General features: G+C 34.3%; 1 protein-coding gene across 1 annotated transcript; it reads left to right on the top strand.

Annotated features, from left to right (window-relative positions):
• Nucleotides 1-17634: 17634 nt before the first annotated feature.
• On the top strand, nt 17635-65747 carry ham (hamlet). Its single transcript, XM_089092836.1, has 6 exons — nt 17635-17671; nt 47078-47198; nt 52184-52484; nt 55046-55996; nt 56720-56884; nt 64104-65747. Exons 2-6 carry the CDS (start codon nt 47153-47155, stop codon nt 64363-64365), a joined length of 1725 nt encoding a protein of 574 aa, XP_088948962.1. The 5' UTR covers nt 17635-17671; nt 47078-47152; the 3' UTR covers nt 64366-65747.
• The last annotated feature ends 45336 nt before the right edge of the window (nt 65748-111083 follow it).

Genomic DNA, 111083 nt, shown 5'->3' with positions numbered 1-111083 from the left:
TGCTCCCACTTATCGTTTCTTATGATTAACAATACAAAGAAGAAGAAATCTAAAAGGACACAGTATTTTTTATATATACAAATTTTATTAATAAATAAATTTAAATACATTTTTAAAGCATTTACCTGCTAGGGCACCGAAATTTATTTTTTAAAGATAGTAATGACTATCTTTAACTAGGAAGCCATGCAATCGAGGATTATCGCCATTGAGGAATTTACTGTAAGTATGCCAGCAATATCGTAACACAAAATATAATAGTGCATGAAAACCGCAGCTTTTCGTAGATAGATCTTGTACCTGCTTCTGATTTTGAACAATATATTTTACACTCAGCTCAAAATAATTTTTAATGTGAGGTGTATAGAATGATTACGGTAGGCCAAGAGGATCAAAAAATTCTATATTCTGTCTTGTTTGAAAGATGCATAACCAACATCCCGTCTTTACAGTTGTTGGACTTCGATTGACGATGATAAGGGTATTGTCTGCATGTTGAATATGCTCCAGGAAATACGAAGGTATGCAATATTATTTGCATTTGGGCATGTAGTGATCCATGTTAAATATATTGATTATTTGATTCTTGTTCATGAAAATATACACCAGCGAAAGGTTAGGAAATCTAGCTCAGAAAAGTCTAAAATAGCAAACTAGACATCCCAAATCATAAGTTTCGTACAACACACACCTACAAAAGGTTAAGAAACCTTGCTAAGAAAAGTCTAAAATAGTAAACCAAACATTGAAGTCATAAAATCTTCTTGACATCGCTAACTTTTTCAATAGACTGATACCTGTGATGTTATTCTAACATTTATGGCAAGTTGCCTAAGACTTATCATCCTCTCAGACTTATAAAATCAGATGTCAACATGGATGTTCTTATTTCTGAAAACTAAGACCCAACTTTATTAGAAAGCCAAATATTATTAATAAAATCAGATGTATTTTAAACGGGGATGTTCGTATTTCTGAAAATTAAAACCCAACTTTATTAAGAAAAATCAAATATTATTAATAAAATCAGATGTATTTTAAACATGTATGTTCTTATTTCTGAAAAATAAAAACCGACTTTATTAGACAATCAAATATCATTAATAAAACCAGATGTATTTTAAAATGGACGATCGTGTTTCCGAAAACTAAAACCCAACTCTATTAAAAAATCAAATATTATTAGTAAAACCAGATTTATTTTAAACGTGGGTGTTCTTTTTTCTGAAAACTGTAACGCAACTTTATTAAACAAATCAAATATTATTAATAAAACCAGATGTATTTTAAACTTGGACGTTCTTATCTGAAAACTAAAACTCAACTTTTATTAAAAAATCAAACATTATTGATAAAACCAGATGTATTTTAAACGTGGACGTTCTTATCTGAAAAGTAAAACCCAACTTTATTAAAAAATCAAAGTAAAATCAGATGTATTATAAACATGTATGTTCGTATTTCTTGAAACTAAAACCCAAATTTATTAAAAACATTAAATGTTATGAATAAAATCAGATGTATTTTAAACTGGGATGTTCATATTCTGAAAACTAAAACCCAACTTTATTAAAAAAATTCGCAAAAATGTAACCAATTATTAAAAAAAATCAAATATTATTAATAAAATAAGAAGTATTTTAAACATGGATGTTCTTGTTTCTGAAAATTAATACCTTACTTTGTTAGAAAATCAAATATTATTAATAAAACCAGATGTTAATAAAATCACATGTATTTTAAACGTGGGTGTTCTTATTTCTGAAAACTAAAACCCAACTTTATTAAAAAATCAAATATCATTCATAAAATCACATGTATTTTAAACGTGTGTGTTCTTATTTCTGAAAACTAAAACTCAACTTTATTAAAATATCAAATATTATTAATAAAATCATATGTATTTTAAACGTGGATGTTCGTATTTCTTGAAACTAAAACCCAACTTTAAAAAAATCAAATGTTATTAATATAATCAGTTGTATTTTAAACTGAGATTTTCATATTTCTGAAAACTAAAACCCAACTTTATTAAAAAAAATATGCAGAAAATGTACCCAATGAGGCCTTGGATCATCCCCACCTCCCAAAAAATATTATTGTTAATCATGGGTTTCATACAACATACACCTATGAAAGGCTATGAAACCTAGCTCAAAATAGTGCAAAATAGTAAACCTAGCATCTCAAATCATAGGTTTCAGAAAACATACACGTACGAAAAGTTAGGAAATCTAGCTCAGAAAAGTCTAAAATTGCAAACTAGACAACCTAAATCATAAGTTTCATGCAACACACACCTGCAAAAGGTTAAGAATCCTAGCTAAGAATAGTCTAAAATAGTAAACCAAACATCGAAGTCACAAAATCTTCTTGACATCGCTAACTGTTTTCATAGACTGATACCAGTGATGTTATTCTAACATTTATGGCAAGTTACCTAAGACTTATCATCATCTTAGACTTATAAAATCAGATGTATTTTGAACATGGATGTTCTTATTTCCGAAAACTAAAACCCAACTTTATTAGAAAATCTAATATTATTAACAAAATCAGATGTATTTTAAACGTGGATGTATGTATTTCTGAAAACTAAAACCCAACATTATTAAAAAAAATCAAATATTATTAATAAAATTAGACGTATTTTAAACATGGATGTTCGTATTTCTGAAAATTAAATCCCAACTTCATTAACAATCAAATATCATTAATAAAACCAGATGTATTTTAAAAGTGAATGATCTTATTTCCGAAAACTAAAACCCAACTTTATTGAAAAATCAAATATCATTAATAAAATCAGATGTATTTTAAACGTGGGTTTTCTTATTTCTGAAAACTGAAACCAAGCTTTATTAAAAAATCCTATGTAATTCATAAAATCATTTTTATTCTAAACGTGGGTGCTCTAGTATATGAATACTAAAACCCAAGTTTTTCAAAAAATCAAATATCTTGAGAATAATTATGCGTGTTTTAAACAGGAGAGTTTGTATTTTTTAAAGTTAAACTCAAATTGATTAAAAAAAAATTAGATATTATTAATAAAATACGATGTATTTTAAACTGGGATGTTCATATTTCTGAAAACTAAAACCCGACTTTATTGTATAATCAAATATTATTAATAAAACCAGATGCATTTTAAACGTGGACATTTCTTTTCTTAAAACTAAAACCCAACTTTATTTAAAAAAAATCAAATAATATTAATAAAATCACATGTATTTTAAAAGTGGCTCTTCTTATTTCTGAAAACTAAAACCCAAATTTATTAAAAAATCAAATACTATTAATAGAATCACGTGTATTTTAAACGTTGGTGTTCTTATTTCCGAAAAAAAACGACATTATTAAAATATTAAATATTCTTAATAAAATCATATATATTTTAAACGTGGATGTTCGTATTTCTTGAAACTAAAACCCAACTTTATTAAAAAAATTAAATGTTATTAATAAAATCAGACGTATTTTAAACTGGGATGTTCATATTTCTTGAAACTAAAACCCAACTCTATTAAAAAAAAATATACAAAAAATTTACCCAGTTATTAAAAAAATTAAATATTATTAATAAAATCAGATGTATTTTAAACATGGATATTCTTATTTCTGAAAATTAAAACCCAACTTTATTAGAAAATCTTATTAATTATCTAATAAAGAAAAAATATTATCTTATAAATATTATTAATAAAACCAGATGTATTTTAAACGTGGACGTTCTTATTTCTGAAAACTAAAACCAAAATTTGTTTTAAAAAAATCAATTAACATTAATAAAATCAAATGTATTTTGAACGTGGGTGTTCTTATTTCTGAAAACTAAAACCCAACTATATTAAAAAAATCGAATATTATTAATAGAATCACATTTATTTTAAACATGGGTATTCTTATTTCTGAAAACTGAAACCCTACTTTATCAAATATTATTAATAAAATCATATGTATTTTAAACTTGGATGTTCGTATTTCTTGAAACTAAAACCAATCTTTATTAAAAAGTATTAACAAAATCAGATGTATTTTAAACTGGGATGTTCATATTTCTTGAAACTAAATCCCAACTTTATTAAAAAAACATGCAAAAATGTACATAGTCATTAAAAATAAATAAAATATTATTAAAAGAATCAGATTTATTTTAAACATAGATAATCTTATTCCTAAAAACTAAATCCAAATATTATTTGAAAATCAATTATCATCAATAAAGTCAGATGGGCTTTAAACCTGAGCGCTAATATCTCCAAAAAATAAAACCAAACTTGATTAAAAAATCAAATATAATTGTTAGGACAAGATGTATTTAAACGTGGATGTTTTTATTTCTGAATACTAAAAGCCAACTTTATTAAAAATTTAAATATTATTAATAGAATCACATGTATTTTAAACGTGGGTGTTCTTATCTCTGAAAAATAAAACCCAACTTTATTAAAATATCAAATGTTATTAATAGAATCACATGTATTTTAAACGTGGGTGTTCTTTTTTCTTGGAACTAAAACCCAAATTTATTAAAAAATCAAATATTATTAATATAATCACATGTATTTTAAACGCGGGTGTTCTTATTTCCGAAAACTAAAGCCCAACTTTATTAAAAAAATATGCAAAAATGTACCCAATGAGGCCTTGGATCATCCCCCTTATCCCGAAAAAATAATAAAGTTAATCATGGGTTACATACAAAAGACACCTATGAAAGCTATGAAACCTAGCTCAGAAAAGTGCGAAATAGTAATCAAGCATCCCAAATCATAGGTTTCAGACAACATACACCTACGAAAGTTTAGGAAATCTAGTTTAGAAAAGTCCAAAATAGCAAACTAGACATCCCAAATCATAAGTTCATGCAACACACACCTACAAAAGGTTAAGAAACCTAGCTAAGAAAAATCTAAAATAGCGGACCAAACATCCCAAATCATAGATTTCAGACAAGACACCTAGGACAGGCTAAGAAACCTAGGTCAGAAAAGTGCGAAATAGTAAAACAAGCACCCCAAATCATAGGTTCCAGACAACACACCATCTGCAAACGTTAAGAAACCTAGGTTAAATTTGAATTTTTTATGCTTTAAGTATGTTTTATGTCATTCTAAGCCATGTAAATAAAATACAGACATGTTAAGACATGTTGAAATAAAATTATCATGTTAAAAAAAAGTTAAAAAAATATGAAATGGGGGGATGGCCCAAAAATTGGAGGGAGGGGGCCCGTTGGAGGTTGGGGAGAGGGAAGCTTGGAGGTTGAGGTCCTTGGTGGCTAGGGTCATTGGTGGTTGCGGTCCTTGATGGTTCAAATCCATAGCCATCTCACTAATCCCATGTTGTGTACTTGTCTATTATAGCAACCACAGCCAAGAAGTAAAGCTAGGTCAATTCAAATGTCTCAAACTATTTCACCCCAAATAATCCCCTTATAATGTTAATAAATCTCCGACGTTTTCTTTGTTCTGACAACTGTGCACAGATACATTTGAAATTCCCATGAAGCCTATTGATTTTTCTGTCATGAATTCTTACACAATCGAAGCTCTATATAAGTTCAACGTATTTCATATCGGTATCAATTACACATCATCCTGCCTGGAAATTAATGATAATATGTTATCAAGAAATTTCTCGAGGTGAAATTGTGTCATTGCAGATACGTAAAATTCAATGCTGAAATTCCAGGGAGTCTGGTGATGTAACACACGGCAGTATTTCTGGCTCCCTGATTGGTCTAGAAATTGGGTGTTGTCTTGTACTAGTAGTATTCTAGCTCTATGATTGGCTGTGATCTTGTACTGGCAGAAATTAGAAAAGCCTCCCTACTGATGGAGAATCATTTCTTATTATATCTTTAAGTATTCTTTGAGAAAATACTTTCTTTTGAAGAGATAACTCTAGAAAATCATCATTTACAATTAAATATTTTTACAAAATCACAAGATTTCGTATGATTTTTTGTTTGTCAAATCCATCCATACTTAAATCCTAACAATCTCACAGCTGACTTAGACTAACTAAGATTTTTCTACTTCAAGAATATTCGGTAATCTACTAAAAAAATAAATATATAACAAGAAAAACATATTCAATTTAGAAACATTTTTGTTAAATATAATTACAATATCAATTTGTCACTCAATCACTGATGCAGCTTATTGTCCTCAATATATTTCGCTATTGCATTTAAATCAAGTTGAAGTTAATGTATATGTATTCTGTCCAGTTTCACTGAAACAAAACTGCTCCTCCAATTTGAATTTGCTCAATGATATTACATATCTTGCACACATATCATCCTGTTCAAGCCTTTTTCGAGATCCTCTTGAAATTTCTCCTCCTTTGGTATTCTCCGTTTCCTCCTTTGGTATTTCTCCGTATTTCTCCTTCTTTGGTTTGGTGGGGTATTTCTCCGTTTGGTATTCTCGTCTTTGTATCTTTGCTACTGTTAGCAGCTCCACTATCAACTTCTAATAGTGTAAACAAATCACTCATTATTGCTAATATATATCTTGTCAAAGACAAAAATTGATGATAACTGTAGTATACATGGGCGTAGGGAAGGGGGGCAGGGGGGGGGGGGGGCAGCTGCCCCCCTAGAACTTTAAATTTACGATAGATATTAGCGAGAACTTTTCGTATGTTGGAATTTTTTGTTGGATGTTACCTGGTAGATGGTTAAAAAAGCTGGAAATAAACAGAAATATCCAAATATCGTTTGCAATATCAACATTTACGTTTCAATCTTCAATATTGATTTTCGGTCCGATATATAGATAGGAGACTGGCCCACGATCTGCTGATTTTGACTTGTTTAATTCTCCATGAATTGATTTAAGCGATAAGAAGTTGCTGAGCATGTCAAAGCAAAAGTAACTCATTAAGTACCATCCTTGAAAAAGACAATTAGAAATACTCCGCCATTTTCCACCTGGATGCCTCCCTATCCAAGTGGTCAAGAGTGCCAAACCTGGGCCACCCCGGCACTGGTTCAGTCGTCTCTGCCTTACGTTTGCCCACCGGACAAAAGAAAAAGAAAAGTGACCAGGGGAACATTAAAGCTTGTTTTTCGGCTATATAATTAAGAAAGAATATGGTCAGCATAAAAAACTACAAAATGAATTTCATTAAGGTTTAAAAAAAAATAAAGAGCATTAATTCCAAATTATACATTGACTGATCAACACCAAGAGTAAGCCGCTCCGCTAATCTTGGTGTTCTACCTTTCAGCGGTGGCAGTTTTATTTCAACTTCTGTCTTTAAGACACTATTCATCTCGTCAGTTAGCGCAAAGTCTCTTGCTCCAGTCTTTTTCCAAAAGAGGACCTTAAGTTCTTCAGTTACTACTTTTGATAATGATAACATTGTGAACAGAATTCCCTTTCTTGCTATTCAGCTCAATCAGAATGTAATCACCAGCCTTGACTTTCTCAGTGTCAAATTAGAAGTTGCTGGTAGGGGGCTTGTCTTCAATGTCTATGCTGGGGTCTGAAGAGTTATTGTATACAGGATCATCTACGTCTGAATCATCACTCTAACTGTAACTCTTGTTGCGAGAGACACGCCTTTTGCTTTTTAGTCTTTTCGCTTGTCTGACTTTCTTCCGTTCCAGGACTAGAGCTTTTTGGCAGATACAGCTTTTATCCTAGCAGTAATACATTCTTTCATAGGGGTGTCAGTGAGCACTTCTGAGTTTTTCTTATTTTTTTCCTGTTGATTTTTTGGGTTTGAGTTGATTGATAAAATGCTGCAAGCAAAGCAAAGAATGAGAGGCAGTCATCCAGCCAGAAGTATTTTATGAGCTGATCATGATGGCTCCTGGTAAAGCTCCCCTGAGTAAAATATCCGGACACTGTTTCTGTGGGGAAATAAGTAGAGGAGGGACTATGTTCCCAAAACATTAACACCAGCACAAATCGTGGTCAACTAACCTCTTTCTGCATGACGTGACCTTCCCTACTTACTTCTGGCCACGCTGTGCAATGATTTTACCAGGCTTGTGGATTTTTTCAGACCTGATTCGTCAAAACAAGACCAATGTCTTGTGGTCTTAACATGTGTTTATATAGGCCTCAATCCAGGTTGTTAAAGAAAGCTCCTACACTGTGACAGTTGAAAGCAGTTTTCCGTCATAGGCTTGTACTTATTGGCGTTCTTACTGATAGATTTTTAAGTAAATCCATAAAACCACGGTACCATTCTTTACCTGTAATTCCTCCACTGTTTCCACTACCTTTGCAGTTCCGTTATCCGGTACTTTTTTGCTCTTAATAATGGCATAAGTGCATGCAAATTTACACGCGTCTAGGGGAATACAGTCGAAAGCATATAAGCTATCGTTTTCAAGCAAGTTTTTAGTCTTTTTGCTTGTTCCTCTGTAAATATTGATCATGGGTTGTAACAGGGTGTAAGGAAATTCAGGTCCAGACTTTTTAGAGGAATATTCAGCTTCTCAACTTTTTTTTATGTAGTCTTGCAGCGTTCCTCTAGGGACACCCATGGCACTTCCAGAGAATCCAACTGATTTCTTGTAGAATAAGACAGAAAAAACTGCTATTTTATTCTCTTCTGGATCACAGCCACCTTTCTTTCTTTTCTTTCTGTTTTACTTTTAATTATTTAATCTTGAATGAAATCTAACAGAAAAAAAGAACTTCAGTTCACCTACTGCTCTTACAGGATTAAACAACGTCAGAAATAACACAGTTTTGGGTATTAAGCTTGCCTTCAACCTTTAAATATGCTGTTTATACAGCTTTTACAAGCATAGCCCATTTTTGGGCACCTTGGTAAGGCATGCCGAATTTACCCTGGGTATTGTGGCCGAACATGGGAGGTCACTATCCCACAGGATGAAAAAATACTAACAGCAAACTGGTGAAGATGGCACGTCTCGGAAGCTGCCAAAAACAGGCAAATAATAGGAGAATACAATGTGAGTTTACAACAAGAGTTTTCTAGTATTCGTAATTAGGCGTAGGCTTTCAGACAAAATTGAACAAAATTCCAGAGTTAATCACCATAAAAACTGATCCAATCTAAAATTTTTGGTGAAAGTATTAATTAAGGTTAGACTTTTTAAAAAAATACACTGCAATCTGTCAGAGCGTTTATAATCCACCAGGAGCCCCATAGGTTTTTGTATTGAAACTGTTCGCTTTGGCTAGACGTGGGCCGGTCTCCCCTATACCAATTTTAATATTTAATTTTCCCAACTGTAAACTTTTGAGTTGAATTCTTAGAAGAAGCTGTTATCTAACCATAATGTGATTTGTGCCAAATCGCTTTTGTGATGTTTATGTTTTCTGGAAATTGGAAGCAGGATAGTGGGTCTCTTATGTTATACTGTTGCAGGAAAAGTAGAACATGGAAAATGTTAAAGGCCGAGTTTTAGTGAAATATAGAATGACTAGTTTCTAAAGACGTATATTCAAAGGACCTCGGAAAGTATTAGTAAGATCCCTCCCCCCTCCATCACAGAAGCGGCTGCCCCCCCACCCCCTACAAAAGATGCTGCCTACGCCTATGGTAGTATATTCAAAATGTTCTCTGTCTGAATTCTGTTCTCTTACTAATATGAATAACATTGAAAATCCATCCTCATATTGGATCTGGTTGCTATGTCTGGTTGTCAGGACCTCATGGTTATGTTATCATTTAAGTTGGTCATTGCTCTAGTTTGGGGCATTATCTTTAGAACCCTCAGGCGTGACTTCAGGAGTATAGGCAATCTGTGGAGCCCAAATAACGGTGTACCGTATGTATTGCATAGTCATTCAAATGGCCTGAAAGGTCTTGATGGCGGAGCTAGAACCCATACACTACTTATGTACCCACAGGGCATAACTTATAACCCTTTCCCTGCGGGCTGTGGGGGTTGTCATTCTTAAATACATAATTTTCGGAACTTTCAATTACGTTGAACGAAATGGCTATCTCAAAATTTTGATTGGATAATTTTGGGAAAATGGTGAGTGTGGGAGGGGGGCTAGTTGCCTTTCAATTACATTTGACAATTAAAAAGGGTACTGGTCCTTTCAATTTTCAATCGATTGAGCTCTTTTTGAAGTTTTTACGACAAAAAATGGCAATCTCAAAATTTCTATCAGATGCATTTCGAGAAAAAACGAGGTGTGGGGGTTTGTGTATGTGTGTGTGTGTGTGGGGGGGGGGGGGGAAACCACCCTCCCATTTCTCTAAATTTTAAAAAGAGGCACTTAAAATTATGGTTAGGAATCCAATGAGCCCCCTCCGAAATTAATACTATCACCACTTCTATGTAAACCTTAAATGCCCCCAGGGCACCGCTTACAACCCTTGCCCTGAGGGCTCTGAGGGACGGTTGTTATCCCCAAGGACATAATCTCTGGATCTTTCAACTACGTTGAACAAAATGGCTATCTCAACATTCCTAAATTTTTGGGATTTGGCGCCACTGTCCACTTAGTCAGTTTTCTCGATAAGTATTATCATCTTTTAATTCTTATTTCATCCTAATTTTATCGAACACATCTTCCGAATTAATAATGTTATTGGCGTAAAGCTATCCCCTTCGGAAATTTAATTATTATCAGATGCAGTTGCTTCATTCCCAATGACATGATAGTCTAAGCCATTTAGATCTTAAGGCTGAATTAAATAAAAAAAACAAGTTTTTTTTTAACTGAAAGTAAGGAACGACGTTAAAACTTAAAACGAACAGAAATTATTCCGTATATGAAAGGGGCTGTCCCCTCCTCAATGCCTCGCTCTTTACGATAAAGTTTTTCATTATTTAAAAAAATAGAGTTGTGAGAAAGTCAAACTTTAGCGTAAAGAGCGAGGCGTTGAGGAGGGGACGGCCCCTTTCATATACGGAATAATTTCTGTTCGTTTTAACGTCGTCCCTTACTTTCAGTTTAAAAAAACTTTTTTTTTTATTTAATTTTTGAACGTTTTTGAATTAATGCGGATTTTGATTTTGGCTCACCGTACATGAATAATTAAAACAAAATTTGCATATTAATTTTACTTTGATTTGGTTAAATGGCTTTCTCGAAAGTTGTCTAATTTTATTTACGAACGTTTTTATTAGTAATAAATATACGTAACTTACGAATTAACTTACGTAACGAACTTCTATATTCATATATTTTTGATACGTATATTAGGGTTTTCGCCCCCTAGTCAATACCTCGCTCTTTAAGGTAAAGTTCGAATTTTGTTCCAATTCTTTAAAAATGACCTCTTAATCACAAAGGCCGTTATTTAGAATAAATAGCTCTTATGAAAGTACTAAAAATGCTTTGGCTTAAAGAGCAAGGTATTGCCTAGGGGGTGAACCCAATCATGTACGTAATATTTTCTGTTCGTTTTAAGTTTCGATGTTGCTGCTTACTTTCAGTTGAAAAACTTGTTTTTTATATTTAATTCCTGATGTTTTTTTTAAATAATGCTGGGAAATCCGGCGCCCCTTCATAGTAATGTCCCTTCTTCCATGAAAACTTCCTTTATGGAAATATCCTCTCAAATGACCCCCCACCCACCCTCCCCCCCACTACCAGAAAAAATCCCCTCTGAAAACGTCTGTATACTTCCCAATAACCAATACTCTATGTTAACATTGGGTAAAGTTCATAACTGTCAGCCCTCCCCCCGGGGCTTTTGGGGGATTACGTCATCCTAAAAGACATAGTTATCATATTTTCGACCATGCTGAACAAAATGGCCATCTCAAAATTTTGATCGGGTGACTCTGGGAAAAAAATGAGCGTGGGAGGGGGCCTAGTTGCCCTCCATTTTTTTGATCACTTAAAAGGGGCACTATAACTTTTAATTTCCGTTCCAATGAGCCCTCCCACGATATTCTAGGACCACTGGGTCGATACGATCACCCCTGGGGAAAAAACAAAAACAAATAAACACTTCCGTGATCTTTCTTCTGGCAAAAAATGCAAAATTCCACATTTTTGTAGGAACTTGAAACCTCTACAGTAGGGTTCTCTGATACGCTGAATATGATGGTGGGATTTTCATCAAGTTTCTGTATTTTTTAGGGGGTCTTTCCCCCTTTTTTCGAAAATCAACCAAATTTTCTCCGGCGCGTATTTTTTGATGGGTAAGATTAAACTTGATGAATCTTATATATTTGAAATCAGCATTTAAATCTGATTCTTTTGATGTATCTATTGGCATCAAAATTCTGTTTTCTAGAGTTTCGGTTACCGTTGATTATACTTCGGATACCATTCGGATATAATTCGGTATTCGGATACCATTGAATAAGGAGCGACACGGGTCGCTCCTTATTAACGGTTCGTTACCACGAACTGTTTAATGACCTGGGCTCCTTTTTATAAAAATTAATTTAAACTTTTTCTTTTCCACGAAATGAGTTTTTCTTTAACTAATTTAACTTTTTCCACGAAATGAGTTTTTCAAAGAAAAGTAAAGAACTCCATTAAACAAAAAATGAGCAAAAATAAAATCAAATAATCTACCAAGCGTGAAACTACCACAAATCAGCACGAACAGAAATTACAATAAATAACCGAGTCAAACTCAAAACGTGCAGAAATTAACATAAGTTTGGCTCAAAACTTCCCAAGGCCAGAACAAAATTTGTACTTTACTGAAAAAATATAAGTGTTTTTACTTTATAACTTTAATAATCAAATAATATTAACATTTTGATTACTAAATATCAGTATATGTATATTAAACTGAAAATGCACATTCATTTGCATTTTTTTCAGTAAAGTGCATATTTTGTTCTGGCCTTGGGAAGGCATAGGGTTTAGTTGCCCTCAAATTACTTTCGACTATTAAAAGAGCAATAGCCCTTTGAATTACCAATCGAATGAGCCCTTTTTCAAGTTTCTACGACAAAGATTTTAATAAAACCTTATATGCCCCCAGGGCATAACTTACAAACCTTGCTCTGAGGGTTGTGGAGTGGGGGGGATGTCATCCTCAAAGACATAATTTCCAGAATTTAAAACTACGTTGAATAAAATGGCTATCTCAAAATTTTGATTGGATGTCTTTGGGGAAAAGGTGGGCGTGACAGGGGGGTTAGTTGTTCTCCTATCACTTTCGACTATCAAAAAGGGCATTAGCCCTTTGAATTTTCAATCGAATGAGCCTTTTTTGAAGTTTCTACGACAACACCTTCTAATAAAACTTTATATGCCCCCAGGGCATAACTTAAAACCCTTGCCCTGAAGGCTGTGGGGGAGTGTCCTCCTCAAAACATAATTTCTATCTGGAAATCAACTACGCTGTACAAAACGGCTATATAAAAATTTTGATTGGATGTGTTTCGAGACAGGGTTGGTGTGGACGTGTTGTTAGTCTATTTACGATACCTTTTGAATATCAAAAAGGCCAAAAGTCACTTTAATTTCCAATTGAATGAGCTCTTTTCGAAGTTTCTACGACAGCTCCTTCGATACGAAATGCCCTGGTCTAAAGCAAAATATTAATAAATAATACATTGTGCCAACATCGTTTTTATATACCCCCATGGTATAATTTAAACCCTTGCCCTGAGGGTTGTGGGGGATAGCCCTCCTCAAAACATATTTTCTATCTGGAAATCAACTACGCTGAACAAAATGGTTATCTCAAAATTTGGATTGGATGTGTTTGGATGATGTATGTGGGGGTAGGGGGCTAGTTACCCTCCAATCAACTTAGATTATTAAAATAGGAACAAGCCACTCCAATTTCCAATCAAATTAGCCCTTTTCGAGGTTTCTACGACAACTCCTTCGATACGAAGTGCCCTGGTCTAAAACCAAGAAAAAAAAAATAATAATGCCTTGTGCCAACATCATTCTTTTTGCGCTGCCTATGATCATTAGTAACCCATTGGATTCTATAGCTTACAAGTACGAAGTAACACGCACCTTGCGAAGTCTTTTTATTTTTATTATCTATTAACTCTATATGTTTTTTTTTGTTTGTCTGGGCATTAAAACTTAATCTTTTCCCGACAATAGCGAGCCGCAAAAGAAACCCAAAACTTTCCAAAGTTTAATATTCCAAGGCCCAAGTTTTCTACCAGCTTTTTAAACCCTTTCGAAAAACCACAGTAATATAAAATCAAAAATATAAAAGAACGCTATTTAAGCAATACCCATGCGCCCCCATACACGCAATCCCTATACACGCAGCAAAATAACGAATTGAAACTTAAGACGGCAATAACCAACCTTTCTATACTTACGAGCATTCTGAAATATACAATGCACTATAGTCACAGGAAATTGAAGTAAATTAAAATAATGGAATTATTTATAAAATAATGAATAAAATAAATAATGAATAAAATAATGAAATAAGAAATTAAAATAATGTGGGGGTTCGCAAAGTAATTTAGAGATGGTTGTCTTCTACATGACACAGAGTGGGTGCAGTCGTGTTGTGCAAATTCGTGTCCTGGTGAAAGAAGGGGTGCTCCGAGTTGTACACCACGTGGCTGAGACTGAAGAACGCCATAGAAAAAGATGAACTAAAATTAAGGAATAAAGAGTCATGTCCAACACCAGTCATGGTGTTTCTTGTATTTCCATTTACCGAAAAGAGATTTCTTGAGTTTTTCACGGGACGTTTATTCCGCATATTCAGTAAAATAAAACATCACCATCACTATGTGTGTGGCTTGAAAATGTTGCTCCAGATGTGATTTTAATCGCTTTATTCGATCTCGATGTTGCTCATTACATTTCTATCTCATTTCTACATGAGCGAAAAGGGATATTTAAGCTTTTCCAATATTTCTATCCAATACTTTAGCCTGCTCAGGTTGGAGGGCATATTGATATTGATAATCAATTTTATTTTTGACTAGAGATATGAATTGCTTTAGAAAATATCAAGACAAATATTTCAAATCCCTGAAGTTTAAGTTGGGTAAATAAAAGAACATGTATTTTAAACTGAAAGTAAGGATCAAGATTAAAACTTGAAACGAACGGAAATTCTTCCATAGGGTATATGAGGAAGCTGCCCCCTGTTCAATCCCTCGTTGGTTATGCTAATTTTTCTAGTGCTTTAAAATAGATTCTTGCGCTAATCCAAATTCAATGGCCATTGAGTTTTACCAGTCGTTCTTAAAGCATTGCGACAAAGTCTTTACACTAAAGTCTTAAAGATCTATAAAAAATACTTCTTGTTCAGATTCAACGACCCTTCTGCTTTAGCAGTCTTTCTTAAAGAAATGTGAAAAAAACTCCTAGAATCCCTTCCCTCTCCCCCATGTAAAATTTGCCCAGGAAGACTTCCCTTGGCAACTTGCCTCCTCACAGAAAATTCTCCCCGTGGAAAATCCTCCCTAATAAAATTTTCCCTTAAAAAATCCGTATATTTCCCAATAACAAGTACGTTACTGTATGGGAACAATGGGCGAATTGCGTATATTACGACCCTTCCTCAAGAGACCCTGGGGGTCATGTCGTCCCCAAAGGAATAGTTCTTGGGCCTTTCAACTATTCTGAACCAAATGACTATCTGAAAATATTTGTACGGATCTATTTGGGGGAAAAGGGGGCGTAGTAGGGGCTATTTTCTCTCAAATCTTTTTGATCACTTAAATAGGGCACTAAAACTTTTAAAACTTTTCGGCATGATCATCGCTTCGAAAAAAAGGATAAACATACATCCATGATCTTTCTTCTGAGGAAAACAAAAATGCAAACTTCCATATTTTCTTTATGTCGGAATAGTTGTATTAGCTTTTAGTTTATTTTATTTGAAATCCGCTAGTTCAAATATATTTAACGGAAATTGAGGGTCTTTTCAGGCAGCCTCTTCAAAGGGGGAGGGAGCGGAAGATCTTTGGCACCGTGAAACACCCCAAAATATCAAGATTTTTTTTAGATCTTCTTTGCTTACATGGAATATTTCAACCATTTTTTTCAAATATTTGCTTCCCCTTCCAGGTAAACACCTGTGTACGTACATGCGATATTTAAAAAAAGAAATAAATAAAGAAATACCCAAAAGTTGTTTATATAGATTTTTGTTACGTACCTTTGGCCAAGGGCGGATCCAGGATTTTTTTCGGGGGGTGGGGGGTTTTACTAATTTTTGACTTTTTCGGGGGGGGGGGGTTACTAATTTTTGACTCAGTTTTCGACTAATTTTACTGATTTTTACCTAGGTTTTACTAATTTTCGACTTATTTTCGACTCGGTCAAAAATTTCGAGGGGGGGGTCAAACCGGGTTACCCCCCTCCCCCTGGATACGGCCTTGCCTTTGGCAAATTGTGAGTGATGTATTGGACAGTCTAACAGCTTAATAGCTTACTTAAACTAAGTATGAACCACCCTATGCATCTTACAAAAAAAAGAAAAAAAAAGATAATTGCCATGTCAATCGAACCTAGTGGACATCAGCGCCACTTATAGATTAATCTCTCTATATCTAGAGTAGTTCCTAAAGGTCAGTGCTGCCCAGGGATAAATTAATTAAAGCACCCCCCCCTCCTGACTCAAATATAAACAAAAAGACGAATCAAAGCGACAAATTTTATCAGAGTGGGCAATTACCCAGCTGCGAGACCCGGACCAGTTGACCCCCCAATCTCTCTTACTGCATATATTAAAGTCATTATAAAATATTTCAAAATTTTAACATGTTAATTTAGTTTTTCCAGCAAATCCTTAGAAGCGGGGGCGCAATTTCATCAAGATCAGGGGGAGGGGGACAAGGAGCTAACTATCCCAATTCAAGTGAAAATGACCAAGGGAAAAATAAAAATGAGCCATATAATACCATAAAGGTAAGCCAAAGGCAAAGGTAAGCCAAAGAAAACTGATCTATTTCCATGGAGGCTTGAATTAAGTAGGTTTATAGGAACTGAGGTACTGATTATAGAAACTGGTTTATAGGAACTGAGGTAGGAACTGGGGTGTGGTAGGGTAAAATCGAGTAAAACCTGATGACGCAAAGGAGACATGAGTTCAGGTACATACACAAAAGCTTTTTTATGTGTTTCCGAAGGGGGAGGGGCTAGTAAGAAAATATATTTGATGACTTAGATAAGAATTTTTTAGAATTTTGAAAAATGTTGGATTTTTCGGGAGGAGGTGCACAAGGTCACCTCCCTTTCTTGTGCATGTCCCAGTACAAAACTTATAAATCAATCCAAATCCGGGAGCTTAACAGGTAGCGCTTAATTCATTTGTTTAATAGCCATTATTTTGTTTTCAGGCACCAGGGGATTTCTGATTCAAGAAATATAAAAAAATCGGTAATTACAAGTGCTTTCAATACTGTAATTATTTTTATATCTTTGCAAACCACGTGTGCGCCTACTATAAACAAAGCATAGCTAAGAAATTTTACCAAATTCCTCTAACCCTCCTCGGATTCACCCTTCCAAAATATCTCTTAAAACCTTCCTGCCTTTAGACAATACATACTCGCTTTTTTCAATTAATTGAAGCTTCCTGTGGAGCAAATCCCTCTTTCTTAGAAACAGGATGACACCTCCTACTGGCCCATCATTTGATTTACCTGCTCTCCATTGGCCAATTTTATTTGATAGTGGGCGGAGCTTGGTGAATCTTATTTGCAGATGAAAAGAGGAGGTGCATCGTTGGAAGCATCTGTCAGTTCAGTTTTTGTGTCTTCCAAAGAAAGAGATAGGAATAGAGCAGTAGGAATTATCTTGTGAGTTTCTCTTTATGTAAATCGACTTGGGAATTATTTAAGTGGTTGCCCCCCTCCAGAAGGAATTTTTAAATATGTACAAGTCTAGAATTCGGGTAGTAGCCTAAATAAAACGTAAAGAAGAGAAAACAAGTATAAAACTGCCAGTGAAAAATCCAAGAGAACTATGCAAGTATTTCGATCGAGACCTATGCTTCATTGTCTTCAATGTAGAACTAATAGAACACACAGATAAACGTCGAAAGAATAATAAAAAAACATTAAAACAAACAATGAAACTGAAATAAGAAGACCCTTTTTAAGTAACGATGAAAGGGCAAGGCCGTACCTAGGATTTTTTTTGGAAGGGTTTTTACTCAAAAAAATTTTCGGGGGGGGGGGGGGTATACAAAAAAAAACTCATAAAAAGCAAACAAAATTTGTTAATATCCATTTTTGTTACGTTTTTACGAGTCAGACAAACATTTTTTTTTGGGGGGGGGGGGTTCAAACCCCCTCTGGGTACGGCCTTGTGAAAGGGTAACTAAAAACACAAATATAAATGGTATCTCAGGCTTTAGTTTAATGCAAGGCATCTTCAAAGATGCTTTGATATATCCCTTATATATAAGGTATTATCAGAGATCCTATTAGGTTACTAAATGTGATTTTGATGACACGTATAAAACCATTTAATAATTAATTAATTTATAATGAACTTTAGTTCCGATTCTTGATGACCTAGGAAATGCATTTAGATGACCTAGATAAAACAAGTTAATCAAGCTATTAAGAATTGATTTTTTTTTCAGTTACCCTCTCATCGTTGCTTGGAAAGTGTCTTCTATTTCAGTTTCATTGTTTGTTCTATGGTTTGGTTTCTTATATGGTCCTGTGAACCTTTATCTTTATTTTTTTATTATTCTGCACTGAAGTCATTATCCTAGTTCTCTTAAAAGTTGTGAAGCTGAAAATAATTTTGTTGCACTTCATTTAAGCAGAAGATCTGTTTTGCAAGGTTTCCCTTTTATAACACAGATCTTTAAAGGTTAGGACCCTCTAGAGGGAGAAGAAGTGGAGGTAGGTATTTCAAAATACCTTCCCGGGACAAACTTTAGCCTGTAGACCCATCCCTGAAAGTTTTATTTTCCTAACCTAACCGGTACTTGCGTATTAAACGTACTCTTTTATCGGGCCAGACTGGTTATTTCGAGACCGCTATTAAGAATCGGAATGCAAAGACTAGTTTTCAATGCGTTTACGATATTTAAACTGTTGTTTTTTGGGGTTTGGGGGGGAAAGGTACCTAGGTTAGGTTAGGTCACGTATTTAATATAAGGTATGCTCTACCCCTCACCCCTTATTATATTTTAGCCCTTTCCAAGATAGCTAAAAGAAGCTGAAGTAAGAATTTTACCCTAATTTTTTCTTAGCCAAAGTGGTTTCAGAAATCATTTAGTAGCCTAGAACTAAGGGTATTGAGAAGAAAACATGCCTAGAAAAAATTCGTGATTCATTATATGCAGGAAAATTGTAGCTGGGAGATATTGAAGGCACCTTCGCACCCACCCCAATGTGCAGATATATATCCCAAATTATAAATTCCCCGTGCGTTATTCCTATTCTTGATTTTGCCAGCGTCGATTCAACGTAGGAATTGAAACAAGAGTGACGCATAATTTGTGTAATGTACTTGCAGATTACGAGGGGAGAAAACTGATCTGTATGGTTCTGTATAGCCCTGTTTTTAAATATATAGACTAATCCAATTTTTATTTTAGTCAACGGATATTTCACTTTCCCTCCTTTTTTGCTTTTTCAAATAAACACATTTTTACAAAGAATTTTCCCTAGGCCCATTCTTTTCTTCTCACCGGTTTTTACCATTGCCTTGCTTTTTGTCGTCAATTTAATTTGAAGAAAAGAGTCAGTTTATGGGCAATTCATTGTGTAACTTATTAAAAATTGCCAAAAAGGGGAATGAAACTCAAAACACAGAGAATGTCTATTCACTAATATTTTTCTGCATGCTGTGAGGTTATAATTGTTTTATAAACATTTTTTCTTTTAGAGAGGCCAGCAAGGGCGGATCCAGGAATTTTTTCGGGGGGGGGGGTTACTAATTTTTGACTCAGTTTTCGACTAATTTTACTGATTTTTACCTAGGTTTTACTAATTTTCGACTTACTTTCGACTTGATCAAATTTTTTTTTTTTGGGGGGGGGGGGTTCAAACGGGGCAACCCCCCACCCCCACGGATATGGCCTTGGAGGCCAGCTACTCAATCTTTGCTATTTAATTTTTGTCTGAATCTTCAACGTTGCTATTCGTAGATTTATGGGTTAATGTACATTTGTAGGTTGATGGGTATACAAAAACCATTTATTAGGCTATCTCAGGCTTTATCCTGCTTAAAATATTTTAGAAAACCATAAATTTTAGAAAACCAAAAAACCTACTTAAAAATTTTTAGAAACCATAAATAATATTTAAGTCAAAGAAGAATATCTTAAGACAAAACCTCTTTTATTCAACAAATTGTATATTTAGAAAGGCGTAGATCCTGCTGTCCTAAGGAAGAAAGTTGTACTTGATATCTTGTCCCATCTCTTTGGTAGGGGCAAATATAGCCAAGTCCTTCAATTTAGGGTGTATTTTCCCCCTAAATTTTTAAAAATTATATTTTTTCTCCCTGTATTTTTGTGAATTGACGCCCCTGCATGTGACCGAAACTTCAGTTATATATATATATATATATATATATATATATATATATATATATATATATATATATATATATATATATATATATATATATATATATATATATATAAATATATATTTATATATATATATATATATAAACTTCTAAAATACAACTTGTTGAATAAAATGATGTTGTCTTAAAATATATACATATATAAATTGTAGCTGGGAATGTGCTTTCTACGTGACTGGTAAACTGAAAAAAAGAAATTGAAGTTCTTACAAATGTGAAAAACATTTTGAAGAAAGAAATAGTGAAGAGAACCTACAACTGTATACATTTTCGTTGGAAATTGTTCCATATATAGGCAATAATAGTCTCTGTAATGAAATATAAATGCACTGTTGTTGCAAAACCATAGAAATGTTATTATGAAATATATATATATATATATATATATATATATATATATATATATATATATATATATATATATATATATATATATATATATATATATATATATATAATGATATATAATGTTATAATATATAATAATATATGATATAATAATAATAATAATAATGATATAATAATATATATAATGAATATTCAAATGGGGTTAAGTTCTTTTTTATTATTGAACTTTTATTTGTTCGTTAATATAGCACAACAAATCGTTTGTATTGTAACTATTAAAACGTCATGCTCTGATAATTTCAAAAAAAATGATTTCAAATAAAATGTGTTTATTGATAATTTAAAAAATATGTGTTTTTCTATATACGATGAACAGGGACTTATATTAAAAAAATCAAGATTTTTTCAGAGGGGGTGGGTACAGTTTTGAGAAAATTGCAAAAATAGACGACTCTTATGAAAAATAAACGTCTGTGTGGAAAACAATATCCGATAAGGTTTTGTAAATTAAATTACCTGCTATTTATTGTGTTTACTAAACCTTTCTTAGCTGTAAAATGCCCTATTTTATTTCACTGTATCATTTAAAATGAATTCTATTTCTGATTAACCCTGAATACCTTTAAAGAGGCCCTAGATAAAATGAAAGATTGGAATATCACTTAGAATCGAGTTTTTTATTTAGTTACCCTTCCATAGTTACTTGGAGTTTCTTCTATCTCAGTTTCAGTGTTTGTTTTAAGGTTTGGTTTCTTATATTGTCCTGTGGACTTTTATCTGTAGTTTTTTTATTATTCTGCACTGAAGACGGTCAAGCGGAGGTCTCGACCAAAATACTTATATATTATGGAATCTCATGATTCCATAATTATGAAAACTCATAATTATAATTGAAATAATCATAATCTGATAATATTAAAAATGTTTTTTATACGACAAACATGGACGTAAGTTCAAAAATTCAAAGAAAAAATTTGTAGGGGAAAGGGATAGTTTTGAGAAAATGTCAAAAATGGGCGACTCCTAGGAAAAATAAATATTCATGTAAAAAAATTCTCCTACAGGATTTTGTAAATTAAATTACCAGCGATTTACTGTATTTACTTAACCTTTCTGAGCTGTCAAAGGGCACCATTTTGGTTTGCACTAGAACTTACGTGATATAATCACAATCATGATATAATCACAATCGTGATATAATCACACATGTGATATAATGCATATTTAGTTTTAAACTGGAGCCAGAATTGAGTTCAAAATCAGCGGTGTTCAGCCCGTCTCTCGTATAGCAGTATTTAGCCTACAAAGACTACGTGCAACCCATTGAGCGAGTTCAGACTAGTACAAATGAACTATTAATGACTTTTGGCGAGGCATTGTCGTTATATTTGTGTTTCAGCTTTTGATAGGTGTTTTGCTCAAAATAAAAATTTTAGGAAGACTTGACTACAATAAAATGTAATAATAATTACAAAGCTCTGCATATACGAAAATCATATTTACGCCTAGAGTATTCAAGATTTTTTGTTCGGGGCAAGGGGGGTTTCACAAAAAAAAATTATAAAATACATCCAAAAATTTATTTTTACTCTCTTTTTACTTTTTTACGAGTTGGACACAAATTTCACGGGATGGGGTCAAATTTGGTAAATCCTACCCCCTCTTAGACACAGTCTAGCTTACAACACTAAAACAGGTAGCTGAATATATATGCAAAGAAATTCATTAAGTTTGAATATGCTAAAGAAATTTTAGTTGGACGACGAACAAGTCGAACAAATATTTCGGGGGAGGGAGTTCAAACCCTCTACCATCCTTCTGGATACGGCCTTGTCTGGAGCAACGAAAACGTACTGCATCTAAACTCAGTATGGAGTAGCCCCTTGTCAGGAGCATGGGCGCTATGTGCCCATGCTCCTGTCCATGCATAGACATTGTGCGAACAGTTTTAGTGACCATTTACATCCGGGGAAACAATTTCAAATCACCTTTTCAAACAGTTCGTGGTAACGAACTGTAAGTAAGGAGCGACCCCGCTCAATGGTAACCGAAACTCTAAAAAACGGGATTTTGATACCAATAGATACATCAAAAGAATCAGATTTTAATTCTGATTTCAAATATATAAGTTTCATTAAGTTTAATCTTACCCATCAAAAGTTACGTGCCTGAGAAAATTTGGCTGATTTTCGAAAAAAAGGGAGAAGACCCCCTAAAAGTTATAGAACCTTAATGAAAACCACACCATTATATTCAGCGTATCAGAAAACCCTACTGTATAGGTTTTAAGCTCCCATCTATAAAAACGTGGAATTTTACATTTTTTTGCCAGATGAAAGATCACTGATGCATGTTTATTTGTTTTTTGTTTTTTTTCCAGGGGTGATCGTACCGACCTAATTGTCCTAGAGTATATTGGTAGGGCTCATTGGACCGGAAATTAAAATTTCTAGTGCTTTTTTTAATTGACCAAAAAAAATGGAGGGCAACCAGGCCCCCTCCTACGCTCATTTTTTTTCCAAAGCCACCTGATCAAAATTTTGAGATAGCCATTTTGTTCAGCATGGTCGAAAATATGATAAAAATGTCTTTTAAAATGACTTGATCCCCCAAAGTCCCCAGGGGGAGGGCTGAAAGTTATGAACTTTACTCAATGTTAACATATAGTATTGGTTATTGGGAAGTATACAGACTTTTTCAGAGGAGATTTTTTCTGGTAGGTGGGGGAAGGAGAGGGTCGGGGGCTATATGGAAGGATCTTTCCATGAAGGAAGTTTTCATGGGGGAAGGGACATTGCTATGACGGGGGTGCCGGATTTCCCAGCATTATTAAAGAAAAAGATCAGGAATTAAATAAAAAAAAACAAGTTTTTCAACTGATCAACTGATTGTGATTAAGAAGTCATTTTTAAAGAACTGGAAAAAAAATTTGAACTATAGTTTAAAGAGCAGGGTATTGACTAGGGGGCGAACCCCCTAATATACGTGTTAAAATTTTATGAATATAGAAGCTCGTTACGTAAGTTAATTCTAAGTTACGTATATTTATTACTAATAAAAACGTTCGTAAATAAAATTAAACAAGTTTCGAGAAAGCCATTTAACCAAATATAATATGCAAAATTTGTTTTAATTATTCATGTACGGTGAGCCAAAATCAAAACAAGTTTTTTAAACTGAAAGTAAGGAGCGACATTAAAACTTAAAACGAACAGAAATTATTCCGTATATGAAGGGGGCTGTCCCCTGCTCAACGCCTCGCTCTTTACGCTAAAGTTTGACTTTCTCACAACTCTATTTTTCTAAACAATAAAAAAAACTTTAGCGTAAAGAGCGAGGCGTTGAGCAGGGGACAGCCCCCTTCATATACGGAATAATTTCTGTTCGTTTTAAGTTTTAATGTCGCTCCTTACTTTCAGTTTAAAAAACTTGTTTTTTTTTATTTAATACGATTAAAGATCGGTTTGCATTGTCAAAACTGTAGATCGTTTTGTAGTAGGCTAACTTGCAAAGCTTGCAAACAATGTTAGTAACTATATAAGTATTTGCATGTTACTATCTATATGTAGTAGCTTGCGAATTAAGTTATAGCTGAATATTTATAAGGATGTTGGGAGACTGCAGTCCGTTTATAAGGATAATGTGAGATTGCAGGAATTTATAGATTGGGGGACTGCAGTGAATTTGTAAGGATGTTGGGATATTGCAGTCAATTTATAAGGATGTTGGGAGATTGCTGTGGCCGTATCCAGGATTTTTTTTTATTGGGGGTTGTTTTACACAAGGATTTTTTTGGGGGGGGGGGTACACAAAAAAAACTTCGAAAACGCATAAAAAACTGTTTATGTCCGTTTTTATTATGTTTTTACGAGCCAGACAAATATTTCGGGGGAGGGATTCAATTCCCCTAATCCCCCTGGATACGGCCTTGGAGATTACAATAAATTTGTAAGGATGTTGGGAGATTGCAGAAAATCCTTGTAACCATGTGTTTTGTCTGGGGAGAGAACGGTTTTAGTTGGGCTCATTTATCCTTCCGATATTCGCAGCATATATGAAAATTCTTTTTCAGCTTCATTACATTGATAGGACCGCAGATAATAAGAACGAAAATTGACTTTTCTCAAACGTTCTTTTAATACAAATCACCGACAGTGAGGCCTTAAACTGCCTGAAGATTGAATTAATCTGAAAAAAAAAATCAGGAAATTAAAATTTTAATTTAATAAAACTCTAAAATTTAAGTTAAAAAAATTACCTGTTTCATATCCGGTGAAAGGCACCTCAAGGGAGTCTGATGTGCATATCATATCTCCCTCTCTTGATTTCCTGGTCTTGCAATCTACATTCTACTTATTTGACTACCCAATAGCTATTTTGCATTTCCCTAAGGCATTTCTTCTTCGTTAAGATACTCACAAAAATAAAATTTATGCTCACTTTATCATCGTTTTTCCTTCGGTTGCATCACAACGAAAATTAAAGGTAAAGAGTCCGGTATTGGGCATCACAGTATCTACTGGCGGTGCCAATCTCAGTTTCATGACCCTTCACTCAGGAGGTGCAATGGGGGGGGGGGGGGGGTTGGAGGCCAGCTATCTTTTGCCTTCGTAAACCCTATTATCAAGCATTGGAAATACCGATTAGACCAGGTAAGTCCCCCCCCCCAAAAAAAAAAAAAAAAATTGAGCTTATGGGCGCCCATGTTTCTTTCAACAATGAAAACTAGCTGTCCCATCATATAATCAGACCTTATAAAAGTTAAAGAGTCAATAAAAAGCTTATTTTTTAACTAAGTGAATACGAAAATCAAAAGTTAAAGCGCAGAGAAATTACCCAAGATAAATAGGAGATGTAAAAACTTTGTAGCAACCTTTTCACCGCTAACTTTCGATCAATCTTGCTATAAATTTGTCCTTGAAAAAAGTTCAATACAGGTGACTCGTAAACTAACTTATGTATTGCAAAAATCCACACGTATCCGATAATCATAGTTCAAAAATCATTCCAAAATTAGATAAGGCCGTATGACAAACACAACCAACAATATTTGCAATGGTTCTAGGCATTTACCTCCCCAAAAAATACCTTCTGGAAAATACATCCCTTTCGAAAGGAAATTATTCTCAAAAATGTATTCCTAACTGAAAATTATCCTAGACAACCCCCCCCCCCCCCAGCCCCATGCAGAGAACTCCCGCAAAAATTGTTTGGATGTTTCCCAATAGCATGTAAGCAATGGACAAATTACAAAACTTAAAAAGGCACTTAAATTTCTACAATGGGGTCTCTGATAGTTTGGAAGGGATGAAGATACTTCAAATCGTCCTTTTTAATGCCAAAAGATCCCACCTCTCATGGAGCCATCAGATAAATGCAGAATTAGTTCTAAAGGAAAGACGATAGGAGGGTGGAGGTAGAAATTGATGCATAATCCCCAGTGCCGTAACCAGGATTTTTGTTGGGGAGGGGTTACAAAAGAAACTTTTAAAAGCGCATCAAAAATGTGAAATTGATGTCTTCTTCCTTCTGAGAATATTTCTGGCCAACGCTGTCATTATGGAATTAAAGAATAAAATTAAACCCAAAAATGAGCAGATTTTATTCCGTAAGGACCCCTTCCTTATTCGCACCTCCACCTCATGGTCTCAGAAACGTCAGAGGATGCTCACTAGATCAGAAATTGAGAGTTCTAGTCCCTTTTTTGTAAGTCAAAATTAATTATAGACTAATCAGCCTCGGGCGGGGGGGGGTTAAACGCCAGCCACGATTCACAATTGGGCATTGAATGTAAAAATTATCCAACTTGTAAATGAATATCCTGAATCTAGGTCACTTTAAGCCATAGCAAAATGTTGTGAAATAACAGTCACGGAATTAGCTGCGGTCACTGAATTAATTCAAGTTCAAAGCACTGAATTAATGCAAGTTCAAAGCAAGCTCTAAATTTCAATAGATCCAAAAAAGGTGTTTTCACTCTGGATACTAAATCAAGACTGATATGCGTATTTGGGACCTAAATTTCCATATCAGGGCTGCCACCTGGGTCAGTTTTTTAAGCGCTACATTTGTCAAAATTTGCGTTAAAAAGAGCTATTTTTAGTGCTACATTAAAAAAAAAAATCGACTATAATAGGGCTGAAATAGCACTTTCGTGCTACGGGAGGCAACACTGCTCCGTAAGCATCTATGGGGCCAAAAGCATCTGATCAAAATTTTAAGCTAACCATTTTGTTAAAAAAAGTCCAAAGATCGGGTAGCAAAGACTGTAGGGTCGACACAACCCCCAGATCCCTGGGAAAGTGTTACAAGTTATCTGACCCAGGGCATATGAGGTTATTAGGGAAGGGGTTGTCGTATAAACTTTCGAGGTGGTTCATTTTGTTGGAGATTAAAAGTTATGGTTCCCTATTATGAGTCAAAAATGATCAAAAGGCAGCCTTACACCTTTTCCCCTCAAATGGACCCGAACAAAATTTTGCGATAGCTATTTTGTTGCAAATAAAATTGTAAAATCAAAATAACTATGCCTTTGAGGTTGAAAACTCCCCAGCCCCTGGGACACGGGCTTTGAGTTCTGCTAGTTACCTATTGTTATTGTGTAAGGTTTTTTCAACATGTAAACTATGATACTTTGTTTACTTTGATACGTTGTTGCTTTGATGCTAGTTTTGATACTTCGATGAAACTTTGACGTTTAAAAAAATTTGACTTAGAAATAGAATAATTTCGAAAAACTAGAAACTTTGTCAATACTGATTTAAGATCAGCAGAAATGAAAATCTTTAATAATTGAAACTCAAAACAACCAGAAATTACTATTGAAGAATAAATGAAATAAAAAACGATAAGAAATTAAATAATCAATCATAGCAAACAAACATGCAACTGGTAATAATATAGATGAATAGATAAATCTTCAAACGAGCGAAACTTAAATTAAACCTACAAATCAAGCTTAAAACAACACAAATTGCTACAAAACAAGAGTTTTGCTACTACCCCCATCACTAACTGTAAAAGTACAAAGCTTTCTGCATCATTGGCTAAAAACTGTATGTCTTGAACAGTCTTGGAAAGAAATAATATAAAATTTAACTGAATATTTGATATATAATGATATTAAGTGCTGAAAGCTCAGGATTAGTAATAATAGTAGCAGTGGTATTAGTATGGGTAGAAACAGTTGCATTAGGATGTAGATATTTGCTTTTGGTTAGTTCAACATCAGCCACAACAAGTCCTGTTAGTTTCAACAAAGCACACCAAACTGTTCATAAGATACTGCTGTTACGCCCTTTTGACAACCTGTATAAAGATGCCATGTTGTGATTCTGTTCACCTTCTCCCCTCCAAATTTCCTGAAAATTTCACCTTCACACCATTCAGCATAGTTGTAATAGTAGTCACAGGAGTAGGATTGGCAATATTAGTAGTAGGATTGGCATTACCAGTTGTAGCAGTATTAATGGTAATATCAGTAGTCCTAGTAGCAGTAGTTGTATTAACGTATTGCCTTTGGTTAGTTGAACATACCCTTCATCAAGTCCTGGAAGTTTCAAGCTAATACAATCAACCATTGCTATGGCATTGCTGATATGCCCGTTTGATAATTTGTGTCTACATGTACTTCTTGAAATTTTCATCTCAATGCTCTTAGCCATACAAGTAGCTGCAATAGAAGTAGTATTTGTAGTAAATGTAGCAGTGATAGCAGTATTAGTAGTAAAGTGCACATATTGTCTTTTGGTCAGATAATCTTCCGCTTTAAGCAACTTATGAGAGTTCCCACTTAATGCCCAACTCATTTCTTGAGATACAATCTATTAAAATTGTACATATTAACATATAGCGTTTTTGATTTAGTTCCAATATCCCCCCAATATTGTAAATGGAGTAGCATGATAGTAGTACTGGTAGCAATAGTAGTGGTAACATGCAAATATTGCTTTTTTCAGACTTCCCTTATCATTTCCTCAAGGTTCGAATTTAATATACTCAGTCATTCCTGAGTAACGCTCTTTTGACAATCCGTATACACATAAAGTGTTTTGGTTTAGTTCAACACTCTACTCAATATTCTCTTAAAGGCTCATCTGAGTACCCATTGTCTTTTTGGAAAGTAAAGTTCAAAGTAGTTACCTTTCTCAATAACATCTACTATGTGTAAACAATGAACGAATGGAACTGAGGGCTGTGGGGAGGTTGACATACCAAAGACATTATTACTAGATCTTTCAACAATAATGAAAATAATGGCTCTCTTAAAATTTTAATCAGATGGGTTTTGGGGAATGACAGGCCTGGGAGGAAGGGGATGGTTGCCCACCATTCAATTATTGACTCTTAAAAAGGGCACTAGAACTTCCTACTTCCAAGCATATAAGCACATTCCGATCCAAAGTTTATACGACTACCCGTTCCATAAAAACCTTGTGGGCTCTGGGGGGTTGATCCACTCTGAAGACATTGTTATATGCTCTTCGGACTATTGCTAACAAAATGGCTATATCACAATTTCGATCGGATGCGTTTGGGGGAAAGAAGATGTCAGGGGGTTTTAGTTGCCCCCACCATCACTTTTGACTTATAAAAGGGAACTAAAACTATACACATCCAATCAAATGAGCCTCTTCATAAAAGGCATAACTAACAACCCTTGTCACCAGAATCTGAGGGATTTTATGTCAACCCCATAGGTCTTCTTATGTGATCTTTAGGCTTTTATTCAAGGATTTTATTGATAAATTTTCTTCTATCCATTTAATAAAAAGGAATCTTAAATTTCATTTAGTTCAGGATCACTTTTAATTAGGCGTCTTTTTAATATGACTAAGTTTTTTGTTTGGTTTGCTGCTCTGGGTGAATGTGGGCCTTTCGGCTATCTTTTAGTATTAATTTATATTTAATAATATTGATTTTTTTTTATATTTATATTTGGATCCTGGGCTAGCTGCTATTTTCATTTTATTGTTGTATTATTGTATCTTTGCCGTCGTAATTATCTTTGTATTGTAGCGTAATTTGTATCTTTGTCTAGGCCTAGTTTTTCGAGCTTGTCTCCCCATGGGCCTATGTCAATTATATACATGTATATGTTAATAATAAAATGATTGAACTTGAAAAAAAAGGCTATTTGTTTGAACAAATGGCTATCTCAAAATTTCTATCAGATACATTTCGGTAAACTCAACGTTTGTGGGGGGGGGATCTCCGCCCTCTGATCACTTTGTCTCTTAAAAAGGGCACTAGAACTTCTAATTACCCATCCAACGAGCCTCATAAAAATCTTGTATGCCCCGGGGCAAAACTTACAACTCTTGCCCTGAGAGCTGCGGGGTGGTTGTCATCCTCAAAGACATAATTTCCAGGCCCTTCAACTACGTTGAACAGAATGGCTATTGATTAGATGTATTTGGGTAAATGATGGCCATGGGGATGGGGGATGGATAACCTCAAATCACTTGTGACTATTTAAAGGGCACTAACCCTTTCAATTTCCAATCGGAGTCCTTTTGAAGTTTCTACGACAGCTTCTCCTATACGAAGCGCCCTGGTATAAAAAATAATAACAAATGGATAATACTGTGCCCACATCGCTCCTTACTTAGGCAGTGGTATTGCGCTGCCTATGAAACTAAAGCGCATTTTGCGTCTATTTGTGTTTTAAACAGAAGGAAAGCTGGTAATTTCTTTTATCCAGAAATTACCAGAAAAAAACAAGCTTAAATCGCTCAAACTTCAGCGGTTAGTCGTAGTTTTTTGGTGCAGTAGGAAAAACAGTAGGCCTATTGGCTATGAATTACCATAATCAGCCTCAAAAGTCTAGGTTGTCGAAATCATCATATAAAAAAAAATGAAAAAAACAAAACCATGATTGAAAAAAAGCCCAATAAGGAATTGAAACTCTTAGTCCGCTCTACCGACCGAACTAAGAGTTTTAGCCCAATTTAGTTTATAGACAGTTTTAACTTACAGCCCTTTCCTCCGGAACTATGGAGGGTCATGTCAACGCCAAAAGTATAGCTATTGAACCTTTTGACTATGCTGAAAAAAGGTTATCTCAAAATTTTGATCGGACGACTTTAGGGGAAGGGGGACTAGCTGCCCTTCAGTCTTTTTGGTGATTTAAAAAAGGCTCTATATATTTTCATTTATGTTAGAATGAGCCATTAAACATCTCTTTGTGTTAATCGTGTTCTGGTAACCTGCTAGCCCTGTAAAAAAAGAAAAAAGTAGACTCATCAGTGCTACACATGCAAAAAAGGAATTTTCCTTGTTGTTCAGGGTGGTGGACCCGAATTAACCTGAATACTAGGTTTTTGACCATACTGATTCCAATGGTGCAATTTTTATTTTGATCCAACACCATTTTGAGGGGTTTCAGGCTCTTACAAAATCACCCAAATTTTATTTTCGCAATAAAATTTTACTTTTCAGATTAAACAATTGTTATCAATCCTGATTCAGTGTCGGATGGCAATTTTTTTCTCGTTAGGCTGTTTTTTTTTTCTTTAAAAACGTGTCTTTAAACTGTTGGTCACTATGGGCTGTGGTTTGGTCTTTACTAGGTTGCTGCTACTACTGCCACCATCATAACCATGCTGGGATGGCCGGACAGGTACCATCGGTGACGCAGTAAAAAAAAAAATTCTTGTTTTGCATAATAATAGCTTTAAATAAAATCCTGGATGAGGTACAAAAATAACCTGTTGAAATTGGAATTATTGTCAATTCCAGATTAATAAAACTGAAGATGCGGCCTTTCGATGACATTTTTCAATGCACTTTTTCTGCTGTCACAAATCACACTGGGACTTATTGTATTTTCTGTCACTTTCGCTGATAATGAAAAAGACGTAAGCAAATTTCCCTGAGTAATAAATTACTTTAGAATGCGGCTCCTATGCCCATTCAACTTCCGAGAAAAGGGCGAATTATTTGAATTTGAAACTTGATTATTACCTCAGACAGGATAATCCAATTTTTCCTATCTGTAATGTTATTCTTTTACTTCATGAATAATTTTTAAAATTTCACCATGAAGTGTCTAATTAAGGCAGTTTCCACTACCCTTAATTTTTGGGGTTTTCCAGAATTTTCCCAAAGGTAAATTGTGCTCTCCAAAAACACCTTAAAATTCAATTTGATTAATATACGAGCATTAAAACAAATACAAATCGTTCATTTCCATTAACGTTAATTTTGGGGAGATTTCAGTCGTCTGGGAAAATAGGGGAATTCCCAAAAAGTTAGGGATAGTTAATGAACTGGATTTAGGCTATATCTTTGTCAAGCTTTCGTCGGGGTGGGATAAAAAGTAACCCGAAATTAGGGCTACTAAAAAGTAAATAATTTCTAAGAGCAAACTAAAAAGAAAAATAAATAAAGACAAAATGAGGATTTTTCCAACCAATGATAAACCAGTTTTTCCGCTAGCTGTAAATATCCTCATTTTGGTGCTTGTTAAATATCCCGACTACGCTCAAGAAGTTTGATCTGCTTGATCTCTTTAAAACCGGCTTCTCTGTTGGTTTCTTTGTGTGCACTTGGAGATAATCAGCTTAGTCTGAGTGAAATAAACTATTATGCAGGTATATATTGATTAAGTATTTGTTAAATATTTAAAATGCATAATTGGTAAGGTTAGGTATTTGATATAATGCCTTTCGGGTGGCCTGCTTTCAATGTTTAGTTTATCTGTTGTGTTTTTCCGTAATCTCGCTGCTAAGGTATTATATTTTCATCAAATCTTGGTATATTTCATTATGATTAACCTAACTTCACTTCTTGAGTGTGGTCGGAATAACTAACAAGTACCCTCGGTTTTTCTTCTTCTCTTTTTTTTTGCTGCTTAAAAGCCTCTATGTTATGCCATATATATATATATATATATATATATATATATATATATATATATATTGTGGCTGGCTGGTTTCCAATCATTTTTGACTTCTAAAAAAAGAAACTAGAACTTTCAATTTCTGATTGAATAAGCATCCTCCGAAGTTTCTACGACCATGAGGTGGAGGTGGGAATGCTGATGGGGCAGTCCCCATCCTATGCGAATAAATTCTGCTCTTAATTGGCTTTAATGTTACTCTTTACTTTCATAATAACAGCTTAGACCAGCAATATTCCTAGAAATCAAGGAATTAAATACCAATTTCAAATTATGATGGGTTTTTTAAAGTTTTTGTCCCCCCCCCCCCCCACCAACGAGAAAAAATAGCCCAGAATGCGGCCTTAGGGATTATACATGAAATTGTACTTCCACCCTCCCCTTGTCTCTTTCTTAGAACTGATTATGTATTTCTCTGAAGGCTCAATGAGAGTTAGGATGTTTTGGCATTAAATTGACCCTTTGAGGCATCTCCCTCCCTCTCTAAGGAGCCAAAATATTTCTAAGGTCTAAACAAATTTCACTGTCTTAGTTAAATTCCCCAATGTTTACAATTTCAAAAAAATACCATATAAGGGCTTTAAGCCTCTACAGTGGGGTTCTATGATTTTTGTGTAGTTAAGGAGGGAGGGAGATGCCTTAAAAGGTGCATCTAATACCAATACTTTGTAAATAATTTCTTCAGAAACAGTTTCTTAGGCTGTCGTAGAGAATACTGGAAACTTCTATCAGTGAAAACTGGCAATTGTGGTCGAAAGGAAAAATTACCAGCACCTTCTAGCGGATGACGACTTCTGTTTGACCAAAAAAGTGCCGCATGCTGGTCAATTCAGGTACTTTAAAATCTAGGGGAGGGTACAATAGCACATTCAGTGGAGCGTTTAGGGGATTTCACCCCACCCTGAAATCTTTGCCCAATCGAAAAACATAATAGAAATGAATAAAAACACATTTTTGATGGGTTTTTTCTTTTACTACTCCCCCTCTCCCAAAAGAATCCCCCCCCCCATCCCTGAATAAAAATCATGGATACGGTCCTGGGAGAATATTGAAAATAGATTTTTATCCCGCCCTAGGGCTACCAGCTAGCCAGTCAGCTAGCCGACTTAACCTCCCAAAATTTTCCCAAGCTAACTGAAGCATGCTTAATGCAGACTGGATTTTGACATTGAGTAATGCTTTAAAATAAAAATTACTAATCACTTTACAAGAGATATGAACGTTAATCTCATTGCATTTCAGATTAATCTTGTCAAATATCCAATTTTCTCTGAAATTGTCTGCTTTCTTAATTCGCAAAATTCGCAAAAAGTCAATTCGCAAAAAGCCAAAGAGGAGCAAAATCTGTTTTCAAAAGCTAATAAGAGGGGGCAAATATGTTTTTTTTTCAATAATTACAATGAAAATACCCAACAAGAGGTTTTTCCTTGAAAGTACCCCAAAAAAGCGTTTTTCAAAACGTAAGGGAAGGGGGGGGGGGAGGGATCTAAAGTAAATGCAGAAAATCTGGAAGCAAGGCGTCTGTTATAAACATTTTAAGCTCTAAAATGGCTTATTACTTGGTTGTAAAATATGTAAGAGTAATTTGGCTATTTATATGAGCAGTAAATAAGCTAAAAATGCCGTCATTGCTTTATATGTTTTTTTTTATATTTGGAAAGCTACAAATTATTGCAGTGCCATGAATGCACTAAAATGTAGGGGAGGGGGCGATTATTTTTATTGAAGATACAAAAGAGGCATCTTTTAAATCTAGAGAGCGGTATAATTTTTTTTTTGAAATGTAGCGAGAAACAAGTGGTGCCAAAAATTTCGAAGGAGTCCAAGAAAAACTTCAGCGGAAAAATTCATTTTTCAAAAAAAAACGTAAAGCGGGATGGACTTCAGGGTAAAAATCAGTCCTAAAAATCTAAAAATAAGGCCAAATTGAGTGGTTGCCGATTTATGCCATATGGAAACCAAGTTATAGGCCGACATGATAAATAATTGTATGACTATAATTATAAATATAATCATAAAAATTGTTTATGCTTGAACCTGTTGGAGATAAAAAAAAAAGAAAATCTGGGGACAAAATTAGGTCTGGAGAGGGGGGGGGGCTGCCCCCACAGTAATTTTCACCTCTGAACTCAGTAAAGAAGATTCGTGAGTGACAAAATAATAGTACGATCTCTTCCATTATGAAATTATAACATTTGCTTCTTAGACACGCTTTAAATATTGCCTTCCCATATCTACCTATCTATTTATCTATTTGTCCGGATATACTTAAAAGGTGTTTCGTCGCTAAGATCATAAAAATTTATTCCTTAGCTACGGTGTCGTGAAAATATTTACAATTGCCTGTCCGATACTGATTTTTATTGCGTTCATAATATTGGCTCACCAGTGCTGATAAAACATTTCCGTATGTCATGCAACATAGCAAACACCTTCGTTGTGTACCTTGGTCTTATCTGTGTAAATAATGTGAAACAAACTATAATTTCGTGTTTTCTAACGCTTGTCTTGGTCATCTAATTCACCCTTCAGCTCGTAATACTTTTTCAAGTTTTTAGAGGGGGGGGGGGGGAGGTATGTCACTCTTTGAAACTCATTCCTTTTTATATGTCCATTTCATGGCTCTCTTGCAAAAAAAAGTAGGAATATATCTCACAAATATAAAAAAGATACTTATGCATTATGCGGTACCCACCGCTATATACTGTATAAGGAAACCAGCAAACGGGTATTTGCTATATAAATTGTTCGCAAAGCGAGATTTTTTATTGCGTTTACAATATTTAAACTGTTGTTTTTTGGGGTTTAGGGGGGGGGGAAGGTACCTAGGTTAGGTTACGTATTTAATATATGCTATGCTTAATCCCCCCCCCAACCTCACCCCTAATGTGCAAATATATAGCCCAAATTTGTTTCTAAACTATTATATATTCATCCTTTTTTATTTCATTAGCATTAACCAAACTTGATTTCTTTCGTGGTTACCGTATAATGCATAAGCACCAAAAAAATATAGCAGGAATATGTCTCACAACCATGACGTCCCTGTTAACAAAATACTTAAAATATTGAAAAACATAAGTAGGGGTTCCATTTGGGGGGGGGGGGAGGATGATCCAATTGCAAAAACCTTGATTTTGGCTCCCCTCCTTACTTTGAAAATATTCGTTTTTGGTCCTGTCATTGACAAATATTTCTTGGTTTGGTATTTTCGTCGGAAAAATTGAGAAACAACAAATTTGTCCCCCTACATTTTGAACAATAAATTATGCCCCACCTGATTCTCTTTGACTGTTGCCCCTGGACATAATAATATATCTCAATCTACGTTCTTGTTGAAGTACTCCCCATCCCAATGTTAAGGATAAAAGAAAGTTCAGGAATTTATTTTTAATTCTAATTTTGAATGTATTTTGAGGATATTTCTTAGAAATTTTTCAGTCACGCTGATTAAGAATATAAAGCTGTTATTTATATTATCAAAATAAATATGGTAACTATGAAATCATAAAGAAACTGAAAAGTAACATATTTAACTTTTAGGGAAAAAAGAATGAATTTCTAAGTTTTCAAAGTACAATTTCATAAAAATTCAAAATTTAAAATTTTCACTAACATTTCATAGTTACCGTTCACTGGTTAACCTAGTAAAGAGAGCACCTATGCTCGTAGTAACACAAAATTTAAAAACGTGTTTTAAAATAAACTGTCAAGAGGAAGAATTGCCATTTCCTAATTCGCTAATTTATGAATGGTAACGATAATTTCGATTGATCTTAATTGTGAAAAAAAATTGTGGGATTTTCGAAAAATAGACTAAACTCCACAAAATATTGTCAGATCTAATTAAAAACTGCCCCGCTGGAATCATCACAACCAAAAATCACATTTGGGAGAATTACAGTCCTTTTTTCTTTCTTTAGTTTGCCATCACTAGAGGAGGAGGGGGGGGGGAGACACGATATCACTGTGCTATGTTTACGAGCTTATTTGAAAGGAAATTTATATATTTACGTGCTTTTAGTAAGTCACAAAAACTAATATTAAAGTAAAATGCAATTTTTGAGAGAAGATGCATTTTTGTATACAAGATGATATAACACGCATATCTATCTACAAGATTTGTAAAGAAGAAATAACACACATATTTTTTGAAAGTTACTTCTCTGGGATATGATGCCATATTTGACTGATCTCCTGCTTGAATCCCTATGATTCTGTTAGGAATGAATATATCTGAAGTCGAAATGACAAAGTGAATCTTGACTGATACACACAATATTGTACATTGGCTTGTATACAGTAATATTATTGGAGAGGGGTGTAGCACAATATTGATGTTTAGAAAACGGCCTATATAATGAATGATTCGAGTTTATTCCTAAATATTTCGCAACTAATCTTACTTAAACCCAAATAATGTGTTTAGTGAATGCCACTTAAAACTGAAACAAAAAAAAGCAGCAGGCATTAGAACTAATATTTTGACGGCACCAATTAAACTTGCATCCACCCATGGGCGCCCATATGGGGGGGGGGGCAGGGGGCTCTTGCCCCCCTGGCTGAATGATGCTGCCTTATTTTTTTATTTTTGTTCTGAGATTTCTATTATATAGCAATAAAAGTAGCAATTAGACGAAATTTGCCCCCCCTGGAATTCAGCTTATGGGCGCCCATGCATCCACCTGTGCCCCCCCCCCCCCTCTTCCACCCCTGTAGTTGTTGCATCTTTAGATTTTTTTAAGAAGGGGGAATATGACCCTTTCCCTCCTTAGATCTGCCCCTGGGTGTGTAGGATCTATAATTCTTAACGAAAATTTGTAAAACTCTTCTTAAAAATATCCTTTTTCATTGTTGAGCCGCATACCATCTTCTGCGCTCTGAGATAAATTATCTCATTAAAGAAAAAAAAACCAGATTACTCAAACAAAATAAACTTTAGTGCTTAATAGCCATAGAGCGCATAAATTGCGTCAAACCAGCTATATATTCTAAATCATCATTTATACACTATTATCTAAATGATGCCTTTGTGTAAACAATTTCTTGATTACACTAGAATATAAACAGTTATGTAAACATTCCCAAAGAGACCGATGTGTTAATATGGCAAGAAGAACAAACGTGCTAATCCGTGTTAATAGTCAAGCTTTATCAGTAATATCATTAACATTTATGGATGGAAATTTATCACATTGTTTTCTTTCTTAGGAGTTAATCTTTCTAATGCTCTTTTAGGAGAATCTAATAGTTTTGTAATATGGATATCATATCAATTTCCCTAATTTTTATGATGCAATTTCCATAAGGAAATGTTGCCGAATTTTCCTTTTCCTGGTAAAAATACGGTTGCAAGAATTCAAAAAAGGGTATCATAGGGAAACAGAGAACTTTCTTATAAGCGGATCTTGTGACTCAAAATTTTGTATTCTTTTATGGCTTAAATTTCAAACAGGGATCCAATAAGTTTAAAAAATTGACACTACTGGCTGACAGAATCGTGCATGGCTTCCAAAAATACTATTACTACCAGGCACGTACGCAGGAATTTGTTTCGATGGGGGGGGGGTTAAATCCTTCAAATCCCTTATTTTGTGAAAAGTATCAGAAAATTATGGAACAATAAACAAATCATGAGATTTCTAGGGGGGCCCGGAGCCCCCCTCCCTGCGCACGTTGCAGATTACTACTACTAACAACTCACTGCAGAACCAATACCTCTGAGGCCAATACAGCTACACACGCTCCTCCTATATCGCAATCTATTCAAATCCTCCTTTTTTAAACCATCACAGGAAGTTCTAGTTCCCTTAAATCCTCCCTCACCCTTCCTAACCCATTCAGGGACGGCCTGCTTTAGTTTAGTCCAAACTGGTTGGCCGAAAAGGACGATATTTGGTAATCTGACATCCTTCATCTGCAGAACGTGTCCTAGATATCTCAATCTTTCCCTTATTGTAGCCCGGAAAGCGAGGAAGAACCAAATATGTCGTACAACTTACTGTTTGAAATATGGTCATTTAGGAAGCTACCCAAAATAATTCGTAGAGTTTCGCATTAATTTTTCTAAATATTAACATTTATATAATATTTTTACAGAATATATGACATTAATTTTACAAAAATTACGTCTCAGTTATAGACCAATAAAATTAAAGCTCAATTTTTACAGCAGAAATGTAAGAAAATAATCGGATGGTCTTTCTCCCTTTTAGGGTTGGTACAGTGTTACACATTATATTATTACGATTTTAAATATATAATTTTAAATTTTCCCAAGAATGTGTTACCAAATTTGTTCTTACCTGGTAGCAACGCAGTCGTAGTAATTCAAAAGGTGTTATATGACATATTATAAAATATATCGAAGAGCGGAAAAACTAAAAAATATTTTTTTTAAGTTTTTAGATTGTTATTGACGGTTTTTAAAACAATTTTATTGTGTTTTTTACTTATCCTTCTAAACAAACAAACACAACTTGTTAACTAATTGTTCCATCTAACTTCTTTTGTCTAAACTTCTAATCAGCTTCATACCAAAATAAGGAACGGTAATGCGTGTTAGATCAATTGGTAGAATGTATTATGTTTAATAGGGTGGGTTTATACATCCTCCTTTGATAGGACTTGTTAAATAACATCTCATGAGTTATCGCAGCCGAATACACAGATCCCACGGTACAACAGTTAGACGAAGAAACATGATGAGCTGTGGTCAATGGGGTTTCTAGGGGGTATACCTGGTTTGAGCCCCCCCCCCCTCCCAAATATGTCTCAATAGTAAAAAAGGAACAAAATTTATATAAATGTATTTCTAATGCATTTTATAATTCTTTAACCCCCCCCCCCCCAACAAAAGTCCTAGATATGGCCTTTGGTGTGGTAATGGATAAGTAATAAGACTCAATAGATGATTTTCTTGTAAATAGATTTGTTTTCGTTTCTGTCGCTAAACTCAGAAAAATCTATTAGATTATTAAAATTTATTTCAAAGACTAAAAATTATTTATTAAAAGAATTTAATTATTAAAATTTGAGAAAGTCTTAGATATAATACAATAGGCCTATATAACATGAAATAATAAATAATTAAGTTTTATAAAACAAAATCTAAAAAAATAATGAAATAATTAAATGTAAAATTGCACTTTAAAAATTAAGTTAAGGCATAAGGTAAATTTATAATAATACAAAACAATAAAAATAATAACATAAAATATATAATGTAAAAAGAATTATGTTATTGAGAAAAAAAAATATATCAGCTTCTTCAATCCATTGAAGCCTGACTGAACGCCATTTCAGGGCGTAAGTTGCTATCCAGCACCATATTTATACAAATTTTTCTTATTCTGTTAGTACCTCAAAAATATCGAAGTCATCAAAAGTTCAATATGATAAAATTTAAGTAGCAAGAATGAGCTTAATATTAAACTACGTGGTTTCAGGTGACAAAATATAATATTAAACATAGAATATACAAAGTTATTAGGCTAAATTTCTTGATATATTTTCGCTCCAACAAACTTGCACCAAAAATTCCAGTCCACATGTATGCATACGTAAAGTGTACGGTATACAATACCATAGTATAAACATTGATCGTCCACTATTGATTCTAAAGACAATTTTATTCGGAGAATTTCTCACGAATTACTGACTGATAGCTTTAATTTTGTGTCTGACAACCAGGGGCGCCAATGGAGCATGGTAGGTTTTGGGTAACTACCCCCTCTTACAACTTGAAAAATTACTATTTTGGTATTTTAATAAAAAAAAATCGAAAATAACACAATTGCTCCCTTTCTAGATTTGAAAATTCTAACTCCCCCCCCCCACCTATAATTTCGTGAATTGGCGCCCCTGCTGAAAACAACTTTCCCCACTAATTTTATCGAAGCAACGCCCATGATTTCAAGGCTATCAACTGCTGCAAAATCTATTTTGCAAGTGATATACTTTTCTTACTTCCGGGATGTACTTAGCAAGAGATCCCCAAACCAATAAATCTTCGTTTGCATACAAGCAATATTTATTTTATCAGCCACACTCGAAAAGTATTGCACTTGCACCCAAATTGGTCTCAAATTGTATCTACAGCTCGTGTCCTATATTAAAAGAGATCCTTTTACCTAAAAATTCATTAACTCAGAAATTGGTCATTTTGCACAAAGCAACGCTAATTACCAAGTCTGAGGATGGCGTTTCCTGAGCTCCTACCGCCGTTCACATCTATTAAGAGGGACCTTATCGGAAACTCGGGACAATGAGATATAACTGTCAAATTTCACGTCTCAATAATCCCCTGGCGGGTGTAATCGTGTGAACTTACCCCTCAACCCCTTGTTTTGTGGTTTTTCAGTATCACTCTTGGTTTATTTATGATCAAGTTCCCCCTCCTCTTGGCGGATGAGATGAAAGTCGGTTGATCCCAGTGAGCGGTTAGAGGCGTAACGAAAAAATATGCTTAAATAACGAATTCCTATTAAAATTAAGTCCCACAATGACTTAATGAAAACAATGAATACTAAAGGGATAAAGTTAGGCTGTGAAAAAGATCGTTCCGAGACAAATAGGCCTATGTGTCTTGAAATGGCTAGGAAACCAAATGAAAGGCTCTGGTGTTAGAGGGAAAAGTTAGGGGCTCTCAAGAAGCAGAAATAAGGTGCATTCCTTTCATTATTTTCTAATCCTCGACGCAAGGCCGTACCCAGGATTTTTTTTCGGAGGGGGTTTTACTCAAATATGTTTTTCGGGGGGGGGGGGTTAAAAACTCAAAAAACACATACAAAATTTTTTATATCCATTTTTGTTACGTTTTACAACTAAAAAAAAAAATATTTCGGGAGGGGTTAAAACCCCCGTAATCCCCCTCTGGGTACGTCCTTGCCTCGACGCTCCATGCTTTAGTATACACTTGATATCTAATTCTGATTTTGATACAGATTGTGTAATTATACTTTTTAAAAGTATACCTTTCAGTGAACATTCGGGTAAATACAAAAGGAGGGCGAGGCGGGGATTTACTATCCTAGTTGAAACTAGTTATCCTAGTTAAAATTTTTTAGCTAAAATAACAGTTAAAGATGATTCTTTGCTAATAAAAGCTACATCGTGTAAAAATGAAATTTGATCGTCAAGAAATTTGAAAATATTTAAGAATGCCAAACCACGTATCAGTAAAAATCTGATATTTTTATCCTAAACAGAGCTGACATATTATCGAGAAAAAGAACAAAGAATTATTGGAAGGGTATCTATAGAGTCTCGGAGGCCATACTGGCGTGTGGTATAGCACTCGTTGAGAAAAATCTATCCACCTCATTCAAAAGCATCACTATTCAAGGCCGTATCCAGGATTTTTATTCGAGGGGAGGGCTATTTTTGTTCTTGGGGTTGAACCAAAAAAAAAAAAAAAAACACAAACTTTAAAAAACGCAACAGAAACGTGTTTTTTTCTATTTTTTTGACGAGTCAGCAAACATTCTGGGGAGAGGGGGGTCAAACCGGATAAAACCCATCCCCTACCCCCACGTTCATGCCGCTATTATTGACCTTTTATCCAGTGAAACTAATTGTTATAGAAATTTCTCATAGCTGCTCATCGTGGTCCGTCTTCAGTACCTAATAAATAATACCGAAAATTATTTACGTTATGAAAACAAATACACACACACATTATGGAATTTAAACTTAATTAAAAATAAAGCACTTAATTTTCCATTTCTAATATGAGCCGATACTATGTTCGGTTACTTTCTAAAAGAAAGATACATCTCATTCTCATATTTGTATGCCTAAGTACATTCATACTATTATGTTATCACCTGCAAACATGGACAATCAAATAGATCTGTTTTATTCATTATCCTTCCGATCAGACCCCAGGGCGGGTGAGAGAGAACTTGTCAGATAACAGTCATTTTTATAATAGGCTTTTCCCCGGATGGAAATTTAAAATTCTATGGACGTGATTAAAAAATAACCGTAGAAATTTTGCTTTGAATTTAATATCCATTGGAATTCTTCGTGGAAAGATTCATGGGTCTAAATATTCTTATCTTTAGTAAGTTCCTAAGGGTTAGACCGTATACAAGGGTAGGTAGAAGCTTTGTAGGGGTAGGGTAAACACAGAGCCACACCCATGACCTTGATTTTGAAGGCGAGCAATTTTGGGGATGAAAGGACCAATTTGGAAATTGTCATGCGTCATGTTTAGCCAATACAACACCAACGTTTTAGTTTTGTGGGGGAGGAGTTAGTAATTCTTGGTGAGACCTCGCGATAATTTTCGTAAATCTATTGGGAAAACTGATTCTTTTGTAGTGATTTTTCAAAATTTATTCCTCGGGCCTGAGTGACGGGCCTGATCGACTGTAGGGAACAGATTATTAAAAAGTTTATTTTATTAAGTCCTTTTTAAATATCTAATGCAGAACTTCTCGATCTTTTTCGGGTTACGGATCCCTAAAAGCATCAGATTTTTCCGTAGTTCCCTTAATCCATCATATTGTTTCCCCAACTTTTAATCTTTCTGAAAAACTAATAATTTGAAAGCGATTATTCATTTGACAGTGACTCATTAAAGCGAATAGTATTTTCCGGTACTGGTACATTATGGAGGCACCGCCATATACTGTGTATGGAATGTTAGGTTAGGTTACGCAAACCGACTTTTTCCTTACATTGCCGTACACAACACCTCCAATATTGTCCAATATGTTTTTCATACAGGTATAAAGTCATGGAGTGTCCATTCTCGCACTCTTTTGTCTTGGGCAATAACCCCTTATCCTGTAAAAATTCAGCTGCCTCTTTTTCTGTCTCTGGTAAATCCCAAATTGCAATTTTAACATTCATATTAGATCAATTCCACTCTAACAACTGTTTTAGCACCGGGTATCTGTCTCTCCCGTTTGACTGTAGCATATCCCGTTTGACATTCCACATACAGTATATAGCGGTGCCCGGATAATGCACCAGTACCTATTTTACTTGGGGTTAAATATAACATCAAATTTCGACTATTTCGGTCAAATTTGAATCTGGACAATTTCTTTCAATATTGAATCTGGACAGCCTTTAGAATAAATTAAGCACAGATTTTAAGTCTAGCAGCAATTCATTAAACATCGATTATATTAAAACAAAGATGGAGAAATCTCCTGATGAAGAAAACAAAGGGGACTGTGGCCAGTGGCCTGTACGAAACAAGGCGCCTTCGACACCAAGAAACAAAGATAAAAAGTAAAATCAAATAAAATCCAAAACCAAGAAATACAATTGTCACTACCACAGGAACTAAATGGAGCTGCTACAGTGAGAGCACTAAAGAGACTGAGTCATTTTTGGTGTTCGTTTTCTTGTCCAGTTTGTTTTCTTCATATTTCTCTCTCTCTTTGTTTTGTTATGATTGGCCAGTTTGGCTTTAGATCTTTCATCGATTATATAAATTGGCATTATTAAAGTCATTAATGAGAGGAATGGGATTGTTCTTCACCACTCATCATTGCAAATGATGCAAAGATGTTGCATCATTGCAATGACGTTGCAAATGGAATTAATATTCGTAGGGCTCTACCACTAAGCAGTGTGGTCTTTTTTGTTACTGATGTCAAAAAATAAGAAAGTTCCATGATACCAAATGTTGTCTGCGATTTATTATTCCAAGACAACTCAATAAGAGATTCTTCTTCCAATGAAGTAAATTCAGAGGCACCTTAAATCCATGTAAATTTCTTAACATTATCTTCTTGAAAGTGCTTCTCCTTCTTTGTGGTAAGTCATGATAGTTGACCTACAAAATACGATTTCATATTGTAAGACAAACTACTTTCATTGGAAAAATTAATTATTCTTTCGTTAGAATATTAATTTTTTTTATACTTTCATTAGAAAAAATAATTTTTCTAAAATAAATTTAGAAAAATTAAGGGAGAAAACGGGTTTAATTTATACAAAGCAGTGACAACGAAAAGAAAAAAACAACAAATAATTAATTAATACAAAATATCCGAACATTTTAACTCCACATCTGGGAGCCTTTATCAACGGGAGAAAAAGGATAAAGAATTTTTTTTAGTTAAATCATCTAAAGAAAAAGAAAAAATATAAAACAAAATAAAAATAAGAAAAAAACGAAAGACAAATAAATAAAGCTCACGTCATAATAAACTTCCAAAATACGGCAAAACTGTAACCACAGGAAAGGCACCAAAAATCTCTAGTGGGGCAGATATGTCACCTCTAGAAATTCAGATTGGCAAATGGGATCTAGAAAAATTAAAACACTATATTTATATGAAAAAAATTACTAAAAACAGGTCGCCACCCCTGAATATATTTTAAAAATCTAAAGATCTTTGGGGGCAGGTAAAATTTTCTAATAATAATGAGTTAAATATTAGTCCCCGAACAAGTGACAACCCTGTTAACAAAAGTTGGATGAGGTCAAAGTTGGCGAAAGTCAACGGATTGCAGCTAAATTTGCAAATAAAAAAATCCACTTAATTTATAACACACGAGTTTCGTTGACCTATAGCCTTATGTAAACTTAGAATACCTAAATAGTCCAAATGTTTTTAACCTGTAAATTTAATCTGGGGGTGTTGCCTGTTTTTTCGTCATTTCTTTCAAATTAATGTAGTATTTTACTTTTGCTAGATCCCATTTGCTAGTCTGAATTTATATAGGGGACATATCTGCTCTAATAGAGATTTTTCTGTGATTACAATTGCCGCATTTTGTGAAGTTTATTAAGATTTGAGTTTTAATCATTTGTTGTGTCTTATTTTTTTTCTTTTGTGCCATTTTTTTGTCTTTTTCTTTAGATGATTTAACTGTTGTTTTTTTTTCTCCTTATGCTTTTTCCGCTGATAGAGACTCCTGGCTGTGAAATTGAAACATTCGGATATTTTTTATTAACAAATTGTTTGGCTGTATTTTTTTTTCGTCGTCACTGCTTTGCTTAAATTAAACCCGTTTTTTCTCTTAGTTTTTCGTAAATGGAAAAGCAGTGTGGTCTAAGAAAAAATTTGTTTACTTTCATTAGAGGCTGCAAACCGGGGCAACAAGGAAAAAGAATCATTTATACCATTTTCGTTAATTTTAACTTTCAATAGCTGCAATTTTTTCTGAAAGATGAAATTTCTTCTTAAAAATTTTCATGAATCGGAAGTTCCAATGAATTTTTCATGTTTTTTTATTAAACATTTCACGCCAACCTTACGACGGCACCCCCCCCCCCCCATCCTAGGGAGCAGCAGCTCTAAGTTTGGAAAAGTAGTGCAAATGATATGCACGAAGTCCATCCAATTGAACAACATCCCGGTTGAGCCCCTCTCTCCTCCTTTGGACATCTGAATTAGAATGAATATAGGACATCTGAATTAGAATGAATATAAGCAAGGTTGCTAATTTTGTGGGGGATAATTCTCTTCATTTTGCCCCCTCTCCCTCCCAAAATAATAACGGGGGCAATTTTGTTATTTTCTCGTCTTTTTAATGGAAACATAAAAAAATTAACTATCAGTTAAAATACCGAGATGGTATTTTAAAATATAATGACGAATTTTTTTTTTTTGGGGGGGGGGGATTCACGTGTCTGAATACAAGATGTTTTGATCCATATATGGAACATAAAATTATATGTGATAATCGGCTATGAAGTAATGTCTAAAATTAGCCGATTTGGCTCAGAAGTCACAAAATTCCCTTCATGCTGTCTTTGGATGAATACTCTCCCTCCTCACAAGAAAATACAACCTGAAAAATATGGTCTTGAATGCAAATCAATGAGCTATGTTAAGGGTTTTAAAATAGCATGTCACATGTTTCTGCCAAATCAAAAAAGTTGTGATTTTAGTCTCGTTGCATACTTTTCTTTTTACACTCTATGTCTACATTGTGCTTTTATTAAAATACAAATTATACCATGTGTGTGTACTTTATTTACATTTAATTTTCAGTAAAAGATAAATATTGCTGTCATATATTTTTTTCAAAATATGAATTATATTGTAAGTGGCGACGTAATTTTGTCAAAATTCTGAGGGAGAGAGGGGGCAAAGTTTGAGCTGATTTTCCCAAATCAAGTGAAAATGACAGAGCAAACCTGAAAATGAGCCATATAGTACCATAAAGGTAAAGATATACTAAAGAAAACTGATCCAATTCTGTGGGTGCTTGAATTATGGGAATGTTTATCTTATTTTCTACAATATTTTTTCTTTACATTACTGGGGGATAATGCCCCCCGTGACCCCCCCCCCAAACGACACCCCTGCTAATTACGTCCGTGATTGTAAGGACAGGTCAACTGTTGCGACTTATTTGCGGTTGCACAGCTGACCGCTGTGCAAAAAAGTTTCGTCCTTTGATGAATGGTTTCAAATTCCAGATTATCGAGCAAATTTGATGTCAAACTTAGATTTGTTCCAAACCGAACTAAATCTGGATTCTTTATATTTTGTTCATGGAGAAACTCCATACCGAGGGCATTAATCCTGAAAGCGACTCTGGTAAGTTTTTTTTTTACTTCTTATTTTTAATTATTATATAACTTTATAATCGGTAAGTGTCCGTATCTTACATAACCACATGACGTTAAAGGACGGGTCACTTTTCAAATTTTGAATACAATACAGAGCTTTTTCAACAGCGGTAAAGATAAAGCCACTCCTTTTCTGGGTAGTCGTTTCTACAGAATTCCCTTTCTTGTGGCTGTTTCTATGTTCGGAGAACCCGACAACAATTGGGAGAGAGGTTATCGGAACAAAGGGATGGATCTAGAGCAAAATATCGGGAGAGGCCCAATGTGACAAGGACACCAATGAGCAAAGTTTTTTTTTTTTTGGGGGGGGGGGGGTCAATGCGACAAAGGCGCCGATAATTGACCAAATTGACAAGTTTATTCTAAAAAAGAGTAAAAAAAAGGAATGAGAGGACCAGAAAAAGTCTTGAGGGGTGTGATTTCCCCGCCCCCTGGATCTGCCACTGTCGGAATACAGGTCCTCAATCGACAAAACCACGGTCCTGCGCCAAAGGCCTGAGACTTTTGATTGCACCTTGCCGCAACAAGTCAATGATGACCCACACCATTTGATTTAGTTTGATAACGCCTCCATTTTTGTCCCTGTTAAAGCTCTCATGCAAGTTTTCAGAGAGGCAGTTGAAATAGAAAAAAACAGAGGTACTCCTGTATTATTCAGAACACACTCGAGAAGTTTGCTGAACGCAAGATCTATGAAAACAAGTTTCATAGCCACAAAGACAAATAACGGGTGACAGAATGCATTGGACTTGTAATCCTGCAAACTTGTAAACTTGGAAATTGGACTTACAATAATAATAATAATTATTATTATTGGACTGGTATAATTTGGGTTATATATTTGCACATTATGGGGGGGGGGGGTAAGGTTAAATTACCCTGTTTTCCCCCCACATCTTCCTAATGTGCACATATACAGCCAAAGTTATATCATTATATAAACTATATCATTATTATATCATTATTAATCATATTTTGGCATATTTCATTACGATTAATCTAACTTCAGTTCTCGGTTGTTTTCTGAATAATACAAGAGTACGAAAGAGACACTGAAGAAACTTTTCTAAGCTCGGTTTATAATGAACTTCGATGGTTTTTATATCCATCCACAAAATTATATTTCGCAACCTAATAGAACCTTCGATAATATCATACCTGGTAAGCGATTAACTTTTAAGAACGCTCTACATAATTTGAAAGACTGAAATACCATTCAATCAGTATTGTATTTTCATTCAGTTACCCTTTCATCGTTGCTGAGAGAGGCTCTTCCTGTTTTAGCTCTTGTATTTATTTTAAGGTTTGGTTGTTATATTTTTTTGGCATTTTATCGGTATTTTGTTTATTATTATTATTCTGCGCTGAAGACGGTCAAGCGGAGGTCTTGAGAGTTACACTACTTCAGACTACGTTAGGGGTGCGCCCCCACGCCCCCTGGATCCGCCACTGATTGTCCTTTCCCTTTTTTCACTAGCTGTTATTATCCTAGTGTCTCTAATCTCTATTGTTTTTTATTTTTATTTTGAAATGATATGAAAAAGATAAAGTAAAAGATCCCCAGAAAAAAAAATGAAAAAGAGAAAAAGATATGAAATAGATAAAGAAAAAGATCCTCTGAAAAAGATAATGAAAAAGAGAAAAAGGAAAAGAGAAAAGATAAAGTAAAAGATCCCCCTGAAAAAAATACTGAAAAGATATAAAGAAAAGATAAAGAAAAAGATCCTCTGAAAAAAAAATAAAGAAAAGGACAATGAAAAAGTGAAAAAGATAAAGTAAAAAATCCTCTGAAAAAGATAATGAAAAAGAGAAACAGATACAGAAAAAGATAAATAAAAAGATCCTCTGAAAAATATAATGAAAGATATGAAAAAGAAAAAGAAAAAGATCCTCTAGAGCCATTGCTGGCGCATGAGGAGCCAAATCGACGTTTCAGTTTTTTTTTTTTTTTTTTTTTTTTTTTTTTTTTTTTTTTTTTACAAGGACAATTAGCAAGCTCTTCACGCAGATAATAGGCTACATTATGGTCTTAATAAAATATAAGCATAATAAATAAATACCCAATAAATTAGTTAAATAATGCAGTATTAGAAACCTTTAGCTAGGTCTACGTTTACTATTCTTCTTCTCCGAAAGTTACTAGTACATTTGAAGAATATAATATTATAGTGATGGGAAACTCATCACTATACTTTGGCTTTTTTTTCCTTTTATTTAGCATGATAAAGAAAAATATGAACCATTACAAATATAAATCACAACACTAAGAAAAAAAAATTGCTAACGAATAGTGATTACCTGCACAAACATTCCTAGAAGCCTCCTAAACTATACACCAATTAAAAAAATACTCTCTCCCCCACACTCCCAGAGCAACAACAACTATCAAAATACAACTCAAGCCACCCTAACCACTTCCACTCACTCCTCCCCCAGCCTTACAGCCCACTCTCATCCCATCCCCTCCAAAACAAAATAACTAATTCCCCTAGAAATACTCATTTAATCTATTTTAAAATAATAACCCGGGAAAAACTGAAGGACAAAAAAATAATTAAAATAATGAAATAAATAATTAAATATAAAACAAATAATTAAATAATATAAAAAATATTATGACCCTAAAACTTTCTGTTCTTATTACTGTCTTGACGAATAAGAACCAACGAGATGGAGCTTGACTTTTCGTCCAAGTCGTAACCACAGACAAACAAGTCACATTTTAAAAATATGGGTTCATTTTTCCCTTCTGAAGTTGGATTTCCCTGATTCACCAATAAAAATGCTTCAATAATTTCTTAAGCCACACTGCTTTCCCGTTTAATAAAAAACTAAGAGAGAAAAATGGGTTTAATTTAAATAAAACAGTGACAAAAAAGAAAAAAGAAGCAACAACAAAACCTTGATTAATAAAAACTCCGAATATTAAAAAAAAACATAATACAAAAACAACATTTAAATCCCGACAAACTATAGGCTCTTTACTAAATAATTGGAAAGATAAGATTTCAAAACGCATAGAAAGGGGGGCATACAGAATTCCTTACTCTTGTGGTTAATTTTGTGCAGGAAGGACACAGTAAAACATAGAAACGTTCGAATCAGCTATTGTAGAACTTTTATTTGACTTTCCTCATCATAATATACTATTTGACCAAGCAAAAATTGTAAATACGTCTATATGACTCTTGCAAACAGTGGTGAGTTACATAATAGTCCCCGAACAAATGATAACCCTGTAAAGGAAAGTCGGGATGAGGTCAAAGCTGGCAAGAGTCAACGGACTGCAGCTAAACTAGCAAATAAAAAACCCGCTTAAATTATAATGCATGATTTCGTTGCCCTGTTGCCATATGTAACTTTAATTACCTAAATAGTTCAAACGTTTTTAACCTGTAAATTTCATCAGGGGTGGTGCCCTGTATTTTTGTAAATCCTTTCAAATGAATATAGTATTTTATTTTTGCTAGATCTCATTTACCATTCTGAATTTAAAGAGTAGAAATATCTGCTGTACTAGAGATTTTCGGTGTCTTTTTCTGTGAGTCCAGCTATTAAGATGTTTTTTCTCTCTCTTGTGTGAGGTTTTTGTCTTTTCCTTTAGATGATTTAACTATTTTTTTCTTTTTCATTTTTCCCCATCGATAAAGGCTTCCGGATATGGAGTTGAAATTTTTGTTTATTTTTATTAATTTAACATTTTTTGTTGTTTCTTTATACTTTCGTTCTTTGTCACTGCTTTATTTAAATTAAATCCGTTTTTATCTCGTAATTTTTTGTAAATAAAAACGTGTCAGTGCATTTTTTTTCCCTTTGAATTATGGGGAAGTGGTCTATTCTCTTCCTGTGATTTAACGTTAGCAGCATGTCCATATCTAGAAGGAGGGGGTATTCGGTTTGAAGACCCCTTAAAATTTTGTTCTACCTTAGATTTTGCAAAATATGTTTGCCTCTATATTTTCATAGATTGACACAACTGTCCTTTTGATATTCAAGGAGAAGAAAAAAAAATCAACAAAACAAAATTTGATTTCACATTGAATCTTTTGTAAGAAGTGGCACCATTTCGGGTTGTCCAGTTTTTGGTTTTGATAGTATTGAACAAAGAGCTAAAATCAATAAAATGTCACAAAATATGCCAGGACTCTGAATAAAAACACCATTAATCATATGCTAACACATTGTGGGAAAGGTGCTCATGCTTGCTAGCTTTGAATAATAAGTCTATCTTGATCCTTAAGCAATATGTAACCAGCCCTATGCTGCAGGGGCGTAATTTGCTATGGAGTAGGGAGGCAACTGCCGCATGCAAGCCTCACCCCCCCCCCCCCCCAGTTAAAATTAAGTTCATTCACAAACCTTGTAAAAACTAAGATAAGCCTGCGTAATTCAAACATCAAGAGCAACGGTTCAGTTTTCTTTAGTATATATTTGCCTTTATAGTACTATATAACTCATTTTTCACTGTCATTTTCACTTGACTTGGGGAAATTGGCTCCAACGTAGCCCTCCCACCCACGATTTGACAAAATCACGGCACTGCTATGCTGGGCATTGCTATAAAGCCGCGCAGTGGATATTGCCGTGTTCAAACCTGTGGGTTGTAAGGCGCTAATGGAACGATAACTTTGGAGGGGAACATAGCCAACAAACTGACAAAGCTTTGCGCTGGCCACAGGTGGGTTTGTGATGCAATGATCTGTCTGGTTGAAATGATTACTTTAGGATCAAGATTGTCTGGTCATTACAAAGCTAAAGGTGAGCTTGTACATCACCCCCATAATGAGTAATAATCAGACTAGGCCTATATATATATATATATATATATATATATATATATATATATATATATATATATATATATATCACGGTGACATTATCTCAAGCAATGGAGTGGTTTTTACTTTTAAAGTATTGACAATTACATAATAAGGCCTTGCATTCTCTTTTCAGGCTCGGATTTGAGTATCAGTGGCAAATCAGACCCTCTTAATTGTAGCTGTTCGGCAAACGGCCTTGGACCTTGTGATTCTTGTTCTTCTTCATATATAATTACGTCTTGTAACGAAAAGCGCTTTTATTGCACCTACTGTGGGCGCACCTTTACTGACGCTTCAAATCTACAGCGCCACATACGCTCTAATCACGCAGCTGGTGTAAGAACACACACTTGTGCAGAGTGCGGCAAATCATTTGCGACTGCTTCTGGTTTAAAGCAGCACACCCACATCCACGCCTCTGTCAAGCCTTTTAGGTAAGTTGTTCCGTCTTCTAAATAAAGTTATTAGAGCCGAACCAAAACTTTTGCTTTAAGAGTCCAAGTCTCAAGCTGCTTAAGGTTGTTGAAATGTATGCTATTCTGCCAAGCACACGCATTGGGATTTATTTCGAAGGCTGAGTGGGGCTCAAGTTAAGAAAATCGCAAAACTGAATAAATGATACGGGAATAAATAAGAAATTACAAGAAGAATTTCATTTTTTTTTCAAATTCCACACTGGTGTGTTGGTAACACAATATTGTCAACTTTTTAGCTTAATTAAGTATATTTAAAAACAACTACTCAAAATTTAATTTTGGGTTCAGAATAATTTTATTTCCTGGTTTGGACTAGATTTTCCAGTTAGCACTAGTTGGCACGCATGTATGTACATATATGAGGAGGGCTTCGGACTTGAGCCCCAATGAACTGTCTATTAGATTTTGTACCATATTTTTATTACACCTTTCTTCGTTTTATGGGGGGGGGGATTCAAGGACGTATACAGGGGTGTTAAGGGGACTTGATCCCCCCCCTATGAAATGTTTGTGCGACTAACAACGTAACAAAAATGAATATAAAAAAATAAATTTCGATGCGTTTTTTAAAGTTTTTTTGTAACCCCCCCCCCTACCCCATGAAAAAAATCCTGGATATAACCCTAAGGGGATTATACGAAATTATCAGGAGTCCTATTAAAAAACTCCAGAGTACGTACCCGTCTGCATAATTAAAAAAGTTCTTCCTGTTTCCGTCATTTTTTATCTCTCAGGTTGATGTATATCTATTAGGATTATCAATGAGCTTCACAACTAATATTAATTTAGTGCTTTACGTATTTTTAAATGATTCCTGGAACTTTGTCAGGGCAGCTTAAACACAAAATGTGGCTGTAGACCCAAGAAGAATGTCGTTTGGTTTTGTGACTTGTTTTAGCGAGATGGATATCAACTTTCCCGTCTAAGGGAGTTTTTGCCTAGCCCAAAAAAGTAAGGGTGACTGCCAAAAGAAGACACTCAAATTCTGGTCGAAGTAAAAAAAAAAAATCTAACGTTTCTCAGTAAAATCATAAATGTACAAAAAAAGTTTTTCTTCATAAATTATTATTGAACTTTTGTTTTGTTAAAAAATAGTTAACTAATAATAATTATGGCTACAGGGTGTATTATGTGTTTAATATAACATTATTGTCTGTATGTGTAATTAAGACTATGTGTTATGTATTTAAGAGTAAAAATACTATGTATTTGCTTTTAGTAAAAAATACTAGGATACTTTACTATTCTATTATAAACACTTAAAGTACTATGTATTAAAAAAAAACTAATATGCATTTAACAATATTTATTTACTATATATTTGATAAACTTTGGCAAAACATAGTGTTAACTAAATTTATACATGTTTTGAATGCTAATCTAGCCTTAACAAGAATTTTTCAAGAGCTTCCAGACTTGATTCAAAAATTTTTTTTGATTATAATCCGTCCTTAAATAAGTTAAAATTAAGTCTATTTTGACTTTTTTAGTTTTATTAGGTAACGGTCCGGTGTCTGTAACGCAAGAAGTTTTTAATTAAAGCAAATTTAATTCAACTTCGATTAAATTAAATTAAAGGTAGTTTGTAAGTTAAACTGCTAAAATCAAATAATTACTAAAATTACAATAAATTAAAAGTAGTCTTGAATTGAAGTCAAACATATCATGCTTATCAGTTTTTCTTGTTATTTGGACTAACCTTCCTCCTTACTATATATCACTCTTAAAAAGGCTACAGAAGCAAAGCTTTCTTAAGTCTACAAAAAAAAACTACTCGTAAGATTCTATGTCTTCTTTAAAAGAATTTAATATATATATATATATATATATATATATATATATATATATATATATATATATATATATATATATATATATATATATATATATATATATATATATATATATATATACATATATATTTATATCCAAAAATAAAAAAATAGTCTCTTTTTTTATTAATTCGAGTTCGAGTTCTTATTAATTCCATGAACAAATTAATTCTTCAGTTGTCCGTTTAATTTGGTTTATTTTGCTTTATTTTTTTCCAAGATTTAATAGCCCATAACATTGCTGGGAAAGTAAAATACAAGCTGACAATAGTCCAAGTATTTCAGTAAATATATTATGCTTGCAGTAATTTTATATCGTTATGAATCATTTCCTTTTTTTCTGTTGTTAAATTCATTCTAAGAGTTGGGTTTGCTTGAATTTATGGCAAATTTAAGTTGCTGAGCTGGGTTTCAAATTCAAAAGGTGGGTTTCCCTGATTAGTGCTATATACGAGAATATTATTGCGGTGGTTAGGGTAGAAAGTGAGGGTAGTTGCGAACTCGGTGTAGAATCTGCAGCTAAGCAAAGTCATTTCCTATCTCCGTTTAAATGGACTATTTTGATGGACCTTGTCCATCGAAAGGATTCTCAAATCACTGTATAATAAAAAATAAACGATTTAAATCATAGTTTTTCACTCTATCGACAAATCAAAACAAAATCAAGCATACACTCTTTCATTTTAGGTGTGAGGTTTGCCGAAAGGCCTATACACAGTTCTCAAACTTGTGCCGCCATAAACGGATGCACGCAGATTGTCGGACACACCTTCGCTGTGGACGTTGTGGTCAGCCTTGTTCTTCTGCAACAACACTTGCGAAACATCGACGTTTTTGCCACGCCTCTTGTCAGCCTACTACTCCTGCAACTAATATGTATCAGCAAGCCCCAGCTAGTCCTGTCAGTGTCCCAACTACTCAACAATCTTTTCCTTCCATGGGTCAAACAGATCCGTTACTACTAGCTACATTATACGCAAGAGCTGGATTACCGTTCCCTTTATTGCCCGTACAACCCCTGCTATTACCAGGAGACATGGGGAATTTGGGGATGTCTTATGCAAGTGCTCTGTATTCATCTTTAGCCAAGACATATTCTATGCAAAGAGAAGAAAAACCGGTGATTGAAAGCAATTCAGAATCTGAAAGGCGCACAGCCGTTAAGCCAAAGAAATTATGGAGACCAGCAGATGACAGCGATGATTCGAAAACCCCGTCTCCTGAACCAAAAGAGCATCAACCAAAAGATCAAAAAGAGCAGCCATTAGATCTTAGTAGTTCTTCGGCCTCTGAGTTGAAATTCAGTATTTCTGAAACATCTGCCTTCAGTTCTCCAATTCCTAAAATTTCACCTGCACCAAAAGTGCCCTCGCCAGTCTTGCCACCCTCCCAGGCTCCATCAATTAATTGGTCATCATTAGGTTCGCTTCCTCCTCCCCCTCTTTTACATCCTGCATTGCTGCCTGCAAGGATTACCATGCGACATTCAATTGTTCCACCTAGTTTGAATCGTTTTGGTCCTTATCATGCGTGGAATACCTTGAGGACACATCAAGATCTTTTAAGGACCCCAAATTACCATGACATTCTGGCTAGTACATCCGCTGCAATTCGTCCAAGAGATCGCTATGCCTGCCGGTAAGAAACTTTTGACTCTCATCGATATTTTGGCATTCTGTTAGCAGTCTTGTGTTTTTAAAGCTGCCATAAAATGTCCGAGTTTATCCACCTGTCATTAATAAAAAGCATGTTTGTGCTACTGCTATATATATATATATATATATATATATATATATATATATATATATATATATATATATATATATATATATATATATATGGCACTTGTGCATTATATGGTAAATACCTGTCTGGTTTCCTTGAACAGTCTATAGCGGTGTTTACCATATAATGCAAAAGTACCATTTAGGTACTTATATATAACCTAACCCAAGCACCATATATAACCTAACCTAGGTACCTCCCCCTCCCTAAACCCCAAAAAACAACAGTTTAAATATTGTAAACGCAATGAAAACCACGCTTTGCATTCCATTTATCTATTGCAGATACCTGTTTGACGGGTTACCTGCCTGGTCTCCTTGTACAGTCTATAGCGGTGTTCACCATATAGTGCACAAGTATATATATATATATATATATATATATATATATATATATATATATATATATATATATATATATATACGAAAAAAAAATTCCCCAAAAGCGTTTATTTTGTATGGCTGTATTAGACAAAAGTGAGCCTAATAGTGTAATTAATTTTCAGAGCTTTGTATTTTATTAAGGTTGTTTATTACAGTCTTTCATATAGTAGATTAATTTATTTTTACGTTTTAGTTTCTGCGGAAAGGTATTTCCTCGTTCCGCAAATTTGACGAGGCACTTGCGAACTCACACAGGAGAACAGCCGTACAAATGCAAGTTCTGTGAACGCTCCTTCAGCATCTCTTCGAACTTGCAAAGACATGTGAGAAACATCCATCACAGGGAGAAACCGTTCAAGTAAGATTTTGATTTTCTCCAGGGTCAGAATAGTCCACGCCTAAGGAGTAACATTGTTAAAATATTGATGATCTCGGCTAATGTGAAATAAAATTGAGAAAAGTATAATTTGAAAGAGAGAATTTGAAGCGTTAAGGAACTTTGATGATGGAGCATAAGCATATTCTATATTCTTTTTTAGTGCATTCTTTTTGCCCATATCGGACTGATCTTCTGTGCACTGGTTCTCCAGCATTACTTTTCTTGTCTCGTCTTTACTCAAGAGCGGATCCAGGACTTTTTTTTCGGGGGGGGGGGGTTACTAGATTTTTTTTCCCGTTTTTCTGGTAAGGTTTTGTCTTTACAGGTATTTTTTAGACTAATTTATTACTCGGTCAAAAATTTCGGGGGGGGGGGGGGGGTCAAACCGGGTAAACCCCCCTGGATACGGCCTTCTCTTTACTTTTCTTCTTTTGTGGCCCTTCCTTTCGTTTTTACTCGATTTTTTTTTCCGTTTTTCTGGTAAGGTTTTGTCTTTACAGGTATTTTTTAGACTAATTTTCGACTCGGTCAAAAATTTCAGGGGGGGGGGGGTCAAACCGGGTAAACCCCCCTGGATACGGCCTTCTCTTTACTTTTCTTCTTTTGTGGCCCTTCCTTTCGTTGTCATTGGACGGGTCATTGTGTTACTGTGTTGGATTGTATTAAATTCATTCATTCATGTATTCATTCGTACGAAATATGGATTTATTTAATTGGTGTATGTAGTAGAACACTCTTTTCGTGGGTTATATCGCTTAGTAATTTCATTCAAGCATAAATTTTTATTTCTTTCTTGGGAGGAAAATTAGTTTTTGATTTGATCTCAGACAAGTTTATTAATTTGAATCTACAGTGATGACATGGTAAATAGTTTAGTGCCATTATTTGTGTACTGTATTTAAAAAAATTCGTTGTCATATTTCTAATAATTATTCTTATTTAATTCTATTTTTGGAGTCTGGTGTCCAGGGAGCGCTAGTGATTTAATTCGTTTGTATGTGGATTGTGGATGCATATTTTCAATAAATTCTGTTCTTTTCTATTATATAATTAGCAATATTGTTTTGGATCCTCCAGGTGGAAACAAATTACGCACAATTATTAAAACTTAACTTCTAGTTTTCTTTTCTGTTATCAAAAAGTCTGTTTTTCGGCCTTTCGGAGCAAGTCACAGAAATGAGCTTATCGCAAAATCATATGTTTCCCAGGGAACATTAAACGTATGTGGTTTTGCGTGGAATTTTAAATTTGGCTATAAAATCATCATTGAAGTCAAAATTATATTCGCAAATTGTTTCTATTAATCCTTATTTTTAGTGAATATTCTTTAATACGTATTTAAGAGTAAATCAAGTGCTTTGACATTAGATATATAATGATATTAATTGTTGAAAGATCCATCAGTTCAAGATTTTTTTTTCACTGCAATTTTTATTTTCATTTTCAATGCTGTAGGGATATTTAACTGAAAACATTATAAACAAATACAATTAGCATGACTAGAGGATGATTTTAATAAATACTATTTTTTTATTTAATTTAAATTGTTGTATGCTAACTAATTCAAAGTTAAGAGATTGAATGTAGCCATGCTCAGCCAAACTTAAAAAGAGAGTTAACCAGAAATTGCATCTTTGTTAAGCCATAGATTAATGAACGCGCAGATTTGACAGCTTCTATTTGTTTTTAAAAGTAGTGTAAAATTACCCTACTTAACTGTACTTAACTTACATTACTTAACTTACCTTACCTTACTTAATAACCTAACTTACATTAATCAACATTCCAGTCTCAAGTCTGCCGCTAAAAATGCTGTCCCCTCTTAGCGCTTTCAAAGGGGTACTAGCAATCCCTTATGGAAGGCTGATCCTAAATTGAAGATGACTAAACAAAAAGCTAAGTTCTGGCTCCACATGTGGATAGCCTGTGATCGCCCTCCTTCTGGTTCAGTCCTTCAAATAAAGCAGACGAGAGTACAAATATTCCCTGCGTAGAGCGAGACTAAATGCCTGAGATGGTCCCTGCGACAATAAATCCTGGGATCGTGTTAAAAACAGTGTAAAAGGTTCATCTCCAATTAACTCCTCTATTCGGCTATGTGATTTCGTTTCCCATTATAAGAATATTTTGCATTCATTTAGTGTTAATCTCCAAAATCATTTTACAAAGCTTGTAAACTCAATGCGTATCAACCAATATCAAGTGCTATCGGTGGAATCTGGTGTTGAACTCCGAGCTCCGAGCAAGTGAATAAGTCTGAGTCTCTCGATAGTGATGGTCTTTGCTTCAATTTTTTTTTGTTATGGTTGTCCTGAACTACTGAAGCATTTGCAGTTATTGTTTCAGATGTGCTTGGCATAGTCCATTGTGCAGGATAGTTTTTTGTCCGGTTGTATATATTCCGTTGTCAAGAGGAGTAAGGACCCCAGTGCTTGCTCTAATTACCGTCCTATCACTGTTTCTTGTTTTTTTAGTAAGCTATTTTAATATGTGCTGCTATCGGCCATTAACTCCAAGCGCCCTTCCAGCTTGGTTTTTAGAAAAGGTATGGGCTGCAGTCAAGCTCACCATATTGTGGGTCAGCTAATGAAACAAGCTGTTGTTAAAAAAAGTTCCCTGTATTGTTTGACTGTATAGTTCCCTGTATTTTAATATGTGCTGCTACCGGCCATTAACTCCAAGCGCCCTTCCAGCTTGGTTTTTAGAAAAGGTATGGGCTGCAGTCAAGCTCACCATATTGTGGGTCAGCTAATGAAACAAGCTGTTGTTAAAAAAAGTTCCCTGTATTGTTTGACTGTATAGTTCCCTGTATTTTAATATGTGCTGCTATCGGCCATTAACTCCAAGCGCCCTTCCAGCTTGGTTTTTAGAAAAGGTATGGGCTGCAGTCAAGCTCACCATATTGTGGGTCAGCTAATGAAACAAGCTGTTGTTAAAAAAAGTTCCCTGTATTGTTTGACCGTTGATATATCTAGACCTACCTAGTGCTTTTGACAATGTGATTCATTCAAATGTTTTGTTTTCTCTAGCAGCGTCTGGCGTTAACCTTATTGTTGTTTTCGTGCTTAAGTATTGGTATTCTAATTCTTCAGTCAGGGTGAAGTGGAAGGGTAGTGCTGGGGAGTTAAAAAAAGGTGACGTTGTTTCTCAAAGTTTCTCCGACGTGTTCAACCGTCAGTTTTTTACAATGATAGTTTAGGCATTAGTCATGTTGCTTATGCTGATGATGTTCTGCTTTTTAGCCAGACAAAACAAAGTCTAATTGCCAACTTTGACCTGCTTTCAGCCACACTGTCCGCAGTAGGCCTTTCAGTTAATGCTGCCAAATGAGAGTTTTCTGTGTTTTGGGTGTTCTCCACTAGCATCGCCTCTTTGCTTGAGTTCTTCATCTATACCATGTTCAGCAATTATTAAGCGATCAGATCTATCTTTTTCACCGTCGCTTTCGTCTACTTGCTCCGCTATTACGTCCATCTTGCTGAAAAGTATGAGGGTTACGGAAAAATTTCACCCAATCGCGGTCGGTATAACCGAAAAGGACTTTGCCGTCTTTATTCCAGTTTTTGTGCCTCTGCTGTTTTTATCTTTCTGGTTTTGTTTCCTGTTTCGCAAGAAGAATACGAAGAATATACGCTCAGGATATTTTAAGTACTGTAAATATCTGCTGCGTTTGCCTCGGTGGTACCGGAGCCATAGAATCGTTTCTAAATTTGACATTGTTGATACACCCTCGCGACTGAAACAAAAATCCGCAGATCTATGTTTTAAAACTTAGCAAATGATAAGTGTTTTTGACCCTCTTTGGCCATTTTTTGAATTGAATTAATTTATTTATGTTGTATTACAGAATCGTATGTTTATGGTTGTTGTTTTTTTTACTCCACGGTTTTTCCATTGTATCTTGTGGGTTATAAATAAATATTATTATTATTGTTCAATAAAAGTTGGTTGAAATGTATTCTTTACTTTTATTGGCTTGAAAATTGTTACCCATTGTTTCGATTCCCTGACATACATGGGTGGTAATTAGGGATGGTGAAGGTGGGGGGGGAGTTGTATGCCCTTTAGATTTTTTATTCCTCAAAAATTTGGAAAAATACTTCAAATCCAACTATTCGATTTCAATGGGTTGATTGGCCTACAAACTGCCAATTTCACAATCAAATAATCCTTCAAATGTCAAACAACTCCAGTTTAAAAACACTTGGCATTTTACTTGGCAAATATCCATAAGCAGCTAACACAAATGCAAATAGAAAACCATCCGTTCAGTACGAGCGTTGAGTTGAAAATGAATATATAAACTAGGTAGTTAAATATAAGCAAAACTAAGTAGTTTGAATAAGCCAAACGGTACTTACGTATTATCCCGACCGCACTTTGTTCTTGATGTGCTGTAAAACCGGTTTCTCTGTGTGCACTCAGAGATAATCAACTTAGCCTGAGTCAGATAAACTACTGTTCAGATATATTTTAATTAAAAATTTAGATTTGGTTGGGTATTTAATATAATGCGTTCTGGGTGGCTTGCTTTCCATAATTCTTTGTTGTAGTTTCTACAACTTGGTTGCTAAAGTATTATATTTTCATCATATTTTGATATATTTCATTATGATTAACCTAACTTCACTTCTTGAGTGTGGTCGGAATAATACTTAAGTGCCAGAAAAACTAAAATCAAATTTAGCTAGCGCAACGTTAAACTGCTGCATAATTAATAGTAGCATATTATTAGGGGGCCGATTAACAGAACGAAAAGACTTATCTTTGAGTGAGGGCCGAGCCTCACTAATACATCCAAGTGGATTCCAATCCAACCTGTGTGAAGTCGACCCACCTGCCTTTCCTGCACAGCGCTGAGTAGTGCACGTTAACAGACAGGCCTTACAAAGTACCAATTTTACAATAAAATAATCCTTGAAATATAAAACTACTTCAGTTTTAAAACAATTTGTCCTTCACTTGACAAATAACACTGATGCAAATCAGAAATTACCCGCTGGATACGAGTGATACAACATAATTGCAAATAAAAAATCCCCCGCTCAATACGAGCGTTGAATTGAAAAGGAACAAGCAAAGCTAATTAATTAAACATGACAAAATCATTCGTACTCAAATATGAACATTCAGTTGATTTTTAATGATTTATATAGGTAAGCTAGACGTTTTTGGCTAATTTTTGCTGATTTTTAACTCTTGTTTTATGACACCCGCTACCATCAATAACTTTATATGAAGATCACTTTGATTAGAAGTTGAATTGGTAATTCTCTGTTAAACGGAATACACTCAAAAATTACGCAGTCAAAGATCTGACAAAACCGGTCTGAATCGGTTATAATTTATTTATTTTAAGTAAGAAAACTACGATGTATGTACATTTTAATTAAATATTTAATATTTAGAGGTGGTCTGGGTGAGGTTGGGCTAGGTATCTATATAATGCGTTGTGCGCGGCCTTCTTTCCATAATTCTGTGTCGTAGTTTCTTCAAATTTGTTTCTAAAGTATTATGTCATCAATATGTCTTGGTATATTTCATTAGAATTAACCTAACTTGACTTCTTGGGCATGTTTTGTTTAACAGAGAAGTACCGTTGAATTTCCCGTTTACAATAGTTTTTAGGCCAATCATGTTGCAGAAGCTTTCATTTAACCAGTTCAATCAATCCGATTTTGTCTTCACTATCCTTGGTAACCGAGCTTTTCAAAGGAAAAAGAATAAACAAATGATTTTTTTTTAATTATTATAAAAATTGTTATAAAAATATTTTCAAAGAAAAATAAATGGTGATTTTTTCGTGCAAATAGATTCAACCTTTTGCGGGGCTAAATAGAGTAGACCTGTTTTTTTTTTTAACCAGCAGCTATGATTCCACAAAGATGATTTGTGCATTCCTGTCAAAATTACCTCACAATTGTTAGCAGTAGTGTCTTCTTTTTGTGTCAAATTGTTGTTTTTTGTATAAATCTTTATGGCAAGTTAAACAATTTAAAAACGACCAGCTCGTAGCATAGTTATGTTAATGTTCTATGAACAGGGTCAGGGACATACACGGGAGGAATTCAAAGCCCAGGTCCCCCGAAACCATAAAATTTTTATAATTTTTGGCACTTCTTATTCAAACTATAAAATAAAGTAAGAAATTATTATTGCTCTCCCCCCCCAAAAAAAAAATTGGCCTTCGTACCTCACCGTGGCACCCAATTTCAGGGAGGTGAGGGTTTTTGTATCTATCGAATGTTATTATTAGACATTATTATTTTATCACGCAAATTGTCTGAAAATTAGGAGAATCTGGAAGTTTTTGACATAGAATAAATGTTTTTGTGGAAATTTGGTGCAGGCCGAGGCCATCTGCCTTCTGCACACACCAAGAACAATTTTTCTGACATAGCGAGAATAGTCATGCGCGTTAGTAACTCACAAGGAATTTGTTGAAGGGGGACGAGGGCTCGGCTTTCGTAGCAAAACAGAAAAATGGAAGAAAAACCTTAATTGTTTGTAATCTTTAAGAGCTTTTGAAGGGGGATCATAAGATTTTGGATCTTATGGAACTCATAAGATTTCGAAGGGTCAAGCCGCAGTATTGCCCCCCCCCCTCTGTTGCCTACATGTCCAATTTACACTAACCTTATCTGACCAACTAGGAGAATAGGTGAGATATTGAGGTCAGGTTATGATCTTCCGTGAAAGGAGAGGATATTGCTCTCTTACAGGGGGGCCAGTTCACGAAAAGGTAGGGAGGACAAGGAATCTGTTTATTGAAGATACCAAAAAAAAAATATATTTTTAAAATCTAAGTTTGAACGATTTTTTTTTCAATGAAAATTCAAAGAGGTGTTTTTTAAAAATCTAGGGGGTTGAGGGGGGTGACAATGCAACACAGTGGGGATCAAATTACTTTGACCAAGCATACGACGAATGGATGGCCTAATTATTATACAAATCACCAACAATCAGTTAAATTTTCAGAAAAGTAAGATTTTGGAGGGCCTTTGGGTTAGGACCCGCCAGTTTCAAAATTTGAACAATTTCTCTACAGTTTTCTAAAAAGGAAAATTTATGACTAGTTTGTTCTTGGGGATGCTTTCTCAACCCCAGGTAAATTATCTTGTAGGCACCTGATTCTCTTTTTGAAACATATTTCTAAAAATACATTCTACTGTACTTACCTCGAATTTTTTGATTTTAGGTGCCATTTATGTGACAGGTGTTTTGGCCAACAAATCAATCTAGATCGACATCTTCAAAAGCATGAAGCTGGTACCGTGGATGATGTAACACCAACAAGTAGCCCTCGTAGCAGTCATGGCAATGATGTTACGAGCACCGCTGATTTTATTGGTGGCAGTGTGAACCAACAAGAAATAGCTGATGAAAGTGATATTGAGTCTGATGTGTCTGTTGACTCTAGTGATGAAAATGACGTTCAAATTTCTGTAACTGACCCATAGTATTTATGAAAATTTATAACTGATGCAGTAAAGAACAAGTAGAACAATAGGGGATTTTTTCTGTAAGACAGTGGAACCAAAAAATTTGAATTGTTTCGACCCTATGTCCAAGGGCCGTCCTCAGCATAACACAAAATGACAATATAAAAGAAACTTGCATTGAGTTCTGGTTGAGCTTCGTTGAGGTAATGATACTAGGTTTGTTTAATATTTTTTTATAGTTTTAATGGTAGTATTTTAATGTAAGTTTCTTTTAAGTTTTCATTTGTGTTATTCTGAATTATGCCTGACGGTTTTTTTTCAAACATCCTATATTTGTTTTTGCCCCCTTGATTTCGAAAAAATCTTGCTTGGTGTTTTCATTGAAAAAACCTCTTGTTTGGTATCTTTATTGGAAAAGATTGAAACAAATTGCAGCCCCTTCCCCTTGATTTTGAAAAACACATTCTGTCTCCAAAACTTTTCGTAAATTGGTGCCGATTTGTGAGATAAATAATAAATTTATATCAATAGGAGAATAAGGAGTGTTCACATTTAAATCTCGTTGAAAATTAAGCTTGTGGTAGCACATGCTCGAGATGGGACGGGCACTGGAACCCTAGATTTCCTATTGACTAGCCAGGGCTTCCAATTCCGGAATAAAAGACCTACCTTGCGATATTTTCATCGTATTTTGTTGCTGACTTTGTCGTTCCATACAAATCAATTTTTTGAAAATAATGGTTTTCCATTATTTTTGACCTAAAATTTTGGAACTAAAGTATTTTGACCTATATTGACCTAAAATGGGTTTATATATCCAGAATGGAAGAGACTTCGTGTCTTTATTTATTGTTCATTTGATTTACTAGTCTGATCAGAGTGGCCAAACGGCGCTTTTTGAGGCGGCTGCGCATTGAATTTTTCGAATCGGCGCAATTTTTCAGTGGGAAAATCGTTCATTCGGTGCATTTTCACTTTTAGGTGGTGCAACTTTAGATCAATCAACTGGCAACACTGAGCCTGATTCGAGTGCTTGTGAAGTGAACATTAAGTGAAACATATTTCAGTTATGTAGAGAGTTATCTTTTTTATTTTTTTTTAGTGTTCAGGTCTATATCAAAACAAAAATTATGTAAAATAAATAAATATGCTGAGGACAGCCCTTGGACATAGGTTCGAAATATTCATTCAAAGTTTGGAGTTCAATTGTCTTACGGGAAAACATTCCCTATTGTTTTACTTGTAATTTGTTGTTTATGATGGAAAGGCAGCGTGGTCTTCGTCGCTATTGACATTTGGTGCAATTATTTTTTCTTTTAACTGTTCGCACTTTTGAAGTTTGATTTTCTTTTGTTTGTTTGTGAGTAGCTTCCGGAAATAATAAAGTTGTTTTATTTGAACATTCCAAAATATTCAAGATTAGGCTATCCGAAACAAAACGTGAGGTAAAAGTTGTAATTCTATATACTTGTTAAGTCTAGTTTCATTGGCTAAAAAATAATAAAAACGTACCAATGACATCATTGATGTCAGAATATATATGAAAGAAAACTTACAAGGAACGGATAAGGCCTGGAGAAAAAGATGCAGGCACAGAGAAATAGAAGAACTACTAGTAAAAAAATCTTGTGGCTCAAGAACTACTCGTTATTTTTGATTCCTTAAATTTATGCAAAGAAGAACGAATCAGGTAAAATTTAATTTCATGTTTTTTTTACTGGCTTATAACTTCGCGTAAAACCGTTCATCCTTTAAAAAGGAGGGTTGATTGTCTCTCCAGAAATTATGCATGATTGGATTAGGAATTTACATTATGTATATAAACTAGTGAAATTAAAGCAAATTTCCACCATGAAATAATAGGAAAATAATTTCTCTTTATCTCTTTGGTGCAGGGTATAGAAGCGGAGGATCAAGAGCAGTCACTGCATCAATCATTGATTGCAAAAAACTGCATATTCTAATCCTTTGCCAAACTCGAATATCTTTTTTTCCGATGAAGAAAAGAATACTCAAATATCTACTTAACCTCAGCTAATATCTTACATCCTCAAGAGCCAGGAATGGTGCATAGTTCATCTATGATACTTCATCAGACGTCTCGGAGCTGAGCTGCAGCTGTGACGTCCTCCTCATGTCATTGAAGAGAGTTCTGCACTTCTCAGGTCCCGATTGTACTGCCATCATAAGGTATATTTTTCTTGACCTCTGTAATTGGGAGCGGATCCTCTGGCATAAGAAAAACGTGGCCAAAGTATTTTTATCATCTACGTTTCAGAGTGTCGGTAACTAAGGGTTGCCTGCGATCTTCTAAGTTGGAGACCTTTTCCTGCCAGCTAGGACCAACTTCTTATTTTCTTCAGTTATGGGAAAACTATCATTTGGGCACAGATTTTGGAACCACTTATACTATCACCAATAACGATTTTACTGAAACAATCCAAATTATATTGTGCAACTCCTTCTGTTTCGCAAACATACCATAGATAAACATATCTATGACCTCTTATGAAAGTTCTCTGAAGCATTCTAGATTTCATTTTCGTTTTTAAAGTTGAATTTTTATCTCTATTTCTTTATCCTTGCAATCTGTTTACATTTTTTTTTTTAATAAAGTGCTAAGGCTCCTAAGCAAAACCTTTTTGGATGAGGGGGGGGGGGTAAAAATGATAGTTCACGTAACATGTGCCAATAAATTCCAGAAACTTCAATATTTCGGGGGAGGGGGGCGGGGCTCGCAGCCCCTCCCCATCCTCTGCATAGGTGCATGGAAGTACAGGAAAATTTAAATTAGATTTCAATTTGTGAACCTTTCCACGAATTTCCATCTTGAACCGCAACTGCCGCTGATCTTCAAAAAGAGGCAAAAAAGGATGAATCTATTTTATAATTTGAAGAAAAAAAATAACCAATCCTCATCCTTTGGGGGGATAATAAAAAAGATAGTTCGAATAACATGTACCAATAAATTCCAGAAACTTCAATATTTCGAGGGGCCTGGGCTTGGAGCCCCTCCCCATCCTCTGCATAGATGCATGGAAGTACAGGAAAATTTAAATTAGATTTCAATTTGAGAACCTTTCCACGAATTTCCATCTTGAACCGCAACTGCCGCTGATCTTCAAAAAGAGGCAAAAAAGGATGAATCTATTTTATAATTTGAAATAAAAAATTACTAAAAAGAATATTTATATATAACTAATTTCTAGTAGGACAGAAATTGGCAAAAAAGAAGCAAAACGTTCTTACTATCATAGGAATATTCGTCTCTGCAGCTAATATTATATAGATTTTTTTTCATCCCGTCCTTCACCCACTCTTCTCTGGAGTTTACTCTTATTATATGAAGTTATTACTTTTTGTGAATTTTAAACTCCCTTATGGCCTCCTCCCATCCCCTATACAGTGGCGGATCCAGAGCGGGTGGTGAGGGAGGCGCCCCCTAACATAGTCTAAAGTAGTGTAATTTACTTAATTGACGTATGTCTGTGTTAATTAAACTTGCTCCTAGCGCAAGTTTACCGGATCAATCTATTTTGCACCCCCCCCCCCAAAAAAAAATCCTGGATCCGCCACTGCCCCTATAAAGGGATATTGGGAATACAGGGATATTAGAGATGACAAGGATTGTCTCAGAATTGACCCACACGAGACTGACAAAACTTGTGTGTAATCTTCCCTAACCACCCTAATCCTTTAAAAGCTTCTGATTGCGACAACCTCTTCAAAATCCCTCCGAAATTTGATCGCTTTGTATTGTATCTTTCCTATCTGGTCTGTTTTTGTACACGAAAATTGAAATGTAGTGTCAAAGTAAAAATGCAAATAGTAACATTTCCTTATCATAGTATCATTTCCTTATCATAGGCAGCGCAATAGCACTGCCTAAGTAAAAAACGATGTTGGCACAATGTATTATTTTTTGGGTTGTTTCTTGGTGTTAGACCAGGGCACTTCGTATCAAAGGAGTTGCCGTAGAAACTTGGAAAAGGGCTTATTCGATTGGAAATTGGAAGGGTTTGTGCCCTTTTTAATAGTCGAAAGTGATTGGAAGGCAACTAACACCCCTTCCACACCTACCATTTCCCCAAACACATCCAATCAATATTTTGAGATGGCAATTTTTCTCAACGTGGTTGAAAGATCTAGAAATTATGTCTTTAAGGAGGATACCCCCCCCCCCCCAAAGCCCTCAGGGCAAGGGTTGTAATTTATGCCCTAGGGTCACGTAAAGTTTTTATTTAAAGCGTTGTCGTAGAAACCTCAAAAAGGGCTCATTCAAATGGGAATTGAAAGGACTAGCGCCTCTTGTAAGAGTTGAAAGTGATTAAAGAGCAGCTAAGCCCCCTCTCACGCCCACTATTTCCCAAAACACATCCAATTATAATTTGGAGATAACCATTTTGTTCAACATAATTGAAAGTTCTGGAAATTACATCTTTGAGGATGACAAACCCCTCAGGGCAAGGGTCGTAAGTTATGCCCTTGGGGCATATAGTTTTTTTTTATAGAAAGCGTTACCGTAGAAACTTCAAAAAGAGTTCATTCAATTGGAAATTGAAAGGACTAGTGCCCTATTTAATAGTCGGAAGTGATTGGAGGGCAACTAACCCCCCTCTCACGCCCACCATTTTCCATAAGACATGCAATCAAAATTTTGAGATATCCATTTTTTTCAACGCAGTTGAAAGTTTTTGAAATTAGGTCTTTGAGGATGATAACCCCCACCCCACACTCCCCTCAGGGCAAGGGCTGTAAATTATGCCGGGGGGGCAAATAAGGTTTTTGCAGAAGGCGGTGTTGTAGAAACTTAAAAAAGGGGCTCATTCGATTGGAAATTGAGAGAGCTAGTGCTCTTTTTTCAACGTAGTTGAGAGTTAAAGAAATTAGGTCTTTGAGGAAGACAACCCCCCCCCCCACCGCCCGGGTTGTAAATTATGCTCTGGGGGCATATAAGGTTTTTACAGAAAGCAGTGGGGTAGACACTTAAAACGGGCTTATTTGATTGGAAATTGAGAGAGCTAGTGCTCTTTTTAATAGTCAAAAGTGATTGAAGGGCAACAAACCCCCTCTCACACCCACCATTTCCCCGAATACATTCAATAAAAGTTTTGAGTTAGCCATTTTGTTCAACGTAGTTAAAGGCTTTAGAAATTAGGTCTTTGAGGATGACAGCCTCCCCCCCCCACAACCCTCAGGGAAAGGGTTGTAAGTTATACCCTGGGGTTATATAAGGTTTTTATAGAAAGTTTTGTCGTAGAAACTTAAAAAAGGGCTCGTTCGATTGGAAATTGAAAGGGCTAGTGTCCTTTTTAATAGTCGAAAGTGATTGGAGGGCAACTAACCCCCTCTCACGCCCACCATTTTCTTGAACAAATTCAATCAAAATTTTGAGATAGCCATTTTGTTCAACGCAGTTCAAAGGCCAAGAAATTATGTCTTTGAGGATGACAAACCCCCCCAAGTTCCTAGGGCAAGGGTGGTAAGTTATGACCTTAGGGCATATAATGTTCTTATAGAAAGTTTTTTCGTAGCAACTTCAAAAAGGGTTCCTTCTATTGGGAATTTTAATGACCAAATGATGGCCGACGCCCATCATTTCCCCAAACACTTCCGATCAAGATTTTGATATAGCCATTTTGTTGAACGTAGTTGTAGGGTCTGGAAATTACATTTTTGAGTATGACACCCCCCTCCCCCTCACGGACCTCAGGGCTAAGATTGTAAGTTATGCCCTAGGGGCATATAATGTTTTTACAGAAATCGTTGTCGTAAAAACTTCAAAAAGGGGTCATTGAAATGGAAATTGAGAGGGCTATTGTCCTTTTTAATAGTGGAAACGAATCGGAGGGAGAATCACCCCCGCCCCATGCCCATCATTTCCCCAAACATATTTGATCAGCATTTTGATATGGCCATTTTGTTCAAAGTAGCTGAAAGGTTTGGAAATTGTGTCTTCGAGGATGACAACCCTCCGCCCATAGCCCTCAGGAGAAGGGTCCTAAGTTATGTCCCTGGGGCATGTAAGGTTTTCATTGAAAGTTTTGTCGTAGAAGCTTCAAAAAGGGCTCATTCGACTGTAAATTGAGAGGACTAGTACCTTTTTTATTAGTCGAAAGTAATCAGAGGGCAAATGCCCTCCCCCAATGCCCATCATTTCCCCAAACACTTAGAGAGATAGCCATTTTGTTCAGCGTATCAGTAAGGTCTGGAAATTATGTTTTTGAGGATAAAAAATCCTCTCATTTCTCATGGCAAGGGATGTAAGTTATGCCCTGGGGACACATAAGGTTTTATAGAAAGCGCGGTCATATAAACTTCGGAGGGGGCTCATTTGATTGGTAATAAGACGATCTGGTGCTCTTATCAAGAGTCAAAGTGATCGGAAAGTAGCTTCACTTTTATAACTTTAAGAAATCAAAAATTAATTACGATTTTAAGGAATAAATATCAGCATATGTATATTAAACTGAAAATACACATTTTTTTCAGTAAATTCATTTGATTTTTTTTTTCAGTAAAGTACAAATTATATTTTGGCTTTTAGAAAGCATGGGGTTTAGCACCCTACTCATATTAATTTTTCCTCGTTTTGAGTTTTACTCTATTATTTATTTTAATTTATGTTCGTTTTGAGTCTCGTTTATTTGTTTATGTTGGTTTGAGGTAGTTATAGGCAAGGCAAATTATTTGATCCTATTTTTGTTCATTTCTGTCTTAATAGATTTGTTCCCTTTTTATTGAAAAACTTATGTTGTGGAAAAAGATTTTTTAATTAATCTCTATAAATGCTGTTTTGCAATGAAGGGCATCTTGCAATTTTAACATACAAATTTCTCTTAATAGTAACATAAAAATATACTTACAAGCTATTTTACTGTATTTGTAGTTTGCTGCGAAGACTTTTATAGGTAGGCTATAAGACATTTATAAAATATATTTTTCAAAATCTAGGGTAGACGTATAATTTGGTTATTTTATCGATTGTTTTCAATAAAAATATTCCAAAAAGTTTTTAAAAAGGTTTTTTGGAATCTAAGAGGAGAAGTCGTGGGGGTCTAGACCCCTTCCCCACTGTTTGGCTACATCTTTTGTTAGGACAGTTAAAACAACAATTATTATATAAGGTTGTAGTTAGACAGCTTGCTTCTTGGATGGGATAGTATTTAAGAAGGGTCAGATATATTAATAGAATGACTTGGGACCTAAAAATAATCACGTTTTATCTTTGCTTTCCTCTGATTTTCGACCGTATTTTAAATATTAAGTTAAAAAAAACACACAATAAAGTACTGGGGTTTAATAAATAAAAGCATTTGACATAGCAATAGACGAGGACCCTAGGGTCTGCCTACAAGGTGGATTCATTACAGACGTGCCAAATCAAGAAAAAATATAAGGAGGGGGCAAGGCCGTTCCAAGAGGAGGGCTAAGGGCATGTCTAACCTGGGACCATTCTCCCAGGGGACCAAGAGCTACTGAAAATATGTGTTTGACAATGAAACTTGATTGAAAAGATAATGAAATTTTGCGTCCACTGTGCCAGCAAGGTTTTCAATCAAAGTGGATAGCCCTAAAGGGATCTCCCAAAGCTGTCAAATTGCTCAAATGATATTTCTTTTGAGTCGATTTTTAGCGTTTTCTTAGCAGGCAGGCTACAACATTTTTAGGGACTGCCCTTTCCTAAAATGTTTCCTAAAAAGTTATGGGTTTTTATATTAAGTCATTGGTCGTTCTTCTCAAATTGCGTGTATGTATTTGCACCTTTAAAGAATTAAAAAATATAAGGAGGGGGCAAGGCCGTTCCAAGAGGAGGGCTAAGGGCATGTCTAACCACCTAAATGTTTGTCTGACTCGTAAAATCGTAACAAAAATGGATATAAACAAATTTTTACACGTTTTCGGAGTTTTTTTGTGTAAGCCCCCTCCCCTAAAAAAAAAAAATCCTTGTGTGAAATGCTCAAGAAATGTTTCCTTCTCGATATCAATTCAATGATAGTTGTAGACACAGAGAGCTTTGACTCGACCGACCTTCTCAAAATAGGGTCCCCCCTCATTAGCCTTAACATAATAACTTTTATCCTCATTAATATTATATACTGCTGAACACAGCGGGCGAGCAAACATATTTTTCATTTTGTGTCCCTATCATATTGCGTTTTAAAAGGCACTTTAAAAAGCAGTTAGTTTCCAAATCAATGACAGAGTAGCTTATTCCCAGGGGGAAGCCAGATACCCTAGGTATCCCGGGTATCCCTGTGGTCGAACAAGGGCTCTTCAACAGTTGTTGTGCATTCACACCAGCGTGATATTGAATCTCTAAGAATATAAAAGAATCATTTTTCTGAGTCAAGTTTTTGAAGTTGATTCTATAAGACTAATTTGCAGGGATACCTTTAGTTTAAGGGCCCTTTAAATTTTCCTTTTTATAAACCTGGCTTTGTATATATCCTTTAAAAAGGGTAGAGAAGGGAACAATATATATCAAATATACCACGTGGTATATTCAGACCACGTGGTGCATTAGTACTGTAATTTCAAAAAGAGTATAAACGGAAAATGTAACTTTCCAGGGTGATAAAAACATCTACGTTTCCTAAAAAAGAAATCGTTTATTCAGTTTTGTGTCATTGGTTATTCAGTTTTGGTTATGCTATTGTGTCAGTTTTAGGGTCCCATCAGGTAAATCAAGTTCCACTGGTCGTCAAGTAGTTGTGGGACCAAAATTCAGAAAGTTTAAAATTTACGGATTGAAATAGAGAGTCTACTTGTGAAATATGCTGTGGCTCAAAAACCGTAGTTCTTTTACTGGCCTAAAGTTTCATGTAGAACTCAAAATTAGACGTTAAATACAGCAAAGCGTAAATAAAATAGCTAAATATGAAAATGTACAAAAAAGGAGGAATTATTTGGCGTCCTTTTCTGACATACGTTTAAGGAACTATATGATTGCTGCAAGGAAATGGGTCACAAAAATATACTAATGGAGTTAAATACATTTTTTTAAATATGGAAGTAAAAGGTATTAATCTGTATAATTTTCTTTTGTTTGGCTTAGTTATAAATTTATTCAAAAAATTTAGTCTTATTTTACTTAGATTTATATAAAGAAAGGGAGAGAAATTTATTCTCCTCGTTTTATTTTCTGGCGGGCCATCCATTCCAATTCTGGCGAGCCATCAGTTAAGGCGAGCCATTAAAGTCAAATATAGATTTTTCAAGTACAAATTTAGTAATACTTTATGAAGCGCCATCAGTATTCTGAACAGTCATGGCCTGTCTCTGTTATTACCACGAAATATTATCTAAAAAAGTAATTCATTCACGTTTAGTCGTTTTGACTTGTCTGTCATGCCAACTGGATAGTCACACCCTCCACCCTTCCCAGAATTCATCACTGCCATTCATAATCTTAAAGTACCGAGGACAGTGAAATACATATTAAAAAAAATAATAAATTCATATTTAATGAAAAGGACCTCCATATGCAGTTTTGCAGTTTTAGGTGGTAAGACTGCCAAATAAGACAGCAAAAATAAGCTAAAGCACATGGTTCCAAATAGCTTGAGAAAGTGTAGTTTTCCTTTGAAGGTGTAGTTGACTTCGGGAGTAAAAAAAAAACTTAATGTTTGAACTTTTACGCAGGTACGTACGTAGGAGTTTGTTTGGGGGGGGGGGGGAATCCTTCAAATTTTTTATTCTATGAGACGTATCAGAAAATTATGGGAAAATGAAAAAAAAAATCGTGACATTTCGGGAGGCCCAGGCCCAGAGGCCCTCCCTGCGTACGTTCCAGCTCTTACAGACAAAAGAGGTTAATAAGATTAAACCTATAATGTCCTATTTTTCAATATAATTCATCTTTTTATAAATAATTTTTTTTAGGATAGCCCCCACCCTAAAAGAGATTCCTATGTGCGTGTTTGCTGCCACATGCGGATTATGGGAGGAAAAAAGGAAAACTCCCTCGTAAGGGAAGTCAAAACCTCATCATTCCTTTAACATTCAACCCAGGAAAAGATTTTGGGAAAACACATTAAAATGTTTGAAGATACAGTAAAATGTATTCCTTGAGATCAAAATGACCAAATTTTCTATTCTCGGAAAAAATGTATCAAGAGCATAGTTTGACAATGTTTTTCTTCCTTTTTTTCTTTGTGTAGAATATAGGTTACACATTGTCAAAATGATTCTACGTTGAAAAACCTCTGAGGTGCATGGAAGTAAAATCACTTACTTTGTAAAATTACTTATTCCGTATATGAAAGGTGCTGTCCCCTCCTCAGCGCATCGCTATTTACGCTAAATTTTGAATTTTTTCACAACTCTGCTTTTTAAAACAATAAAAAATTTAGCGTAAAGAGCGAGGCGTTGACTAGGGGACAGCACCTTTCATAAGGAATAATTTCTGTTCTTTAAGTTTTCATGTCGCTTCTCACTTTCAGTTAAAAAAACTTCGTGGAAATTTTATCCGCAGTGTAAAGTGGACACCTCCCCCCGTCAAATTTTCTCAAGACAGTTCCATCCTCACTGAGACTCCCCCTCCCTGTAAAATTGCTAGTGGACGATTCAGCCTGAAGAATTCTCCATAATATTCTTTCATCTGAATAGGATTTAATTTCTAATCGGTTTATCGATCACTCCAGAAATGCCCCCTTCTGTGGAGATTATTTCCCGAAGATCAAAACACGAGGAAAAAAGTTCCTGGATAATTCCCCCGGAACCTCTCCACATGAAAAACTTGGTAAAGAGAATGTAAGACAATTAAAAAGAATTTCGTATAGTAATTCTTTCAAATCCCCTTCAGTGTAGCATTTCTCCTGGAATATTCACCCCCCAGAAATTTCCCTTCACAAGGAAGATTCTTCACAAAGTACAAAGCACAAAGAACATTCAAACAAAGTACAACCCCCTCCCTCCAAAAAAAGGTCTGTATACTTCCCAATAACAAACACTATACGTAAACAATGGGGAATTTCATAACTTACAGGCCTCTCCCCATGGACAGTAGGGGAGGGTAGGTCACTTAAAAAGGACACTAGAACTTTTAATTGTCGTTCGAATTCACCCGCTCCCGATCTTCTAGGACCATTATTTCGATATAATCACCCCTGGAAAAAAAGAGAAATAAACACGCATCCGTGATCTGTCTTCTGGCAAAAATAGATTATTTTTTTATATTTGAAATCAGCATAATAAGCTGATTCTGGATTCTTGGCAATTTTAATTGATATTAAAATTGCGTTTTTTAGAGTTTCGGCTACTATTGAGCCGAGTTGCTCCTTATTTACACTTCGTTACCTGTATCCGTTCCACGGTGACCTTTCCTTAGTTACACTCCATTTCTGATCTCCGGTAAGTCTATTGTCGTCGTAATTCAGAGAGTCTACACATTCATTTTACACTGTCAGTAAAATCAACTATTAACCCCTTGAATATGTGCCATCTTGTTTGGAATCGTGGTTGGAGCGACAGCTTCAACCTATGAAAGAGTAAACCACAGCCCATCGTAATTAAAAGTTGAAAAACGTGCTTTCAAAAAAAAACTGTCTATTGAGAAAAAATTGCCATCTGACACTGAATTAGGAATGGTAACTATCGTTTCGGTTAATCTTAGAAGAAAAGTTTATTGTGAAAAGAAATTTATGGTGATTTCGAAAAAGAGCCTGAAATCCCTTGAAAATGGCGTCAAATCGAAATAAAAAGTTTGACATTGGAATCAGCATAGTCCAAAATCTTTCTTAGGATAGTTACCGTCCCCCACCTTGAACACCAAGGAAAATGACTTTTTGCATGGGTAGCACTGATTTATCTCCCTTTTTTCTTTTTTTTTCTAGAAGGCTAGGGGATGGCCAGAGCATCATAAAGAGGTGTGTAATAACTCATTCGAAAGGGAATTGAATTTGTAAGTACCTTTTTTAAGTGACCAAAAAGATTGAAGGGCAGATAGCCCCCCCCCTCCCTACAGGACTTCCCCCCCCCACAACTAGTCCTATACAAATTTTGAGATAGCCATTTTGTTTAACATAGTTCAAAGGTCCAATATATATATATGGTTTTGATGATGATATGACCCTCCATAGTCCCTGAGGAAGGACTGTATGTGGTATCGGGCGTACCTGTATCGCGCGTATTGGAATCGTGCGTATTGGTATTGTATGTATCGTATCGAGAATATCGGTATCCACTGTTGTTCTTTTTCAGTGATTTTCTAGGCTCATTTTTTAAAGCATGACCCGGCAAGGTATCTTGGTTGCAACGGTAGCTGCAACCTAGCAAAGAGCGAACCACAGGCCATAGTAACCAAAAGTCAAAAAACGCGTTTTGATGAAAACTGCGTGGTGAAAAAAATTCACGTCTTGCACTGACAGCGGAGCGTTAACTATTATCTTGGTTCGTCTAAAAAATAAAAGTTTATTGCGAAAAGAATTTTATGGTGATTTCGAAAAAAAGCCTCCCACCCCTCAAAAATGGTGTCAGATCAAAATGACAAGCGTACCATTGGGACCATTAAGGTCGAAAGCCTTGTACAGGGAAATTACAGTCCCCCTCCTTGAACAAACAGGAAAATCACTTTTTTCATCGGTACCACTGATTCAGTGTTCAGTGATTCAGTCTCCCTTTTTTTTTCAACAGGCCTAGCGTGCTACCAAAACATCATAGAGAAATGTTTAATCGCTCAATGTAAACCTATTACTCATATCTACGGGCTTTTTTTTTCAATTTTAAAATCCAAATGCGCCATATAGCACTAAAAACGGCACTTTTGGTACCACTTCTTAATTGGAAGAGTTTGGAACCATAAAACGGTGCCATTGCAATAATTATGATCCAAAGCCCCTAACTGGAAGTTTATTATATCCCTCACATATATTCCCCCTTCAGACCCTCTTAGTAAGTTTCATAAATGGCCTACTCATCTTAAAAGTAAAAGATTACTGCAAAAAAAAATAACTAAAACTAAAAACTTTTCAACTGAAAATGTACCAAAAATTAAGCTTGAATGATCGACAGTTTTGAATTGAACCTTTAAACTTCACTCTGCGATGAAGCCTGTGTGCTACTTCTAACGGAGGTAATTTAGGGGAAAGGACGTTCTTGCCCCCTTAGTTTTTTGCTCCTGCCTAGGTTTTGAAAAACACCTTTATGGGGACATTTCATTGCAAAACATACTTTTTCCATAAAAAAGAATGGGGAAAACAACCGAAAGTGCACTTTATGGGAATGTGCTATCAAGTCAAATTCATAAAAAGTGATTAGGTATAAATATAAGCTGTTAAATGAGCCCCTAAACAGTTCTCTTTTGTTAAAGCATCCTTCTAGCTTTAACTAGTCAATAGGTGGTTTATACTGCCCTGTCTTTATTAAGGCAATTCCAGGGGAAGTCGGCCAAGTATAAATTGGTTTTTGTTCATCGAAAAACAAACGTTCCTGAAAAACATGTAGCCTATTGTTTTGTGAAGTATGGATGATGAACTTCAACTTATAGACTGAAAATTTTTCGTAGCTGTCTAGGTTGTTTTTAGTATTTTCTATAGGTGTCTTATCTCCCCTAGATTGGTGATAATTAGAAACTACATTAAAATAAGTTTTCAACTGAAACTTAGGAGTTCCATTGAATCTTAAAACGAACATATATTATTCCGTATAAATAAAAACGATAATAGCAACGTTGTTTCTACATTAAATTTTAATCAAAAAACGAACAAAGATTTATTTTAAAAAGCAAAGTTTTTTCCGGGGGAAGTAAAGAGCGAAATTGAAACTTAAAACGGACAAAAAGTATTACTTCACAGCCTATCTAACATATATCAATAAAACTAGTACCAATAAACCAACTAATTATGTTTCCCTATGCTTTTAGGATTATACAAAACTAGCGCTTTACTGAAAACACAAAATTCAAGTATAAAAAACAGGATTATTGATTTCTAAGAGTCAAAAGTAAACATGTAACCTGACAACACTAAACAAATCTATAAAGCTTTCCATTGTCTTACACCAGTTGTGCCATTGGTAACTTCCAGTATACAATTAAATTTTCTTAAAAACATAAGCGTAAAACTAATTATTTTTTAATAACCGCGAAGTAATTGAACAGCAAACAGAAACAATGGATTGATTTATCAAGCAGAATTTTGTTCTAACCAAATATAATACCACTACTTGCTAATATACATTCTTAAATTGTAAGAAATATGCTTTAGTATCACTTGAAATGGAGATCAAATAAGACATAATATGAACTCTGGAAATCCGATTATTTCTCTCTATACAATAAAAAAGCTATGATAAAAATTCTAAAGCTACTCTATAGTCCTAATGCTATCAAGATGGCCTTACTTCGAACTTGTGTACAAACTAATCATGACAGATTGTCCATGACAAATTGTCCTTTTCAGAACCAAAACGAGAGCCAGTCATTGAACTGAGCCATTGTGCAGAAGTGATACCAAATTAAACGTAAAAAAACAAAACAAAGTTAAATCCTAAAATGGATTGTTGCTTTATCTCAAAACGAATTGATCCTAAAAGGGACTGATAATATTTTGATTCTACAAAAAGTGACCTTAATTGGTTTACTTTTACTGTACCAAAACTCCTATATTATTTAGTGTTTTCAGTAAAGCGCTAGTTTTGTATAAGCCCAAAAGCATAGAGAAACATAATTAGTTGCTTTATTTGTACTAGTTTTATTAATATATGTTAGATAGGCTGTGAAGTAATAATTTTTGTTCGTTTGAAGTTCCATCTTCGCTCTTTACTTCCCTCGGAAAAAAATTGTTTTTTTAAATTAATAAACTATACAAGTCATACTTAAAATGCTAATCGCTTATTACTAAAAAAACAAACAGGGATGTTCTTTTGATTTGTGTTTGATTTTTTTTTTGTTACTTTACTTGTTTAATTTTATTCAACAAATCATTTTTTTCATAGTATTTCACATTAGTTCTTATAGAGCTTTCTCCGATTTGTTGTTGCACCAAGTTAAAACGATTATTGGTTTTTTACTTGCGCCTTTTACGTCGCCCTGGTCTTCCGTTTTAGCGATTGTTGATTTACAGGCGACAAATTTTTGAATTTTTTTCTCTCCCCTTTTTTTCTTCTTTCCTTTGAGCTTTAGTAAAATTTCATAAATTTACTTCTTATTTTCTGCTGATTCTCTGCCATTGAGCCTTACTATCTATTGAAGTTATTTTTATTTTATTGGTTATATTTATTCTTCGGTAAGGAATTCAAAACTCTTATTATGGCTTTTTCGCATGCTAGGGCATCCTAAAATAAAGTTAGGAAGGCATGTGAGTAGCTAAGATTAACATAATAAACTAACACAATCTGACCCTCAACCAAGTAAATTAATTTCCCATTGTTTCAGTGATTCTTCCTCGTTCCCCCTTGTTCCCTCTGAACTTTTCTTTTAGTTTAGCCTTTATATACATCGCATTATTGGAACAAAAGTGCTTTTAGAAAAGTTTTAGCTTGCTCTTTACAGTCTAATTGCCACTGTCCGGACAATTATTTCTTTCTAACAGTCCAGAGCTATTGACTTTCGTTGCAACTTTGCGGCCGGCTTTGTATATTGAATGTAAGGGGAGGTGATGGGAATTAGGATCGTTTGTATTTACTCACGTTGGTGAATTCCAAACCAAAATTCATGCTTTTATTGAACTTTTTTTGCCTTTCATCTTTCTAAATTGTGTTATTTAGATGGAGGGCTGAAGAGATCATCAGCTGTAACAAAAAAATAAAGTGGTACCGCGTATTAATGGACAGGGCCTGATGGCTATAGGGGTTGGGTTATATTGGGTATATATTGGATATATATTGGAAATATATTGGGTTGCCAAACATCTATAATAAAGTGTAGGGTCGTGATACGAGAATACCAAGTATAAATAAAGCGACAAAAAATGCAGTAGTGGAATAAGTCGAACAAGAAATTATATGTAAAAGGATCGAAAAAAAAAATTACTGATAGTGCTTGAGCAGCTTGCAAAGGTACCGTTCTTACAGTGTTGCCATAAAAAACGCTTCGCGCATTATTATAACGAATTTGCTTTTGGAACAGTTCTAGCTTGCTCTTTATAGTCTAATTGCCACTGTCCGGACAATTATTTCTTTTTGAACTTTCGTTACAATCTTTGCTGTAGGCATGTACACGGAATATAAGGGAAGGTGATGAGAATTTGGACCATTTGTACTTACTCACGATTCTCATACACTGTAATCGAAATTTATGCTTTTCTTGAATTTCTTTTACCTTTAATTTCTCTAAATTGTGTAATTTAGATGGAGGGATATATAGGATATATAGGAAGGTATTAATAGGAGGGAGATAGAAAAATTTGGTTTCAGTCAACCGTCTAGGGCTAAACGTAAAGCAGGTCATCCTTGTTTGGGGTGGGAGGTCGTCATAGAGAAAGATTTAAAGGAAATGGGAACTTCGCGCGAGGGTGTAAAAAGGGAGACCTTGAATAGATTGGGAAACTAGAAAAAATATAAATGTTTTTACTTTTATAACGTTAACAAATCAAATAATATTAATATTTATATATAGGTAAATGTATATTAAACTGACAATGTACATTCATTTGTATTTTTATTCAGTAAAGTGCAAATTTTGTTCTGGCATTGGGAAGGCATAAGTAGTAACCGTACAATTACTTGAAAACTTACATTCAAACTTACGCCTAAGGCATAGATATGTGTGTAAGTTTTCAAGTAATGGGGTGAACATGGTCATTTTATACCGGGAATTTTAATTTAATGTTTTTTATTAATTTTATTTATTTTTAATTATTTTAAATTTTTTTTTTGTATTTTAAATAAGGTTTAATTAATATGTTATTTTAGTAGTATGTTTTTTTTTTTAAAAACGTTTATATTAGTTTAATTGGTTTCATTAATATAAATATTCCTGAATTTTACAATGGTAATTAATAATTTATTTTACGAGATTTTCGAATTTTTTTTTGCGAAAAGATATTTGCGAAAAGATATTTGCGTAGACGCTTACAAGGGACATTGCTAGAAAGTATTCAATAGCTTAATTGAAAAGTAACGATAGAATGACATTGTGACTTGACCTAGCTTTACCTCGCCGATGTGGTCTTTATAATACGTAAGTAACGTTTTAAAAATATTGTCAATTTAAAAAGAAAGGGCTGAAATGTGTTTTGCGGGGGGGGGGCTGCATAGAGGGGTGAGTTGCACGAGGGTTCAGTTAAAGAGGATACAGTTGCACGGAGGGATTTCGGTTATACACGGGTTCAGTTACAAGGGGGGTTCAGTTGCACGGGGGGTATCCCTTTTTTTTTCGTAAATCGGGCTCCCTGTTTTCAAAATCCCTTTTTCCTCTGAGGCTTGGAGCATTTGGTGACTAGATATTAAACGTAATGAAATTTAGCACGGAGGTTCAGTTGTACAGGGGTTTCAGTTATACAGGGATTCAGTTACATGGGGGTTCTTTGTGTTAAATAAGTAGTTTTTGTATCTTTTAAAAGATCTTTACGGGGATTGAGAGACTCAGTTGCCTAATTCCGTGTGATTTTTCTTTACTTGATGCTCATTAAAAACGAAATTTTTGTGTTAAATAAGTAGTTTTTGCATCTTTTAAAAGATCTTTACGGGGATTGAGAGACTCAGTTGCCTAATTCCGTGTGATTTTTATTTACTTGATGGTCATTAAAAACGAAATTTTTTTGTTAAATAATTATTTTTTGTATCTTTTAAAAGAGATTTTCGGGGTTTTAGAGACTCAGTTGCCTAATTCCGTGTGATTTTTCTTTACTTGATGCTCATTAAAAACGAAATTTTTCTGTTAAATAAGTAGTTTTTGTATCTTTTAAAAGAGCTTTAAGGGGATTGAGAGACTCAGTTGCCTAATTCCGTGTGATTTTTATTTACTTGATGATCATTAAAAACGAAATTTTTTTGTTAAATAAGTAGTTTTTGTATCTTTTAAAAGAGCTTTACGGGGATTGAGAGACTCAGTTGCCTAATTCCGTGTGATTTTTCTTTACTTGATGGTCATTAAAAACGAAATTTTAATGTTAAATAAGTAGTTTTTGTATCTTTTAATAGATCTTTACGGGGATTGAGAGACTCAGTTGCCTAATTCCGTGTGATTTTTCTTTACTTGATGGTCATTAAAAACGAAATTTTAGTGTTAAATAAGTAGTTTTTGTATCTTTTAAAAGATCTTTACGGGGATTGAGAGACTCAGTTGCCTAATTCAGTGTGATTTTTCTTTACTTGTTGGTCATTAAAAACGAAATTTTCTTGTTAAATAAGTAGTTTTTGTATCTTTTAAAATATCTTTACGGGGATTGATAGACTCAGTTGCCTAATTCCGTGTGATTTTTCTTTACATGATGGTCATTAAAAACGAAATTTTTGTGTTAAATAAGTAGTTTTTGTAAATTTTAAAGGATCGTTACGGGGATTGTGAGACTCAGTGGCCTAATTCCGTGTGATTTTTTTTTACGTGATGGTCATTAAAAACGAAATTTTTGTGTTAAATAAGTAGTTTTGTATCCTTTAAAAGTGCTTTACGGGGATTGAGAGAGTCAGTTGCAAAATTACGTGTGATTTTTCTTTACTTGTTGTTCATTAAAAAAGTTATTTGTTTTTTTTTTATGTAGTGGTTTTATATTTTTTATTAGCTTTTTGGGGATTGAGAGACTCAGTTGCCTTATTCCGTGTGATTTTTCTTTACTTGGTAGTCATTAAAAACGAAATTATTGTGTTAAATAAGTAGTTTTTGTATCTTTTAAAAGAGCTTTACGGGGATTGAGAGAGTCAGTTGCCAAAGTCCGTGTGATTTTTCTTTACTTGATGGTCATTAAAAACGAAAATATTGTGTTAAATAAGTAGTTTTTGTATCTTTTAAAAGAGCTTTACGGGGATTGAGAGACTCAGTTGCCTAATTCCATGTGATTTTTATTTACTTGATGGCCATTAAAAACGAAATTTTTTTGTTAAATAAGTAGTTTTTGTATCTTTTATAAGAGATTTACGGGGATTGAGAGACTCAGTTGCCTAATTCCGTGTGATTTTTTTTTACTTGATGGTCATTAAAAAACGAAAGTGTCGAGTTAACTAAGTAGTGTTTGTATATTTTAAAAGAACTTTACTGGGATTGATAGATTCTGTAGCCTAATTACGTGAGATTTTTCTTTACGTGTAGCTCAATATAAAAGACCATTACGTCGTATTTCTGTAGATATTTTATATTTTAAAAGATCTTTACGGGGATTGAGAGACTCAGTTGCCTAATTCCGTGTGATTTTTATTTACTTGATGGTCATTAAAAACTAAATTTTTGTGTTAAATAATTATTTTTTGTATATTTTAAAGGAGCTTTACGGAGATTGAGAGACTCACTCGCCTAATTCCTTGTGATTTTTCTTTACTTGATGGTAATTAAAAACTAAATTTTGGGTTTAAATAAGTAGTTTTGTATATTTTAAAAGAGCTTTTCGGGGATTGAGAGAGTAAGTTTCATAAGTCCGTGTGATTTTTCTTTAATTGATTGTCATTAAAAAAGAAATTTTTTGTGTTAAATAAGTAGTTTTTGTATATTTTAAAAGAGCTTTAAGTGGTTTGAGAGACTCAGTTGCCTTATTCCGTGTGATTTTTATTTAATTTGTATTCATTAAAAACGAAATTTTTGTTTTATATAACTAGTTTTTGTATATTTTAAAAGAGCTTTACGGGGATTGAGAGACACAGTTGCCAAATTCCGTGTGGTTTTTCTTTACTTGGTTGTCGTTAAAAAAGAAAATTTTGTGTTAAATTAGTAGTTTTTGTATCTTTTAAAAGAGCTTTAAGGGGATTGAGAGACTCAGTTGACTAATTCCGTGTGGTTTTTCCTTACTTGGTAGTCAATAAAAAAGAAATTATTGTGTGAAATAAGTAGTTTTTCTATCTTTTAAAAGAGCTTTAAGGGGGGTGAGAGACTCAGTTGCCTGTTTCCGTGAGGTTTTTGTTTACTTGGTGGTCGTTAAAAACGAAATTTTTGTGTTAAATAAGTAGTTTTTGCATCTTTTAAAAGAGCTTTACGGGGTTTGATAGACTCAGTTGCCTAATTCCGTGTGGTTTTTATTTAATTTTTAGTAATTAAAAACAAAATATTCGTGTTAAATTAGTAGTTTTTTGTATCTTTTAAAAGAGCTTTAAGGGGTTTGAGAGACTCAGATGCCTGTTTCTGTGTGGTTTTTCTTTACTTGGTGGTCATTAAAAACGAAATTTTTGTGTTAAATAAGTAGTTTTTGTATCTTTTAAAAGAGCTTTAAGGGGTTTGAGAGACTCTGTAATGCAGTAGTTTTTCAGTAAAGACACTCAATATCCTAAAAGTGTTTAATTCAAACTTTTTTAGAACTTCGAAATTTCTCAACTTTATTTATTTCTTTCTTTCTGTATATAACTTAAAATGTCAAAATATTCTTACAGTTCTAACAATTGCGCTCTATGATTGGTCAGAGACACGATGTGACTTTCCCACTGACATTCTATGACCGGTTATTGACAGAGCTCTGTGATTGGTCAGAGACACGATGTGACTGTCACACTGGTATTCTATGACTGGTTATTGACACAACCTAATCTATTGCATGTATTAAATCATTATTTTTTACGCAGTGGAAAGATAAACAAATAAGTCATATCTTTTAAAAAAAAGTGAAGATGGAACATTTTAATAAAGTGTGTTTACATAAAAAGGTTATTGTAGCATTGAATGACGACAAAGAGAAATATTTAAACTTTGAAACAAGTACAGGTGGTAGCACTATTGGACATGTATGCATGCATTGTCATGACAGTAAGGAATTAAATTTCTTTGGAATACCGAAAAAATTCAACTCTTATGTTGGTGGTTATGCGAGATTGAGATCTCCAGAGATGATTGCACTCAAAGAGAATGCCAACATAAAAATAATCATTGATGATAGAGGACAACTGCTTGCTACTGTTGCAGGTAACACATTACCTACTGATACATCCAATCGTCACCTTTGAGGTATTAGCATTCAACGGAAGATCAATAAAAGAAAGGCCTACTCTTATACTAATATCGTAAACCATAACTTGTCTACATGCCGAATCTGTTACCTGTGTAAAAATAATGTGATAATATACATTGAAATTTCCATAAAAATAAAAAGTTCATTGTCATAAAATATCACTATTGTATATAAATATGAATAGATGAAAAACAAAGCACCATCAAACGTTACTGCCATTGATCAAACAGTCATTGAACCAAATAATAACAAAGACGAAAAGCATATTGAGCCTTTTGATGAGACACCAGAAAAAATTGTGTATGACTCAAAATGGAATAATGATTATTCTACTGATTCCGAACTAAGAGAAGACAATAGCTATAATATCAAGAGAGAACATGGTGAACTATTTTATGGAACAGATTCAAAATGTCCAAAGTTAATTGTTGATATTAATAATGTATCATAATATATTTATTGTATTAATATTCTACATAGCATTATTTCATTAAAAATATATTTTGCATTACATTGTTATGTGTTCATTATTTTTAGAGTACGCTAGCATATCAATCGTTTAGAATGTCTAATAAAACGTCGGAGATGTAAGAAAAGTAATTTGCATACATCTATTGTCAGACACATGGGGACAAATTTTTTATTGAATTCACCTCCTGGATAAATAAAAAAAGACATTTCATTCAAGAAATTATGACGAAGATCTAAGTAAGATACAAAATCTGTCTTGAAGTTACCTCATGGATACACAATGCAGAAATTTCATTCAATAAATTATAAAAAATTGTAAGTAATTAGTAAATTCATTCAAAAATATGTTAATACGTTTAAGCAATAAATATCTTTAAGCTTAACCCGTCTTTACTCCTCAGAATAGTTCTATTCATTTCACTAAATTATGAAGAAATTTCAAGTAAGTAACAATCGCTTTCTTGAATTCGCTTCCTGGACACAATACAGGTATTTAATTCAAGAAATCATAATAAAATCGCAAGTAAGTAATAAAGTCTTTATTGTTTTCCCCTATTGGATACACAATACTGAAATTTCATTCAAGAAATTATGAATGAATTGTAAATAGGTAACACACTCATGTTACCTCATGGATACACACTGCAGAAATTTCATTTAAGAAATTATCAAAAATTTTAAGTAAGTAGCAAATTCTTTCTTGAATTCGCCTCCTGGGTAAATAAAAAAGACAATTCATTAAAGAAATTATGAAAAAATTGTAAGTAAGTAGCAAATTCTTTCTTGAATTCACCTGCTGAATATAAAAAAAAGACATTTAGTTCGAGAAATTATGACAAAATTCCAAGTAAGTAACAAACTCTTTATTGTTTTCATGACTTAGATACACGTTGTAGAAATTTAATTCAATAAATTATGAAAAAATTCTCAGTAAGTAGCAATTTCTTTCTTGAAGTCAACTCTTGGATACACAATACGGAAATTTCATTTAATAAATTATGAAAAAAAACAATTTCTTTATTGAAGTCAACTCTTGGATACACAATACAGAAATGTCATTCAAGAAATTATGAAAATATTTTTAAGTAAGTAACAAACTCTTTTTGTTTTCACCTCTTGTATATACAGTACAGATACTTCATTCAATAAATTATGAAAAAATCGCAAGTAAGTAACTTTTTTTTTCTCTTTATCAAAAACAATTTTCACTTAGCTACACGATGTAGAAATTTAATTAAAGAAATTAGGAAAAAAATTCTCAGTAATTAACAATTTCTTTCTTGAAGTCAACTCATGGATACACAATACGGAAATTTCATTCAAGAATTTCATGACTTAGATACACGATGTAGAAATTTGATTCAAGAAATTATGAAAAAATTCTCAGTAAGTAACAATTTCTTTCTTGAAGTCGTCTCTTTGATACACAATGCGGAAATTTCATTCAAGAAATTATGAAAATATTTGTAAGTAAGTAAAAAACTCTTTATTGATTTCAACTATTGGATATACAGTACAGATACTTCATTAAATAAATTGTTAAAAAATATCAATTAAGTAAATATTTTTTATCTTTATAACATAATATTTTAACTTAGATAAATTATGTATAAATTTAATTCATGAAATTATTTAAAAATTCTCAGTAATTAAAAATATATTTATTGAAGTCAACTCTTGGATACTTAATACGGAAATTTGATTCAAGAAATTATGAAAAAATTGTAACTAAGTAGCAAATTCTTTCTTGAATTTACCTGCTGGACAAACAAAAAAGAAATTTTGTTCAAGAAATTATGACAAAATTCTAAGTAAGTAACAAACTCTTTATTGTTTTCACGAGTTAGATATACGAATTAGAAATTTAATTCAATAAATAATTAAAAAATTCTCAGTATAAGTAGCAAATTATTTCTTGAATTCACATTTTGGATAAACAAAAAAAAACAAAAAATAAATTTCGTTCAATAAATTATGACAAAATTATAAGTAATTAACAAAATTTATTTTTTTCACGAGTTATATATAACATGTAGAAATTAAATTAATGAAATTGTGAAAAAAATTCTCAGTAAGTAACCATTTCTTTCTTGAAGTTAACTCTTGGATACACAATACTGAAATTTCATTCAAGAAATTATGAAAATATTTGTAAGTAAGTAACAAACTCTTTATTAATTTCACCTCTTGGATATACAGTACAGATACTTCATTCAAGAAATTATGAAAAAATCGCAAGTAAGTAGCTTTTTTTTTCTTTATCACAAACAATTTTCACTTAGCTACATGATGTGGGAAATTTAATTCAATAAATTATGAAAAAATTTTCAGTAAGTAAAAATTTCTTTCTTGAAGTCATATCTTATATACACACAATACCGAAATTTCATTCAAGAAATTATAAAAAATATTTGTAAGTAAGTAACAAGCTCTTTATTGATTTCACCTCTTGAATATACAGTACAGATACTTCATTCAAGAAACGTGATTAAACACGTTTTGAAACTACATGCTATTTGTATGCCTTTCCTTGGCACCTTTCCAAACGAACAGGGATTCCCCACTGGTTCCTACACATTGCAAAAAAGTGAGCAGTACGAAAACTCCACGTTTTCAACCAGACTGGTTTTTTAGGGACCAATAAGGAGAGATCTCCAAATTCGACATAGCTTTATTTCATTTTTTTATGGCTCAAGGTGTCGAAGGTACGTGGGGGGACGGTCCGGGGGCGGAATGAACCTTAAAAAAATGACTTTAAGCTAGGTCGTAGGTTCATATCTCTGCGTTGTGGTACCTAAAAAACCAGTCTGGTTGGACACGCGGAGTTTTCGTACTGCTCACTTTTTTGCAAGGTGTAGGAACCAGTGGGGAATCCCTGTTCGTTTGGAAAGGTGCCAAGGAAAGGCATACAAATAGCATGTAGTTTCAAAACGTGTTTAATCACGTTTCTTGAATGAAGTATCTGTACTGTATATTCAAGAGGTGAAATCAATAAAGAGCTTGTTACTTACTTACAAATATTTTTTATAATTTCTTGAATGAAATTTCTGTATTGTGTGTATCCAAGAGTTTACTTCAAGAAAGAGATTGTTACTTACTGAAAATTTTTTAATAATTTCTTGAATTAAATTTTACACATCGTGTAGATAAGTTAAAAGTGTTTGTGATAGAGAAAAAAAAGCTTCGGACGTAAGATTTTTTTTTTATTTCTTGAATGTATTATCTGTACTGTATATGCAAAGAGGTGAAATTTATAAATAGTTTGTTACTTACTTACAAATGTTTTAACAATTTCTTTACTAAAATTTACGTATTTTGTATCAAAGAGTTAACTTCAAGAAAGATTACTTACTGAGAATTTTTTCATAATCTAATTTACATCGTATATCTAACTCGTGAAAACAATAAAGTTTGTTACTTACTTAGAATTTTGTCATAATTTCTTGAACTAAATGTCTTTTATTTTTTTTTTTTTGTTTATCCAGACGTTTAAATAAAGAAATTTATTTAAAAATTGTATTTTTAATTTGTAAAATTTTATTTAATTAAATTTATTTGTCTTTTATATAAATATTTAAAAAAAAAAAAATTTTGTTACTTACTTAGAATTTTGTCATAATTTCTTGAACGAAATTTCTTTTTTTGTTTGTCCAGCAGGTAAATTCAAGAAAGAATTTGCTACTTAGTTACAATTTTTTCATAATTTCTTGAATCAATTTTCCGTATTGCGTATCCAAGAGTTCACTTCAAGAAATAAATTGTTGCTTACTTAGTATTTTTCAATATTTTAATGAATTATATTTATCCATAATTTTTATAAGTGAACATTGTTTGTGATAAAGAGAAAAAAAAGTTACTTAGTTGATATTTTTTAATAATTTCTTGAATGAAGTATCTGTACTGTATATCCAAGAGGTGAAATCAATAAAGAGTTTGTTACTTACTTACAAATATTTTCATAATTTCTTGAATGAAATTTCCGCATTGTGCATCCAAGAGACGACTTAAAGAAAGAAATTGTTACTTAGTGAGAATTTTTTCATACTTTCTTTAATCAAATTTCTACATCGTGTATCTAAGTCAGAAAATTCTTGAATGAAATTTCCGTATTGTGTATCCATGAGTTGACTTCGATAAAGAAATATTTAATTACTGATAAATTTTTTAATAATATATTGAGTTAAATTTATACATAATGTAGATAAGTGAAAATTTTTTTTGATAAAGATAAAAAAAAATTTAATTAATTTAGATTTTTTCATAATTTATGGAATGAAGTATATGTACTCTATATCCACGAGGTGGAAACAAAAAGAGTTTGTTACTCAATTACAAATATTTTCATAATTTCTTTAATGAAATTTCTTTATTGTGTATCCAAGAGTTTACTTAAATAAATAAATTTTTTTTTTTCATAATTTCTTAAATGAAATTTCCGTATTGTGTATCCAAGAGTTGACTTCAAGAAAGAAATTGCTACTTACTGAGAATTTTTTCATAATTTCTTGAATTAAATTTCTACAACGTGTATCTAATTCATGAAAACAATAAAGAGTTTGTTACTTACTTGGAATTTTGTCATAATTTCTCGAACGAAATGTCTTTTTGTTTATTCAGCAGGTGAATTCAAGAAAGAATTTGCTAATTACTTACAATTTTTTCATAATTTCTTTAGTGAACTGTCTTTTTTATTTAACCAGGAGGCGAATTCAAGAAAGAATTTGCTACTTACTTAAAATTTTTGATAATTTCTTAAATGAAATTTCTGCATTGTGTATCCATGAGGTAACATGAGTGTGGTACCTATTTAGAATTCCTTCATAATTTCTTGAATGAAATTTCAGTAGTGTGTATCCATTAGGGGAAAACAATAAAGACTTTATTACTTACTTGCGATTTTATTACTATTTCTTGAATTTGATATCTGTCTTGTGTCCAGGAAACGAATTCAAGAAAGCTATTGTTACTTACTTACAATTTCTTCTTAATTTAATTAAATAATTAAAACTATTCTAAAGAATAAAGACGGGTTAAGCTTAAAGATATTTATTGCTTAAGCGTATTAACATATTTTTGAAAGAATTTGTTACTTACTTACAATTTTTGATAATTTCTTAAATGAAATTTCTGCATTGTGTATCCATGAGGTAACTTCAAGACAGAGTTTGTAGCTTACTTAGAGTTTCGTCATAATTTCTTGAATGAAATGTCTTTTTTTTATTTATCCAGGAGGTGAATTCAAGAAAAAATTTGTCCAAATGTGTCTGACAATAGATGTATGCAAATTCCTTTTCTTACATCTCCGACGTTTTATTAGACATTCTAAACGTTTGATATGCTAGCTTACTCTAAAAATAATGATCACATAACAATGTAATGCAAAATATATTTTTAATGAAATAATGCTATGTAGAATATTAATACAATAAATATATTATGATACATTATTAATATCAACAATTAACTTTGGACATTTTGAATCTGTTCCATAAAATAGTTCACCATGTTCTCTCTTGATATTATAGCTATTGTCTTCTCTTAGTTCGTAATCAGTAGAATAATCATTATTCCAGTTTGAGTCATACACAATTTTTACTGGTGTCTCATCAAAAGGCTCAATATGCTTTTCGTCTGTGGTATTATTTGGTTCAATGACTGTTTGACCAATGGCAGTAACGTTTGATGGTGCTTTATTTTTCATCGATTCATATTTATATTCCATAGTGATATTTTCTGACAATTACCTTTTTATTTTTCTGTCAATTTCACTGTCTATTATCACATTATTTTTACACAGGTAACAGTTTCGGCACGTAGACAAGATATGGTTTACGATATTAGTAGAAGAGTAGGCCTTTCTTTTATTGATCTTCCGTTGAATGCTAATACCTGAAAGGTGACGATTGGATGTATCAGTAGGTAATGTGTTACCTGCAACAGTAGCAAGGAGTTGTCCTCTATCATCAATGATTATTTTTATGTTGGCATTCTCTTTGAGTGCAATCATCTCTGGAGATCTCAATCTCGCATAACCACCAACATAAGAGTTGAATTTTTCGGTATTCCAAAGAAATTTAATTCCTTACTGTCATGACAATGCATGCATACATTTCCAATAGTGCTACCACCTGTACTTGTTTCAAAGTTTAAATATTTCTCTTTGTCGGCATTCAATGCTACAATAACCTTGTTATGTAAACACACTTTATTAAAATGTTCCATCTTCACTTTTTTTTAAAAGATATGACTTATGTGTTTATCGTTCCACTGCGTAAAAAATACTGATTTAATACATGCAATAGATTAGGTTGTGTCAATAACCAGTCATATAATACCAGTGGGAAAGTCACATAGTGTCTCTGACCAATCACAGAGCGCTTTCAATAAACGTTCATAGAATTCAAGTGGTAAAGTCACATCGTGTCTCTGACCAATCACAGAGCGCAATTGTTAGAACTGTAAGCATATTTTGACATTTTAAGTTATGTACAGAAAGAAAAAATAAATAAAGTTGAAAAATTTCGAAGTTTTAAAAAGTTTGAATTAAACACTTTTAGGATATTGAGTGTCTTTACTGAAAAACTAGTGCATTACAGAGTCTCTCAAACCCCTTAAAGCTCTTTTAAATGATACAAAAACTACTTATTTAACACAAAAATTTAGATTTTAATGAACACCAAGTAAATAAAAACAACACGGAAACAGGCATCTGAGTCTCTCAAACCACTTAAAGCTCTTTTAAAATATACAAAAACTACTTATTTAACACGAAAATTTTGTTTTTAAGGACGACCAAGTAAAGAAAAACCACACGGAATTAGTCAACTGAGTCTCTCAAACCCCTTAAAGCTCTTTTAAAAGATGCAAAAACTACTTAATTAACACAAAAATATCGTTTTTAAAGACCACCACGTAAACAAAAACCTCACGGAAACAGACAACTGAGTCTCTCAAACCCCTTAAAGCTCTTTTAAAATATAGAAAAACTACTTATTTAACACAAAAATTTCGTTTTTAATGACTACCAATTAAGAAAAACCACACGGAATTAGGCAACTGAGTCTCTCAAACACCGTAAAGCTCATTTAAAAGATCCAAAAACAACTTATTTAACACAAAAATTTATTTTTTAAAGAACAACAATTAAACAAAAAATCTAACGTAATATGGCACCTGAGTCTCTCAATCCCCGTAAAGCTCTTTTAAAATAAACAAAAAATAATTATTTAACACAAAAAATTTCTTTTTTAATGATTACCAGGTAAAGAAAAATCACACGGAATCAGGCGACTGAGTCTCTCAATACCCTTAAAGCTCTTTTAAAAGATTAAAAAACTACTTATTTAACACAAAAATTTAGTTTTTAATGACAATCAAGTAAAGAAAAATCACACGGAATTATGCAACTGACTCTCTCAATCCCCATAAAGCTCTTTTAAAAGATACAAAACAAATTAATTAAAACAACAGTTTCGTTTTTAATGACCATCACGTAAAGAAAAATCACACGGAATTAGGCTACTGAGTCTCTAAATCCCCGCAAAGATAATTTAAAAGTTACAAAAACTACTTATATAACACAAAAATTTCGTTTTTATTGACCATCAAATAAAGAAAAATCACACGGAATTAGGCAACTGAGTCTCTCAATCCCCGTAAAGCTCTTTTAAAAGATACAAAAACTACTAATTTAACAAAAAAATTTCGTATTTAATGACCAACAAGTAAAGAAAAATCACACGGAATTAGGCAACTGAGTCTCTCAATCCCCGTAAAGATCATTTAAAAGATACAAAAACTACTTATTTAACACTAAAATTTCTTTTTTAATGACCATCAAGTAAAGAAAAATCACAAGGACTTAGGCAACTGAGTCTCTCAATCCCCGTAAAGCTCTTTTAAAAGATACAAAAACTACTTATTTAACATAAAAATTTCGTTTTTAATGACCATCAAGTAAAGAAAAATCACATGGAATTAGACAACTGAGTCTCTCAAGCCCCGTAAAGCTCTTTTAAAAGATACAAAAACTACTAATTTAACAATAACAGTTCGATTTTAATGACCATCAAGTAAAGAAAAATCACACGGAATTAGGCAACTGAGTCTCTCAATCCCCTTAAAGCTCTTTTAAAAGATACAAAAACTACTTATTTAACATTAAAATTTCGTTTTTAATGACCATCAAGTAAAGAAAAATCACACGGAATTAGGCAACTGAGTCTCTCAATCCCCGTAAAGATATTTTAAAATATACAAAAACTACTTATTTAACAAAAAAATTTCGTTTTTAATGACCATCAAGTAAAAAAAAATCACACGGAATTAGGCAACTGAGTCTCTCAATCCCCGTAAAGCTCTTTTAAAAGATACAAAAACTACTTATTTAACACAAAAATTTCGTTTTTAATGAGCAGCAATTAAATAAAAATCACACGGAATTAGGCAACTGAGTCTCTCAATCCCCGTAAAGTTCTTTTAAAAGATACAAAAACTACTTATTTAACACAAAGAACCCCCATGTAACTGAACCCCTGTATAACTGAAACCCCTGTACAACTGAACCTCCGTGCTAAATTTCATTACGTTTAATATCTAGCCACCAAATGCTCCAAGCCTCAGAAGAAAAAGGGATTTTGAAAACAGGGAGCCCGATTTACGAAAAAAAAAGGGATACCCCCCGTGCAACTGAACCCCCCTTGTAACTGAACCCGTGTATAACCGAAATCCCTCCGTGCAACTGTATCCTCTTTAACTGAACCCTCGTGCAACTCACCCCTCTATGCAACCCACCCCCCTCATAACACATTTCAGCCATGTCTTTTTAAATTGACAATATTTTTCAAACGTTACTGACGTATTATACAGACCACATCGGCTAGGTAAAGCTAGGTCAAGTCACAATGTCATTCTATCGTTACTTTTCAATTAAGCTATTGAATACTTTCTATCAATGTCCCTTGTAAGCGTCTACGCAAATATCTTTTCGCAAATATCTTTTCGCAAAAAAAAAATTCGCAAATCTCGTAAACTAAATAAGTAATTACCCTTTTAAAATGCATTAATCGTTCTATTAATGAAACCCATGAAACGAATAGCCAAGTTTTTAAAAAAAAAAACCTACTAATCAACTTACAGATGAATGACCACGGATTTAACATAAAAAAAACTTGTATATCATGAACTAGAAATCTACGTCAGAAAAAACTTGTCCTTAATAGGACCGGTATTAAATGAGCCTGGAGGCATATTACGCAATCACTGGCTGTAGTACTAGATGCTTTACTACTGGCATAGGGGTTTTGAGCCCAACATATGTTAATATCTGTTCGTTTTGAGTTTGACTCGGTTATTTATTGTAATTTCTGTTCGTTTCGGGTTTTATTTACTTATCGATTCTGATTTGTGGTAGTTTCACGCTTGGTAGATTATTTGATTTTATTTTTGCTCATTTTTGTTTAAAGTAGTTCTTTACTTTTCTTTGAAAAACTTATTTTGTGGGAAAAGTTCTTTAAATTAATTTCTGTTCGTTTTATATTGACACAGTCTTTTCAGGGAAAAAGAAAATAATACTTTAATTCTTTTCGTTTTTTAAGACTTTATAATTTGGCCTGCTATTTGTATGGTAAAAAATACACTTAAACTATTTTGATTTGGTTAAATTTTAAGAGCAGAAGTAGCCCCGACAGTTTGAATTTAATACCCTCAGTCGTTCTTGGGATACTGCTGAGATGCCTTATTGGGAATTAGCATTAACATAGTGCATTTTGATTTAATCTTAAGGCAACATTTATTTTTTAAACATAATGGGCAAATGGGAGGATGGGCGTGGGAGGGGTATTAGTTGCCCTCCAATCACTTTTGACTATTAAAAAGGGCACTTTATATTTTCGATCGATTGAGCCCGTTTCGAAGTTCCCATGACAACTCCTTCCATACGAAGTGCCCTGGTCTAAACAACAACAACAACAAAAAATAATACATTATAGCCACATCTATCTGTACTATAATTAAATAAAAAAAAAACAAGTTTTTTTTAACTGAAAGTAAGGAACGACGTTAAAACTTAAAACGAACAGAAATTATTCCGTATATGAAGGGGGCTGTCCCCTCCTCAGCGCCTCGCTCTTTACGCTAAAGTTTGTATTGTTTAAGAAAATGGAGTTGCGAGAAAGTAAAACTTTAGCGCAAAGAGCGAGGCGTTGAGGAGGGGACAGCCCCTTTCATATAAGGAATAATTTCTGTTCGTTTTAAGTTTTAACGTCGTTCCTTACTTTCAGTTAAAAAAAACTTTTTTTTGTTTATTTAATTTTTGAACATTTTTGAATTAATGCAGATTTTGATTTTGGCTCACCGTACATGAATAATTAAAACAAAATTTGCAAATTAATTTTACTTTTATTTGGTAAAATGGCTTTCTCGAAACTTGTTTAATTTTATTTACGAACGTTTTTATTAGTAATAAATATACGTAGCTTACGAATTAACTTACGTAACGAACTTCTATATTCATATATTTTTAACACGTATATTAGGGGGTTCGCCTCCTAGTCAATACCCTGCTCTTTAAGCTAAGGTTCAATTTTTTTTCCAATTCCTTAAAAATGACCCCTTAATAAAAATCAGTTGATCAGTTGAAAAACTTCTTTTTTTTTATTTAATTTCTGATCTTTTTCTTTAACAATGCTGGGAAATCCAGCGCCCCCTTCATAGCAATGTCCCTTCCCCCATCAAAACTTCCTTCATGGAAAGATCCTCCCATATAACCCCCGACCCAACCCCTCCCCCCACCTACCAAAATAAATCCCCCTGAAAACGTCTGTATACTTCCCAATAACCAATACTATATGTTAACATTAAGTAAAGTTCATAACTTTCAACCCTCCCCCCGGGGACTTTGGGGGATTAAATCATCCTAAAAGTCATTTTTATCATATTTTCGAACATGCTGAACAAAATGGCTATCTCAAAATTTTGATCGGGTGACTTTGGGAAAAAATGAGCGTGGGAGGGAGCCTAGTTGCCCTCCATTTTTTTGGTCACTTAGAAAGGGCACTAGAACTTTTAATTTCAGTTCTAATGAGCCCTTCCACGATATTCTAGGACCACTGGGTCGATACGATCACCCCTCAAAAAAAAAAAAAAAAAAAAAAAAAAAAAAAAAAAAAAACGCGCATCCGTGATCTTTCTTCTGGCAAAAAATACAAAAATGATACGCTTAATATGATGGTGTGATTTTCATTAAGGTTCTAAAATTTTTAGGGGGTCTTTCCCCCTTTTTTCGAAAATCAGCCAAATTTTCTCAGGCTTGAGGAGTAAACTTGATTAAAGTTATATATTTGAATTCAGCATTGAAATTTGATTCTTTTGATGTATCTATTGCTATCAAAAACCCGTTTTATAGAGTTTCGGTTACCATTGAGCCGGGTCGCTCCTTACTTACAGTTCGTTACCACGAACTGTTTGATTAAATAAAAAAAACAAGTTTTTTTAACTGAAAGTAAGGAACGACGTGAAAACTTAAAACGAAAAGACATTATTCCGTATATGAAAGAACTGTCCCCTCCTCAACGTCTTGCTCTTTACGCTAAAGTTTTTCATTGTTTAAAAAAAAAAATTGTGAGAAAGTGAAACTTTAGCGTAAAGAGCGAGGCGTTGAGGAGGGGACAGCCCCTTTCATATATGGAATAATCTCTGTTCGTTTTAAGTTTTAATGTCGTTCCTTACTCTTAGTTAAAGAAACTTGTTTTTTTTATTTAATTTTTGAACGTTTTTGAATTAATGCAAGTTTTGATTTTGGCTCACTGTACATGAATAATAAAAAAAATTTGTATATCAGTTTTACTTTTATTTGGTTAAATGGCTTTCTCGAAACCTGTTTAATTTTATTTACGAACGTTTTTATTAGTAATAAATATACGTAACTTACAAATTAACTTACGTAGCGAACCTCTATATTCTTATATTTTTAATAGGTATATTAGAGGGTTCGCCCCCTAGTCAATACCTTGCTCTTTAAGCTAAAGTTCGAATTTTGTTCTAATTCTTTAAAAACCCCTTTATCACAAATGCCGTTAATTAGAATAAATAGCTCTTATGAAAGTACTAAATTATCTATGGCTTAAAGAGTGAGTTATTGACTTGGGGGTGAACCCGATCATATACGTGATGTTTTCTGTCGTTGTAAATTTTGATATTGCTCCTTACTTTCAGTTAAAAAACTTGTTTTTTTCATATATAATTTCTGATCTTTATTTAAATAGTGCTAGGAAATCGGGTGTCCCCTTCATAGCAATGTCCCTCCTACCATGAAAACTTCCTTCATGGTAAGATCCTCCCGCCTAACCCCCGACCCCTCCCCCCCCACTACCAGGAAAAATCCCCTCTGAAAACGTCTGTATACTTCCCAATAACCAATATTATTGTTAACATTGGCTAAAGTTCATAACTTTCAGCCCTCCTTTCGGGGACTGCGAGGGATTAAGTCATCCTAAAAGACATAGGTATCATATTTTCGACCATGCTGAACAAAATGGCTATCTTAAAATTTTGATCGGGTGACTTTGGGAAAAAAATGAGCGTGGGAGGGGGCCTAGTTGCCCTTTATTTTTTTGGTCACTTAAAAAGGGCACTAGAACTTTTAATTTCCAATCGAATGAGGCCTCCAACGATATTATAGGACCACAGGGTCGATACGATCACCCCTGGAAAAAAAGCAAACAAACAAACAGACAAATAAACACGCATCCGTGATCTTTCTTCTGGCAAAAAATGCAAAATTCCACATTTTTGTAGATAGGAGCTTGAAACCTCTGCGATAGGGTTCTCTGATACGCTGAATATGATGGTGTGATTTTCATTAAGGTTCTATAATTTTAGGTGGTCTTTCCCCCTTTTTTCGAAAATCAGGCAAATTTTCTCAGGCGCGTAACTTTTGATAGGTAGAGCTAAACTTGATGAAACTTATATATTTGAAATCAGCATTAAAATCTGATTCTTTTGATGTATCTATTGGCATCAAAATTTCGTTTTCTACAGTTTCGGTTACCATTGAGCCGGGTCGCTCCATACTTACTGTTTGAAAATGTCAAGCCTTCCAATCGCTTTCGACTATTAAAAAGGGCACTAGGCCTTTCGATTTCCAATCGAATGGGTGCTTTTTGAAACCACAATGCTTATGTGCCCCCACCTTATATGCCCCCAGGGTATAAATTACAACTCTTACCCTAAGAGCTGTTAGGGTGGTTGTCATCCTCTAAGACTTAATTTCCCGAACTTTCAACTACATTAAACAAAATTGTTATCTCGAAATTTTGATTGGACGTGTTTGGGGAGATGGTGGGCGTGAGAGGACTGTTAGTCGCTCTCCAATCTCTTTCAACTATTAAAAATGGCACAAGCCCTTTCAATTTCCAATCAAATGAGTCCTTTTGAAGTTTGTATGACAAAACTTTCAATAAAAATCTTATATGCCCCCAGGGCCTAACTTACAATCCTTGCCCTGAGGGCTTGGGGGGGGTGTCTTTCTAAAAGATCTAATTTCAAGCACTTTCTACTACGTTGAACAAAATGGCTATCTGGAAATTTTGATTGGATGTGTTTGGAGGAATAGTGGGCGTGAGAGGGGGGTTAGTACCCTGCAATCACTTTCAACTATTTTAAAGGGCACTAGCCCTCTTAATTTCCAACTGAATAAGCCTCTTTTGAAGTTTTACGAAAAGTCTATCTATAAAAACCTTATATGCCCCTAGGGCATAACTTACAACCTTTGCCCTGGGGGTTCTGGGGGGTTTGTCATCCTTAAATACATAATTTCCAGAACTTTCAACTATGTTGAACAAAATGGCTATCTCTAAACTTTTATTGAATGTGTTTGGGGAATTGGTGGGCGTGAGAGTAGGGTTAATTACTCTCCACTCACTTTCGACAATTAAAAAGGGCAATTTCAACTTCCAATCAAATGAGCCCTTTTTGAAATTTCTACAACAACTTTCTATATAAACCTTATATGCCCCCAAGGCATAACTAAAACCCTTACACTGAGGGCTCTGAGGGGGTTATCATCCTAAAAGACCTAATTTCCAGAACTTTCGACTACGATGAACAAAATTGATATCTCCAAATTTTTATTGGACGTGTTTAGGAAAATGGTGGGCACGAAAGGGGTGGACTCTCTAATAACTCAACTATTGAAAAAGGCACTAGCCCTTTCAATTTCCAATAGAATGAACCCTTTTGAAGTTACTACGACAACACTTTCAATAAAAACCTTATATGCCCCCAGGGCACAACTTACAACCCTTGCCCTGAGGGCTATGGTGGGGAGGGGTTGACATCCTTTAAGACCTAACTTCCAAAACTTTAAACTACGTTGAATAAAATGGCTATCTAAAAATTTTGATTGGATGTATTTGGTGAAAAGGTGAGCGCCAGAGGGGGGTGAGTTACCTTGCAATTACTTCCGACCTTTAATAAGATCACCAGCCCTTTTTCGTATTTCCAATCGAGTAAGCCCTTTTTTAAGTTACTACGACAAAACCTACAATATAACCCTTATATGCCCCTAGGGCATAACTTATAACCCTTGCCCTGCAGACTGTGGGGGAGTGTCCTGCTCAAAGGTATAATTTCCTAAACTTTGAACTGCGTGGAACAAAATGGCTATCTCAAAATCTTTATTGGATGTGTTTGGGGAAATGGTGGGCGTGGAAGGGGTGTTAGTTGTTTTCCAATCACTTTCGACGATTAAAATGGGCGTTATCCATTTCAATTTCCAATCGAATGAGCCCCTTTTGATGTTTCTACGACAACGCGTTCTATAAAAACCTTATATGCCCCCAGGGTATAACTTACAATCCTTGCCCTTAGGGCTGTGGGGGAGTGTCCTCCTCAAAAACATAATTTCTATCTGGAAATCAACTACGCTGAACAAAACAGCTATCTAAAAATTTTGATTGGATGTGTTTCGGGAAATGGTGAGCGTGGAAGGGTGATAGTCGCCTTCCAATCACTTTCGACTATTAAAAAGGGCACAAGCCACTCCATTTTCCAATTGAATGAGCCCTTTTCGAAGGTCTACGACAACTTCTTTGATACGAAGTGTCCTGCACTAAATCAAAGAAATTTATAAATAATACATTATGCCAACATTGTTCTTATATGCCCCCAGTGTATAACTTAAAACCTTTGCCCTGAGGGCTCTGGGGGATTGTCCTCCTCACAAACATATTTTCTATCTGGAAATCAATTACGCTGAGCAAAATGGCTATCTCGAAATTTTGATTGGATGTGTTTGGGGGAATAATGGGAGTGGCGGGGGGCTAGTTGCCCTTTAATCACTTTTGACTATTAAAAAGGGCACTAGCCACTCCAGTTTAAAATCGAATGAGCCCTTTTGAAAGTTTCTACGACAACTCCTTCGATACGAACTGCCCTGGTATCGAAAAAACAAAACGAATAAAATAAATAATACATTGTGCCAACATCGTTCTTTACTTAGGCAGCGCGATTGCGCTGCCTAAGTTTTTGAGTTGTTCCAGAACCACATGCCTACACTTCTCCAACCACTTAATTTCAAGGGGTTTGGATCAGGGGCGTAATTTGCTATGGGGCAGAGGCGGCAACTTCCACTATCAGACCTTAGTTTTCCACCAGACCCCAGTTTGCCCCCTCACCTCCCAGCTGAAATTTAGTTTCTCCGAAAATGTTTGCAAAACTAAGACAAGCCTCCTTAATTCAAGCATCCACTGAAACAGGTTAGTTTTCTTTAGTACATCTTTACCTTTTTTATTACTATATGACTAGTTGTTCAGTTATTTTGTCCTTTTCACCTGATTTGGCAAAATTGGCTCCAATTTTGACCCCCCCCCCCACGGAATTTTGAAAAAATTACACCTTTCGTTGGGGTATGGAATTAGAGATCTACTCAGAATGTCGTTGCAAACCATAAACTAGATGACATATATTCCCTTTTGAATCAAATTGCTATACCAAATACCTTTCAGGGACATGCTTAAAAAAATGAGTGCATCACATTTACAAAAACAGTGAAATTATATGAAAATGATCATATAAGGAGAAAACCATAATTAAAAAAAAACACCTAAGCAGGAATCGAACACAAGACACTCTATTTCGAGGTGTAATAATCCGACCTCTAATAATCCGATTTGATATATTAGTGTTTATACCTGAATTGCGTAGCTTATGAAGGGGGCTTGCAGGAAGAACTTACGAGAGTTGTTCTTGCAAACCTCCAATTACGGGTTTTGGAGCATAATTATTACAATGGTGATTTCATTTTATACTTCCAAGCTTTCCTACTTAAGAAGTGACATCAAAAGTATTGTTTTTAGTGCTATATCACACTTACGGATGGTAGAATTGATAAACATCGCGTAGATATAAGCAATAGCTTTCCAATGAGTCATTAAACGTCACTCTAAAAAGTACTGCTGCCCACTAGCCCCAGCTTATCCATTTGAGACATGGCACCAAAAGTGCCATTTGGAACTTGCTGATGGTTGAATTTATAGAAAGAACGTAGATATAAGCAATATCTTTTATATGAGATATTAAAAATCTGTCTAGATACCTGCGATACCAATACGCCCAATAACAATACGCCAATACCGATACGCGTGATATCAATATGTCTGATACCGATACAGTGTGCAGCCCTTTCCCCAGGGACTAAGGAGGGTCGTATCTTATTTGACCTTTAAAGTATGTTGAACAAAATGGCTAGCTCAAAATTGTGATTGGACGACTTTTGGGGGAGGTGCCTATAGGGAGGGAGGCTAGTTGCCCTCCAATATTTTTGGTCACTTAAAAAGGGCACTAGAAAATTTAAGTTCCGTCCGAATGAGCTAGCTTATTACATATCTCTCAATGATGTCCTGGTCACCCCCTAGCCTTGTTAGAAAAAAAAAGACAACAAAAAACGGGAGACAAAAAATTCATTTTCCTTGTTGTTCAAGGAGGGGGGTTATAATTTACCATAACTAGGTTTTCGACAGTGCTGATTTTAATGGTAGACTTCTCGTTGTGATCTGACGCCATTTTTGAGGGGTTTCGGGCTTTTTTTCGAAATCCCCATATATTTATTTTCTCAATGAACTTTTACTATTAAGAAGAATCGAAATAATAGTTACCATTCCTGAATCAGTGTCATATTGCAATTTTTTCACTAGGTAGTTTTTTTTTTTTTTAAACGCGTTTTTTAACTTTTGGTTACAATGGGCTGCGGTTCGCTCTTTACTAGGTTGCAGCTACCGCTGTAACCATGATTTCTGCAGGTACTCATGGTAATATAGTCAGAGGTACTGGGCGTATTTCCATACCACCACCCCATCCCTGAAATCCCCCAGAAATTCTCCTGTGGAAAATTCCCTCTCCACGCAAGCTTTAGCAGCTGAAGCGGCTGAGACAGTCTGATAAATTAACTAATGAAGAAAAGAAGATATTATAGTATTTATTTTTACAGTTTCATTTTAATTCTTTTTCGTGTTCTGGGGGGTTGAGTTATCATAGCAGGGCAAGATAAAGGTTAAAGAGAACAATCTGAAAATATGAAATTAGTGGCAACTGTATACGAGTTGCCGTGTGATGGGAGCGCACATAGATAACTGGCTGGGACTAAGAAATGCGTATAATTGCTTCCCTTGAACTTGGTCTGGTACTGGTCAGAGACATCACTAGCCAAAATGTTGGCTATCTCAGAATTTTATCGATACCAGCCTGGTACTCCATGAGGCAAAATCGTAGTTTGGTGTCACAAAGTGGCAGAAACATCCCGTGGTATAGTCCTTCCGTTCACTTTTAAAGATTCTAGAGCTTTTAATTTTCGTTCTAATTAGCCCTCTTCTGATTTTCTAGGACCATCAGATCGATAAGATCACTCTAGGGAAAAATACGAATCCCGGATCTTTCTTCTGGAAAAAAATTATAAAATTTCACATTTTTGTAAATAGGAGCATAAAACCTACATAATAGTGTTCTTTCATATGCTGAATCTAATGATGTGATTTCCATAAAGATCACTTGCCTTTTTGGGGATGTATCCCCTATTTTTCAAAAACAGCTAAATTTCAAAAGAATCCCTTCTTTTCATCTTTCCTTTTATTTGACACTATTTCCAGGTGGCTGGTCAATTTTACATGTGTAGAGAACTTTCCAGGGGGGATTGTAGGGGGGTTTTCCAGGAGGGTATTTTCCGGGGGGAATTTCACACGATGGGATAATTCTCCAAGGGGAGAATTTTCTAGGGGACGAATTTAACGTTGGGCGATCTCTGGGGGAGAAATACGCCGGACCTCACATACAGTAATACAAGTCCAACTAAATAATATAATAGCTAATATTCCAAGTGGGATTGCAGGGGGGATTTCAATCCAACGAGACCCCTTCAAAATTTATACGACTTTCTCTTCCGTAAAAACCTTATGTGTTAATAATTGGCATCTGATTTTAATACCCTATTAACTAAAAGAAACACTTTTATTTTAACCATTTGGTTGAAATTTTCCAGGGGGGATTGCAGGGAGAATACACCTAAGGGAATTTTCCGGGGGACTTCCCCAGGGTGGGGGATATGAACCGTTGGGGGATATCCGGGGGAGGAATACACCGGACCCAAGCCCATAGCCGGTAATGCAAGTCTTAATTAAATGACTTCCAAGGGGAGAATTTTCTAGGGGACGAATTTAACGTTGGGGGATCTCCGGGGGAGGAATACGCCGGACCTCATATACAGTAACACAAGTCCAACTAAATGATACAATAGATAATATTCCAAGTGGGATTGCAGGGGGGATTTCAATCCAACGAGACCCCTGCAAAATTCTCTTCTGTAAAAACCTTATGTGTTAATAATGGGCATCTGATTTTAATACTCTATTAACTAAAAGAAACACTTTTATTTTAACCATTTGATTGAAATTTTCCAGGGGGGATTGCAGGGAGAATACCCCTAAGGGTGTTATCCGGGTGGAATTCCCCACGGTGGGGGATATGTACCGTTGGGGGATATCTGGGGGAGGAATACACCGGACCCAAGCCCGTAGCCGGTAATGCAAGTCTTAATTAAAGGGTATAATAGTTAATATTGACCACCTGTGAAACAAATCATTTAGGTACTTGTTTATTATATAAAACACACTCGAGAATTGAAGTTTGGTGAATGCTAATGAAATAAAACAAATTATGATGAAAATATAATAGTTTAGAAGTAAATTTGGGCTATATATTTGCACATTAAGGGGGGTGGGGGTAAAGAAGAGCATATAATAAATACGTAAACTAAACAAACCTATTTAACCTAACCACACCTTTTAGCGTAACGAAAAAAATATGATGAAAATAAAATACTTTATCAGCAAATTTATGAAAACTACAACTTAGAAATATGCTCCCAGAACGCAGAAATGTCCTCAAGAATCGCGTTAAAATGAACTCGGCCTTCTGCCTTTACTGCCGCCCGCCACATGTACTCTACCATGAATGTAAATGATGGCAGGATATACCTCGGTGCCGTTTGTTCCTCTACTTTGCGGAACCCCACATTCTCTCTATTGTTTTGGTACAGGTGCCGGTTTCTGGGTCGACAATTTTTTTTGTGGTACACTTTCAAATGAGTTAAACCGGCTTGTTCCAGTTCAGTTTTGTTGTAGCCCTTCCAACAATCTGAAATGATTCTTGAACATCCATAGTGAGACACTATATTTTATCACTAGTCAAAGCAAACTTCCCGGTGTCCCTATGAATCGCGTTAATAATGAACTAAAATGAAATAGGACAAGAATCGCGTTAATAATGAACTTTTCCTTGTCTTTGAGACAGTCAGCCGACGCCGAAGCTCCCAACTTAATAATTCACAAACAACCTTCATAATTTTACTAATAAAGTATTCTATTTTCGTCATATTTTATTGTCATCAAACTTCACTTCTCGAGTCTGTTTTATATAATAGACAAATACCAGGGGGCGTCGTTTGGAGGTGGCAAGGGGGGCAGTTGCCCCCCTAATAATGTAGAGAGAGAAAATACTATACATCCCATGCCCTTTTAATATCAAGATATTGACCCTCTTGCCCCTCCCCCCCCCATAAAAATGTTGGAGATTCGCCCCTGTGAAATACCATCAATTATTCCCAAATGAAAGCTGGTGCTTGGCCTTGTAAGATAGGAACGTGACCAATTCGAAGACCTAAAAATCCTAATTTCCTTGCAATATTAGCTGTTACATCCAAAAAGGGACAGGTGTCTCTGATGTTTCCTCGCTTTAATAGCACATGTCAATGGGGGTTGGATCGATAGGCCAAAGTATTAGTTCTAAATGGACATCCTTTGTCACGCGAGCGGCAGAACTACCAGTGTAATTATCGTTTCTAGGCACTAAATCACTACTAGCTACAAATATTGTTCCATGTTCCTGTCATTGATAATGTGAATTGCTTTTATAGTTTCAGGCGGTAGCGGCTTCTTTAGATGTTGAAAAGTTCTTTTCCAAAATCTGACACGCTTTTTAAGAATTAGCAAAGCCATCTAAAAAATATATTTTAAATATATTTTAAACAATATATTTTAAATAAATATATTTATATAACGAATAATCCTCATGCTGAAATATCATGCTATTACACACCGCCTGAGTCATATTTTTGTTAATTAATAGAAAGTCGATTTTTTGATAATAAAAACCTGCGTATACAATTTTTTATGATTGCCGAACGTGATTTTTTAAGTTTCAATTCGTGATTTTTTTACTTTTCAATTTTAAAAGCGATTTTTACTTTTTTAGGACTGAAAAATGCTATATAACTTACAATCAAGCTCAATTTAGCAAGAATGGCTCTGACTGGACCAATCAATACATTCAGAAGTCCTATTTTCCTCTTTATAATTGAGAATTATATGTTCCTGTGATTTCCTGTGAGTTCCTGTGATGCATTCTATTGAAAGGTTCTTGCGTAAAGGTTTCTTTAGATCATAAAATATTCTTTTTCAAAATCAGCCATGATTTTTCAAGAATTAACAAAAGCCATCTATAGCATATATTTTCAAAATCAATATAAAAGATGTTACCTATGCTAAAAGCAATACACCTAATCCAACACCATCAGGGTCATACTTTTCTTAATTAATGGAAATTCAATTTTCTGCTAATAAATAATTGCTCTTATAATTGCATGACTTGTTATTTATAAATTTATCGATTTTTTCAGTTTACAATTGATTTTTTATGACTTTCTGAAGGGATGTTTTCACTTTCCAGACTGAAAATATAGTCTATATTAAAATTAAACTTTATTAAGCAAGAATGCGTCTGACTGCACCGATCGACACATTCAAAATCTAATTTTTCTGTTTAGAATTCCATTTTTCTGTCACTGACAATGTGAATTACCTTTATGGTTCAGGTGGTAGATACATCTTTAAATGTTAAACTGTTTTCCAAAATCGGTTACATTTTTCAATCCTTAAGAAAAACCGTTCTAACCGTAACTTTTTCTGAATTAATAAAAAATATATTTTTTATTAAGGAACATTTACCCATCTAATTTTGCATAGTTTGCCATTTAAGATTTATCGATGGTGAATTTTTCAGTTTCAAATTGACTTCCCGTGAATTTCAATTCCAAAAGTAATTTTTTCCACTTTCGAAACTGAGAAATGCAGCTTAAACTGCAATAAAGTTTTATTTAGGAAGGACGAGTCTGACTGAAACAATCGATATATTCAGAAATCCAATTTTCTTGTTCAAACACATCGTGGTAACGAACTGTAAGTAAGGAGCGATTCGGCTCAATAGTAACCGAAATTCAAAAAAATGGAATTTCAATGTCAGTGGATAAATCAAAAGAATCAGCTTATTATGCTGATTCCAAACATATAAGATTCATCAAGTTTACCGTTACCCAATAAAATACGAGCCTGAGAAAATGTGCCTGATTTTTGAAATAGCAGGGTAACACCCTCTAAAACTAAAAGCATCTTAATGAAAATCACACCATCAGATTCAGCGTACCAGAGAACCCTATTGTCTAGGTTTCAAGCCCCTATCTACAGAAATGAGGAATTCTGCTGTTTTAGCCAGAAGACAGATGTTTATTTTTTTTTTTTTTTTTTCAGGGGTGATCGTATCGAAATAGTGGTCCTAGAAGATCGGGAGAGGGTGCCTTCGAACGGAAATTAAAAGTTCTAATTCCCTTTTGAAGTGACCAAAAAGATTGTATGGCAAATGGGCCCCCTCACACGCCTATTTTTTCCCCAAAATTATCTGACAAAATTTTGAGACAGCCATTTTGTTCAGTATAGTTAAAAGGTTAAATAATCATGTCTTTAAGTGTAAAATGACCCTCCCCCTCCACAGTCCGTGGAGAGAAGGCTGTAAGTTATGGGATTCACCCATGTTTTACATACAGTATTTGTTATTCAGAAGTATACAGACATTTTTTTGGAAAGGAGATTGTGCTTGGGGTGGATTTCTATAGGAAAATTCTTCCTTATGAAGGGAAATTTCTGGGTGGTGAACTTTCCAGGGAAATTTCACACTGGGGGGATCTGACATAATTACTATACGAAATCCTTGTTAATTGTCTTATCTTCCCTTTACCAAATTTTTCATAAGAAGATGTTCCGAGGGAACTATCCAGGGGCTTTTTTGCATGTTTTGATTTCCGAGAAATAATTTCCACAGACGGGGGAGTTTCTAGACTGATTGAGAAACCGATTAGAGATTAAAGTCTTATTCAAATGAAAGAATTCTAAGGGAATTTTTCAGGCTGAGTCGTCCGCAAGCAATTTTACAGGGAGGGGATTCTCAGCGAGGATGGAACTGTCTGGAGGGAATTTGACAGGGGGGGAAGTGCACTTTACGTTGGATGAAGTTTCCATGGAGGAGTTTTTTGTGAGGGGGAGGGGTATATTTCATAGAGGTTGAGGCAGATTTACCGGCATTATTTGAAAACGAACAGAAATTGTACCATATATGAAGGGTTGCTTCCTCCTCAATACCTTGCTCATTACGCTAATGTTTGACTGTTTGTCCCAATTTTTTAAGAGCGTCTATGGAAACACGGGGGCGTTTAATTAGAACAGGAAGCGTTTTTAAAAATGCAAACAGCTTTAGCATAAAGAGCAAAGGTATTGGGGAGGGGGAAACCCTTCATATGTGGAATAAATCCGCGAAAATTAAAATGCAAATTTGTTTTAATTTTTCATGTACGGTGAGCCAAATTCGAACCTGCATTAATTGAAAAATGTTTGGAAACTAAACAAAAAAAAAAATTTTTTTTTATTGAAAGTAAGGAGCGACATTAGCGCTTATAACGTACAAAAATTATTCCGTATATGAAAGGGACTGTCCCCTCTTCAATGCCTCACTCTTTACACTAAAGTTTTTATTATTTTAAAAAGTAGAGTTGTGACAAAGAGACAACTTTAGCGTAAAAGGTGATGCCTTGAGGAGGGGACAGCCCGATTCATATGCCAAATAGTTTCTGTTTATTTTAAGTTTTAATGTGGCTCCTTACTTTCAGTTAAAAAAAACTTATTTTTTTTATTTAATCAGAATATGTTCCTTTCATTGCTAATCGCTTTTATGTGTTCAGGCAGTAAAGGTATCAGGATGTTTAGATGTTTTTTTTGTAAAAGCAGTTAGACTTTTTCAATCGATAGGAAAAACCATCTTAGAAACATTTTTTAGAATCAACCAAAGGCAACGCAATAATGCTACCAAAGTAAAAAGCGAAGTGGGCCCTATGCATTATTTATTTGTTTTTTTTTCGCAAGTGTGATCGAATTGAACAATATTCGTAAAAACTTTGGAGGGGCTCATTCGACTTGAAAGTGAAAATTCTAGTGCCGTTTTTGAGAGTCACAAGTGATTGGAAGGCCAGCACTCCTCCGACTCTTACCCCAAAGACATCTGATCCAAATTTTGAGATACCCATTTTGTTTAAAGGGGTTGAAAGGTCCTTGGCAAGGACCTTAACAATGCCCCCGAGGATGATCCCCACAGCCGGTGGGGCAAGGTTGTCAGTTGATATAGATTTTTTTTTTCTTTTGAGAGACATGTTTGGTCCTGGGTCTAAAAACTGACCAAGGGTATGAAGGTAAAACTCATAGGGAATGTTGATGATAGAGCCAATGTCGAACTCAATGAAAATAAACTATGTGCATGCTGGTTGTCAAAAGGGCACATCATCAATATCTCAGTAATGGCTTAGGGTATTAAGCTGAAATTTTCAGGGCTACTACTCCTAGTACCAACTCTTCTACGAATACTACTAATGATAATACTCCCATTGAGCTAAATCAAAAAAGTTGAAGTCCATCCAGGTTTTCAAAGAGATAAAGACGGAATATCTTAGAAATGGAACAGAGTTTTAAGTTGAAACTCTCAGGGGAAGTTGATGGGAATACAAAACTATAAGTCAAAAAGGCACTATACCTATTCAGATTGTCAAAAGGGAGTCTGTGCTTCATCCCAGAACATCTAAGTGCATTAGGTTTTGACTCTCAGGGAAGATTGTTCGGAATGTTGAACTAAATCAAAAGACACTATGTGCATCCAAGGTTGTCAAAAAGGCATATCTGGAATATCTCAGGAACGATTAAGGGTATTAAAATGAAACTTTAAGGGCATGATGGGATGTTGAACTAAATCGAAAGACACTATGTGCTTCCAAAGTTGTCAAAAGGGTTTATCTGCGATATATCAGAAAATGCTAAGGGAATTAAGCCAAAACTATCAGAGCATGATGAAGGTGATAAATGATTAATATTTGTCTATGCTCAAAGTTGGAGTATGTATGGGAGTCAGAATTCCTTCAGTCTAATAGAAACCCAAATATTGCGCAGATTTTCAAACCATTCATCTGAATATTATTCCCCGTACACAACAATCCAAGGCGTTATCGTCCCCTTTGTTGCAAAATTTTGCCATAAATATAAATACTAAGAATCTTGATCCTTGTTGAGAGAAACCAAAAAAAGACTTGAAGGATTCTTTCACTAACCAATCAAAATAACTATTTTGATGAAAAACGACAATAAACTAATTTAAAACGACCTTTCCTATAAAATAAGTTTTTCAGAAAAAAGTAAAAAGCTGCTTTAAACCAAATACGAGCAGAAACAAATTCAAATAATAATCCAAGCGTAAACCGACCAAAAATCACTATCGATCAGTGAATGAAAACCATTTAAAAATAAATTACATTAAGTAACCAAATCC

The sequence above is a fragment of the Artemia sp. Qi Xiang Cuo genome, chromosome 8, assembly GCF_049724085.1.
Source record: "Artemia sp. Qi Xiang Cuo chromosome 8, ASM4972408v1, whole genome shotgun sequence".
In the NCBI taxonomy this organism is placed as follows: Eukaryota; Metazoa; Arthropoda; class Branchiopoda; order Anostraca; family Artemiidae; genus Artemia; species Artemia sp. Qi Xiang Cuo.
This window is presented reverse-complemented; position numbering and strand designations above follow the sequence as displayed.

Bases quoted from the DNA above. Each gene is read 5' to 3' on its own strand.
- ham (XM_089092836.1), top strand. From the start codon at position 47,153: ATGGAGAAACTCCATACCGAGGGCATTAATCCTGAAAGCGACTCTG. The intron at 52,485-55,045 runs GTAAGTTGTTCC...CTTTCATTTTAG, and splicing joins GCCTCTGTCAAGCCTTTTAG to GTGTGAGGTTTGCCGAAAGG. The intron at 56,885-64,103 runs GTAAGATTTTGA...TTTTGATTTTAG, and splicing joins CACAGGGAGAAACCGTTCAA to GTGCCATTTATGTGACAGGT.